General features: G+C 50.2%; 2 protein-coding genes across 7 annotated transcripts; both read right to left on the reverse strand.

Annotated features, from left to right (window-relative positions):
• Positions 1-4,619: 4,619 nt before the first annotated feature.
• FIGNL1 (fidgetin like 1) lies at positions 4,620-10,741 on the reverse strand. 4 transcript variants are annotated; one of them, XM_047695731.1, is made up of 3 exons: positions 9,912-10,207; positions 9,326-9,704; positions 4,620-6,797 (listed from the first exon to the last, which is right to left on the reverse strand). In XM_047695731.1, the coding sequence occupies exon 3, from the start codon at positions 6,785-6,787 to the stop codon at positions 4,760-4,762; it is 2,028 nt and encodes a 675-aa protein (XP_047551687.1). In that variant the 5' UTR covers positions 6,788-6,797; positions 9,326-9,704; positions 9,912-10,207; the 3' UTR covers positions 4,620-4,759. The 4 variants fall into 4 exon arrangements, with proteins under 4 accessions (XP_047551687.1, XP_047551686.1, XP_047551689.1 ...); XM_047695730.1 differs by lacking the exons at positions 9,326-9,704; positions 9,912-10,207 and adding an exon at positions 10,621-10,741; XM_047695733.1 differs by lacking the exons at positions 9,326-9,704; positions 9,912-10,207 and adding an exon at positions 10,546-10,641 and having other exon boundaries at positions 4,620-6,798.
• A 7,727-nt stretch (positions 10,742-18,468) lies between these two features.
• Positions 18,469-98,025, reverse strand: DDC (dopa decarboxylase). Of its 3 annotated transcripts, XM_047695311.1 has the most exons (16): positions 97,393-97,841; positions 89,513-89,562; positions 75,834-76,061; positions 73,065-73,178; positions 70,712-70,831; positions 65,437-65,571; positions 64,576-64,719; positions 51,243-51,309; positions 46,540-46,634; positions 42,112-42,179; positions 31,975-32,051; positions 27,871-27,890; positions 24,978-25,076; positions 22,832-22,933; positions 19,316-19,545; positions 18,469-18,856 (listed from the first exon to the last, which is right to left on the reverse strand). In XM_047695311.1, exons 3-15 carry the CDS (start codon positions 76,032-76,034, stop codon positions 19,345-19,347), a joined length of 1,443 nt encoding a protein of 480 aa, XP_047551267.1. In that variant the 5' UTR covers positions 76,035-76,061; positions 89,513-89,562; positions 97,393-97,841; the 3' UTR covers positions 18,469-18,856; positions 19,316-19,344. The 3 variants fall into 3 exon arrangements, with proteins under 3 accessions (XP_047551267.1, XP_047551268.1, XP_047551265.1); XM_047695312.1 differs by lacking the exon at positions 73,065-73,178 and having other exon boundaries at positions 75,834-76,062; positions 97,393-98,025; XM_047695309.1 differs by lacking the exon at positions 89,513-89,562 and having other exon boundaries at positions 75,834-76,062; positions 97,393-97,840.
• Positions 98,026-103,292: the final 5,267 nt, after the last annotated feature.

The raw sequence follows: 103,292 nt of genomic DNA on the forward strand, positions 1-103,292 counted from the left end.
TAGCCCGAGTCTGTAACTTCCTGGGAAGAATGGATGAGGAGAGCTCTAGGACCTTCTTGAGCTGGATAGGCCCCCTCAGTCACAGGTTCCCTGCTGTGGCTGAGACTCCCCAGCTCCCAGGGTCCGGGGCACCCTTAACTACAGTTCAAATGCCACCCTATGTGGAATTCCTAATTTTTAAAATTTCCCCCCATTTCTTACATGATTCATATATTCAGGGTTACCTTATGCTGACTTAACTTCTCACCAAAGCTCTCCCTTCATATCTTCTAGTGTCTTTCTTTCTTTCTTTTTAAAGATTTATTTTGAGAGGAAGAGCGCAAGTGGGAGGACAGAGGGAGAGGGAAAGAGGATCTCAAGCAGACAGCAAGCTGAGCGCAGAGCCCAAAACGAGGCTCAACCTCACGGTCCCGAGATCACATCCTGAGCCGGAACCAAGAGTTGGACACTGGACTGATGGTGCCACCCAGGCGCTCCTTCCCCGTTTCTCTATCATGTGCCAAATTAGTAACACCAAGACAGGTAACATATACAGAACGATATATTTTTTTGTATCTAGCACAGTGCCAGCACCTGGTACCCTGTAAGCCCTTGTCAGATTGATGACTACTTGGTAACTGATAAGAGAATAGCAAATCGGGGTGTGTCTTCAGGATTATCTAATACAACATCCTAACTCTTAGAGCTAAGAAAGCTGTCACCTGAGGTGGTACTACAGACTGTCCACTCATCAGTGCTGGTTTATAAAGCCCACTGGTAAGTTTTATTTAAGGACAGGAGTTGTAAGTGGTGATTCATGTATTCACATAAGATACCCTCCTTCGGCCAGGTGGCTGCAGCAAACTTTAAACAGCTGTCCCACCAGCCTGCTCACCACCAATCCAGATTTGAGGTCAAGAGCCAGGAATCCGTGGAGCTAAAAAATGTATCTTCGAGAGAAATAAACCACAAAAACAGACTCTGAACTCTAGAGAACACACTGCTGGTCACCAGATGGGAGGTGGGTGGGGGGTGGGGGAAGCAGGTGATGGGGTTGAAGGAGGGCACCTGCTGCGATGTAGGGACGTGTTGAATCACTGTATTGTACACCTGAGACTAACACTACACTGTATGTTAACTGACTAGAAGTTTAAAACTTAAATAAAAACTTCAAAAAAAAAAAAAGTATCCTTATCTGACCTGACCTTTTACCATGGACCCAAACAGAATCCTTCTTGCAATCAGATCTCTGGAGGTGGGTTTTAAAATGTCCCTTAATGGGGCGCCTGGGTGGCTCAGTTGGTTAAGCAGCTGCCTTCGGCTCAGGTCATGATCCCAGCGTCCTGGGATCGAGTCCCACATCGGGCTCCTTGCTTGGCGGGGAGCCTGCTTTTCCCTCTGCCTCTGCCTGCCATTCTGTCTGCCTGTGCTCGCTCTCTCTCCCTCTCTCTCTGACAAATTAAAAAAAAAAAATCTTTAAAATGTCCCTTAAAAACACTGGGGACCAATAAATGTCCCTTAAAAATTCTGGAGACCAATAAATAAGACTTAAAGAGGAGTAAGTGGAAAATCGTAAGCTGGGATCTATCAAAAACTTCTTACGTCTTGAAGGGAAACAAAACTAAAAGATATTTCTTTCTTTTAATTAGATTTACTGCCTAAGTTTAGATGACAAGATCTGCAATCAAAGACAAATATCACGACTATTAAGCAGAACAAGCTACAGCTGACAGCCACCTAAAGCAGCTGGAAAAAAACGATCCTTCGAAGCAATGAAAGTAGTCACGGCAGACAGACAGACAGAAGGATGCACCATGTCTGAGCCATCACAAAACAGGCTTTTTACACCCGCATCTCACCCGCCCTCCCAAGCAAGGTAGGCACAGACATTCTCATGTTGGAAGTGAGGTTGAACCCATCTGCGACCTGCAGGAGGACCTGCGGAGCTGGGTCCTAGAGTCCAGGCGCTTCGCCGGGACGCCCTGCCATCAGGGGTCAGTGTGGAGGACTTTCCAAAGTTTAGAATTGAGAAAATGAATTAGAATTTCAAAATGGGAGGCCACAGGCTGGAACATCAAACGAAATTATCAGTATGACACAGACATTTTAAAAGGACTGATTAATTAAAGGCTCTACTGTAGTCCTACCAACACGTCTAGGCATGGATACACAAGCGAGTCCGTGCATTGGCACACGCTGTGTGTCCATGAAGTAAAGAGATCCCCTGAAGATACGACCAAGCATGTCAGAGCCCACTTCTCTAAAGACACGATGGTGGGGACAGTGTAGCCCCAAGAACACCCTCAGGAGGAAGGACTTCAATGCCAGATTCTTATCTAATCAGAATGTGGAGACAGAAAGAGATCTCAGCTATCTAAGTTTCTGGAAGTCTCCCACCCGCACGCCATGGAAACATACTCCGAGTCACAGAAGGCTGAGGGAAAGAATGCTTCCATGTGGCAAAAGGCAGGAACAACCACAAAGTGACTCCCCAGCCCAAGCTTTCTTTCCAGGTTCCAAATACCTGCCACATCCTACCTTTCAAGACCAGATTCCCACACAAGCCGTGCAGACCGTAACTCCGGAGAAGCCAGTCCACAGCCTGAGAGACGCGGGCCCCGCCCGATGCACGGGGAGTGGAGACACCTGGGTGTTTCCTCTCCGACATACGAGAAGCTAAATCCCACAAGGGGGATGTGGCCCCGTGGCCCGTGACCAACAGAGCTGAGGGTCAGGAGCGGTGGGAGCGGCGGCCAAGAGAAACACTGACGGCGAAGGCCGAGAGCAAGCTATGGAGTGAAGCAAGACACGAACAGCTCCTGGAGAAGGGCCGCCTGTCCGGTCAGCTGCCGCAAGTGTAACTGGTAAGCTGCCGCAAGGTGGGGAGAGGTGACCCTAAAGAGAACCAGCAACTATCAGGGAACAGAGCCGTAGAAATACTCAGGAATCCAGGGTTACTTGTAGTGCTGTTTATGCAGAAATGAAACAGGACAACGTAATGTATGAAATGCATCACGATTTTGAAAGATTTAATTAAAAACTAGAAACAAGGGGCGCCTGGGTGGCTCAGTGGGTTAAAGCCTCTGCCTTCAGCTCAGGTCATGATCTCAGGGTCCTGGGATCGAGCCCCGCATCGGGCTCTCTGCTCAGCAGGGAGCCTGCTTCCTCCTCTCTCTCTGCCTGCCTCTCTGTGTACTTGTGATCTCTGTCAAATAAATAAATAAAATCTTTAAAAAAAAAAAAACTAGATACAAGGTTCACATCCAAATTCTAATAAAAAACAATGCCATGTTTCCAAGGGAAGAACTAACAGTCGCAAAAACAAAGCTGTTCAAGGAGCACAAAAGTAGAAGGTGGGCCAAGAATAAGAGTTAAAACAATGGTCTCAACTCACCTACCAGAAGTGTCACATGCCCCGTCTTCAATAGCGCCGTCAAGAGAAAACCTGAGAACCTGAACATCGCCTACGTCAGACCCAGGATTTCTGTCTGTTCTGTGTTCAGCACCTGGAACCGCCCAGCATCCAACTGTCTGAATGAATGAACGGAAGAGGAATGCTAACCAAACTGCGTGACGGCCCCGGGGACACGGGAAACAGGGACTGTGGCTCAGCACAGCTGGGAACTCTATACACGCACGGCTTGTCCAGGGGACAGTTCAGTACACATGCCAAAGGTGTGTTAAAATTAGGCATCATCTCTAATACGAGAAGCTTAAGAAACATGTAAGATGACGAAGCCATTCAACGTTTTTGTGTATGGTGAACAAAAGGGAAACCACTGAATGTGCTTTCCTAAATGCCCCCAACAGAGGACTGGCTAAATTATGGTCCATCCACACGATGGGATCCTGAGGGAAGATGTGACACTGCATGTTCCCACAGGAAGTGACAGTGACACAGAGAAAAAAGCAGGCTACAAGGGAGAACACAGTACAATCCCTCTGCAGTGTGAAAGGCCTGGAAGAAATGTTCTTACTCTCTTCTTGCTGTTCATCTCTCTTCCCCAATATTTCTACAGTGAACACCTGTTACCTTAGAAAACAAAGCTGTCCATTATAAAAGTCTGGAAACATTATTTTTGAGTAACCAATACTACAGGCTATAAAGTACTGTCAAATGAAGTATTAATTTTAAACATCATCTACCCCTTGGAAAAACGCAGAATTCTTCATCTTTCAATTTTGTGGATGTGTGTCTGGTATCAGACTACACGGGGCTACTTTTGAACCCAGAAGTAATAGAAGAGAGCTGGAGGCAGTTACAAACCAGCACCAACCATGGGACTTGCCCTCGGGCATCTGGGGAGGTCACAAATCCACTCAATGGCAGTAAGTGAAGCTGATTCCAATGCAAACCACACATGGGCCAATGCAGAGTTACACGGTCTTCAGAAGAGACCCCTTCTTTCTTCAGTAGAAGATGCATACCGATCAGATGCCAACTCAGACACAAATGAGACTTTCGGGTTTCAATTTGAGCTCACTACTCATCACATTATGCCTTCCGAAAATACCACTTTGAAACCAAAGAAGAACGTTGATTCACCTTTTGTGCAAACAGGTTCACAATGAGGTAATACCTGGAAAAAACTCAAGCTTCTATTAACATAGCCTAAGTCAATCACTTGTAAAATCTCAGCTACTGTTACTCTATTTTATTTGAGGTTCAGAATTCAGAATATGCACCAAAGGACAATGAATAAATTCCCAGTTTCTCATGCTAACAAGTGGAAAGGCTGTATTACAAAGATGCCAACATCAAGTGCCCCATTTGTCCCCTTTACTTCCCACAACCAAAAGTTCTGTTCCAGTTCTCATAAAGCTCTAAATCTTTAGGAGACACGCTAGGCCGCACGGTTCTGAAGGCGTTCTCAAAATCAACGTAAGCTATTGGTCGGACCTGATCGGGTGTTATCGTGGCAATGTCAACGGTCTGTAAACTGCGAATGGGCCCGAGGGATGCCTCTCTGCAAAGCTGGGTCATGTCAGCTCCCGAGAACCCGTCTGTCTGCCTTACAACCAGGGCGATTTCCTCCTCGCTGAGGCAGCACTGCTCCTTGGACATGAGGTTAATCACGATCTGTTTCCTAGCCGCAGCTTCTGGAAGTGGAATATAAAGCCTTTTCACCAACCTTCTCCGGGCAGCCTCATCAATTTCTTGTGGCCGATTGGTTGCTCCCACCACCAGGATGCGATCTTCAGAAGAAGTGGTTGCCCCATCTAACTGCACTAGAAATTCCGTTTTTATCCTTCTGGAAGATTCGTGCTCACCATCTCCTCGTTGAGATAACAGGGAATCAATTTCATCAATGAATATCACAGCTGGCTGCTGACACCTTGCCACGGCAAACAACGCACGCACCATTTTCTCCCCCTCACCTACCCACTTAGAAGTCAAAGAAGAAGCAGAGATACTGAAGAACGTTGCCCCGGACTGACTAGCAATGCACTTGCCGATTAGAGTTTTACCAGTCCCGGGCGGCCCAAAGAGCAGAATTCCTTTAGGGGGTCCTCGTAAACCCGTAAAAATGTCCGGCCTCATCATGGGCCACACAACGATCTCCTTTATTGTGGCTTTGGCAAATTCTACTCCGGCAATATCTTCCCAGCTTACAGGCGGTCCGTGATCCATGATCTCATTCATGATAAGCTCAATCATCTTTGGCTCCAAGTTCTTCAGACGCTCATCGACTGGATTTGCCAGCTCTGCAGGTCCTGCATCATAAGCCTTATACTGCACCCCCCCGTTCTGATCTCCCCCATCTTGCTTAGGTATAGGAGGAACAAACTTCCCAAATATTCCTCGGGACCTACTAGCTCCCAGAGACTTCTTTATACCACTGTATGAAGACCCGGGTGCACGTTGGGGTTGGTACTTCTTTTGCTGATCTACCCATAATTGTTCTTTTGCAGTTTTAAAAGTAGGCAGGCCACTCTCTTCTCTTTGGGCATTATCTTCTGTTTTACTAACAGCCTTATTCACTATGGGAGTGGAAAGGGCATCAGTGGTGCCAGGACCATACAAAGCTTTTCTCTCTCGTGGATTTTCACAGCCAGGAGGCAAACAAGACTGATTAGATGAAAACATATTTAGTCCTACCTTGGCTTTTGGAGAGTTCTTATTTTCCTTGTTGACATTTCCAAATAATGGTGTGGCATGGATTTTTGCAGTGGCTAAGTCACCAAACGGTGTTAAGGATGTGGGACAGGCCTTCCTGGTGTTCGTTAGCACAGGTGGCTGGGCATTCTGAGGGCACGTCGAAGGGCTGCTATCTGGGATGCCTTGGGTCCTACTTGTATCAGGAGCTGCGTTAGTTAACGGGCCACTCTCCCCAGAAGCCCCACAAACAGTAAGTTTAGGAGGATCGAGGACAATGCCCTCTTTACGGATGACTTCTGATGCACCGGCAGTGGCCAACAGAGAGTCTCTGGACTTTTTGCCAGCTTGCATCATCTCCTGTACATTACTCAATTGGAAAACATTATTTATTGACAATCCAGACTGCCATTTGTCACTGTCAGTCTGGGGAGATCTTGCTAAAGTTAAAATGTTTTCTGCATAGTTATTCAAGCCAGTCTCAACATTGTCACAATCGATAACTGCAGCATATTTCTCTGCATATTTTCTGAACAGTCTGGTGGCGCAGACCTGGGAGAGCTCGGCGTTTGCCCATGCATACTGAATGCGTAATATCTGCGCTCGGTACGCATCTGCCTTCTGTTCTGGGGCACACGTGCCAGATGTAATTGCAAAGTGACTCTTCTGCCACTCGCTCAGGTGCACAGACCTGGAGCTGGAGGCCCGCATGCTGGAGGTTCTTTAACAAATGACAGAAATAAAGAACAGTCAGTACGAACAAGAAGGAAACAAAGACATAATATTGTGAGCGTATTTCTTAAATCCCTGCTCATCTGCAGGAAGCTATACTGGACCACTCATGTGTAAGGATAGAACACTTATGAGAGAAATAGCTAGGTAAACACGTGTTTCAGGCATTCAAGATAGAGACTTAATAACGCTTTGTTATGGGTTAAATGGTTTTAGTTATATCATTTTCCCTGCAAATGGGGAAAATATTCCTAAGGCTTAGATGGAAAGGGCTTCAAATTAATCAGCAAAACAAAGGCAACACTTGAGAGTAATGAACTACAGACAATGCAGGACACACCAAGCCTGGGGGTTTAGCTCTGTCTCTAAGATAAACCAGATGAATGATCTCGGTCCAGCCTCTTTCACGGTGCCTTCAGTTTGATCTGTAAAGTGAGAGAAATCATCACAAGAATCGAGTCAAATAATGAGTATGCAAATATTGTGAAAGGTACCATTCTCATGCCTGTTACACAAATGTACACACTAAGGCCGGGAGTTCACCGGAGATCACAGAGCCAGCAGGCAACAGGGCCGGGGTGCACACTCGGGCACATTTACCCAGGGAGTGTGCAAGTCACAGCGCACAAGCCACTCCGCGATGGGGCCACCAAAGGGCACAGCAGCATGGCTCATAACCATCAACCACCACCACCTATCAAATGTTTTTAAGGACTTCCTCATCAATGAGCACCGAAAACAGGATGCCCCAGAATCTCTCACAATTATCCAGTTTCACCTTAAGTATTAAAAAGTGAAACTGGGGCGCCTGGGTGGCTCAGTGGGTTAAGACTCTGCCTTCAGATCAGGTCGTGATCTCAGGGTCCTGGGATTGAGTCCCACATCAGGCTCTCTGCTCAGAGGGGAGTCTCCCTCTCCCCATCCCCCACTCATGCTCTCTTTTGCTATCTCTCTCTCAAATAAATAAATAAAATCTTAAAAAAAAAAGAATTTAGGGGTGCCTGGGTGGCTCAGTTGGTTAAGCATCTGCCTTTGGCTCAGGTCATGATCCCAGGGTCCTGGATCAGTCTCCTTGCTTGAGTGGGGAGCTTGCTCCTCCCTCTCCCACTCCCCCTGCTTGTGCTCTCTCTCACAGTGTCTCTTTCTGTCAAATATATAAATACAATCTTAAAAAAAAAAAAAAAAGAACCACTGCACTATCAATAAAATAAAAAGCCATACTCAATAGAAGATACTTGAAAAGCATCTATCTGATAAGGGGTTAACATCCAACATATAGAAAGAACTCATACAACTCCATGGCAAATAAACAATTCAATTCAGGGCGCCCAGTTGGCTCATTTGGAAGAGGATGTGACTCTTGATCTCAGGGTTGTGAGTTCAAGCCCCATGATGGGTCTAAAGATGACTTAAAATCATTTTTAAAAAATGGGCCAAAAAAATGGGCAAAGGACTTGAATACACATTTTCCCAAAGACATACACGTGGCCAGCAGGTCCATAAGAAGGGGGTCAGCATCAGTCATCAGAGGGAAACGCAGAGCAAAACCACAAGGTACCACGTCCTGCCTGTCAGAAGGGCAAGTGCCACCATCACAAGAGACAAAGGTGCTGGGATGATGTGGGGAAAGGAACCCTCGTGCGGTGTTGCTGGGGGCGCAAACTGCTGTAGCCACCCTGGGGACAGGATGGGGTGGCCTCAGAGAATTAAAAACAGAATCCCGGGGCGCCTGGGTGGCTCAGTGGGTAAGACTCTGCCTTTGGCTCAGGTCATGATCTCAGGGTCCTGGGATCGAGCCCCACATCAGGCTCTCTGCTCAGAGGGGAGCCTGCTTCCTCTTCTCTCTCTCTCTGCCTGCCTCTCTGCCTACTTGTGATCTCTGTCTGTCAAATAAATAAATAAAATCTTTAAAAAAAAAAAAAAAGGTGAAACTGACCTTGTAAATTAAATATGAGAAAAAGTCTGCTCAAGTACAAACACTTTAGGTCTAAACGGTGTACCAGTAAAGTGCTTTTACTTTAGGGTTCTTAAGTTATTTTTGTAAGCCTCCTTATATTCAGTTGAATTATTTTACCAGAATTATTGGTGACTGTAATCATATTGCTAGATGTGTAGAAGTTACCCGTCCAGCCACAAGAAAAATGTGTAAGAAAACTTCTAAGTTTCCTAGGAGTGCTGCCATAAAGGAGTGCTGTAAAATCCAAGAACTCAAGCATTTTAAAACCTACCTCCCAAATTGCCTGTAAATACGGCTTAAAAATCCATAGGTTCTTCCAGCACACAAGTAATACAGCTGACGTGTCTCCCATAAGGCCGTACAAAAAGGAAAGGCCCAATGAGATTCTAATTTGCTTCAGGCCATAAAGCTACATTAAACTAGTCAAAAGCAGAACCATTTTAGCTTTTACGACTCTTTTAGGCAGTGCTGGAAGGGAGGAACTGAGACGTGACTTGGAAAACATTCATCACTTTTCTCATCAGGAGGACCCCCCCCCCCCCTTCATCTCCCTTCCTCACCTGCAATCCCGGGATTCCTCCAGCAGCACACCGCCCTATCACTGTTCCCAGGACGCCTCCTCTCCTTTCCACCTTCACCCTTTTCTTGGAAATTCACCTCCCAAGTCTACTTCCTGCCCACTCAATCGACTCAATCATTTACCCCCTATGTGGACAGGGACAGCCAAACACCTGTGTGGCCAGCCCTGGCCAAGGACACAGCCACTGTCCCCATCACCATCAGTCACTTCCTCCCAGCATTTCTTCCACCAAAAACTTGCAGTTCATTAACACACATGAACTGCGCTCCAATCTTTTTTTTATCATGATTCTGGTAATTTTCTGCTTATGGCGAGAATGTGGGATTCTCAGCTAGCCAGCTGGCTGCTGCCAGCAGGACCTGTTTTCTTTTTTTTTTTTTTTTTAAAGATTTTATTTATTTATTTGACAGAGAGAGATCACAAGTAGGCAGAGAGAGAGAGAGGAGGAAGCAGGCTCCCTGCAGAGCAGAGAGCCCGATGCGGGGCTCGATCCCAGGACCTTGGGATCATGACCTGAGCCGAAGGCAGAGGCTTTAACCCACTGAGCCACCCAGGCGCCCCAGGACCTGTTTTCTATAACATCTGTACTCTCCCCCGTATCCAGAACAGGGTATCCCCTGGAATAAAAACTACTAAAATCCTGCCAGACCCCGGGCCGGCCCTTTGTAGGGGCTGGTAACTCCCAGAAGCAGGACCGGTCCTCTTGCTCCGCCGCCCACCAGCCCCGACCCGGAGCACAACTCCTCAAGTCCTGTCAGGAGCACAGGTAGCACAAGCCAGCTCCCCGGGGGCCGCCGGTTCTGCGAGGCCCTCAGCACAGCTCTCGGCCCTTAGAAAATACTAGAACTGTTCCGCATCTCAGGTCCTTGCAAGGACCCCCCCCCCCCCCCCCACGGAGGCAGGAGCCCCCCGCAGCTCCCGCCACAGGGGCAGCGCACCCACGGTCCAGGCGGGGCAGCTCCGCCCCCTGCCTTCCCAAGCCGCCTGCCTTCCCCCGCCCGCACCGGAGACCCCTGACCGGCCGGCTGCCCCCCCCCCGCCCCCCGCGCAGCCTCCGCCCGGGCCCGGTCCGGCCCGGTCCTTACCCCTGGGCCCTCCGCGACCCCCGCTCCCGCCCGGGGCCAGGCTCCTCCACACGCCCCGCCCCCCCTTCGCCCCTCATCCCTCGCCCGGCCCCTGGCCCCTGCCCCTATACCGATTCGGACCCCTACTCCGCCACGGCTCCGACCCTGGCGGGAGCCCGACCCTCCCGGGCTTCCGAGTCTCCAAGCCCACCTGGAGCCTCCGAAAAGCGCGGGGCCCGGTGTGCGCTTGCGCGCTGCTTACGCGCTCGTACCCGCGCCGTGCGTGCGTGCGTGCGGTGCGCCGGAGGCGGGGCGGTGGCTGGGAGCGTCGGGGAGGCGGCTGGGAGCGTCGGGGAGGCGGCTGGGAGCGTCGGGGAGGCGGACAGCCGCGCGGGGATCCGGCTGGGGCTGGCGAGGTTGATGGAGAAGGGGGTCGCGGCTAGAGCGCGCAGGAGTGTTGGTGAGGGTGGGGGCGTGCGCGGGAGGATGCGGGGGGCGTGGCGTGGGGGACGGGGGCGGGGGGCGGGGCGGGGATGGGACGCGCGCTCCCGGCGGGCGCTGCAGGCGGAGGTCCAGAAGCGGGCTGGCCCCGGCCGGTTCGCAGAAAGGGATGCTCATCATTTCGTTGCACCTGCGCCCCTGTTCTCTGGCCTCCGACCTGCAGACTCGGAGGCGCGGTGGGCGGAGCGCAGTGCGCAGGACCCCTGCAGAAGGCGCCTCGTCGGCGCTCCGCCTGGCAGCTCAGGGATCGCGGTGCAGCCGCAGGCCGGGCCCAGGCCGTTGGAGGCGCGGTCAGGTCTCCTTGACGCGGGAGGGGGTCGGGGGGGCAGTAGCCCTCCTCCGAGCAAGTGGAGGCCGGGTCCCCGCGGGCCCGTGGCCGTTGCCCTGTCCACGTTAGCAGGTCGTTCTGGGCGAAGGTTACCCACTGGCTGAGAGGACCGAGTAGAGGCAGGTGCAAATCGACATTTCAGATGGAATAAGGGAATCAGGCTCTCCCTGAGTCTGGCAACTCCGACCTGTCCCTCAGCCAGCACTCCCCGCCCCCGCCCTGCACTCTTTAGGGACACTTTCCTGGAAGGAAGCCTTTGGAAAACGCTCCATCCATTGCCTTGGACTTTGTTTTGGAGCGAGGCCTCAGAGGGCAGTAGCATGCCCAGATGAGTTTAGCGAATTGCGTTTCAGACCGAGCAACAGAATAGCCACTGGCAGCCACCTGTCCTGTCACTAGTGTCATCGTGTCACCTCATAACTCTGGAGACAGTTCCGGGTTTGATCACAGCCCTAAGGATGTCCCGAGGGTACGTATTTCCATTCTGCCGTCTTTCTCCCACCCCACCACCTACGGTGACTTCCCCCTCCAGGCTTGTCACCTCACTGTTCTGAGAAGACCCCCACAGTCAAGGAACCCAGCTTCACACAACCCCATTTATAGTGGGGAAAAGGGGCCAAACTAGGAAAGACCTTTCACCCCTGAATACTTCTCTTTCCCAATAAAGGAAGAAACCTTTTCCCAGGAAACCCCAGTAGCCTTCCTCTTCCTCTCCTTGTCTCCCCGATCTTGGGTTATCCCACCCTGAGAATATGGGCACAGGGGAGGGAGAAAATGATGGCACGTGACATTTAAATGCAAGATCTGAAGAAATTTGAGGCAAAAAAAAAAAAAAAAAAATCCAAAGACCTTTCTTCTAACAGTTCTTTAAATGGGCACAAAACAAAAGGGTTTGGGCAGTATATTTCTGTAAATAGACAATCACAAGGGAGATCACTCACAATTCATTTCTTAGCTGAAGTAGAAATAACAGACTTTTTATTCTAAAGGTTCAGAATTTATTAGCTCATTTTCTAATTATCATAATTACTCAAAATATAGAGAATGAAAATGAAAACTGTTATTTCCAGGCTGGCTTAGTTGCATGTTTACTAGCTGTTTTTCTGCTGGCATATTTAGACATCAGCATATGCTCTTAGGGTAATTCGCAGTAAGTTTAAATAAATATTATTAGGGTAACTGGCAATTTTGGTGACTTTCATCACTAATATTTTAATGATAGCATTTGGAGAATTCACAGAAACCACTGTCTTACCCACCTAAGAGTTTTTTGTTCAAATAATGAATTTCATGTACGGTGTCCGTAGCTGTTTTTCAGCAGGTGACATGGGCATTGCCATTTCACTTTTGTGCCTTTAATACGAAAGCATTTCCCAATCCTACAGTCTCCATTTTCCTGCATAGCTGGCAGAAGTGTAAGTCACTTCTGTGCTCTCCCTGAAGTGAACTTCTCATCTGTGAAAGGGGAATAAACTTGTCTAACTCAGAAGCTATGCTAAGGATTAAGTTAACACGCGACACCATAAATCATCAGAGCAGCAGCTGGCACAATGCAGACGTTCAACAAATCTGTGATGCTGTCCCGTACTTACTGCTCCGTGAACACGGTTGTTGGGATTGGAAGAGTTTGCTACCTGAGCTAGGCAGCTAAACTTTCCTTCCAAGACCGTAGACCATGTTCTTTCTTCTGGGTAGAATTTTTTTGAACCTGCAAGAGAAGCATTTTCCACCTATAGCAAATAGAGTGCCGGTTCTTCGTGTGAGGGATTCTGGGAGATGGCTGCACATTTCCATATTCATGAATATTATAAACATGGTCTCAAGGAAATGCCAGTGCACACTTCAGTGATCTCATTTGTTTTTGAGCACAGAGAGACTATGGCCCCAAATAATGTACATTCCTGTGTGCCAGGAAAGCTACTTTCTTGAAGTTTAAAAGAGATGTGTTTGTCAATGTGTGGGATTGCTGGTAGGGAGGTGGATGGTTTGAGGACATAGACAGGACAGGAGGCAGGTGGAACAGCCAAACCTGAGCCCAGTTCCTTCATGGCTGGATTCTCACTGACTTCAATACTAGCGGCTCCCTAGCCCGGTGACAAGGCGGTACTCCTGCCCTCCGTGGGACAGGAAGACCTGCGTGGATCTGGACGGAATGCAGGTACAATCCCAGAAAAGGCTTTGGCCGGCTGCACTGAACGCATCACAGGAGCCCTGGGGAGGAGCCTGACGTGGCCTCGCGGCGGTTAACGGAAATGGGGTAGGCAGAGCACTGAGGACAATGTGCTTCGGTCCTTTTATCTGGAACATCACAGCCAACCTGAGTCAGCACTTCTAGCTGCTTCCTGTCTGATGCCATATAGGCTGTGGGCTGAATTGTGTTCCCAAAAGATATACTGAAGTCCTAACCTCTGGTATCTGGGAATGTGATGGTTTTTGGATGCAGGGTCTTTGCAGACACACTCGAGTTAAGAGGTCATACTGGCCCAGGCTGGGCCTTAATTCAGTGAGCCTGATGATTTATAAAGAAGAGAGAAGTACAGAGGGGTGGCGGAGATTGGAGTAATATGCACTCCTAAACCAGGGAGCATCTGCGGCCTCCAGAGCTGGAAGGACCCTCCCTTGGAGGCTGCGGAAGCAACGTGGTCCTGCGGGACACACTCATTTCGGGATTCGGGTCTCCAGCACTTTGAGAGAATTATTTTCTGTTGTTTTAAGTCTCCTAGTTTTATGGTGCTTTGTTCCCACAACCCTAGGAAAGCAATAGACTGCATTCTGATGGTCTAGGGGTAGGCTGGGGGAGTAATTAAGAGCATGGCCCATGGAGTTAGCTTTCTGGGATTCAAATCCCAGCCCCACGGCACAAAAGCTACATCCGGGGATCTTGAGGGGCCGTGTCTATCGCTGAAGAGCCTTTGGATGAGAATGGCTCCAGTAAGCTCCGCCCAAGTCCCGGGCGTTATTACAGTCAGGTAAGCCCTGTGCTCAGCACGAGTTGCTTGTCAATGAAGAAGAACCCATCCTGGGGCGGTGGTTCCAGTTTCTGTGCTCCTTACCCTTGCTGTTTGATCAATCAGCCCAACTTCTCCAGTCTTTGTAGACCCTTGAATCGCAGACGTAGGAGAGGGCTCAAAGGTGGCAGGTTTTCCATCCCCTCCTTTACCACTTGAACACCCGCAGGGGTGGAGAACTTGCTGCCTCTGAAAAAGGAGATCTTGTGCGCTCACAGCCATCTTTTGAGTTCTCCATGTTGAAACATAACCTCCCTCCCTCCATGTCACTCTCCGGAGGCACAAAGCCTCTTCGTGCAAAAGGGATGTACATTTGAAGACAGGCACCTAGTCCTCTCTCTTGAGTCTTTCCCCCTGGATAGCCTTCCTTTTATAAACCTCCTCACATGACTCAGTTTCCCTCTGATGGCACGGGGGCGGGGGGTATCACCATAAATGGTGAGGTTTGGGGGTCTGCATTTTGGATGCCCTTGGACCCGCATGGTCTCCTATAAGTAACCCCGCTCTGTTTCCTCCTCTTCTCTCTTCCCTCGACCATCTGTGTCACCTCTCTGCTTAGAGAAGAAACGCACAAGTTTCTCTAAAATGGTCGTTCCAGACTGACCCAGCTGAGGCAGGCGACCTGTTCTCACAGTACTTTCTTAGTAATTTGTTTCTATTATTTATGACAAGTAGAGGTGATAGGAGAGGCAGCACAGAGGTGCTGAGGAAAAAGATTCTGGTATTGAGTGCAGTAAAAAAGAAAAAAGTAAAATAGTTGCTAGTATTTGATCCTTGGGGATTTACACGATTCAGAAAAGCAATAATCATTAGAGCAAAAGGTCGCCAGGCAATTTCCATGCCTGCTCTCAAACACAGTCTTTCTGGATAAAATATCAGCAGTTTCTAATGTACTGAGCCTAAGGGCCTCGCAAGTTAGGGGCACAGGGACGAAGTCGGTGGACACTTTAAAACTGCCTTCCCTCTGGGTCTTCTCCCCTTATGATGAGCAAGGGGTGCTCAGTGACCTCCCACTTCTCTGTTCTGTCTTGGGCATTTTCACAAACTTTCAACATGGCATGAAGCCGTCCTGTGTGAACGTCTTCAGTCCCAGAAAGTTTTGCCGTTTGTCACATTTTGGAGAAGAGACATGATTCCAGGAGATTTTCTTAGTGTGATGCAATGAGAACAACACATTCTTGGGTTTTGTCTCTGATACCTGATGCGGAGCTCTGAAACCTCTGGAAATGTGTGGGTGACAGGAGGTGCTTTTGCTCAAAATGGGGTGACTCTTGGTTGGCCCCTAGATAGAATCAGATGGAGGCTGGACACTGAGGAGACCCAGGCGTGATTAGAGGTTTGTGATGTCCAGCCCTGCCTCCAGACTTCTGGGGGAGATTGAGCTCATCACCATGGTCAGTGATTTAATCAACCATGCCCATGTCATGGATCCACCATAAAAACCCACAAATGACAGAGCTGGGAGAGTTTCCAAGCTGGGGAACACATGCAGGTGCTAGGAGAGGGAGTAGTGCTCTCAGAGGGCGTGGAAGCTCCATCCGCCTTCCCCATACCTTGCCCTGTGCAGGTCTTCTGGTTGGCTGTCCCTGAGCCTTATCCTTTATAATAAAGGGGTAAACATGATTGAAACGGCGTCTTGAGTCTGTGAGCTGTTCTAGCAAGGCACTGAACCTAAGAGGGGGTCATGGGAACCCCTGCTTTACAGCCGATCCGTCAGAAGTACGGGAGGCCCGGGATTGGGACCGGCCTCAGGTGGAGGGCAACTTATGGTTCTGAGCCCTTAACTATGGGATCGGACAGTAACTCCAGTTAGATGGTGTCAGAGAGTTGGAGAAGTAGCCTTGGCAGAGACACTGCTATTTGGTGCCAGGAGGAAAAAATCTCATTTGGTGTCAGAAGTGTTATGACTAAATGCAGTTTGGGTATGAGGATCTGGTTGTGTCGTCAGGGATTTTTCCAGCACCAAGCAGGAGGCGCCATTATCAAAGGCCAGAAGGCAACAGGCTTTGCATCGACTTCCGGTGCCAGCAGTGGTCTATGACACGTCGTGACCCCAAACCAGTTGTATATTTACGTCCAGATGCTATGCAGATTGGAGATTAGGCTGAGTAATCCAGACCTTTTTCAACTAGGAGCTCTTTGGGGATTGTCAGGTTGGAGTCAGGAGCCAAGACTCGACCTGGGAGGTGAAAATGGACTCTTCACAGCCACTTCCTCTGAGAAATAGTTCACCCTGAAGACCAGACAGGAGATTTGGCCGCCCAGTTGAGTGGCAAGAGTGTGGATCCTAGAACCAGGCTGGCCAAGTTCTAGTCCTAGCTTGGTCACCAATTAGCAGCAAGAACCTGGGACAAGCCACTAAACCTCTTGATAAACCTTGACAAGGTTTTTCTCATCTGTACCATGGAAGTGATAACTGAGAATTTTAAAATAGGAATAAGGTAAATATTTCAAAAATATTGAGAAAGGTGCCTGGCATGGATCACATGCTCTGAGTGCCCGTTTGTTTAATACACAGGAAGACAGTGCTTCTTGCTGTATCTACGCTCAGTGGTTTGGCCTGATGGCTCCATCCCCTAGATGCCTGGAGAGGTCAGGAGGTGGGGTGAACTGTGATGATTTGCCGAAAAATGAGCCAAAAGTCAGACAAGCTTTCATCTCTGTTGGGTCTACATCGATGTGGATGTCTGAGAATCTCCACCAGAAAGACCCAGCCGAGCTCTGAGAGAGGAGCCCCTCGGCCATTCAACTGGCTTCCTGCCTCCTATCTGTGCATGGCTCCCAGCACCACCCCTGTTGTCGCCTGCCGCCCAAGCTCTTGCCTGGGACTCTGGCCTCCACCATCTTCTCAGTGTAGACTTCCACAGAAGACGGGAGCTGGCATCGGTGACTTTGGTGGCTCATTCTGGAGACCTAATTCTGCAACAATCTTAGCTCAAGAGCATACTCAGGTGCAAACCATCTCATTGCAGAACAGAATCACTTCCACCTCAACTCAATGATCTGAGTGCTCAACACCCTACAGCTCTTAATGCGAGGTCCCAGTGGCCCTAGAGGCCCATCCCATGTCCTCACACCTCGATGGATGGCAGGTCTGGTTCACTGATGAGTAGAGAACGAATGACCTTATGTGTAAGTTGGGGAACTACATAGCCTCTGACAGATTTCCAGATTCCTGAAAAGCAGATTATTTCATTATATTTAGGTAACAGAGACTTTTGAAATTCAAATAGACTTATCAATAGTGGCAGGGCCTTTTCCGAGAGTGCTTTGCTTTCAATAGTTAAATCGTCTCTAAAAGACAAGAACTCATCGTGGGATTAAAATTCAAGTGTTTGTACCAGCAAAAATGGTTTCAAACAAAGATAGGCTATTCAAGTAAATACTGCATCTTATGGGTGTTTACGTTTACAAGAGCATTCTGGTTGTTTATCGTTAATGAGACCATGGGGCAGACGGACTGATCATTGGTCCTTGGACAAAGAAATCAAGGCCCTAGAAAGTAACCTTTCCCCACACGCCAGTAGAATTTGGTCTGTGGTTGTGAGTCCTGGCTCTGAATTTATTTCTTCAAGAGTTGGAGTCATCTCTAAGTAAAACCTGTATGTTCCTAATGCATTGAGAACAGGCCCCGACATATAATAGATACTCGATTAACATTTTTTTGGTGCAAAGAATGCCATTTAAAAATACCCAAGGGGGACACCTGGGTGGCTCAGTGGGTTAAAGCCTCAGCCTTCGGCTCAGGTCATGGTCTCAGGGTCCTGGGATCGAGCCCCTCATCGGGCTCTCTGCTCAACAGGGAGCCTGCTTCCCCCTCTTTCTCTGCCTCCCTCTCTGCCTACTTGTGATCTCTCTCTCTGTGTCAAATAAGTAAATAAAATCTTTTAAAAATAAATAAAAATAAAAAATAAAAATACCCAAGGATGGGTGACTCAGTTGGTTAAGTGTCTGCCTTGAGCTCAGGTCATGATCTCAGGGTCCCGGATAGAGTCCCACATCAGACTCCGTGCTCAGAGGGGAGCCTGCTTCTCCCTCTGCTGCTCCTCTGACTTGTTCTCCCTTTCTTGCTCTCTCCAGTAAATAACTAAAAGTCCTTTTAAAAATATCCAAGGATGCCATCCATATCTTCAGCCGTTTTGAAAGGTTAAGTGCACATTACTACAATGAATTGGGTACAACGCAGAACCAAAAAATGCTTACCAGCCACAGTCACCACGTTACTGCAAATAGTTTATTAAGCATTGAGCCACATGACAGAACAATTTAAAGACCATGGGTATAATCTCAAGTCCCACAATCCTAGAATATCCTGGAAAAATCTCAGTAAGCCTCTCCCACCACTGACGACTTCAAGAGCACGAAAACCTATGATTTCTTAATCAACAAAAGTCACAGATGAATAATGAATAAAAGCTACATGCACCGGCATTGTAGTGAGTCACGTTTTTTCATTGGTACGAGAGTGAACAGATATAATCACGAGCTTCTGGAGAACTTCACAGAAAGAAGGGTGAGGTCACATGCAGACTTGGGTCCTCGGAGCCTGAATAATGTTTATTGCCTCCTCTTTCCAGTGTTCAGATAGAGTTCTTTTCAACTTCTGATCTCTATGGGGAAAACATGTATGTGAACATATGGCTACATTCAAAAAATTAAAGAATCAGTATTTTGTATACTTCTCATTAGAATGCAGAGGAAGAATATGTTATTTCTCTAGTGAGCTGGAGGGAGTCGTGCATCGTAGACAGATATGAACTGTGAGCCACGAGATTGAGAGGCTGGCCTGGCTTCTCTTGGACACATGTTACCAATGCCAGCCAGCATCTGTGCCAGTGTCTACCCTCCATGAAATGGGGATAGTTCCTTCTCTTTCTTGGAGTTATGACCATGTGGATTTGATAGGCTAATCTCAAGCAAGCACGAGTAAAGCCCTGTATTCAGGATTTCATTGCAAATTAACCTGGCCCCCAAAGTGATCACAGCAGGGTGCAGCTCCTTCCTCTGGAAGAGGAGGTAGAGGAAATCCGGGTGGCAGCGTGGAGTGGCAGAGCTGGGGAACGGCTTACCGGAAGCAGCTTCCCTGCAGCTCGGGAGTCTAGTCCTTCTCCGCTCTCAGCAGGTCGGTGGTCAGCTGTCTGATGTGCTCCCAGCTCCGCTGCACGTGGGTGAGCTCCACGAAGCGGGAGCAGATGGCAAATCGCAGCACGAACTTGTCTCTGAGGTGACAGGGGACCAGGTGGATTTTCCTGGTACTGTTGATCCTTTCCAGAAGGTCCTCGTTCAGTTTGTTGGAACCCTGCAGAGATGGACAGAGGGGCCCCGCTGAGGTCCCCGAGGACTTGGACGTCAGTGGGTCACCAAGGAAGGCCGGCATTCGGCAATACCGCTCTGCATCTGTGAGAGAGGCTGTACCCCTCGCCTTCCTTTTACCAGGGTAAGAAATTCAGCTCAATGAGACTACGTGGCCGTCAAAGACTCTAGCCTCCCCTACAAGACAGGTTCTTCAGGGTTGAATTACTATCCAAAGGTGACTGTTTCACGGACCAGCCTTTTCAAGAAAAATGGAGTTTCCTAGGCATGTGATGCTTAACTACATCTACATGTTGATGAGCTTAAACCATAGAACTGAGGCTTCAAACCGCACCAGTGAGGGGTCCCACCGAAACATATAGAAGAAATCTCAGCAACACAGAACCAGAGCGCAGTCAACGTAGACTCTGGGAAAACTGCCCAGGAACTAGAAGACTAAGGGGACATTGGTGGACTCTCCCCATCTAGAAAGGAGCAGCCCCCCCACTTCCTGGGCCAGGCAGCAGACACTGACGCCACCAGGTGGGTGGATGGGGGGCTTCCCTTCCCCTGCTGGGTGCTGCTGCCCCCACAGCCCCTCTCCCATTCCTGCGAACTCCTCCCCAGCTCCTGTCAACTTTCTTCTCTTTCCAGGCAGCACCTGCAGGGCCCTAAGCCCCATCATCAAAGGTAAAAGGGGGAGGGGAGTGGGCCTCTCATCCCTGGTCTGTGACCCTCACAGGGCTCTCTCATTTGCCTTCTCACTCTGTCTTGAGAACTGAGAAGCAGGAAGAACAGTGGGAGGAGGAGTCCAGTCCCGCTCCAACACCTGCCAGACACTGGGCACTGGCCTATGGACCCGTGCAGACCCTCCCAGCTGCTGGCTGTGGGCCTCAGTGGGGCTCCTGCTGGCGTCCTGTGGAGAGGCACTGGGACAAAGGCAGTTCAGAAGCCCTTGACCTGCCGGGTCTAGACAAATCTGTCCTATTCGAGGATGAGGCTAGAAAAGGAAGGACATATGAGACAAAGCAGCGGGATTTTACCAGGAAGACTCAGCAGAAATTAAAGACTCAGAAGAAATTAAAACAGAAATTAACAGAAGAAATTTAACAGAAATGAAAAACACATTATTTAGGAAAATATCCTTCCCGTTTTCAAATGGATTAGGCAAGGTATGTCTTCTCTTAAATACAGTAAGAAGCCAAGCAATGGAGAGTATCTAAGAGAAGGAGGAGAGGGGGGAGGGGCAGGAGGGGCAGGAGGAAGCGAAGAAGGAGAGGAGGGGGAGGGGGAAGAAGGGTGAGTGGAGGGGGAGGACAGAAAGAAGGAGAGAAGAGGCAGGTCGGGGAGGGGCGGAGGGGGAGGAGGAGGGGGAATCACACTATATATCTGAATCCTCGGATGCAGTAGAGGACTTGAAATCCACACCGGGGCAGCATGGCACAGGGAGACAAGGAGGAGCCCATAGACATGGGACGGAAACATGACCATGTGCCCGAACAGCAAGCTTCCTGGAGAAGAAACCGGATCAGTGGAACGGAAGGAACACGCAGATTCACAGAGGGACCCTTCTGCTGGCTGCGAAGCGCCCGGGGCTTCTGGAATGGGGGGATGCACTGTGCCGCCCAGGAGAAAAGGGGTCGGGACCACACTCAGGTGGGTTTGGGGGTCATAGAGCCCGACAGCAGATTGGGGGCACCCAAGGACGGCATTGGGGTCTCTGCTCTGGGGGAGGTGATGGCTGCCCGTCCCCACACTTATGCTAAACTCGCCACTTGTGCAGCTGACCCTTGAAGACACCAGTCGGAACTGCACAGGTCCACTTACACGTGGATTTTTTTTTTTTTTCAATAAATCCAGCGCGACACAGCCCATGTATTTTCTCCTCCTTGTGATTTGCGTCCTAACATTTTCTCTTCTCTGGCTCGCTTTATGGTAAGATGCAGCGTATAATCCACACAGCATACAAAATAGGGGACCCCTCCCTGTGCTACGGGCAAGGCTGCTGGTCAGCAGTAGGCTGTTAGAGGTTCAGTCTGATGAGAGTCAAAATTATACACAGATTTCCGGCTTTGGGGGGTGGTCAGTGCCTCTCACCTCCTAACTGTTCTTTAAATGGACAAAGTGAGTGGTGTGTGGATTACATCCCAATAAAACTGTGAAAAATAAAAAATGGAAGTCCGACCAGAACACCGGCAGTCAAAACAAAACGAAATGTCTTCTCCATGGCAAAGGCATCAAAGCCTGCCCCCAAACATTGATGTCAGGTGACCTGCAGCCCGTGGCCCCTCTGGGGACGCAGCTGCTGGGACGCCAATGCTCTGAGGCTTCCCCCATGCCCTACCACGACAGAAGGGTCCCCTGTCCCCTGCACATGGGCAGGCCCCACCACTGTGCACTCTGCACAGAGCTCACAGCCCCCTCACCGAGCCCTGCACAGGAACACCAGCTCCCCACTCTCTCTGTAGAGCCCAGGCTTTCTCAGGACTGGTTCTCATTACTGCCTTGAAGCTCCAAGGACCAGCGAGGGGGAGGATATCGTAAGTGGATGATAGCACCTTGACCATGCAACAGGGCTCCCCTTCCTCTTCCTGATGGCCTCCACCCACGTGAACAAGGAAGCCAACGGAACGGAAGGCACGGCCAGCTTGAGAGAATGGGCAGGTGAGGCTCCCAGCCAGTCTCCCTTGTACAAAATAGAATAATATGGCACCTGTGGGTGCAGCACCTTTCAGAAACGTCTCAGAAATGTGGTCATGATTCCCAGCAGAGATGGCCTGTGCCCTCCGCCCTCTGGGCCAGCTTCCCCCAATGCAGTGAGCACCCTCTTCATCAGGCAGCAGGACTGCAGAGTGCCACAGACCAGCATTTCTCAAACCCCTGCGTGCACCGGCAACCTGGAGGGGCTCCTTAAGATGCCGGATCGGCAGGTCTGGGCTGGGGCCTGCAGCTGGGCTGGGACAGAGCCCGCACACAGGTTAGTGCTCAGAGCATTCCAGAGACAGAGATGCGTGCGTGGAGGAAGTAGAGAGCATTTGAGGGCCAAGGGTCTACACAAGCCAGAAGTCTCGGTCTGACTGAGGAGGGGCGGACAGCTCCTGGAGGAGGGCGCCCAGGGCCCCGCAGGCACTCGGGCTGGGTCAGGGCCGGGAGGTGTGAACCCCAGATGGGAAAACGCATGCTGACTTCTCTGGTTGCGGGGGACCTAGCATGCCGGTTTGGAGATGGAGGTGATGAATGATCTCTCCTCTGTCACCATCAAAGAGAATGAAGACTGAAGTGGATACACATACCTTTAGCCGAAAACAGACCAGCCCCAGAGTGACTTCTGCACAGATTTCAAAGCGGGGATCCTGGCGCACCAAACACTCAAACTCGTGAGCCAGCCGGACGTGCTGGAAAGGAAAGAGCATCTGTCTCAGTTTCTGGACAGTACTCGGCTCCGAACTCAGCCACCTTGAAAACCTTCCTAGACGGCACGCCTGTGATTCATATACACTCACTTAGCCATTTTTCTCAAGTGTGGATGTGACCCAGCAGCCAGCTGTTCCCACGCAGGCTGGGAAGAAGCTCGCTACCCTGACAGAAGGACTAGTGTCTTCAGAGAAACACCAACTGGGCACCTGGGGGGCTCAGTCGGATAAGTGTCTGCCTTTGGCTCGGGTCATGATCTCAGCGTCCTGGGATGGAGTCCCGAGTCGGGCTCCCTGCTCTGCAGGCAGCCTGCTTCTCTCTCTGTCCCTCCCTTCATCATTCTCTCAATCAAATAAATAAATAATCTTTACCAAAAAAAGGGAAAGAAAGAGAAACACCAACTAATATGTTCTTCTGTTCAAGGGACTTTTAATCCCACCAAACAATTGGTTAGAATTTCAGAAGGAACATTGTGACGGGTATTTAAATATGTGAGTTAAGAGAGAGTGGCCCCAGGGCTGAGGGCCGGGTGTCCCGCCACCATGCTGTCCACACACAGCCCACGGTGCAAGTGACACCACGGTTGTACCCATTCTGCAGATGAGGAAACTAAGGGGGTGATTCTAACGCAGCAACCCAACACCGAAGCTCCGGCTTCTGTGGGGCTCTGGCTGGTTGTCACCAAGGGATGAGAGTGACAGTCCCCGCCACATTCAACAAATGCCTTCCTCTCACTGAATTCACCACCTTATTTTACAACTAGGTGTTCATGGAGCCCCAAAGGGGTTTCAAACAGTCTGTGAACTGAGAACAAGCCTGCCACGGTCTGTGCACCTGTTGCTCATCCCAGCCCGCCCCCCCAACCCTGGGCCCCGGCTCGGTGCTCTCATGACAGTGCTCAGGGACTCTAGAGCAGAAGCAAGTGTCCAGTGTCCTTGGGACTGAAGCCTCCTGCATTTGTGCAGCTCCCAGGCACAGCATAAATCTGGCCACTAGAGGGCACCAAAGACTGGCGCTGGGAGGTGTCACCCCACCTCCACACATGGGACACCTGCCCAGGGACAGGCTTTGACCATCCCCTCCCTCTCTGTAAGCCGGATGGGAGTCTGCTCAGAGGCAGGCATGGAGTGTTTTTACAGGAAGCAGTCTAATCACACCCAGTGGCCCCTGAGCTTAAAGCTGGAATCATCTGGAGAAAGAAACTGCTTCTCTTCCTTCCCCACAGAAGCGGAATCCTCATCATATTTGAGAACATGTTCCATAATCTCACATACACTTTTCCCACAGATACCACAGGTTCCCTGCCCCCATGAAGCCCAAGGACCTCTGTCCATCAGGACAGCACCATGGCTGAGGAGGGAGGCCAGCACGGCAGGAATCAGCTGGAAATCAGTAGCCGTCTGCAGCCAGCTAAATGGGTGGTCTTTGGCAGGGGGGGAGGGTGTCCCCAGCTCATACTCTGGCTTCAGTTTCCTCGATTGCTAAAGAAATAAAAGGCAGGATGATGGGGCTCGAAGTTGACCAGCGATTCTCACTTTGTAGTGCTCATCACAGTCATGTGGTTCATTTATTTATTCAGACAGAGGTTGCTGGGACCCCTCCTCCCCCCCGGAAGGTCCAAGGCCATGCGTGCGCTGCTACTCCGGGGTGCACAGAGCGCCCCTTGGGTTAGAGGCCATCCATCCCCAGCAGCTCCAAGACTCCTGTGCTAGCTGTCCTGGGAACCAGATGTCCTGAGTTCTCGCCGCTGCCCTGCCACAGTTGCCTGGCCCTGTGGGGGGCCAGATGTTGCTACAGGACCAGCCGTGGGGAGCGTTCCCTTTGCAGTCCCCTGGACCTGACAGCCAAAATCTTCATGAAAGCATCCAGAAGGTCCATAATCATGCACTGACTGTCTTCTAAAGATCCTAACCTCAGTAGCCCAAACTAACCATCAGATATTTGCTTCTTCAGACATCTCCCTTTGTTTCTGCACTCCCCAAAGCATCCCAATATGACCCAGATACATAAAGAAAGCACCGTCACCTTGCGGATATGGGCCTGTAGTCCCTTGACTCCATACATCCTAAAAACAAACCACATCTTCAAAGAGCGAAACCTCCGGCCCAGAGGCAACTGCCAGTGCTGAAAGAGAACAGAAAACATTGCATCAGGGAGCAAAGTGCCGAGAGCTTTCCTCGGGTCCGGGGGGTACCTGCTTCTCTCGAGGCAGCTCACTCCCTGGAGGTCCCCTGGCCGGCTGCCATGTGCCACTGTGGATGGGAAAGCTGACGGTGGGGTGAGCAGAGTCTGCAGCTAGAGTCTTTGCAAGGCAACAAGACGGATGAGGATGGAAGACTCTGCTACTGGGGAGACGCTGTGTTCACGGAGCATGTTTGTGGAGTGCGTGCTGGATGGAGCTCACCACCCAGCAGGGGCACGAGAGGGGGTTCCTCGCTGGCCACTCCCATCTGCAGGAAGGAGGAAGGTAGGAAGCCAAAACCCACACCTCCTGCCCAGCGTGCTCCCTGTGATGTTCTGGCACCCCTTCCCAGAGCAACAGATTCTCTGCCTGCCCGCCAACTGCCACAGAATGACCTGTAAGATGGTCACTAGAAAGTGCAACCCCAGTGTGCTGGTCTTCAAACAAGGTCTCCTTAGTTTGTCCTCAGTTCACAGCTGGTCAGCTCTCCTCCAGCTGTGGGGCTCTCCAATGGTTGTAAATGTACTAAGGCCAGCAAGAAGGGACCCAGAGGGGAGGGAGGGCCGTGGGGCCATCTGGGACCATAGAGCAGGGACACTTCATTGTGACTCTCCAAATTGTCACGTTCTGGCATTTACAAGGAAGATGCCAAAGGCAGCTCAGGCTCCCTCTCTGTTCCCCGGACCTTCCCTTGCGGGGTGGAGCTTCCAGAAGGGCCTGGGGGATGCGGGGCTACAGGGGGGAGGGAGGCACAGACCGGACCTTCCCTTAGCACACGCGTATCTGTGAAATGGGTATAACGATGCTCACTTCGTCCAAGACCAGGTACGTTGAAGGCAAATGGCGCTACCTTTCCATCTTCGGCCTGCCGTTCGTGAGCAGACAGGATGTAAAACCCCTCGGCAAGGTGTTCCCGGCTCCCTCCTCTTGGTGCTGAGACTGTCCTCATGTCCCCATCCTTTGACTGTCCACAGTCCTGCCAAGGGGCTGCTTACCCCTTTCATCCCACGCTTCCTGAACTAGCCTGGTAGACGGCCCAGAATCCCAGGGTCTCCTCCACAGCCTGGAGGCTGTGACCCCCCTCAGGCTGGGGCTTCCAATGTCTTTGAACAAAATGATGATGTCCTATGATATTCTCTCTCTTCGCCTGCTGAGCCCAGCACTCCCTCGTCAAGGAAGCTCTTGGGCTCCAGGGCATTGGCCCAGAATTCACTCTAAAGGAAAAAATCATAAAAGAGCTCCAGAGGTGGTTAAGCGGGTAGGAGAAGAGTAAATGAAACAAGATGGGATTGGGAGGGAGACAAACCATAAGTGACTCTTAATCTCACAAAACAAACTGAGGGTTGATGGGGGGAGGGGGGTTGGGAGGGGGGTGGGATTATGGACACTGGGGAGGGTATGTGCTATGGTGAGTGCTGTGAAGTGTGTAAACCTGGTGATTCACAGACCTGTAACCCTGGGGATAAAAATATATTATATGTTTATAAAAAATAAAATTAATTTAAAAAAAAAGAGCTCCAGAGGTGTTTATAAGCACGTTGAAAAGGAAAGATGTCCCTACCTTCCAGCTAAGATAGTAGTAAGACTGGTCAGGGGCCCCTGTAGGGCTGCGGCACAGGGAGAGGGTCAGGTGGGAGGTAGGTGACACTTGTGCCTGTGATGAGGGGATGAAAGGAACAACACTCATAGCGTGAGATTGGTGCCCCAGGCCCTTTGCATGGCCAGGGCCCAGACATAGGCTCCCACACTCCGGCTCTGTGTGTTCTTTCCTGGCGGGAATGCCCTGCATTTCTCCCATGTGACCTCTCCTACTTCGTGGAGATGCTATTCTAAGGACTAACTTAAGTGCATCAGTTTTTAGAAAACTCTAGGCTCCAGAATAATCCCCCCATCCTTCTAATCTGATCCTCTGTAAATTTCATCTGTTTATTCATCACGCATGAAACATCTGCAGAGAATGCCCCTGTGCCTTCCCCTGCCTCCTCCTGGGGGTTGCCGTAGCACAGGACGCACATTTATCCAGGAGGACCTCCCAAGCCCGGTGGACGTCAGTGAGGATCAGCAGGTGGACCCACTGAAAACTGTCCACACGTGACATACAATTCATGAGATGGCGACACATGACGTCTGGGACTTCGTCATCACAGGGCATTAGAAATGGCATAAAGAGAAGCTGGACTACCAAGGTCTAGCTGAGGACTTGGAACATTTTCCCTCGGGTCAGAAAGAGCCACTAGAAAGGAAGCAACACAATGGAGATCTGTCCCAGAACAGCAGCTCCCAGTGGTGTGCAGAACGGTCGTCCTGGTGTGTGTGACCATCTGTGCCCTGTCTCCCCCGCTAGCCTTGGGGTCTGGGAGGGAGGAAGGGGGCCTCGCTCATCTGTGAGAAGCTCAGTGCAGTACACAGCTCCTGGCTGAGAAAGGAGGCTGGCCGTCAGGATGGTGCCTGTCCTCATGGGGAGTCTGAGTGCAGAGTTTCCTGCCTCTTCCTGGAGGGGCAGGCAAGATCGTTTCCTCCTAACCCAAGACCTGGAGCCGGTGGGCTGAGCAGAGCTGTCCACCGCCTGGCTCGCTTTGCTAGTTAGGACCCAGGGAGAGGGTGTCTTCTGGCATGACTCTGATCCTGAGCACAACTGGGGACAGCAGGAGTGACAGCCATTGACAGCACCCAACACTGCATTCACATTTTCCATTACCTGAGACCTGGACTCAGCAAGAGATATCTTCCACTTACCCTGTAGTCGGTGATAAGCCCTAGAAAAGAGAAACAAAAAAGCAAAAAAAGCCATTAGACACTCTGGTTGATTACATGCCTCATTCTTTTCATTTTCAAGGTAAATTTCTTGTGTCTCATCCGTCATCTCTTGCACCGGAAGTGAGACCACGGAGGGCCGGGCTGGGTGTGCTCTGTGGCACTTCCCATGGCGACAGATCCAAAGGGCTTTCCAGAGGGCAGGGTGCCCAGAACAAATTGGAAATGCTGGAGTACGAGCGGATTCCCATTCCTTTGCTCTCTCTGCTTCTGTCAGCACAAAACCCAAGCTTTCTTCTCTTGCCTAGTAGTAACGTGGCTCTCAGATCTGTAGAGTGCTGGTTCGTGCACGGGGAGGTGGGTTTGTGGTCTACAGAATGATTAGATCATAAGACACGAATCAGACCTGTGATGGGTGTTCATGTCTGTATGCTCGGACCTTAGTCCGGAGTCTGGCACAGAGCAGATGCTGGTGAGTCACCGTTGGATTCATGCCTTCATCCTGGATTCAAACGGCTTCAGATGTCTGGCTTGTCGTCAGTCTCCCCTTGTGCGTAAAGCTGCAGAGCCAAGGACCTCGTCAGGGACAGGACTCCAGCAAAGAGTCTCGGATGGGAGTTGCTGCTCGGTGGTCTTAGGTCGGCAATCAGCTGGGAATTATGAACCTGAGCGGCAGTCCTGTGTTTTGCACATCTGATCCCCCAGTGCAGGTCCAGACGAGGCATGCTGGGGCTCATCGGTGTCCCCCTTTCCCCAAGGAAGAGCCACGGTGGCTGGCCATCACAGGGCCGCCCCATGGGCAGCCGGGACAGCCGTCCTCCGAATGCCGTCACCCCGCCCTCGCACACGACTCCTCCCCGCTCCGCAGAGCGGTGTGACTTACACTTCCAAGGGATCTAAAGTTGTCAAACAAACATCGACAGCAGGGGCACCAGAAATGACCCGACAGGGGTGCTCAGATGCACAGACGCCAAACACCTATGTGGCATGTACGAGCGCTCGGCAACAGTCTGTTAGAAACGCAGATGGCCTCATGGGTGAAGACGTCCTGGGTAAAGGCAAACGCGTGACCCTCCTGTTTAGTTCACGTCCCATCGCCATCACGTGCCATCGCCCCAGCCACGAGCCATGAGGGGCCGTTTACATCGAATCAAAACGAAATAAACTCAAACGCAGAGTTCTTCGGTCAGGCTAGCCCCGTGTTGAGGGCTGACGAGCCACGTGCGGCTAGTGGCCGCCACACAGACGGAGCAGGATAGAGGACATTTCCTTCCTCATGGAGGACTCCACCGACGCGGGACTAGAGCGGGAAGTGGGTTTCCGATGCAGAAGCTTCTGTGGCTAAACACCATGGTGAGTGAGAGAAGGAGCCTGCTTCTCGGTGGCCCTGTGTCCTTAAGGACCAGCTGAAGACCGGGTCCGGCTAGGAGCTGCCCTGACGCAGGTGTGCTGTGAGCACGAGGAATGCGAGTCCCTGTGCCGACAGCGTCCTACGACCGCAGCTGTCCTCACGGAGCGGACTTCTTAATAAGCATCACGTGCCTAGTCAGTCTTTGCAACGACATAGGAGGGATGGGGGGTGAGCAGCTCCTACCTGTGCCAATGGCATGCGGTAAACTCAGCAGAAACCACGCGTCCCATGGGACTGGCAGAAGACGCCACTGCGGGACGTCAGGGCTCTGGGGACTTCTGGGCTCACCCTTCATGCTTCTTGTTTCCAAAGGTACAGTTTTTGTAATGAAAGAGTTTATCTGGAAAAGTCTATGCAACAGGTGTGGCCACTTTTCCCTGTCACCAGCGTTGTGACAGAATTTTCTATCATATAAAAAAAACACAAATCCCGCTTATTTGGGTCCCGGTTCCATGACACGCGCCTGGCCGCCCCAGCTGACAAGTGTCCGAGGAGATGAATGTATAAAGAGCAAGGCAGATGCAGGGACGTATTGGGACGGCGACCGCTCCCACCGCTGCTGCCAACCACCATCCCCAGGGTCCAGGGGAGCTCCAGCCGCAGGACGACTGGGTCTGAGGCTCCAGGGACACGGTGGGACAACGGACATGAAGTCAGTGAGCGAGAGGGCCGCGTGACGAGACTCATGTGCCATGAAGGGACGGGAGGGCTCGGCTCCAGTGGAGAGATCTGGGAAGACCTCACGGAGCGGGAGCCTTTTGTCTAGGGTCCCGTGATGAGCAGGGGGCGTCCTAATGACCTCCAGGCGGGGCAGCGGGCTGCGGCGGCCTAGCGAGCTGAGTGCCACAACCTGAGAGGCCACGGGTCAGGGTTGAGGAGTCTTCTTTATTACAGAGGAAGGATCTTTTTAAAAATCCCCGTAGAATATTCTAAACACGGTTCCTTTCAAGGAATGGGAGGCTTAGCGGCACTAGGGCTGAATCCGTGTGGATAAAAATGCCCGTACATCTGCTGGCCATAAAACCGTAAAGTTGATCTTGGTGACCTACTGGTGAAACGCAAAATGGGCCACCATCGTTGTTGACTTTGAGAGCTTTGCGGGTTTTGGTTTTTTTGTTTTGTTTTTTTTTTTTTAGGGGAAAAACACAAGTAACTAATATTTTTCATCTCTAACAGCCACAGCAAATACTCCAGTAAGAAACAGGCTTCCTATAGAAGCAACATAAAATGCATGTCCGTATGTCTTGAGCAATAAGCCGTCCTCAGATGCCCTTTGCTTAGCCTCATTCCAAGAATCACTTCATTGTGCAAGGGCAGCATCTTGCATTTTAACTGTCGTGATCGAAAACATTTTTATTATCTGAACATGAGACACTTTTTTTTGGGGGGGGGAAGCCTGGCAATCACTTCAGAATTTCAGTGTTTCGTGCCAGTTCCATTTCTACAAACTAGACTTGGATTTTTTAGGGCAGTTTTAGGTCCTGAGCAAATCTGAGTGGAGTGTGGGGCCTGCGAACATCAGCGGGGATGCGTGTCTGCACTCCACCTGAGAACAATTCTTAAACAGTGCTAAGTATGTTCTTAAAACTGTAAAAATATAGAGCAAATTAAGGAAATTCACATGTAATTACAACTGTAAGTACTATTCACATTTGGAAATTTTTCATTGCATGCTTTTCAAAAGGAAAAAAAAAAAAAACAGCAAACTTTTCTATTGCTGTCTGGGATCATTCTCCTAAATATCTGATTCTTATTTCTTTGGTAAGAACCTCAGGAGCACCTGGTGGCTCCGTGGGTTATGTGTCTGCCTTTGGCTCAGGTCATGATCCCAGGGTCCTGGGATCAAGTCCCAGCTCTGGCTCCCTGCTCAGTGGGGAGCCTGCTTCTCCCTCTGCCTCTGCCCCTCCTCCATGCTCGTGCTTTCTCTCTCTCTCAAATAAATAAATAAAACCTTTAAAAAGAAAAAAAAAATCTCAGAGGAATCTATATTTCCGCTCCCTCACCACCCCCTCGTGGCTAGGTCTGTACTAACTGACGATGTGACATTTGGCTGTGACCTAGGACAGCAGCCATACAAAAGAAGCTATTTTGTGTTTTCTAGGAATTGCTCTGTCTGTTCCGGGGAATGTTCTGCTCCTCACCATGACGCAAGCACCTGGCCATGTCCCTTCTCGGCCCCAGTCTTCGGGAAGCACAGAGCCAGGATGCAGGTCTGGAGATGGCTTGGGTCCCACCAGGGATGATGGGCACAGAGGGCAGGTCTAAAGACCCAAAGGATGAGAGACACATGGACGCGCTGACCCTGCCTGGGCATCATCAGGGTTTCACTTCACTCCCCGAGCCCCCAGCGCACCCTGTGTTCCCCTGGTGGTGTTGGTGTGAGTGGACACATGCTCAGAGAGACGGTAGGGCAGTCATGCTCTCAAAGGTCCTACACAGGAGGGGTCCACACCTGCACTGAAAGTGATGCCGTGCCCACCCCCAGCCCCGTGGGCCCCTCCCCGGCTCCTGTACTGAGGTGGCCAGAGGTCCCTTCAGTAACCCCAACCCCAGGAAGCAGCGGCTCCCAGAGGCTGGTCCCCATAGACCGAGCCTTCCTCTCTGGCTTCCAGGAGAAATGCAGCTCTGTTGAAAACAAACCCAGAAAGTCGCAGAAAACCAGGCCCCAGGCCTACCTGAGTCCTGATGGCTGTGCTTCAGGTAGAGGGGGTCCAGCTTAAAGGCCCCTATCAGGTCTGTCCTCTTCTTCACCCTGGTTTGAGAGAACAAAGGACGGTGCTTAATGAGGAAGACCCTTGAATGGGCCCCCGTGGCCCTTCCCTCCCGGTCCCTCTTCCAGTGGGCTCAGTGCAGACACACCCGCTTTAAGACCCTTCCCCGGGCCCAGCCCGTCAGCATGTCCCTCACCTGTGTGCCCACCATCCCCAGCTCCACTGCAATAAAACATTAATCTCCAGGACTTCAAGCACTTGAGGGGGCCATCTAATAAAAAACAAATACTTGCTTTTCATCCCTGGTTCCTGGCACCCAGCCGCTAAAACCCTTGGAAACTCTGAGGGGTTAGAATGGCTCTCAGAGGCCAATGAGGGGATCGGTGACTGGGGCCCCCTGGGGAGCTGCAGGACGGGACTGGGTACCGGGAAAACCAAATCGATTTGAGGGTGAGACGCTGAGCCCTACCCCCAACCTCTGGGGAATCATGGGGAGAGGGAAGGACTGAGATTGAGTTAGTGACCAATGGCCGACGATTCAATCAATCATACCTATGCGGCAAGGGACGGCGTTGCTGAAATCATCAATGTGTGGGGACAGAGCCTTTCCCTGGGGGAGGACAGGAAAGTTCTGTGTCCTCCACCCACACCCATATCTTGGGCTACCCATCTCTTCCGTCTGGCTGCTCACTTCTTTTCTTTATAATAAATCAGTAAATGGGGAGCCTGGGTGGCTCAGTCGGTTAAGTGTCTGACTCTTGGTTTCGGCTCAGGTCATGATCTCAAGGTCGTGAGAGATAGCTGGTCATCGGGCTCCCTGCTTGGTGACGGTCTGCTTGTCCCTCTCCCTCTGTTCCTCCTGCTCATGCTCTCTTTCTCTTAAATAAATAAATAAATAAATAATTTTTTCTAAAAAAATAAATAAACCAGTAGACCTAAGAGAGGTGCCTTCCTGAGTCCTATGAGCTATTCTAGCAGATTATCAAGTCTGAAGGAGCAGGGGATTCCTGGGAGGCCCCAGCTTTACAAGAAGTTGGATAGAAATACGGGCACCCTCGGACCCATGACTTGCGAGACGGAGCCCATCTACCCGTGGGGTCTGTGATAACTCCAGATACTGAGCGTCGGAATGGAATCCTGGTATGGGACACCCAATTGGTGTCTGTAGAGCCAGTGAACGGATGTCAGGAGAGGAAAGCCAGGAGGGGAGCATGCATCCCTGCTCTCGGTACAGACCTAGCACCTGGCCACTGACCGGCCTCAAAAGTGTGTGGGGGATGCACAGAAGCTAAAGGTGAGAAGGTCGTCCCACACGAGACACCCTCAGACTCCGGACACAGTGATGGTCCCAGAGAGCTCGGGTTGGATCTCGTATTTGGGCTGGGACGGGAGGTCTGAGCTCTATGATAATGGCCTCTCTGCCTCGTCTGGCAGGCGCAGACACCATCTCGCAGCAGTGTGATGGCAAACAGACTGTCCGAAGGGCAAACTGGAGAAGACATGTCAGTCTGGTGGTCACTTAAGCTTGAAAGCAAATACGACATGATGAGTGTCTGCGAGATAGAACCGGGGGACGAAAGACTGAGGCAAGATGTGGCTCGCCAGTGAGGAGGGGGGGAAAAGGCCAGATTTACGTAGGAAAGTCATTCAAGTGCTATTTCTACAAAGGGTCAAAAGACAGACTCTGTCAGTAAACAATAATGAGCTGTCCAGGGCATGAGTGACTTTGACCCTGGACAAGAAATTGGATCTCACCTGACCTCAGACACGTGTACGCAGGAATTCGGGGCACCCCCCCAGCAGCCTATGAGGATGTCCCATAAGAGCTTTCTCGGGTCTCCCTGAACTGGCGAATGCTCTGCACTTAGCCTTAGAGAGGGACAGAACGACGCACAGGGTAGAACTCTGTCCTCCACACATGAAGATCTCATTGCCCTTTCCACCCAGGCCCACGACGACCTTGGAGCGCTGCCTTCGTAATGCAAACGTGTTTGGGGTTTAAGCCCCACAAGAGGGCGGACATCATGATATGTCCACCTCACAGTTCAATGGGTGTCTCCATCCCCTCCCGGGCCTGGAGGAGGCCATGCGGCGCACGTGGGTCTACCCCTGCCAAGTTCTACCATACATAATCTTCCATACAAAGTCCCACGTAATCTGTGGTATCATTTTGCTTTTCTTCCTTCCTTCCTTTCTCTTTCTGTCTTTCTTTCCTTTTCTTTTCTTTTTTTGAGATTTATTTCTTTATTTTAGAGACACAGAGAGAGTGCCCGTGTGAGTGGGGAGAGGGGCAGAGGAAGACACAAGATTCTCAACCAGACTCCATGCTGGGCGCAGAGCCCCACAGGGGACTTGATCTGATGTCCCCTGAGGTGGTGACCTGAGCTGAAATCAAGCCTCGGCCGCCTCACCCAGGGAGCCACTCAGGCGTCCCCTGCACGTCTCTAAACATAACACAAACAGAAGCTGTTTCAAGATGAACGGCGTCATTGTCTGTGTATTTTCCCCAACCTACTTTTTGTCTCCAAACTGTCCTCCTGCGCTTCTGACCCGGGCTTCCGCGTAGATCTAGTTCACATGGCCACCTCTCTGGACTGCTCCACCAGCAGACCACAGGCTGTCCACTCTCCTCTTTCTCCTCTTGCTTGTCCCTCGTCGCGAGCTAGACCGCACTGCCCACCCGCCGGTGCCCTGGAGGACGGCACCTGGGACTCATGTCTGGTCACGGAACGGGGACGGCGAGACCGTGTCTGAGGCAGCGTGGCCTCAAGCTCCTCTGGTTCCGCGTCCGGGACACCAGCCAGTGCGGAGGGACATCATCGGACCCGACTGACAATGTCCCCGGTGGGATTTTAATGCGCATTTCTGACTTCTAAGGATGTGGAGTCACCTTGCATTTGTGACGCTCCCCTGCTGTTTCCTTCGGGTGAAAAACCATTTTTGTTCCTTTTCCTACCAGGTCATTTGCCGCTAACAGCCTGCATTAGATCGGAGAAGCTGCAGAAGGAGCAGGGATGACAATCCCAATCCCCGCGGGCTGATTCTGGGCAGTCCCCTCTGGTTTGTGCTCCGCTGTGTCCGGCTTGAGCTGCGCTGGCTGCTCCTGGACACGATGCTGGAGGTTGGATGGGGCACAGCCCCGCCACGCTGTTCTTGGACTTTTTCCCTTGGCTCTTCTGGGCCCCTGTAAATATTAGGCTCAGCTTCACTGAGTGCCAGGAGCACACCCAGACAGATACTTACTCGGGTGTTACCGGGCTCTGACGCTCCACCTCCCTCTCCAGAGCACAGCACACCCCTCATTCATCGAGGACGTCGGATGGGCTTCCAAATCCTTATGTATTTCCCCCTTAAGAATCTGCACAACTTATGGTCTTTTGGTATCTTCCTTTGTCCTAACCTTATGTCATATCCTGCTATTATAAAGGGTATTTCTTTATTTACAATTTACAGTACTGCAAAATTGTGCAAATATTACAAATTGTACAAAATTACAATACTGTAAAGACACAGTATTTACCATACTACATACAATTTAAAAAAATTACCCATGCTGACATGCCTGGGTGGCTCAGTCAGTTACGTATCCCTCTTGGTTTTGGCTCAGGTCATGATCTGGCATTGGGTTTCACCCCCAGCACGGAGTCCGCTAGGGGATTCTCTCTCTCTTTCCTTCTGCCCCTCCCCCTCCATTATACATGCTGTTTATTGTATATGTAAAGCCTTAATGATGTATGTCTAGAAATTTCGTTGTGTTTTTCTAATACTTTGATTGATTTTTTTTTTTTTTTTTTTTTTTTTTTTTTTTACTGCAGGCAGTCATCATCTGAGAATAATGGGAGTTTGGTGGCTTCTGTTGTAATCCTTATACTTTTACTTCCTTATGTCTCTTTCTACGCAGGCTGGGAGAGCAGGAATTGAACTGAACATAAATTAGAGCAGCCTTATAAGAATAAGGCTTGATCTTAAAGGGCATCCTTCAATGTGTCACCATTAAGAATGGGCTTACTATAGATTTTTTGGTAGATATCTTTCATCAGAATAAGAAAGTTCGCTTCCGTTTCTATTTTACCAAAATTTTTGTTTGCTGAAATTGAGTTGAATTGAGAACTTCACCTGAAGCTCTTTCTGCACCTGCTATGATGATGACTCTCTTCCCCTTGACTTTTTACACAGCATATGACATTTAAAAACCTTCTAATATTTTTAAGCCACCCCACATCCCTGGAATAAATACATTTGGGTCACAATATACAGTCTTTTTTCCCTTAAACATCATGGAATTTTATATGTTAATATTTGATGTCAAGATTCTCATATTTAAATCTGTGAGCAAAACAAACTTTGCTCTTCTTTCTTGCTTTTCTTTTCTTTCTCCGTAGCATTTTTTTCCCAGCTTCTCATCCAGTTTTGGAATCCAAGGAACCTGAACTTCATAGCATGAGAGCAGGCGTGCGTGATCCTTGCTGCTTTCTGTGAAGTCCGCTCATGATTAAACTGACATGCTTGACAGCTTGGTAGCATTTGCTGCTTGGAGAATTTGGAAGCTCTTGTTGAGTGAGAATTTAACTTTTGATGGATAATAATTTTGTTAATAACTATATTAAATATAGCTATGTTAAGAAGAGCTGTATATAATCATCTTTAATAGCTGTAAGATTTCGGGCACTGGGTGGCTCAGTGAGTTAAGCAGCCACCATTGGCTCAGGTCATGATCCCAGGGTCCTGGGATCGAACCCCGATCCCTGCTCAATGGGAGTCTGCTTCTCCCTCTACCCCTCCCCACTGCTTGTGTTCCCTCTCTCGCTGTGTCTCTTTCTGTCAAATAAATGGATAAAATCTTAAAAAAAAAAAAAAAAAGCTGTACGGTTTTTTGGTTTATTTATCCATTCTGTTTCTTCTGGAGTCAGTTTTGTTCACATGTGTTTGTGGTTGTTGCATGTGGACACTGTCGGGCATGACGTTGACAGGGTCTTAGAAGGAAGGCTGTTTAAACAGACGTGTGCAGGCATGCACACACATGTGCTCACGGGCAAACACGGAAACGGCCTGTGGAGGCAGCAGAGTCCTCTCACTCGGAATGGGACTCATGGTGAGGACAGTGTCTCCCTGACTCCAGACACATTCCTGAGAGATGGTCCTGGGGCTGAGGGGAGGGGACTCCTGCCTTGTACGGAAATCTGCATTGTCTTTCCCTACCCTACAATACTGTGTGAGTGTGTGAGGCTCACAGAATGAGGGCTCCTGTTATGTCCTGGTGCCGGCAAAGGAGAAAAGCCTTCAGGATGGGAAAGGGCCCTGGGACTGAAGTGCAAAGAAACCAAAAAGATCCACAGAAAACTGTGCATTAATGCTTATAAAACAAGTTCTAGGGATGCCCGGGTGGTTCAGTTGGTTAGGCGGCTGCTTTCGGCTCGGGTCATGATCCCAGGGTCCTACGATCGAGTCCCGCATCGGGCTCCTTGCTCAGTGGGGAGCCTGCTTCTCCCTCTGTTTCTGCCTTCGACTCTACCTTCCTTTGTTCTCTCTCTCTCTCTCTGACAAATAAATAGATAAAATCATAAAACAAAAACAAAAACAAAAAACAAGTTCTAGCATCCAATCTTGCCATAACAGAGTGATCAACCATCTTCCCAAGAAACTAAACTTCGGAAGAAACCCAGTGTAACAGAAGAGTGCAAAATCTATAAAACTACTTGTGATAAAACTCAAATTTTATTTGAAAAAAGACACTAAGCCTCTATCTAAAAGGAGAGGAACACATGCCCTTGGCATAGGTGGACTCTGAGGCATTCTTTGGAGAAAATCTGATGTTAAGCAGATACTGAGGTCTGGGCAGAATGGCTCATATTTACAAGATTCAAATGAACAATAAAAAACTTATGAACAGAATAATGAAATCATTATGAAATGGATTTACTATGCTTCTAATGATTGCAAGTTTTCGAGACTTCCAATTATCTTGTCCATTTCAATATTTAGAGAAAATAACCAATATGTTTACTTTAAATTATAGACTAACCATTGGTAAAATTGCATTACACAAAAGAGAGACTCTTCTGATTTTAAAGAATACAAACAGCCAGTGAGAGCACTAAAACACATGCACACACACACACACATTTATATCATACTTGTTGTATTGTTGTACTAGCAAAAGTTTAGATATATCTATAAAAAATTTGGAATTTAGGATTGTTTGTTCTCAGCTCTTAGGGATCTAATGGGATGCCTATCCTTTCTGAAACCTGGTTCTTAGAAATGCCTTATTACCTGTTTACTATTGTGTTGACACCACATTTTGCTACAATAAGCTCTTAGAATAGCAAAACCTTCGTATTGGAGTCTGTAGATATTTGGGACAGTACAAAGGAGCCTTTGACTGCTTGGTCAGTCACCTCACATGGCCCTTTGTCAAATGCCATGTCACCAAAAAGACTTTCTGTGACCTTTCTCTCTGTAAAAACCAGGTGATGAATGAATGGGACCACGGAGGCATCTCCCTCACATGTTTCCCCCTACCTTCCAGTTCCCAGGTCCCCCAAGCTTCTTACCTGAACCTCTGCTCTCTCTCTTCCCAAACCCTTCCCCTGCTGGACCTCAATCTACAATGGCCTGTACTTGATTTTGTGTAGTTTCTTGTTTTACTTTGGCTCCATGTCATTTACTGGAAACTCTGTCCCAAGGCTGAGACCCCTAGGGCACAGGGACAACACCGCTCTGGTCTCAGCTCCAGGGTGCTCTACACCAAATGCTTTCCAATGAAGTCAGGACCTTTCCTCCTCCTCGTTGCTCTTGGTTTGGATGGGGCTGACCCCCAACTCGGACACTGTTCGGCCAGCATCTCCACTGTGCAGCCCCCACGGTGGGGACGGCTGTGGGAAGGGCCATCTGCAAGCAAGGCAATGCTAATTATCATCCCTGCGAAAGGAGAGAGCAACTTCTGTATAGGAAACAAAACCTCAACAAAACACAACAACAAAAAAACCCAAAAAAACAAAAAACACACAATAAACAACAACAAGCACACACACACACACACACACACACACACACACACACACACACACACACAGGAGGGGTGCTTGGGTATAGTGAGATCAGAATAAAACCTAAGTTTGATAAGAATCAGAGAAGCTGACCAGGACGTACGTGGCATAATTAAGGTCATATGTAGGGTTTAAAATTTTTTTTTAATTTATTTATTTGAGAGAGAGAGAGAGAGAGATCACAAGTAAGCAGGGAGGCAGGCGAGAGAGAGGGGGAAGCAGGCTCCCTGCTGAGCAGAGAGCCGATGCGGGACTCGATCCCATGACCCTGAGATCATGACCCGGGCCGAAGGCAGAGGCTTAAGCCACTGAGCCACCCAGGCACCCCAAGGTCATATGTAGGGTTTAAAATAATTGGTTGAAATCCCTGAATGTCAGCCTTACGGTTTTATCTTGTAATTTCTCACGAGCACCACTAGGCACTGAGCCGTGTCCTCCTCCCCAAAATTCAGAGGCTGGAGCCCTAACTCCCCAAATGTGGCCGCATGTGAACACGGGGTCTTTAAAGAGGCAAAATGAGTCAAAATGAGTCAAAATGAGGTCACATGCCCGGGTCCTAATCCAACGTGACTGGTGTGTCACCAGTGTCCTTACAAGAGGACCCAGAAGGGACTGTCGACTGCTCTCGGCACACCACACAGAGGCATCCACAGAAACCAGCACTGGCTGCCCCTTGGTCTCTGGAGTCCAGCCTCTAGAGTCGTGAGGAAATAAGTCTCTGTCTGTGTCACAGAGTTCCTAGCGGGGTGGCTGACACAGCAGGCAGCAGCCGTCTTTATGCTGAAATGCAAATCCTTCAACATCAGATCCTGTCCCGTGTTTATGAAATCGCGGGATGAACCCTGGGGTCTGGGGGAAGGACGGATTTCCCCACATGCGTGAAATCACCTTGAAATCCTCCACAACTATTCAGTCCAGGACCCCAGCCACTCAGGACCCAGAAAGCACATCCTCTCTCACAATTCGAACTGTGAGGCAAGGCTTCAGGCTCTCAGATGCGCAGGGGGGAGGCAGACAGCTTCTCAAGCACTGACTCCCATCTTCTCCATGGACCCCCTACTGACTGCCCTTCTCTGGGGCAAAATTGCAAATACCAGGGTTCGCCCTGACATTTAACGTATAATTTTATTCGGTAGACAATAAGCCTCCCCTCTGCCCTTCTCCTGGTGACATGGCCTCACCCCTGTGCTCCCTGCATCTCTCCCACAGGTCACCTCACAGCAGCTCTGGTCACATCACACCCTGTGACAGGCTCAGACCCTTCTCCCCAACGCCATGGATGCAACCATCCTCTCTCGTCCTTAACTGATACACTAGCTTTTTGGACCCAAGGACGGGAGGCCACGTTTTTGTATTGATTCTTATCATAGCTCAATGTCTGATCACAGATTGTGTCCCCAAATGCTTGACCCTGAGATCAAGACCTATGCTGAGATCAAGAGTCAAGACGCTTAACCGACTGAGCCCTCCAGTCCTCCCTTAAACATCTACACCTGAAATGATTATTTTGTCCAGGTAAGGAGTAAAATGTCTGGGTGAACCACAAGCCTCTCTGGCCAGCACCGCCCAGCAGCCCTCCTGGTCCCCATCGCTTCACCCCCGACAACCCTCCAGGCTGTTTGTGTGACTTTCTTGGTCTGACACCTTGCTGGCCACTAAGGACACTGTGGGCTCCCCGGTCCGCTCACGCTGAGGCCACTACCCTTCCCCAAAACAGAGGCAGCACGGCCCCTTCTGGCTCTGTGCCAGCTCCGTGCCCAGGACCCACAATCTGACCAAATACACCAGCAGATCAGAATTACATTTCAAGGGGCGCCTGGGTGGCTCGGTGGGTTAAGCCTCTGCCTTCGGCTCAGGTCATGATCTCAGGGTCCTGGGATCGAGTCCCGCATCAGGTTCTCTGCTGGGCAGGGAGCCTGCTTCCTCCTCCTTCTCTTTCTCTCTCTCTGCCTGCCTCTCTGCCTACTTGTGATCTCTGTCAAATAAATAAAAAATCTTAAAAAAAAAAAAAAGAATTACATTTCAGTCCCAATTAAAGCTCGAAAAAAGGGGCTTCTGACACACTGCACACACTATTCTTCAACTGTCCCGCATTAAATAAAATAGACAAATGCAGCCCCGAGAATACAAAGGAACAAGGACGTGCACAGACTGTAGCTTGTAGAGATCCTTACTCGTGGTCAAAGGCTGACCAAAAAAAAAAAAAAAAAAGAATGGATTTGAACTTTTTTTTTTTTTTTAGTAAAGCACTGAAAATGTGATTTTATCTTTGGACGAAATAGTCAAAAAAAAAGCCCGGATCACTCGGTAAATGGGAAGAACAGACCTTGGTGGGGTTTTCTTCACTCCTCCAAGGTGAAAACCATTCACTCAATTACACGTGAATGATTTTGCACAAAATTCATGCAAAGCACCCCCCTCCCCGATCTAAAGGTTGATGAACCTCCTTCCTCCCGTAATGAACATAGCCGAACCAGCTTCCACTCTCCCCACACCACTCCCAGTGACCTCTGTTTCTTTGAACATCATCTACGCAATGGAAATGTCATCCACTGAAGTTTCTGAATTCTTTTTCTTGCTCTAAATACAACCAACACGGTTACAGCTCTGTTATTAACAATTTTCAGGAACTTCATGGGAAACAGGAATACTCTTAATTTCCCTGGGCAAATGCTTTTAAGCCCCGAGGCTTAGAGTCGTTCAGCATCTAAGAATGGAAACACAGAAGCCACCGACTTAGAAATATGCCCTGCGATTTCCTTGCGTTCTTTTCGTTAACGCTAGCGAGAGCCAGCTACCGAGCTTCCTCAAGGGACCTTTGTTCCGTGGCTGCCGTGTTGCAATCCCGTGCTCTGGTCAACAGCTTTCCACCAGGGCAAGATTTAGCAAGGATCGTGGCCATGGATGAGAAGGGAGGCAAGCGGGGCACAAGGGAGGTGCGCCTTCCTCCAGTGATGTCATCCCCCACTCCCGGGCTCCCTCCCCAGAAAGCCACTTTTGTCAAGCGCAGTGGACACAAGGTCATGGGCATCTAGCCAACGGGGAGACTCACCACATCGCCGAGCAGTCGAAATTCACCAACAGCCATTTGTGAGGATTGAAGTTAAACGAGTCTGCAAACTGCCAAGGCATAGTAACGACAAGAAGACGTTTCGGTTACGAATGTCTAGTTATAAAACAAGACTCTACACCCAGTGATTAACCATTTTGTTTCATGCGTGTAAGGCCATGAGAGGGGAAGTCACTGAGGCCGTGGGGCTTGGGGACGCAAGGGCAGCTGGGAAGGTCCGGGCTCTGGAACTGGCTTGGGCGGCCACCTGGCCTCTGCACCGCTCTGTACCCATTTTCAAGGGGGAAGAACACATCAGAGCTCATGAACGCATGGAGCTGGTAACAGAACTGATTCTGGGCTGAAGCACAGAGCAAGGAGGGTTTGATGGCAGCTCAACAGCTTACTCCGTGTGGACCAGAATGGGAATGGCTGCTTTATGGGGAAATCGTGGTATCATCACAGCCACGAACCCCTCAGCCCAGGTCCTGACATGGAATACACGCTCTGGTTCGAAGGCTGTGCCGGGACCGTTGCTGATGTGTGGTTATTAAGATTTGTAGGTGGTAAGCCAGTCGGGTGGTGGTCCCAGGGACCACAGTGACGGCCACTGACTCCCAGCAACTCGTGGTGAAGGGGGACCATCTGCCAGCGAGCCGTCGTCAGGATGCAATGTGAAAACGAGCATAGGGTAGCGGTGACCAGGCTCGCTGCTTTGGGGGAGGAGTGGGACCTGCTGAGTCAGGCTGGAGGAGGCTACAGAGGGTCACCCCACAGATGTTGAGCATGAAGGCCATCTGGCCCACTGGCCGTCCTTGGGATGCAATGCCAGGCACCCAGGAGACGTCCAGAAAGTTCATCTGAAGAGTAAACTGAAGAATTCCATTCTTTTTACGATGAAAAGAGCATAGGCTGTGGACTTAGAGTCCCAGATTCTGTTCCTTAGCGTTCCCACTGTCTGGCCGAGGGTCCTCGGTGGGATGAGTCTATGAGAATTTATAAATGAGGGACTGGAATGTGCTAATCTCGAAACTTCCCATTACCACTCCCTTTTATTTCTGTGTTAATCCTGACTTGGTATAGGGCTATCACATTTGAAGCAAGAGGATGTATTTTGAGGACCTTGGATAATTCAAAACAGGCAGAACCCCAATGCCCAATCCAAGGGCAACCCCAAGAGAAAACGAGGAGGGCTGCTGTTCCCTCCATGAGGAGACACCCGCTCCCAGCAGCAATAGCGACACAGCTCATGGGTCTGGGGGTGCTCTGAAGCCACATGAGTCCCTACTCATTTTTAATTGGGAAAATTCCCAGTTCTACCTTGCCTCGTGAAATGAGATGTCATCCATATTTCAGGTCATACACTTTCAAATTTGCATAGTCTAGAGTCATATAACATGTATCTACCTTTCAAACTACTAGACTCTTTGGAATAATCCTAATTTAAATCCATAGATACCATGCAGGAAATTGTACTGATCTGGCCTACTAAATACTTTCTGCCTGCCCCTCCCTCAAAACTCACGAACTAGCAAATTTCTCAGAATACATGTTTCATCCTAAGCAAAGGGAGGGTGAAAATGTCATACCTAAAACTGGGATCTCCCCAATTTTTATTTAATTGGTTGGTTCTTTTACTAATGCTAATGCAGTCATCAATAAATCTTCCCACATACCTAAATATTTCCTTCTTTATTTTTAAAGATTATATCCAAGTTCATTGCACGCCTATCAGTAATGGAAGACAATTCCTGGAAGACAATGTGTAGCAACGGCCAACAACGGGCGTTGACTCATTGATTTTCGGGGCTGCCCTATTTCCAAGCAGAAAATCGGATTTCAACAACAGAGACCATCTGAGGAGGGCACTGGGCATTTTCATGGGGCTATCCCAAATCGTGCTATCTTGCATTCTTCAAAATGCATGCCCAGCTTTATCCTTGGGATGCTGAGCTGGGGCCGGGGCCAGCTGGAGGCCCACGGGTACAGCCCGGGATGGGAGCCCCTGCCACCAGGGAGACATCTGCTCGGCTGACCGCGACCTCGCGCGTCAACCCGCTCTGGGGGAGCAGATTCATTTCCTTCCACGTTTCCATAAAAGCGACTTTGAGAAAGAGACGGGAAATGACAATGCGTTTCATTTGTCGATAAACGGAGACAAAATGTGAAAGAGCTTTGTTTGCCGAGAATTTTATTAGCTCCCTGGGGGTGGGGGGGCTGGTCTGTTTAATCCTCCTTCATTACCCAACCACTGTGTGCTCGTCCTGCTGGCACAGAGAGGAGTTCTTATCTCCGGGCTGGGGACACGGCAGGAAATTACGGCCGCCTTATCTCCCCAGCTGAGCAGCCAGGCCCTCGCCCCGCAAGTAACAATGCGGGAGACACGGAAATGACTCAGCGCCGGGCATGAAAATCCCGTCTGCTGCTGATACCATCGTGCTCCAGGGCCCGGCGCTGCGGGGGGCAAGACGGTTCGTCACCCCAGCCCTCGTGAAAGCTGATCCCAGGTCCTGGGATCACAGGGAGGAGGAGAGCAGTGGTGGGGAAAGATTGCGCAATCCTTAACCTGATGCTTGGACAGACCAGATGCTGGGGGCAGGCTCACAGATCCCCGCCGAAGGCTTTGCCCTCCGTCCCCAAGGCGCTGAGACAGACCTTCCCAGTCAGGAGCATCACTTCTGTAATAGGACTTATTCATATGGTATAGAGATTAACTTTTCATAACACCCACAAACCCAGCTCCTGGCAATGAGCGGCACGGAGCAGGGTGTCAGCGTGCTCAGCAGAACTTCTCACACGCCACCACAGCCCCCTGCCTCCTGCTGACCGGCGCCTTTGGAAGCCGCACTTACCAGCCTCTCCCCAGCCCTGAGCTGAGGTCTGGGGCATGTTCGGGGATCCATAAGTAATCAGCGAGTGAGGGAGGATTCATACATCCAGGGACACGATGGAGACACGGACCGAATGCTATTTCATTCATCAGCAACTGGGGAGGGGGGGTAACTCTTTCCCGAGATGGGAATATTTGTGTTCTATACTCGACACTCACTTTTCTGGTGTTGCGACATGATGAGGATCCAAACTAGCAATTAGAAAATTAATTGGCGGCATAACAGGAGAGCGGAGAGAGGTTCCCCGGGACAGGCCTGGCAGCCGTGGTGAAAGATAATAAAAGGATCCAACTCACGCAGGGGGACTCACCGTGGGCCTGACGTTGTTTTTAAGCACTTTAAGCATGATTAACTCTGGGTACTTACAGCAACCCCTCCAAGGAAAGATCATTACTAAATCCACTTTCCAAAGTGTACAGACGCCACTAACCTACCCAGAGGGACACGGCTAGTTCCCGGGTAGAGCTGGCATCCAAACAGTTGCTTAATGCCAAGGATTGCGCCCTTAGTCCCTGCATGGTGTGTGGCCCGGGGTCTCATGAAACCCTTGCCTAAGAGCATAAAGCCAGAACCGAGGCTCCTCTCACTGTCTCCTTCCCTTGGTCTCCCTGCAGTCTGTCTCTCTGGACCTTTTGTTGTGTCTGCAGTGGAGTTCCTGGCTGGAGGAACATCCTGCTTGAGCCTGAACTGGCACGTCAGGGCACCCCCATAATGTCATCTCTCTGCATTAAGTCTGCACCCCATCACCCTGGCAGCCCCGTGGAGAAGCAGAGTATTGGGTTAATAGTTTTGATGACTATTTCTCAAAAGCAGCAGGCGTTTCCGTGGGCATCACAGGCCACGGTTTCCAAATTCCGAAAGCGGTGTAGGGTGTTTAAATGCATCTGTGGCTGCTCATTCAGTATCTGTTAAACTAATAAACCACGCTCAGGGGCCTGGTCAGACCACGCTGTCATCCTGAGCGAGATCGAAGAAAATTGCAGGTTGCTTTTATCCCTGACCTCTTGAGCTGAAGGGCATTAAGATTTTATTTTCTTCCTAAATATTTCCCCCACGGTTGCAGAAGCTAAAATGTATCCTACCGTGAGAAGCCTGCCCAGAATTTGTGCAGAGGGAGAAAGAGTGCCAGGTATAATTTCCAGAAGGTGAATCGTATGACTGGGCAGATTCTCAACCCCCCTTATAAGGAAATCTGATTTCTGATAATCACAGAATGTGATTGGAAGTAAGTTGCTAAAACAAATGGTGTGTCACAGCCTTGTAAGGAGAAGTCACTGATGACATGACACTTTCAAAGAGGGACCCTAGTAAAGAGAGGGGTGCCTGGGTGACTCAGGGGGTTACGCGGCTGAATCTTGGTTTTTGGCTCGGATCATGATCCCAGGGCAGTGAGATCCAGCCCCATCAGACTGCACGTTCAGCACAGAGTCTGCTTGTGGATTCTCTCTCCCTCTGCCTCTGCCCTTCCCCACTAAAATAAATAAATGCATCTTAAAAAAATTTTTTAAATGATCTTATTAAAGATAAAGAGCACACCCACCTCTACTCCATTCAGAAGATGCCGGAACTCAGGGCAGATGAAGGAGCTGCCCGCGTACGCAGCATCAATGTGTAGCCACATGTTCTCCTCGTTACCTGAAAGCCAGAGGCGGCTGGTGAGCTTCCCAGGGGATGCCCTGAGGACCACCCCAGCCCAGCCAGGGTTCTCACTGTATACAGTCTATCAATGCATTTGCTGGCCTGGTTCTGGGCCCTAACAGGCTCCCCGGGGTCTAATACAAGGAAGCTGAGGGCAGAGGTCCTGAGCTGGCCCCAGACAGCACTAGCAGAGAGCAGGTGCTCAGGGATGGCGAGGAAGATGAGGAAACTGGGATCAGCTTCCCTGCTTGACGTGAAGGTCGATGCTCACGCTGGAAGGGGCCAGTGTGGGCGATCCCTCGGGGCCCCTCACACAAACTCATTCCAGTTACACCCCTTTCTCGGCCTTCTCCCATCTCACCCACAGGGAATTTCCTCCCAATCTTCCTGGCTAACCCATCCTACAAGCCCCTTGGGGAATGGCGGGGTGCACAGCCCCAGCGACCTCTATCTGCACCCCCCCACTGTGTCCATCTCTACACGAAGCATATTTTTTGGTTCTCTGCTACCTGCAATCATCCCAGGCTCCTTCGTGAACATGAGTTGTGTTTTCCAGCCTTGCCAGAATCGCCTAGCTGGAAGGGACCACGTCTTCCTCGCAGGCGAAAGTGTCTGATTAAATGAGCTTCGTTGACTGAGACTCTCTGGGTTCTACTCCTGCCTCCAGCCACCCCGCAGCTGTACGGCCTTGTGCCCCTTCAAGCTCATTCTCCCTCGCAGGCAAACGGACACAAACATAGCACCTGGGACCTCGGGGAGAGACCAGATGACACCCGTAGCCTCTTATCGTGACGCCAGGCCCGAGGCCGGTGACACATACACGCGAGTACCGTGTTGGGTCCCTCCTGTGTGCTGGGCACTTAAAGCCCGTCACGAAATCCATAACCATGGAAGGTTGGGGGTGTTCTGATGGGGAGCAGTTGTCCTGTCCTGCCCGAACTGGGCCAGGGCAGCGCCTGGAGGGTTCACTCAGCCCCAGGCATGTGCATGTGTGACGGCAAAACGGATGCAAGGTTCACCTTTCCGTGGGTGACGCTCGCTAACCCTGCACCATGCCGTGAGGAGTGGAGAGTCGTTCTGAGCCCTGCTCATAACAGCTCTAAGAGGCGTTTCAAAGCTTTGATTCTCTTTGAGCTTCTGACGGGAGGGATCAAAGCCCTCGGTTGGATCCAGACCAGATGCCTTCCCCCGGCACATTCGATACGGCCTCGGAGGGTCCCGATGTGGTTGGCTTGTGAGCACCCCAAAGCGTGTTTCGGGCGGAGGGGTTGAGGGTGTGTGTGGGCATCTCAGGGTGGATGCGGCCAGAGCATGGAGCCTCCTGACGACGTGGGATTTCTGCTTCGAGACAGCAGCTCACCCACGCTGGCCACAGTCCATGTTCCTCCTGCTGGAGGGCTCTCCTGCTGGGCGCCGAGGGTTCTGTGCATCACAGAAGCCTCCGGGGCTCTCCAAGGACAGGCATCAGCCGCAGATCCAGGCTGTGCTCTCCATGGGGCCGTGTGGCCACCCTCGGACCACCAGTCAGGGCACTTCCTTTTCTGTTTTCTGTTCAAGGCACACGCGTGGAGTTTGAGACTCCATTGTCTCTGTCCGGTTTAGAACTGTCGAGGGCAGGGGTGAGGCAACGCAGGACCCCGGGGCCTGCACAGGCAGATGGGTCAGGAAGGACACGGGCCATGAAGGCAGGAGGAAGGGAAACAGGTTCCAGAAGCAGCCGACGGGGCTCTTTCCCTCCCTCAGCCATCATCCTTGTGAGAGGAATGTTTGCTAACAGCAAAAACCACAACCCACCCCGGAATGTGTGGGAAACCCGGAGAGGGGCAACGGGAAGGAAAGACAGGGATGGGGGTGCTAAGGAGGGAAGGGAATGAGGTGCACCAGGGGAAGGTGAGCTGTGGGTTCATAACTTTACTCCAGAAGAGCTCTGACCTTTGCCCTTGGCTCCAGGGAGGTGACCTCTAGCCCCTGGAGTGCTCTGCCTCATAGGAGTCCTTTCCTGCCTGGATCTTTGGCCCCCAGAAGGTGCATCAGCAGGATATATGATGGTAGCTTTGGGCCATATTCGCTTGGACTTCTGCAGGAGCTAGGGATGGAAGGTATTAGCTGCACCTCCCCTGAGGAGCTGGAGACTACAGGTCAGCCAGGTGAGGGTCATGTGACAGTTCCAGTCGAACTCTGGGCTACAGGCTCGGTGAGGTTCTGTGGCAGGGGACAGGGGCTCCCACTCTCTGTGTGTTGTCACCATAATTGGGAGGGGACCTAGCTGTGCACAACCTCAAGGGAGAAGACAAGAGTTTGGTCCCTTCCCACATTCTGCCCCATGCCTCTGCTCCCCGCAGTACAGCACACCTAGGTGACTTCAGGGAGTTCTGTGAGTCTTCCTGGCAGATTACTGAACCTGAGGGTGGTTTTGGAAGGTGTTGGAAGGGAGGGCAGTCTTTGAGGGACTGGGGTCCCTCTATTCTTCCTGTGTCGTGAGGGGCAGCCCCCCACCATCCCAGTGCCGCTGGGTGGGGCTTTCACTACCCTGTGCACCCTGCTACCCTTCCACACTCCCCGGGACCCCGTCCTCCACTCCCCACTGTCGCACCTCCCTCCTGTCGCCTTCAACTACCTGCTTTCTGCATTTCATCCTCTCCCCAAGAAAACCGGCTGGAAGCCTCCACTGATTCATCCAAGCGGACCAAGTGAGACCAAGTCTCTCTCTGGCGAGTCATTTTAAAAAGATCCAAGAAAAAAGTGTCTTTCCTGAAGCAGCAGTCTGGAGAAAATGGTCTTCTGGCATATACCGTCTTTGTCAAATCACAGTGGATGAAAAACTGACCGTATCGTTTTAACAGTTTATTCCAACCATAGCAGAGAACGGAGTCCTCTCGGAATCCCAGAGCAGCCCTGTGTGAATGCTGCGTATTTGGTGACCATCACGGAGCTCACTATTCCCACGGCTCCGGGATCTGGGGAGCAGAGGGAGCTCCAGGACGCTGGACAGCCTGGGCTGGCTGACCCACTCCCTGGGGCTCTGTGAATACCGACTGCCTCCCCTGGGCCATCAGCTGGCTGGACAGCCAGGGCTCTGCCCTGCCGATGAGATCTGGCCCTGTAAATCTGAGAGCCCTGGACGTGACATCAGCCAGTCACCGTCAAGGACTTCCAGTTCCCAGCCTAACATCTGAGTCAAAGGGGCGCCCAGTGGCTTGGCTGGGCACAGCAGTGTTTGTAGTGGGCAAACCGCCGGCCTGAACCTCCCCATGTGTCCCTCATCCCAGCCTCGGGCTCTGTATCACTGCCCTCAGCCAGCTCCTCTCACATGCTGCAGGGAAACCGGTGCGAACAGGCACATCCATGCCCACAGCTCCTGGGCACAGCCGGTCCCTGGCATGCCTGCCTCCACCCTGGGTCTCCATGATTTTTGTGCCTGAACTCACCTCTAAAGAGCCCTGTGAGGGAAGGACTGACGTTCAACTATTGTGCCTTAAGGTGGGGACGCGAAGCTTGGAACGGGAGGGCCCACAGCTTGAAGGGGCCAGCTTGGGCTGCTGCAGGGGGTGCTGTGACCAAGCCGAGCCCCACCCTGCTGCTCGAGCATGGGCACAGGTGGATCCCCATTAGGAGAGGTGGGGGTGATGCACACGGGGCTGGGGGGCCGCTGCCCATGGGTGGTGTGCTGTCTAGCACAAGCCACAGGGATGCGGTCTGGGGCCTGAACCATCTCCATGGGACCCCAGAGCACCCTGATGACCAGCCCTGTGGTCCTAGGGCAGTGGGTGCCCTATGCCCCGAGGACAGGGGCAGGGGGTCATTAAGACACATCTCTGCCCGAGAGAAGGTCTCTGTCACAGAAACCCTTCCCGGACCCGCTGGGTGTCAGAGCTGTGGGCTGAGGTGGCAACTTCAGAAGCACAGTCCTTACTCACATTCCCCTTCGGGATTCTCTGACTCCGCATCCCCCCGGAAGGCTACCCATGTGCCGTGACGGAGGCGGGAGGGGAGTGCGGCCCCAAAAGGCCCAGCAAGCTGGTCCTTCTCCGGAGAAATCCAAGGTTTGGGTTTGGATCTGCTTAATCGCGTAAGGTAATTTGCTTAACTGCATTCAGTCATTCCAGAAAGGCTGACAAAGACACACTGGGCTCCGTTCAAAGATGGGTAACCATCAGGTCCTATAGAAACACGAGCTCCATGGGGCTTCCCGAAGAGTTTGATTTTGTTCTCTCGGGGCAGGTAGGGGGGACAATGGAGCCCTGGAGGATTGTGGCCACGCTGCACGGCACGCAAGAGTTGCTTCTTACCAATAGCGTGTTGGCTGAGGCAAGCTCAGCGCTGGTGCAATTAGGCTGCATTTCTGGGTATGTAGATTTCAAGCTAATGAGATTTATGCCATTGCAAATAGAGGACGCATCTAGCAAAGCAGCAGAATGTGAAGTTACTATTATATGCCCATCCCATTACATTGTGCTTTATACTATCTACGTGTATTATGATATTGTAATATGACCCTGAATCCTGTTGTTAGTAGTAGAAGAAGGAGAGCCCAAGGAAGAAGGTCCACTAAAGTCTTCGTATATCAAGAAAGTTTTCCAGAAGAAAATCCGATCAGATACTTACAGATAGGACCAACTTCTAGGAGATTGTCAAACGAGCAGCAGGACGTGGTCCCCAACGTAGCCACCACCTGGGGAGTAAAAAGCAGACCCCTATTAAGTAAGCCACCATGTTTTGGTCACTGTTGTAACGTAAGCAAGCATTACGGCTGCCCCCGGACGGGCCCAGAGCCTCGGAGCTGGTGCTCGATCAGCGTCCGCTGGCCGGAGACCTGAGCCTGGGGGTGCACCTGCCGTCTCTGCATGGCAGCTTTACGACAGGTCGGGAGAACCATCTGCCCACAGGACACCAGGCTGTGAGGTTGGAAACAGCCCACGTGCAAGACTGACTCCCCATGTGCCGACGGGGCAGGGAGGATGCCCTTGACCCCTGGATGGCGTCCCCCAGCTCAGATTTACTGACAGATGCATATATGCTAACTACAGTTACAGAGTATCCTTGCTTCTGTGCAAAGGAGGTGTGGAGCTCTCCTTTTTGTGTGCGTCCATAGTTCAGAGCAGAACCCCCCCCCCCCGCCATGACATGTCACTCCTGGAAAGCCTTGGGGGCAACTCCGAGCCCCCAGGATTTTGACCAGGAGTCTGGCTCCCTAGCTCTCATCTACTGCCCTTTCCTGCCCTCAGCATAGCTCCCAAGGGAACTTCAGTCCTCCGGAGATGGAGATCTGCTCCAAGTAGACTCATGAGAGAGCCCTAGGGACACGGGAAACGGTGTTTAAAAGGTGCGTTTCTAGACAGCGTTGAGCACACTTGGTCACACAAGCGGGAGGAATGGCCGGGATTTCCGGGCCCGCTGGTGCTCTAAGGGCAGCGATTACATGGGCGCCCACACACGGGGCTGCCTCCTCGCTGGACCCGCGAAGCTGCTGAAACCAAGCTCCACATCGTGTTGCTAGGAATGTGCACTTGGCCCCACGTGGAATGGGTGCTGAGACCCATTTGCTGAATTCAGACTCTGTCCAGGTGACCCGAAAGCGTGTTATGTTTATAAAACTGAAGAGCCTAACTGAATTACGGTGCCAGTGCCCTTGGGTGATGACATTTCTCCCTCAACGTGACAAGAGCGTGAATTTTCCTCCTCCACGAGGACCCCGGCAGCTCTCGGAGCCCTGAGAATAAAGACGAAGAGGAAGAGGTCAGGGACCCACGCCATCTAGTAAACTCGAGAGCCTGGAGGGAGGACCACCTGCGTTTGCCCTGAGACCCCAGGGTGCCTCTCAGACAAAGTCATAGCTCTCGCCAGGGTGACATCCTGCCTGGCCCGTGCAGGGCTCAGCTGACAAGCCCTGGCTCTCTGCTCACACAGTCACCGGGGCCAGAAAGCAGCTGCCTAGGGACCAGAGTTGTCCCCTGCCCAGTGTCAGGGAGTGATTCCAAAGCAGATCCTGGCCAGACTCTGGCGGGACCCCCTACAGCAATGGGGTGTGACCAGGGAAGTTGGGTCCCCAGGGAACAGGAGCACAGTGCTTGAAATTACTCTTTTGGGTTTTTTTTACTATTTTATTTTTTACTTTTTAAATTTTTTCTATTTTTTACTATTGTTTACTATTTTTATTATTTTTTACTATTTTGTTGACATTTTATTTGGTTACTATTTTTTACTACATTTTGCCATTATTTTTACCATCCTTAATTTTTTTACTATTTTTATTTATTTACTTATTTACTTTTTTTTTTTTTTTTTTTTTTGCGATTATTCAGGTACAGCAAAGTCACCAGATTGAGTGCTTCTGCCATCGGAAAGACAGCTTGTTTTATGGCCCCTGGGAGGGGAGGGGACCTGCTGTGCCACACGGGGGGCCACACGGGGAAGCGCCAGCACCAGTCAGGAGGTGGAGGGAGAGGGGGCAGCCAGGACCAGAGCCTTTCCTGGGGCTTCCATGGGAAGCAGCAGGTGAGGCAGGACAAGCAGGCTGAGGGTTGGCTGGTTGGAATAATTGCAATGGGCTTTGGGACGCATGGGGACTGTCCCTAGTGTCCCTGGCTCTGGGGTGAGGAAGGCAGGAGCTATTTGCCTGGAGTGTAGCAGCCCCATGGTGGAGGCAGTTTGGGGTGTGGACTCTGGATTGGCTGGTTTGGGGAAAGATGGTCCTTTACCATCTTTAGGAATCGTCTGGTCCTGGGAGGAGCGGTCCCTCCAGGGTCAGTGAGGCCGCCAAGATGTCACCCATACAGAAAACAGAGATTCAGGAAACAGAAATGATGATGAATACACCCACACTGCCGTCACACAGCCCTTGGGGCTTAAACCCCTGGGCTGGAGCCTGTCACGCCAGCAGTTAGCTGGGCTTCTGTTTTCCTGCTTACAGCACAAACGCCCAGCCTGCATGGTCCCACCAGGTCCAGATGCTCCAGACCTCGGCGTCCCCAGTGCTCTCCGCCCCTGGCCCCCACCGCCCTGCGTGCCTCCCCATCGTCAAACTCATCAACCTCCACATTGCTTCATTCCAACAAGATGACTCACTTAGTAGGACTCCAAGAGAGTATGCGATTTATCTCTGGTATTTGCAATTTCTTCCTGATGCTTTGCCTATTTCATTAAAAGAATAGCAAAAAAAGGATATATATATCAACCATCTTAATATTGGCTTTTAATTTATTGTGTCCATTTTAAGAACTTCTTAGGAATGACCTTTTATTCAGCAATTTCTTCAATTCCCTCCCTGATTTTCCTCCAGTTCTCATCAAAATAAAGGCAATAACTTATGTTTTAAAGACGACGCGTATATTAAATATCCCTTGTTAAAATTACCTTCTATCTATGGACGTGTGCACGGGAGAGTGTCTACAATGATGTTTGCCAAATATTAATACGGCTTGTCTCTTAGGATGAGCTTTTTGGATTTCATAACAAAAATACACTCTCAATGTTTGCCTACCGAGCATGGAGCATGGAGCATTTCTGTAAAAACAAAAGTCCTGCCTGTTTTGTCCTGGGTGAAGCTCAGTGGAGAGCAGAGTGGGTGATGTGTGCTCTGAGCACCAACCGTGCCCAGCCTGGGGCTTCGCAGACTCTGTTCAGCCGCCCCAACAGCCCTTGGGTCAGACTTTGCAGCTGACCCTGGTGAGACCCTGCAGGTGGGTCAAGGAGACACGAGAGGCAGGGGCGGGGGGGCAGACCATCATGTGAACCCCAGTGTGATGATCTCTTGTCTTGCCAGTTGAAGAAAGAACCCAGGGCCCTGGGCCGGGCTGTGGCCCTGCTAGCTGACCCAGCGCGTGGGCAGGCGGTGGGGACCGGGCTGGCAGCAAGGACGTGCCCGGCTGGCGGGGCGGGGTGGGCCCTGCGTGCTGCATTCTAGATGGCTGCAGCCGGCTTGTTCTAATTCTCAGAAGCCGCTTTCAAGCCCAGCACCTGCTCGATGCAGGGTCTGATTACCCCGGCTCCGCTCGCTGACACTAACCTGATTTGGGCAGCGCTGCAGGGCCCTAATCACATTTGTGCAGGGAGAGAGACGGGGGGAAGGTGCCGGCGCCCTGTCCCTGAGAGCCTGCAGCGCATCTGCCGTCCAGACCCAGGTCCCCTTCCTCCCCTTCTGAAGGCAGAGCTGCCCCTCCTGCCTTCCTTGCCACGGCTCTGATAAGCACCTCTCGGGCACTGCCCTCTGTCTGTGGCCTGAGCCTATTAGGTCGGCTCTCGGGGCGGCAAGCCACCGCGGGGAAGAGAGAGGGACTGTTACAACCCCATGCATGTCTGGGGAGGGGCCGAGATTCACGTTTCCTGGTTCAAACTTGGCAAATGGGTCCTTCGCTTTCTGCAGAGGGTCTGGGTTTTGAGATGCCTGCAACTCCTTTATGAGGACAATGGAGGCTATGGGTTCGTGACTCGGAATTAGGCATTTGGTGTTAGGCAGAACTATAACCACTAGATACATAGTTTCATCAGAGCAGGTAGGAAGTATGTCCCAGGTCAAGCTGCTGCCCTCCTAGGTATGGCCTGGCCTCTCTCTCTCTAGCTTCAGAGGACCCTGGCTGAGGGACCCATGTGAGGTAAAAAACCCATTGCATGTCCTTGAACCTCCTGTGACCTCTCCTGTCTCTGTACCTTTGTCGTACTCTGTTCTTCAACCAGAAAGTCTCTGAGCCCATGAGCGCTGCCTGTGTATCCTCTGGGACACAGCTTACGCATTATCCCTTAGCCAAAGCCTTCACGGATCCTGCAGAGTGCTAATCACACCCTCTGCTCCATGTGTGTGCACAGTGCTCACCAAATAGTGCAAAGACCTGGAAACCCGTGTCTTCCCACCAGGAACCATCCCACGAGGAAAGACTGCGTCCTCACAGGTTTAACGGCCGGTGCACACACATGCATGAACTCTCAGCCTTCCCTGGACTCTGACACACAGGACTGGCCCATGCCTGTGGCTTCTGTCAGAATGCCGCACGTGCCCTCAAACATTTGTTGCAATCTTGGCCTCTAGGGCAACATTCCAATAGCGGCATGTCCATTGGGTGCCCAGTCTTCCCATACAAAAGTGTGATTTGTTCCCCCTGATGGTGAGGGGGTCTTCTCTGCAACATTTGCACCTGTCCATCTTTACTGAGCACGTGGACACACTTTGGGCTCATTTCTGCCCAGCCAGCATTACTGCCCTCTCCTCCCCTTTCCCACCTACAGATGAATCCATTCCCACATTCCTCATTGCAATGGGAGCCCAGTGGAATCCGAATTCCACCCCTGGCCACTCCAGAAAATCTTACGGAAGTCCCAAGTTGCCTCCCCTTAGCAAAACATGCAAGGCATCCAGACTTCAGGACGCGTCCCTACTGGCTGCGTGGCCCCAGCTTTCTGGTGTGGCTCCTGTACCACCCCTCCTCTTCCTCTCTCCCCACACACTTCATCTGTTGGTGTTCTCTCCTGGGGCCTCTTCCCCAGACCCCCAAGCAGTCTGCAGGGGGGCTGCCTGTGCCTTCCTAGCGATGTCAGGACCACCCAAACTCAGATGGGACCCACACCTGTGTCTGGATCAGACCTCCCCTCCCAGGTGAATTCAGCTGTCTTGGGGCATCCCTATTTAGACGTGCAAACCTTCATCTCCTGCAAGAATAAGCTCAGCCCTGTCTCTCCCATACCTTGCTGCTCCTGTTTCTGGGCTCTCTGGATCTCTGAGCTCGGGGATGGACGGGGGACCATCAGAGTTCAGGAAGTGCTCCTGAGCTCTGCTCTCACTTCCTGTTTTGTTGGCCATCAGTTCCGTCGTGAATGCCTCTTAACTCAGTCCCTTCTTTCCATAACCGTTGCCATCATCATCCTCCACCAATCGCCAGAGACTGTTTCACTTCCTGTTTCTTGTCTTGCCTCCCACGCACCTGTCCGCCACCCTCACCATCTGCCAGTGATTATTAACATTAATCATGTTTTTCCACCACATGCAATGAATAGCTTTTACCTCCCAAAGGCGCTCCTGTGGGCCAAGCCTGATTTCAATGGAACTCCATTTTTCAGATAAGGAATGTTCTATGGTAAGTCATGATCCCTGCCAATGTTGGTGGTTAATTGCTAATGACCACTGGTCACTGTTGAAGGATCAACAAGACAAGCAGTGAGAAGGACATCCACAAACAACCCCGCCACCGCCCCAGTGACGGCACTCAAGTGTGCCCTGTTATTTTCATAGCGTAACGTTGAACTGGTGCACAAAGAAGACTGTCACCCAGTTTTTGGCCTGTGTTATAGTGGACAGACCCCCAGAGTCATGCTTAACCACTGAGTTCTGTGTGTCAGGCTTCACAGCCCTACCCGTGCCCCTCGGTTGCCAGCAGGGTGTTGGAAAATGCAAACTATATTGTGTCTCTCTTCCATTTAAAACTCCCTTCCTGACCACAAATTACCCTCAGGAAGAAGCCCATCTTCCTCATGCTGGTCCCTTCGTGACTTCCTCCTCACGACCTCCATCTCCTACATCCCTCCATTCACCTACACTCCAGGCACTCTCGAAGCTTCTAAGACTTCCCATTGGCTCTCTCCCTGCCCTTCTGTGAGCAGCAGCACAACATGGCCTGTGCGTCAGAAGCCTTAGGATCACATCATGGTGCGCCTGCCAACTTCATGGCTGTAGCAAGTTCTGAGCCTCTGAGCACTTCAGGTCCCTGGGATACAATCCCTTCTCATTGCTGTTTCTGTCCCCACAGAGCTTTGCCCAAACAGCCCCGCTACCCCCTTCCTCGGCATGCATCCCTTACTCTTTCCAGATTGTGGCTCCTGCGGCAACTCTTCCCTGATGCTCACATTCCCATCGTGGGAACTGCTGTACCATAGATCACACTGCACCTGCTGGACATGACTGTCTAAACAATAAGATCCTGGAGGGCTCGCTGGCCTGGCATGCATCAGGTGCTCAATAAACGTTTGCCAGGTGAATGAATGGCTAAGCAAATGAACCTGTAACCATTGCATACCCCATCATAGTAAGTTTGGAAATAGAACAAGTGGAGGTATCTGGCACCTGCTGCTAAGTCACGAATTTGTCCACCATTTGCGTGAAAGCCCACTACAAGGATCATAAAATGTAGTCAGTGTAGATGCCTCCTGACAACATATATAAAATGTCCCGACAAAGCCTTTGGCTAGTCTGAAATGCCTGCCAATCATGCTTCATTTCAAAGTTCTCGCTGACTCACAGGCACAGAGCAGTGGCCATCGTGAAATTCTTTGCTGCCTTCTGAAATCCCACCACTGAATCATGAGCTCATGCTTTGATCGTCTTTCCTTTGTGTAGAGGCATGAATACGTGATGAATATGTATGTGTTTTCAATATTACATTCTATAAAAAATACTTAAATAAAGATAATAAAATTTACTTTCTAAGGATTCCTGAGGGAAGCCCACAAAAGTGTGTACTTTATAAAATAATATGGAAGGAAGGGATGAAATTCACTCTCTCTCCCTCTCTCTCTCTCTCTCTCTCATCCCTAAAACTGTCTACATCATTGTATTATTTAGTGCATATATTTGGATTTCCATCTCAAAGATGAAGGAAAAAAACACTAAGAGATATTAGAGCTTTGACTTTGGTAAGGAGACATCTCAGGTGAGGAGCATCAGATCTTCCTAGACCCTGTTTTTCTGTATTGTGGTTATAAGACACAAAGAACTTATTGTTATGAGGTTGGGTACATATTTAACTTTAATTAAAATATAAATTCTAATGTAAAAGAAGGCTTACATTCTAATGAAGGAGCACATAATTTAGCAAGTCAAATGCGTATCTGAGTTTGGTGAGCTGCTCTAACAAATTCATCAAATCCAAGGATGGGACTCCCTGAAATTTCTGAGGTACAGCAGTTGGTCGGGTGAAGACCTGGGGTTACAACCAGCAACTGAAGTGGGACAGTCATGTAGGACTGAGCCCTTCACCTGTGGGGTCTAATGCTGCTTCTAGGTAGACAGTATCAGAACTGAGTTAATTGCTTAGTGGTGCAGGAAAATCCCATGTCAGAAATGGGTGCATCTTAATGTCCTTAGATAGGTACATCCAGACAATGGAATACTATTCAGTGATATATATATATATATATATATATATATATATATATATATATATCTTATTTTATTTTATTTTTCAGAGAGCTATGGGGAGCCTGGGTGGCTTACTTGGTTAGGCGTCTAACTTGGTTTCATCAGGTCATGATCTCATGGGTCACAGCATCAAACCCTGCATCAGGCTCCACACTCGGTGGGGATCTGCTTGGATATTCTCTCTCCTTCTACTCAATTCCCTGCTCTTTCTCTCTCAAATCAATAAGTAAGTTTTTAAAGAGAGAGAGAGAGAGAGAGCTATAATGACCCTAAAAGAAAAAGATGAATCTTAAATGTGTAACACTGAGTGAAAGAAGCCAATCCAAAAAGGTTACATACTGTATGACTCTATGACTTTTAGGAAAAAAACAAAACTATAGAGATAGTAAAAAGATTAGTCATTGCCAGAGGTTGGATGGGAGAGAGGGAGGGATGACTAGGTAGACTACAAGGTTTTTTTCACATCAGGGAAGTTACTCGGTATGACGTTGAAATGGTATATGCGCGCCATTAGACATTTGTCAAAACCCATTGAAAGAACAGCATGAAGAGTGAACCCTAATGTAAATGATGGAGTTTCAGAATAATAACATATTGGTACTGGTGTGTTAATTATAACAACTGGATCACAGTAACAGGAGACGGCAATCACAGGAGAAACTAGGGGGTGAGGAGTATCTGGGAACTCTCCGTACTGTCTGCTCATTTCTCTTTACACCTACAACGACTACAAATAGTTGATTAATTAAAAGAAATCAGTCCATCCATCCAACCAAAAATGTGCAAAGGATATGAAGACCCATTTCGCTGACAAAGATATATGGCTGGCAAAAAACCCATGGAAAGAAGTTCGACATCATTAGTCCTCAGGGAAATGCAAATGAAGATATCTCTACTCTCCTATCAAAACACCTAACATTTACAAATAGAGAGAGTACCGAATGCTGAGGGGGATGGAAAGAGCCTGAATTTCTCATGTCTTGCTGGTGAGAATGGAAACTGGCTCAGCCACTCTGGAAACAGTTTGACAGCTTCTTGAAAAAGTAAGTATACAGCTAGCGAATGATGCTCAGTTGGGTGCTTGGGAATTCATCCCAGAAAAAGGAAAACATAGTTTTACCCAAACACCTGTATGTGAATGGTCAGGGAAGCTTTATTTTTCATTTGTGTTGTTTCGGAATCTTTATTTATAATAACCCGAACGTGGAAATGTCTGTAATGTCATCAGTAGGTAAACAGTTACTCGGGCTGGGGTACAAAGACTGTGGCGTCAAATTCCTGCAGTGCAGCCATAGAAAGAGCCAACGCTGGATACACGCAGCACTTTGGGTAGATCTCTGGGAGTCTCCCGTGCTGAGTGAAGTGATGGACTGCGTGTATAGAACATGCTCAGAATGGGGACAGTGTAGAGAAAGAAAACGGAATCGTGGTTTCCAGGTGTCAGGGTGGTAGAGGATGAGGAAGACGTGAGTGTGCGCCAGGAGGTGGGTGGGGGAACTTTGTGGTGATGGAGAAGTCCTGCGTCAGGATTGCAGGGTGGGGAGTGACGTGAACCACACATGTGACAAATGACATGAGGTCCCAATGTCAGCGTCCCAGTTCTGTTATTGCACCATATACTATGGAAGCTGCAGCAACTGGGGGATACCTGGGTGAAGGGCACAAGAGGTCTCCATGTACTATTTTTTGTGGTGTTTTTTTTTAATCTACAAGTGTTCAAAATAATAACTTAAAATGTTTCAGTATTTTAAACTAAGAACATGACATATTCATTTATCAGCTGGACATAACGAAACAAAGAAGCGGCAAATTGTAAATAGGTCAGAGTGTGGGGATTTAGGAATGGCTGGAAGATATGCAGGACAGCAGGAGAGGTGGTCGGCACTCAGTGGGAAGATGGAACACATGTGCTCAGAGTCCCAGAATGGGGGGAAAGAACGGGCAGAAGCAAATTTGGAAACACAATAGGTAAGAATTTCCCCAAAGTGGGGCACCTGGGGGGCTCAGTCAGTTAAGTGTCTGACTTTTGATTTTGGCTCAGGTCACTATCTCAGAGTCACGACATGGAGCCCGTCATCAGGCGCCACACTTAGTGGGAGTCTGCTTGAGATTCTCTCTCCCTCTGCCCCTCCCCTTGCTTGCATGTGTGCACACACATGGCCTCTTTCAAATAAATAAATATATCTTAAAAAAAAAAAAAAAAAAAAAAAGAACGTCCCCAAACTGAGGATTTCCCCAAAGAGATGACAAATCATACATTCTGGAAGTTCTGTGAAACCCAGTGAGAATCAGCACAAAGAAACAGTCAATTTGCCTCCAAGTAAAACTGCCTAGACACAAAGACAAAAAGCAAAAGGTACAAGCAGCCAGAGGGAAAAAGCTCCATTGTCACACTACGTGTCTAAAAGCCGCTGTGACGCTGACAACCCATGTTCCATGGGCTTATGTATTTCCTCTGCCAAAAGAAAAAAACCATCTACCCTGAAACTCTAGACCCAGCAAAAATACCATTCAAAAGCGAAGGCAAAGTAAAGACATTTTCAGAAAAACAAAAACAGAGACAACTTACCAACATGTGAAATTCTCACGATAGTTTTTCAGACAGAAAAATAAATGATCCCAGATGAAAATAAGAAAATGCAGGAAAGAAAGATCAATGGAAAAAGAAATATGAGATTTATATAAGTAAATACCAGCTGTATAGAATAATGCCATCTCACGGGATTTAAATATATGTAGAATTAAAATGTATGACAATAACCACACAAACGGTGAGGGGAGGCATAATAATAAGATAAAGCTAGTAAGCTAAAATGAAGAAAGCAGAATAATATAAAACATATAAACATATAAAACAATAATATAAAACATTTGATAGTCTAAGACAAGAAACCCTAGAAAAACCATCATATGAGAGGCCGGTGAGATGGAAAATAAATAGTAAGATTGCAAATGCTCATTGAAATGTATCAAAATTTCCCTTAGGTAAATGGAGAAAATCAAGAAAAATGTCATGTTGGATTTATAAACAAATGAAAAAACAACAACCACCCAGCAAAAAAGACTGGCTGCCCCCGCGAGAGACACGAGTATGAGAAGAGACCTGTAGACAGGAAAGGAAACAATGTATCCCGGCACCACTGACTACTAAAACTTCAAAGCATGTGAAATAAACCCCGCCAGACACAAAAGAAGCCCGTGGGCATGTCTACACCCACAGCTGAGATGATCCCTTGCCTCTGTCAAGAGCCGATCCACACAGCTTTGGTTATTAGAAGATGGAAATGGATTTTGCGTTCTCGCTTTCTTGGGATGGAATGGGGAACTAACTGTTTTTGTACTTTGTCTGTTTTCCCACTGGGATGTCGCCTTTTTGCTTATTGAGATGTGAACCTTCTTTTGAGATTTACTTTATATTATATATTCTGTTTCCTGCCAGCATTTTCCTTTTCTATTTTGTTTATGAGTTTTCGGGGGGGTTTTAAGAGATTTTACTTATTTATTTGACAGAGAGAGGGGGAGAGCACAAGCAAGGGGAGCAGCAGGCAGAGGGAGTAGCAGACTCCCTGCTGAGCAAGGAGATGGATGCGGGACTCAACCCCAAGACCCTGAGATCACAGCCTGAGCCGAAGGCAGGCCCATAACCGACGGAGTCCCCCAGGTGTCCCAAGAGTTTTGAAGTTTTTATGAAATGAAATCCTTCCATCATTTCATGTGGTCTATCCCATTGCTTTCATTCTTCAAATCTGCAAGAGTGGGTTTTATTATATTTATTTTTCCCTAGGCGGGGTAGTCTAATGAGTCTTAGAAGATTGACAGTATGGGTTCAAAAATATTTATCTCATTTAAACAGAATCCTTTCAAACTCTCCTGAAATTGTACAGGGGAATTTTAAAGGTAGTCTTTCTTTCTAACTAGAATGTCCTTCCTTCCAAATCTTTCTTTATTTGACAAATACTTGTGGAGCGTCTGCTAAGTGTCGGGCAGGTTCCAGGAGCTGGGATAACGAGCTGATTACACAGACGATCCCTTCACATAGCTTGCAGGCTGGCGGGAAGAAGGAGGCAAGAAACAAACGTACCAATAAATACGGCTGTCGTGCAACACAGGGAAATGAAGCAGGACAGGGTGACTACGGTGACTCTGGCCCAGCCTTGATCACAACCGGATACCTGCCTTGAGCATCAGCTTCTCCTATGAGCTACATCTGAATCTTCTTGATCCTTCTACAGGGTAATTATTTGGTGATGCTCCTGCTTCCCCCAGCAACTCCATAAATCATGATCCAATTTTGTATCAAATTATACCCTCCATGCCCTCCCCAGTCACAAGTTAGATTTTCAACGAGGTCTAGTTTATCTGAACAGACAGAAACAATTCTTTTGGAGGGAAAAAAGTTTGTCTCAAAGATTAAACTTTAAATTAAAAAAAAAAAAAACAGTGGACAGGAGTAATATAAAAGTCTATAAAAGTCTCTAAGTAGACGTAAAAGTCTACCAAACCTAGATTGCTCTAACAGCTGGGAAATACTCGGATACCTAGAAAGGTCCGGGAGGGATATGGGCATCTTGAAGTGCCATGTAGAGCTTCCATTTCTTTTTAAGGTTTATTTTTTATTTTAGAAGGGGGCTGGGCAGAGGGAGAGAGAATTTGAAGCAGACCCCTCACCCACTGCGGAGCCCAACCCAGGCTCGATCCCATGACCCTGAGATCATGACCTGAGCCAAAATCAAGAGTTGGATGCTCACGGGGCGCCTGAGTGGCTCAGATGGTTGAGCATCTGCCTTCAGCTCAGGTCACGATCTCAGGTTCCTGGGATCGAGCCCCACATGGAGCCCCATATTGAGCCCCACAGCAGGCTCTTTGCTCGGTGGGAAGACTGTTTCTCCCTCTCCCTTTCCCTTTCCTTCTGCTGTTCCCCGACTTGTGCTCTCTCTCTATCTCAAAAAAAAAAAAAAAAAAAAAAGAGTCAGGCAGGTAACCAACAGAACCACCTAGGCACCCTTGCTGTGAAAAGCTTCTAACGCCTGGCTCCCTCCCCAGAAATTCTGGTGAAAGTTGCTGGGGCAGGGCCTGGGCATCAATGTATTTTCAACACCACTGGGTACGTCTGGCGTGCGGCCCAGCCAGGCTGAACACCATGAGGCTAGTGCCAAGGTCATTCTTAATTGTCATGACATGCGACGCATCAGCCCCAGGCATTGGACGTGGCCATGGCCACATCCAGGACGACAACTCCCATGTCCAGCTGCTCTAAGTTGTAACACCAAGTATCTCTTCCCTCCCTGGAAAATGCCTGTCTGTGCACAGATGGGCAGAAACCTGGTGCTGTTTGCTAGTTCGATATTTTACCGATAACGAGTCACTGCTTGTTTGCAACACATCCCTTGCCGACGACGTGTCTTAGTGTCCACTCAGAATCCTGATCTAGGTGGCAAGGCCTTCTGGGTTTTATTTTTAATTTGGTGCACGGGTCCATCCTTCACGCCTCAGGACAGAACATCCTACCACGGCACGGGGAGGGTGGGGGGTGGGCAGTGTGTCAAGGGGCGATCGCAGGATGTCACTTTTGACAGGAGCAGAAACAAGACCTCTTGGCTTCTTAGGATGCTCTGGGCTGAGCATCTGCTTCCGTCTTTCTGGGATTAGGTGGGTGGAGGGAGAAATGAATGGAGTGTTGCTCCAGCTTCCCTCAAGGAGGAGCCGGCTGGCCACACAAGTACACGCCGCCTGGGACAAGCACTCAGGGCCCTGCCTAGGCCCAGGCGGGGCTTGGAGACTCCCGGGGGCCATACCCGACATGCCTGGTTGACTTACAAAGAAAGGGATCAGGCCCTCCGCCTTGTCTCTCTCCAGGGCCTCCTGCAGGGCGGAAGCGCGCATGGCAAACTTGCCATCCGAAGGGATCACTTTTAGTTTCACGCTTCCAATTAATCCGGCTCTTTCCACCGACGAGTGAGCCTGGAAAGACGGCAGCAGAGTTAGAGTCTTGCATGCGTGTGCGTGCCGTGCACGGGGCCGTGAGCCCGCCGCTCTGCAGAGAGCTCCCTGTGCGGCAGGCCCCTGCCACTCCCCTGCACCTCATTCCTGCTGTTGTCTTGGGTCCTGTGGAATCTCGCTTTTCAGATTAGTGAGCAAACAGTGAGAGCTTGCAGAGCCCACCCTGAAATAGAGTGCGCAAACCCGGTTCCTATCCGGGGGGCTCCGCTCACCACGAGGCCTGGGGTTGCTTTGGGGCCACACTCAGAAAGGAAGCCAACGACAGGGCACCATTGTGGGACGGCGGATCCACTGTGTCTCGAGGACCCCAGGAAGGCCAGTTCTTACCCTCTTTTGAGGGCGCCCCTCTCTGCCTTGGGGCTCCCACCACCGCTGTCTCCTACCTAGCTCTGTCCTGGGGTCTGGATCTCTCTGTGGCTCCCAATGGCCAACAGGAGGCTCAGGATCCCAAGTCTTCTGGGCGCTCCCCCGTGACCCTGGCGCGTTAACCCCCCCTTGGACCTGCATGACCTCCTGTCCACACTGACAGAACACCAAACACCCACGTCAAACACGGCTGCTGTGGAAATGTCGGGAAGGTCGCATGGTTTTGTTTGGATCAGATTGGACACAAAATAAAGATTCTGATCATAGAGGCTCAATGGGGTTTTGGGCCAACATGCTCGACTGACCCCTCACCTGATCCGATGAGTAGGCCACTAGCTTCTCCATGATGGCGCCCTGCGTCAGCCCTGGGGAGGCGGCCTGGAGGCGGCGTACCACCTTGGTCCGAGCGGCCAGCAAGGCCATCAGCGTGGCCTCACTGGCACTTCCCTGGATTGAAGAAAATGTGGAAATGAGCTTTGAGGGGCAGTGAAGGAATCAATATCAGAACTGTGAGGAGTCTTTAGCGTCCCTCTTTTTCTTTTCTTTTTTTTTTTAAGATTTTTATTTATTTATTTGAGAAAGAATGAGAAAGAGAGGACCATGGGGTGGGGAGAGTCAGAGGGAGAAGCAGACACCCCACTGAGTAGGGAGTCTGATGTGGGACTCAATCCCAGGACCCAGGGATCCTGAACTGAGTCGAAGACAGGCGCTTAAACAACTGAGCCACCCAGGCATCCCTAGTGTCCCTCTTTTTCTTAAAAGATGAATGTGAAGCCGCAAAACTGATTCCCCTTCACATAGAAAAAAATCGGAACCCCTGGGACTGCCATTTTAGTGTTAGGATTCCTTCTAAGAGAATCGCTCTAAAGAGAGAGAGGGAGCACAAGCAGGGGAGCAGCAGCAGAGGGAGAGGGAGAAGCAGGCTCCCCGCTGAGCAGGGAGCAGGACGTGGGGCTTGATCCCAGGACACTGGCATCATGACCTGAGCCATAGGCAGAGGCCTTTGGCATTGCTTTGACTGTTTTGCATAACCCCTCAGCCAGCACCTCTGGGCACTTAGCTTGGTGCACGTGCTGCCCTTCCAAGCAGAGGGCAGGGGTCCCCACATGTACAGCCTTGTCCCCCTTTCCCATGGCTCACGATCACCACATCTTAAGTAAATCCTAGGAGAAATCCAGGAGCCGAATAGTTTAACATTAGAAAGGAAAAAAAAAATAAGAGAATGTAGATTTTTGTCGAGTATGAGAGATTTATAAGCTTTCAAGGTTTTGCAGAGAAATCTACAAAGGCACCTGGCATGCCTTTTCCCAGGGAGTCCTCCCAGTGTGGCCTGGAGGAGGAGAGCAGGACCAGCATCGCTGCCCAGCTCTGTGCTCATCACTACTTGGACAGAAACATCTGCATTTGTTTGTAAAATGAGGTGCATTTGCCGGGAGACTCAGAAGCTCGCAGTCAGCAGACTCACACAACTAATGTCAACACCTTAACTCTAGCAAAGCGCTAGGGAGTGCTACAGTCTTCAGGGCACTTGGGGGCTCAGTTGCTGCATGTCTGCCTTTGGCTCAGGTCATGATCCCAGGGTCCTGGGATCGAGCCCCACATCAGGCTCCTTGCTCGGCAGGAAGCCTGCTTCTCCCTCTCCCACTCCCCCTGCTTGTTCCCTTTCTTGCTGTCTCTCTCTGTCAAATAAATAATTTTTTTTAATAAATTTTTTAAAAACAATGACGACAACAACAAAAAAGAACGCTACAACCTTCGCACATGTGCGGCTGGGAGTGGGTAAAAGAGGACTTGGCTTCTGCACCCGCCATGCCTTCCCATGTCATTTGCACAATAACTGTCTTTAAATTCTGTCATCAGGGATGCCTGGGTGGCTCAGTTGGTTAAGCAGCTGCCTTCGGCTCAGGTCATGATCCCAGCATCCTGGGATCGAGTCCCACATCGGGCTCCTTATTTGGCGGCGAGCCTGCTTCTCCCTCTGCCTGCCATTCTGTCTGCCTGTGCTCGCTCGCTCTCCTCTCTCTCTGACAAATAAATAAAATCTTTAAAAAAAAAAAATTCTGTCATCATCAGGCAGGAAATGGGTGCCCGGCAAGAAGGGAACTAACCTGGTCCAAGTGAGCAGCTAGCAAGTGGCAGGGGTAGAAGTGAGCCCCAGCTGCCCTTCCAGGAGGGGGGGGGTCCCCACATGTATAGCCTTGTCCCCCTTTCCCACTGGTGATGTCCACCATCTTAAGTAAATTCTAGAAGAAACCCAGGGGCTGGACAGTATTAACATTAGAAAGGAAGAAATAAAAGAAGGTAGATTTTTGCCATGGATGAGAAATTTGTAAGATTTTAGGGTTTTTGCAGAGAAATATACAAGAAAATCATTAGGTCACCCTCCCCTGTTAACGTTTTCTCTTCCTTTCCCTTCATCGATCCTGATTTCCTCTTCCATTTTATCATTTCGATGCTTTCACTCATTCTTTTAAGTCAATGCATATCCTTCGGGAGACGGGTGAAGTGTGAACATAATTTAGGTTTACTCAGAGTTTTGAAGCTCAAGCGCATGGGCGCGAGTCTACAGGATATCCTCTCTTGATCTGGCCTGTGAGGTGGGTTTTGCGTTTCTTCAGGCCATCTTTGTAGAAGTGGTGTTAGAAGAAAGGTTTCCAGACGTGGTTAAAGAAACAGGGCTGGCAAGGCTAGGTGGGCCTCACAGGGAATCCGAGCTCCCTGAGGGCAGGCACTGGGCCTCCCACTCCAGGGGCCTGGGCTTCCTCCTGAGCCCGGCAATGTGTGCGTCCTGGACCCACTGGCTCATTCCTTCTCATTGGAAGTGAACCATGAGAAGCTTCCTGAAAGACGCAGCTTCTCCGTGCTGTGCTGAATTATCTATCTGCCTTGTTCTGCCCCCAACACCCACATGGGACTGCAGCCCCCCCCCACCTTCCACCCTCTGCCTGAGGCCTTGACCCCCAAAGGTCTGCTCTCCCCTGATCCACTTACTAATGAAAGGCTTTGAATGGCCATGCTGATTCGCTCTGGGGTTTGCCTCTGGGCTCTGTCCAGGTGCTGAAACATAAGTCCCCCCCCCCCCTCCCGCACCACTTCACGCAACCGAAAGTGATTGAACACATACAATGGCCCAAGGAAGGAATGAAATTCTCATCGGAGTCTCTAGAGCTCAGAGGCTCCCCAGCAGCCCACAGGCTCAGCCCTAGAACAGGAATCAGGCAGATTTTCGGCCCTTTGTGGGAAGGCCAGCTTTGCCAGGGAGCGGGGAGTAGGGCGTCTGTTCCAGAGTGAGCCTGCATAATGACATCTTAGCTTTCACTGCAGCAGACAAAGGTTGCCACGCAAGCAGGAGGAAATGCTGGTGACAAGTGACTCAGGGGCCAGAACCGCCCTTTCCGCCTCTGAGTGTTTCAAGTGTCACCCCACACGCAGTGAGCAATTGGCTTTTCTTCCACAAGAGCTTTCAAACCCAATTAAGAGACCGTTTTCCGGGCAGGTTCGTCCAGCTCAGAGGATAATTTGCCATTTGACTCTGTCGCCTGTCACTGTGCTGACGTCTAGAAGCTATGACAACAGCCCGGAGGGGCACAGTGTCCCCCACAGCTCTGGCCCCATGGCTGTCACCAAGCCGTGCTGTCTGGGGCCTCACGGACTGCAGACAATCAGCCTGGTCAGCTGGGAAGGTGGGCTTCCGGCTGCAAACAGGGATGGTCGCCTGTGTTCTTCAGCAAAACTGGGGGAATTGGGATTTGACGCCAGGGGCCAAAAGATGCCAGGACGATCCCCAACGATGCTGGGGCTGCCGGTATCTCTGCAAAATGGGATTGTCTTTAAAGTAAAGAAAATTGCAAGATAGAACCTCTGGACACTCGAACCCAAGCAAGGAGTCAGGGCTGAGCTGGTGGAATTTGTGGTCACCTGCCTCTAGTTAGCTCGTGCTCTGGGCATGATATGCCCCCTTTCTTGGCTCTAGGTCCTTCAGCTAGGAGAAAACTTCTTGATAATGCAGTCAACCCTCATAAGTATTTGCAGGTTGAAGAGGGTCACATAAAGCAGCAGGAATAAGCCTAGCCCAGAGAAGGCATTCAGTAAAAAGTCACTGTCGGTATAAAGGGCACACCTGAGATTACGGGGTATTTGTAAGATTTTTGAGAAGCATCAAATTAGAAGAATCATCCCAGACTTGCAAGTGGAGAACCTTCCACATCTGTGGTCAGAGGGAGACGTGACCGTGAGAGAGGGGCCGGATATATAGAATGCTGTGGGCTTTGGAGATGGAAGAGGGGCCATGATCCAGCACTGTGGGAAGCTTCAAGAAACTGGAAAAGATAAGGAACGATTCTCGCCTGGAGCCCCCGGGTGTCAGACACCTGGCCTACAATGTTGTAAAATGATAGTTTTGTGCTGTTTCTTTTTTTAAAATTCTATTTATTTGTTAGAGAGACAGAGGGAGAGCACAAGCAGGGGAGCAGCAGAGGGAGAAGCAGGCTCCTCACTGAGCAGGGAGCACAAGGCAGGGCTCAATCCCAAGACCCTAAGATCATGACCTAACTGAAGGCAGACGCTTAACTGACTGAGCCACCCAAGTGTCCCAGGTCTGTGCTGTTTTAAGCCACCAAAATTTGTGACAGCAGCAACAGAAAACAGACATATGGAGGTCAGAAGCCCTGGTCTGGACCTGCTCCCTACTTGACTTTGGCCGCACCAGGCAGGTGATCGCACACAAAGGCACCCGGGCTTCAGAGTTTTCATTGGCCGGTGGGCAGAGTTACAGCTGCCTTAACTGATTCTCCAAGCCTTTAAACTCAACGGTGCTCGCCCGATTTCATTATCATATACTTGATCCCAGAAAAATGATGCCAAGCAAGATAGTGGGTCCACCAGAGCCCATCATCCATGCTGGGAAGTGAAAAGAGCATAAAGCCCACGTCTCCTTGGTGGCATTTGTCCTGAGCCTCCCGGTGGGAAAGACGTGGACCGCCCCTGCTGCCTGACTTGTCCCTGACAAACCCTGGGACGTCGTCGCTGTCACCAGCACACGTCCAGTGAAGAAAATGAATGACACGGGGTGTAGAGAAGGTGGCCACGTCAGATGACCTTGGTTCTCATGGATACAGCACTTTCTAGAAGCCTTGGAATGACTCGGTCACAGCTGCACTCACCACTCAGAGGACGGTGATCTGGGGGGTGGCAGTCACAGCCCTGTGGTCAGACAGATGTGGACTGAGAGCCCAGCTCTAGAACTTACCAGCGGGAGGTGGCTGGTGGGCTGGGCCCTTCACAGCTCTGAGCCTCAGGCCCCTTGCCTGTCAAGTGCGGTGAAAAGGGCCCTAATTCCTAGCCTTTTATAGAATTAAATGAATTAAAGCTTGGAAATCACTCAGGAGCAGCTTTGATCTGCGGAGCCTGGGGGAGGGAGAGGTGGACAGCCCCGGGACCCAATCCAGGTCCAGAGGCTTCCTAACTGCTTGTTTTCCAGAAGGTCCCATAGAAGCTCAAGTGGCTCTTTTTTCCCACTTGCCACCACGGCCCTGGCGTGGAGCCCCAGTGTCCCGGGCAGCTGGGCACCCCTTCCCTGCTGTGTTACCTGGATCACTCCACCCCCTTCTCCCACTTGTCCGGCCAAAAATGCCTCTGGCAGCTTCAGCATCTTCCCCAGCCAGTCCATCATCACCGTCTCCAGCTCTGTGCACGCCGGACTTGCGGCCTAGCGGGGCAGGAGGACAGGGATCAGCCGCCTGTCAGCTTGTCATAAACAGGTACCCTCTGTCACTTAGAATCTCAGCGTCAGTTTCCCAAAAGGCCCCCGTCTGGGGGGGGGTGGGTTAATGTGGTGGCATGTTCTCCCATCTGGGGGTCCCAGGGAGAAACTTCAACAGAGACTGCCCCCCACTAACTGGGCACAGCAGCAGGACTCCTCCCTCTGGCAGCTCTCAAAGCAATACAGGGGACCCCTCTGGGCACATGCTGTGCAGAGAGCTTAGCACATGTGACATCCCTCTCCTCTCTCACCCTCAGAGAACTGAGGAACCCACAGTGACCAGATCCCAGATCTGCCCCAGAAGGGACAGTGACCTCCCTATCCCCCACCCACAGACTTGGGTCCCAGGGACACCCTCGTCTCCCCACTCTTCTCTGCCACACATCTCTAGACACTGGTGTCAAAACAATGGGCCAGGTCTTGCAGGATTTGGGGAGCAACAGGAGGTTTACTCTTCCACTGAACCCCAGATTAAAATCTCCCAGTTCCAGATGCTGTTCAAATGTCTGAAATGAGCTGAAAGGACTTTCAGACAAGTGCTCTTTGACTAAGACTCGTGGGGGAATGGCCAGGAAGGAAGGTTCAGGCCAGAATAACCCCTTTGGACTGGGCTGTTCTCCACCAGCACCACGTGCAACCCCATCTAGGCATCCGTGTATACACAGAAGGATCTAGAAAGACGCACTGGTGGATTCTCCTTCAGTCATAAGGGAGTGCAGTGAGGATGCAGTCCGGGAGGTGGGTTCCAGGTGGCCCGAGTCCCCTGGGAGCTCCCCAGGTCAGGCCACTGACCTCAGCTTTTATGAGCTGGAGATGGTGTTCTGCCATTTTGGACACTCCTCTGTCATTGCACAGGGGAGAGGGTAGGTTGGCCTTGGTCCCCCACCCAGGGGTGCACACCAGCTTGTGACGCATGGCTGGGAAGTGGAGCAGAATGTTCTGCCTGCTAGTGTGCCCCAGGGGAGGGTCCTACCCCATCCCAGTCAAGGTCAGTTCCGGGCGTGGGAAGTGCACTCACGTTAGGAACTCATGTCTTGGCCAGGGGAGCCAAAGGGCAGCCCACCCAGGCTCCAGAGGAATCAGAGTGTCCTCAGAAAGCACATGCACCATGGGATAGACGCTGAGTCACAGGGACAGGAGGGACAGGATGGCTCTGGGCTAGCAGGGCTAATGAAACCTGCCACAGTAGCTTATGAAAGAAAGTGTCCTTCAGAAGGGGGTGCTCATCAGAGACACAGGGAGGTGACTAAGGCCACCCGGTCCATGCTCATGCTGCTTTGGGTACCTGGCAGAGAGCAATTCAGAGACCCACGGCAGGGAGCCAGGGATGACCCTCCCCCAACCCTTCCTGGGCAGCTGACTTGGTCCCCCAGGAAGTCTCGTCTGAAGAACCAGCAAGTCAGGTGGGAGTGGGGGGCAAGGAGACGCTAACATGTCCTTCCCCTGCCATGGGTCCTGGGTCAGCACGAGTCAGCACCCACGAGTACGCTCAGCTCCGAGGCACCAGCCACTCTGGTGGCACTCTGGACACAAGAGGCCCTGGGATCCCTGATGCTGTCGGCCTGCCACTTTGCTTCTGAGTGCTCTGCATTTAGGGTGGAGGGAATCCTTCCTGCAGCGCCGGACCTGGAAGCAGGGGGCCGGAAGGAAGAGCCGAGCCGGCCCCCTCCTCTGGCATTTTATCTCCAGATAAGGTGGTGCTGGGACTGCTGGCGTGGGGAGCGGGAGCTGACCCCATTTCCAGAGCCACCTGCCCCTCATGGCTCCACACAGCTGATGGGCAGGGGCCTCTCCAGGCTGCCAACAGATGGGATGAGCCCCGGGCAGCTGCAGGGTATACACAGATCCTCTGGAATGCTCGGCAGGAATGCAGATTCCCAGGCATGGGCTGCAGAAACTCCAAGGCCTCGGTTGTGATTTCAATTCATACCAAGTACCTCGAAAAAAAGTGCTGCATGCAGAATTGGGCTTTCTTTTCCTAGAAAGGAGACTTTATCTCGTTCTATTTCCCTGAATTCCAAATTCCCTCACAAGAAACTCTCTCCAAGGCTGAGACCCTCTCCGTCCCCGCAGGTGCCACAACTACCTGCTCAGGTCCTATGGGCCCAGGAGCCCTGTCCCCACGGCAGCATGTCCCACCCTTGCCAGAATCCCCCAGGATCCCCCCTGCCGAGCTCACCCAGGAGAAGCCGATGCAGCCGATGGCCCCACAAAGTATGTCGGCAAGCAGGGCTGGGTACGAGTTGGCCGTGGGGAAGTAGGCGAAGAAGTAGGGGCTGTGCCAGTGGGTCACCTGTGTGCAGACATCAAGGTATGAGGGAGCCCCGCCCTGCGTGAGGAGGACCCAGGGGCCCTCCGTTGGCCCTCATGGCAGGTGAGGTCTCCCAGCTTCTGGCATGCTGCCAGACCCAACGGAGGGCCCTCATGGCAGGTGAGGTCTTCCAGAAGCTGCCCTATATTTTAAATTCTGGTTAGGTGCCCCCATCAGAGAACGAACAGAAACGGAAACCCCATCTCTCCAGGTAGAAGCCTGGCTTTCCTAAAACGGCTCTAAAAAAGTAAAATCCGTATTAGAGAAAAAACCAAGCCTGATTTCACAGATTGTTCAGCTGGCCTTCCTGCCGTGGACTCACTCTCCTATGCAAGGCATCCCCTCGAGCAACTGCAACTCCGTCATCCCCCATATCTCTCCTCTCCTCTGTCTCCAGCCTGGGTGGGGGTCCCAGGCTGAGGCAGCAGTGGGGCCACACCAGGGTGTTGGGGGGAGTGAGGGGCCAGGAGCCCAGCCAGCCCACTGGGAGTGGGAGGATCTAGGACTGGGAACGAGGGACTGGCTAGGAATATCTCAGAGTCTGGGAGGAAGATGGAGGAGGGGAGAAAGTGGGGACCGGAGGGGCAGTGCCTGCTTGTTTTAATTGTTCTTGCTGTTGACCAGCCTGTCAGGTGGGGAACAGAATAAATAAAGCATTTAAGACACCTTCCACCCTGAGGGGTGGAGGGGTTCTGCCAACGCTCCTCGTTTTCTTAGTCTGGAGAAAAATGCAAATACTTCTTCTTTCATAAACTAGTTACTGATTGTCTATTGGACCCCATGTGGCCCAAAAGACCACTCTGGTTGTGAAGGCAACTCACTGGGAGCTCTCTGAGAACTGAGAGTGGTCCTGGGGACTTAAGACCAGTCCTGCTGCCACCACGGTCACCCGGACCCCAGGCTGAGGTCAGGGACACTCCTCAGGAGGACCAGGCGCTAGCATGGATCCTCCTGGAGCACAGAGTGGGTGGAGGGATGGACACGTATCGCAGAAAACCAGGGAGGACCAGGGCATTCAGCCTGGGGTGGGTTCAGGTTTGGCCAACAGCTTGTGGGGACTGAGAAGGAGGGAAGAATGGTCTGGAGACAGCTAGAAGCTCAGCACAGTCCCAGCGTGGGCAGCTCAGGCAAGAGAGGCTGCCAGTGGACCTGAGGGAGCATAGGGAATGCCAGGCGAATACCATGGAATACCAGGGCTGGTGAGATACTTTCGGGGGCCCAGAAAATATTTTAATTTCTTTGAAGAATCAGGAGAAAGAAGTAAACATTCAGGTCCAGGGGACAAAATGAATCTAATGCAAATGTTTTCGTGTTCATGACAATGCCTTCGCAAATTACAAATTCCCGCATTTCTACAGAGGAAGCGGCCCCTTCACCCTGTCCCCTCCCTGCTTGCCCTGACGCCTGGCAATGGGCAACTGGGGATCTGTGCCTTTGCTTTCACTCTCAACTGAAGCTCACACCACGCTCCAGATGGATAGTTCTGCGTTCACTCCTCACACCTGCGGGCAGGAGCCCCGAGAGGTCACCTACTGTCCCTGCAACCCACCCAGGGACCCAGGGACTCAGGACAGTGCATGTACCAGTGCAGCTGGGACACTGCTGAATGCCCCCTTCTCACTCCTCCAGAAATCTCCAAATTCCATCGTCTCCCACATTCCCCGTCATGGAACATGCTTGTGCCCCCAAATTTCTGTGTTGAAGCCCTAACTCACACTGTAATGACATTAGGAGTGGGACCTCTGGGGGCCCTGGCAAGGAGGAGAGGGATGCCCAGAGGTGGCTGTCGGCAAGCCAGGCTGAGAATCCTCACAGGAACCAAATCCGCAGGCACATTGATCTCGAATTCCCAATCTCGGGATTATGAGAAGCAAATAAATGTCTGTGGTCCGAGCCACCCAGACTGGAGTGTTTTGCCACACCCCTGCCTGACATTTAACCACATCTCCCCTGGAGGGGCTTAGTGCCTTAGTGCAGAGCGACTCAGAGTGTTTGCACAACCTCAAAGGCGAGAACAGGAATCCCGTGCTTTGCTCCAAGCACAAATGTCAAGGGAAACCCCTGGGAGGTGGAAAGTGAGCAGCTGGTCTGAAAGAGGCAATCAGGTCAGGAGGAACAGCCCTGCCCCGGGTCAGTGGCCCTGTGACTCAGTGGCTTCAGATAAAGATGTCTGCCTCCATGGACAGAATTTGCACAGAAGCAGGGGCACGCCCCGCCCCCTCCCATTCTCAAGTAAAATAAATAATGTCTTCCAGGCATGCAATTTGCCTTGCTGAACACAAGAATGTTAGGAAGGTGCTTGCTCTATTTTGAAACAAGCCATCAGGGGTGGAAACGAAGTTCCTATGAGGGCTCACGCACGTACCCTGGGCTCAGAGCGGGACCCGACCTGGGGATCTATGGGGAAAAGCATACTCACTGCCCTGGGAGCCCGCACAATCCGGGGCACAGTCTTGGCTCCATCGCTTACTAGCTGTGTGACCTCAGGCTGATCACCTAGCCTCTCTGGGCTTCCGCTGGCTCACCAGCAAGGTAGCTGTGAGGACAGGTAGCATGACACATGTGACGTGCCTGATGCCCAGTAGGTGCCACCTTAATGCTAGCCCTTCCGTTTCGCAGCCTGGGGTCCAGACTTACCCCCGGCATGATTATCTTCTCCACATCGTTGAGGATGTCCTCAAACATGTCGGGCTCCTCAGGGGCAGAGGTGGGGATCAGGGGCCGCAAGTAGCCGGGCTCCACGTCGGGGTAGACCTGGCGCCCCTCGATGCCGTCCAAGTAGTCAGCCACGAAATCCACCATCTCCTTCCCTCTCCTTCGGAATTCACCTGAGTTCATGGTGGTCGGTATTCTTCAGAGGCAGAACCTTCACAGCGAGAGAAAATAAATCGGTTAACAACTATGACAATCTTCCAACTGGACCGGGGCAGTTCCCAGAGAGCTGACTGCTCAGACAGCCTGATCGGTGATGGAAACACCCAGAACCCAGGTGGGAGCACTTCCCTCCATGTCTGGATGGGTGGAAACACCACTGGTTTTGGACACACAAACCAAATGCTCATCCTACCATTGGCCGGCTATGCTCGTCTTATCATCTGCATCAGTGAACGGGGCTCGAAGCACTCACTTCTCGTCCTGGTCCATTCCAACCCCCATGACAAGCACCAACCAAGTCCCGCCCTGTTCCTCTATAGCCATCAGAAAGACAGGTAAGTGTAACCCTCTGAGCCTCTGTGCCCATGTGAGAGTTGAAGGTGACAAAGCTGATTACTCAGGAAGGTGGGGAGGTGAACTCACACGGTGCGTGTCATGCACTCAAGCCAGAGCCCTGGGTACGTAACCTCCCGTCAGCTTGTTTCTGCTTCCTTTTGATCCCATCCCACCTGGGACCACATTCCTGCATGCAACCTGCTTCCCAGACCCAGCCTTTCCCTTTCTCATGACATCAGGAAGACACAGGTGGTGCCCTGAATACATGGGGCAGTTAGGTTCCATAAAGTCTCCATGGACACCACACTGCCCCCAGGGGAAAGGCAGGGTGAGGATCCTGAATCTCTGGTCACAAATAGGTCAACCAATCAGTACATAATATTGTTGTATTTTTTCAAAGATGCTTTATTTGATATTCATTGATTAAGACTGGACTCATGGCCAGCTGCACTCTAACTCATGCCAGGGAGCTTCCCTAACACATGTGTTTTCTCCCTAAGGCACAAAATGCAACGTACATGCAGGACCCCTACAGTGAGCTTCAGATTTTATTTATTTATATAGAGCAGGAGGAGGGGCAGAGGGAGAGGAAGAGAGAAGATCTCAAGCAGACTCCCTACTGTGCGCAGAGCCTGATGCAGGGGTTAGATCCCAGGACCCTGAGATCACGACCTGAGCCAAAATCAAGAGTCAGATGCTTAAGGGACTGAGTTACCCAGCGCCCCTCTGTGAGCCATTTTAAACAGTGAAACTACCAAGACTAACCCAACCATGTGAACATTGTGACACTACATAGCGTACTTGTTGACATAGGAAGATGGGCTATTGCTTTGCTCTACCTCTGACAGAAGCACAATGAGGGCTAAACTGTGTCATCGAGTTATACTGTGCATGTTGTGAAATGTCAGGAAAGCATCATGAGTATGGATTTCGGGATTACAATTTTAGCACATAGGTAAATTTGCAGGGAGGAGATCTGTGAATAATAAGAACTGGCAGTATTTTCAAAACAGGGAACTGGGACGACACAAAGAAAAGTATTCACCTGGAATCCCACCATTCAGAATTCTGATGCATGTCCTTACAGAATGCTTCCTGCATTTCTAAGGGACCACTGGGTGCTGAGCAAGGGGTGCATTTTTAAATTTCTCCCACAGTTCAAAGAGTCATAATTCAGCATTGACTTTTCCATGGGCATACGTGTTGGGTGGGGGTGATTCCACACCTTCTGTACATAGCACAGGTGATGAAGTTGGTATCAGAATGCCAGCATATCTTCTATCAATTCCCATTGTCCATGCTGGGTTTCTATGGATTTTTCTTGACCTTATTTATGAGATAAGAGTTGTTAAAGAGAAATAACTCACCAGACACTTATTATGCACAAGAAGATTTTATTCAAGACTACTGCCATGGAGAAGAGACTGAATTTAGCTCCCAGTGCAACAGGGGAAGGTGGTGGATTCATAGCCAACAGGTAGGGTAAGGAGTAGATGAACATGACTCAGAGAAACTCGGTTCAGGGTCCAGGGTGAGGAAAGAAGACCTGGATTGGATATCAAGGGTAGAGCCTTCCTGGAAGAGCTGGCTGGCGGGATTCTTTGCTAAACCTGGGCTCAGCATGCTGAAGTAAGCATGAATGAAGATGGCTCACGGAAGCAGGTCTGAAGTTTGCTCAAGGAGGGCTTCTTGGAGGAGGTGAGCCAGTCTGAGGATGCCTTTCCATGCCTCGGTGTTCTCTCCAGTCTCCAGGATGCTTTCCTCAGAGCACTCCCTGGTACATGAGTTAAACTTTCCTAGGTTGCTTCAAGATCAGCTGTTAGATCAAACCCTTATTTCTGTGTTATTGTTTGGGGATACATTTTGCATCTAGTGAATGAATGAGTCACAGCGACTGGGACATAAAGTATGGTTCTAAGTTGTAGCAACAGTGAACACTAAAAACCTATGATCACCTGGAGTTCCCGTTTGTGTTTATAAGCTCGGGGCCAAGGAGAGCACGGCTTCTCGTCTGGGATATCACAGCCAGACTTTCCAAAGTCTCTTAGAGCCACAGAGCTTTATCGGCATAGCCCCTGGTATATAATTCCCTGGGTCTGCAGGCTTCGAAACTGATTTTTCATTCAGAGTGACTGATTATTTCCAATTTTGCACAGAGAGTAAAACTTGCTTTTTAAAAACCCCAAAGTATTTGAAGTTGACATGATTCCAATTCAACTAGAACTGCATACATTTGCAGGTGTTTTTGCTAGCTAGCTTGCTTTTCACGAAGCACTTTTGCATGTGCGTCCCACATTAATAAATACTTTTCCAGCATGTGGTTTCTCATTCTTGCTTGTATTTCACAGTTTACGTGTGCTATAGTCACAATACCCTTCAATTGTTGAACATTTGGGTCAGTCCCAGCAGCCTTCGGAGAAAGTGCTGGGGGAGCCCAGTGGCCACCATGTCAGGATTGAAAGCCAAAAGCCTGTGACTCAGATGTTTACTGGTTGGACCATCTGATGTCAATCGCCACCGTGGCAAACCTGATCTGAAAACAAAATTCGTGGTAGTAACAGCATGACCTCAAAGGACTTTTTGGTGACAATTGAATAGTACATGGCAACAGCTTTGAACAGTGACATTCAATAAATGTCAGTTATTGGCATTTCTGTAAAACACTGGCAGGTACAATGTACATTTCTGCACACTTTGTTCTGCATTACGGTTTTCTGAAAGGAAGAGCGTCGACCTAAAGTTTCTACGGAACAAAGTCTTATAGAAATACATATTTTTGGTGTTTCAAAGTTACATGGCGGGACACCTGGGGGGCTCAGTGGGTTAAGCCTCTGCCTTCAGCTCAGGTCCTGATCTCAGGGTCCTGGGATCGATTCCCACATCAGGCTCCCTGCTCAGTGGGGAGCCTGCTTCTCCCTCTCTCTCTGCCTGCCGCCCTCCTTGCTTGTGCTCTCTCTCTCCCTCTCTTGTCTGCCAAATAAATAAATAAAATCTTTAAAAAAATAGTTTTAAATCCATCATCTAAAAACAAACAAACAAGCAAACATATAAATAAAGCTCCAAGGCCACATCTCTCCCCAGAATTCTAGCTCCCCAGAGTGTTCTCCCAGTAGAAATGTATGACAGTGCTCGGTCTGCTGTGCCGCGGCCAACACTGGGTTTGGGCAACTTCCTTTTAAGCTTTACTGGCCTCATAGGTATCTATGAATCTGTTTTACTTGGATTAATAGTTTTTTTTTTTTAAGATTTTATTTATTTGTCAGAGAGAGAGAGGAGAGAGAGCGAGCACAGGCAGACAGAATGGCAGGCAGAGGCAGAGGGAGAAGCAGGTTCCCTGACGAGCAAGGAGCCCGATGTGGGACTCGATCCCAGGACGCTGGGATCATGACCTGAGCCGAAGGCAGCTGCTTAACCAACTGAGCCACCCAGGCGTCCCGGATTAATAGGTTTTAACAGGTTTCTCTATTTCTTTGCCGTGTGGATTTCTTTTATGAATAGCTTGTCTCCTGCTTTTATTTAATGGTGAAAACTCTCCTGTAACAGCCATTATGTCTGTGATGTATTTTGCAGACATTTTCTTCATTTTTTTTTTTGTTTGACCTGATTTTGTTGACAATTTTCTTCAGCCCTATAAGAATTTCAGCTTTTATGTAATCGGATCTCATGATCTTTTCCTTTATGAGTTGTACCACGGGAACAACTGTAAAAATGCCCTGTGGAGGGGGCACTAGGGTGGTACAGTGAGTTGAGCGTCTGACTCTTGGTTTCGGCTCAGGCTGTGATCTTGGGGTTCTGAGATCAAGCCCTGTGCTGGGCTCCATGTTCAGCCCAGAGTCTGCTGTGTTTCTCTCTCCCTCTGCTCCCTCCCACTGCGCTCTCCTTCTAAAATAAATAAAATAAGTCTTTAAAAAACTGCCCTGTGGAGTAAATATTCGGATGAGCTCTATGTGCCCTGCTGTGGGTTAGCCCGGAAACTAGCAGAAGACCCAGCATGAGAAAACTGGGCACAATTAAGAAGGACACTTTGCTTCCCGGAGAATCGGCGGCTCCCTTCTACCAGGAACAACCTAGCATGGACGGCCACACGGGGGGCCCCAGGGAAAGTGGACAGACACACCAACTCACCCTCCGAAGAAATATTCCCCAATTGTAAGATGACACCAGCTCGTTATGTTCTCATCACTCTGCCCTCATTCTGCCATTAATTTGCCCATTGATTCCCACAAAGACCTTTGCAGAAGGCTCTTAGGGCCAAAGCCCCAGAGAATCTCGTGCTCATTTTGTAGCTGTTTGATATCTCATGTCCCCAAGCTGGGCAAATATTGGCTGGAATATGCGGACAGTGATAAAGTCTGTGATCGATGTCCCCCCACGCCCTCCTCAGAGCTTCTGAGGAAATAATCTGATCACTGGGCGGGCCAGTCCCTGTGATCTACTTGCCACCGCTGTCATGACTTGTAGGTGCCGGGACTTCAGCTCAACCCAGACCTCTGCACCCCAAGCAATCCACCTGCTTCTCAGTCAGTGCCGGGCAGGGCACAGCTCCAGCCCCACAATCTCAGACAGGTCTGAACGCCCCTGCACCCCCTCGTCCCTCCTGCCTGGCCCAGGACTTGTTTGGTTTTGTGATGTTCTCTGCTAACTGGGCCTTCTCCAAGCTGAGCCCTCAACTGTTGATTTTGGTTCCCAGAGCCACACTGAGCACCTCAAAAGCTTGCTCACTGAGAGAGAGACGAATGAGTGAATGTATGAATGGATGAACAGAACATCAGATCCTGTAAACATTTTATTCTGAAATATGCTCTATTATACCTGTTTCTTCACTTTTAAGATAGCCATAACTACAAGACCATCCTATATCCGCCACAGGAAAAGCCACAAGAGACAAGGGTCCTGGGGCAACCGGGTGGCTCAGTCAGTGAAGCCTCCCTGGGATCGAGCTCTGCATCCAGCTCCCTGGTCAGTGGGGAACTGCTTCTCCCTCTGCCTGCCACTCCCCCTGCTTGTGCTCTCTCTTTTTCTCAAATAAATAAAGAAAAAAAAAATTTTTTAAAGAGAGAAAATGGTCCCCTCGGAACCCTGACCCACCCCCACCGGGGCCCCTCCTGTTTAGTTCATGCTGAGTCTCTGGTCCTCCAGCCTCACTAAGGACTCAGGGTCCCCAGCCTAGACCCTCAGTGTTCACCTTGGCCTTGAACTTCCCTTTCCTCTGGCTCCAGCGGTACCCCCAGAGTCTGGACCAAACTAGCCACAGTGGTTTGGCCAGAATTCAAGCCAGGCCCTAGATCGTGTCTCATAGGTTGTGGATGTCAGGGGGCTGAGCTCCCATGGGACCTCAGTGATGACACAGCTGAACTGGCAGGACCAACCAAGACCACAAATTGGGTGTCAAGGGATGGGGGTGGGAAGTCAGTCCCTCTGGGAGGGTCGGGGACCCACTGCAAGGCCGTGCTCTATGCCTGTCTGTGGTCCTGCTTGCCAGGGCTCAACAGCCATGGTCTTGTTCAAACCCTGGGACCCTGGACACTGCAGCCTTTCCTGGACTTCCTCTTCTAACTTGATAAAAAGAAAAGTGCTTACATTTTTTATACACTATCCCAGGAAAAATGAAGCATAATTAGGATTCAAAACACGCTTCTCCCCCCAGGATGGAGGCCTGTCTCTTTTCCTCCAGCATATCAGTCTCAATCTAGGCACAAAAGTAACTGGACAGATTTTTCCCCCGAATCACCTGGTTTCTTGACGAACATTTCCTCTGTGGGTGAAAAGCATAAATAACCCCAACATGAGAAATGCTTCTAACCCAGACCATGAGGAAGCTTCTAGCAATGGGAGCCTTCTGACAGCAAGAGTGGCTCGCTCTCAACTTGCCTTGAAGGAAAGCCCTGTGCTGTTCCATAACTCGAAAGACTCCAGTTAATGAGTCATTCAGGAGCTTTACGTCATTTAAATTAACATTTTTCTCAGTGACTGTGTAGTGTGTGAGAATCCCAACAAGGCCCCGAGAGGCCATACAGGCAGGGGCATGGCCATCTCTTTAGTGGGGATGGGGCTGAGGCTCATCCTTGCCCTTTCTGACGCTATCTCTCAGCCCCGCGCAAAGGTGCCTGGTGAAAATGCCCACCTCTAAACACTCTTGGGAGATTAAATGGGATAATGATTTAAGTGCCCTTCAGTGTTGGCATTCAGGTAAAAGTTTTTATTAAAACTAGGGGAAATGGTGTGTGTGGAGGGTGGGGGGCAGCGGCAGAGAGGGCAGAAGGAATATACGGAAACTTCCTGAACTTCCTCCTCAATTTTCCTGCAACCCTAAAATTTACCTAAAAACAGTCTATTTTTTCTAAATAAAAATAAACGTATTAACTGAGCAAAAGTACTTCATTTTGTGGGGTAGGAGAGCCAGCAGTGATGGCTCCTCCCTCTCTTTTGATGAAACATGATTTCACCTTTTTCTCCAACTATGGTTCTCAAGATCATCTAGAGAACATTCCATTACATTCCATTACAAAATGGAAATCCCACTGGATGGCAAACACAGCTTCTTTTCTTTTCATTTTTTTAAATTCAATTAATTAACATACAGTGTATTGTTAATTTCAGAGATAGAACTCTATCTCTAGAATTCATCAGTTGCCTATAATACCCAGTGCTCATTCCATCATGTGGCATCCTTCATGCCCACAAGAGGAAATTTGGAAGGACCACAAATACATGGAGGTTAAAGAGCATCGTACTAAAGAATGAATGGGCCAACCATTAAAGAAGAATTAAAAAAAAATTCATGGAAGCAAATGAAAATGAAAACACAACAGATCAGAACCTTTGTGATACAGCAGAGGCAGCCCTAAGAGGGAAGTACATGGCAATACAAGCCTTTCTCAAGAAACAAGAGAGATCTCAAATAGGCAACCTAACCACACACCTAAAGGAGCAGAGAAAGAACAGCAAATAAAGCCCACATCCAGCAGGGGAAGAGAAATAATAAAGATCAGAGCAGAAATAAATGAAACAGAAACCTAAAGAACGTAGAACAGATCAATGAAACTAGGAGTTGGCTCTTTAATTAATAAGATCAATAAACCTTGGGCCAGACTTATCAAAAAGGATAGCGAGAGAGAGGGAGAGAGAGAGAAGGAAAGCACCCAAATAAGTAAAAGCACAAATGAAAGAGGAGAGATCACAACCAACACCAAAGAAACACAAACAATTACAAGAATATATTATAAGCAACTATATGCCAACAAATTTGGCAATCTGGAAGAAATGGGTGCATTCCTAGATACATTCCTAAACCACCAAAACTGAATAGGAAGAAATAGAAATAGAAAATCTGAACAGACCCAGAACCAGCAAAAAAATTGAAGCAGTCATCAAAAATCTCACAGCTTCTTTTTGATCCCTGGTACTCTGGGTTGTGCTCATGGACGCATCAGATTGTGCAGTGAGAGGTGGGTATGGGACTGGGACACGGCTTAGGGCTCAGACCGACTTTCCTACAACTGCTCCTCTTGGAGTCCCCAGTTCAGATCTTTTGCTCTACATGCTTAGCCCCACACTCCTCCAGAAAGCTGTCTTAACAAGTCAAGTCTTGCATGAAGACCTCATGTCACCCACAAGCTCTACAGGCTGCCAAGAAACTCCATAGACTCACTCGGGTAGGAGGAGAAGCCACCACGGTGGGTGATCCCAGGAGGCAGTGCACACGCAGGAGGGAGTGTGGACCCTGAATTCAGAGTCCTAGGTTTGCACCTTCTCTTCATTGCTGATTAACTGGGTGATTTCCAGTAAGACAGGAAGGCCAGTTAACCCCTCAGAACCTCCATGCCCATTCCCACCCAGATAGGAGGGACATGGGGAGCAGACTGTGCTCCCCGAGACAGGACCCACGTCATTCACGCAAAGCAGAGACCTGGTCAGGCTTGCCCAGACAGAGCTGGCACGGGGAGGAGCCTCGGCCAGTGTCACAACGGAGACGGATACCTCTGTCCTCCAACCTCCCACCAGTGCCTCTCACTGGCCAAACTTACAGGATCCAGGTGCCTGGGAGCAGGGGTCAGGAGGGAAGGGGCAAGACTAGAAATACAAGATGGGCTTTCCAATGCATTTAAAGCTTTGTTATGCTTGAGCAATCGCCACCCTAACTTAACAGGTGGGAGATCTAAAATGTTAGGGCCCAGGGATGTCAGGGCCCTTCCCAGATGTGAAGTGAGTGGTGACAAAGCTTTGGGGCACCGTGTCCTTCATGCCAAAGCACCCTTCCCTGTAGCTCCAATAATTACGGCAGGTGCCTCATATTACCCACATACCACTGTCTTCCACTCAGTTAATTTCATGTATACTGGGGTGTCCTTGTTGAAATAGGGACTCTCATCAGTCAGCACAGATATTAGCTCACAGGTGCCCAGCACCATGTGAACCTCGTGGCATGTACTGTTGTTGTTGTTTTAAGATTATATTTATTTATTTATGACAGAGAGAGAGAGAGAGAGAGAGAGAGAGAGAGAGAGAACAAGCAGTGGGAGTGGTAGGAAGAAGGAGAGGGAGAAGCAGGTTCCCCGCTGAGCAGGGAGCCTAATGCAGGACTCGATCCCAGGACCCTGGGATCATGACCTGGGCCGAAGGCAGATGCTTCAACAACTGGGCCCCCCAAGCACCCCTCATGGCATATATTCTTATTAATCTTTGTAATAACCTTGTTAGGACCATTACCATCCCCTCGAACCAATGGAAAGGCCTTGGCACCTAGAGGCTAAGGACACAGCTGGACCCTGCCCCCTGGCCTGGCCCCTCCTGGGTGTAGTGGACTCAAGCACAGGTTTGGCACATCCCCGACAACCGTGGCCAGGGTATGGGTTGACAAACCCTGAGAAAGAAGATATGGTCCCTATATACAATGGAGTATGATACCGCAATCAGTAAGGATGAATACCCAACTTTTGTATCAACATGGACGGGACTGGAAGAAATTATGCTGAGTGAAGTAGGTCAAGCAGAGAGAGTCAGTTGACATATGGTTTCACCTACTTGTGGAGCATGGGGAATAACACTGAGGACACTGGGAGATGGAGAGGAGAAGTGAGTTGGGGAAGGTCGGAGGGGGAGACACACCATGAGAGACTGTGGACTCTGAGAAAGAACTAAATTCAGGAAATGGGTCCCCCCCCCCCCCCCAGAAGCCAGTGAAGAGCTCCCGGACGCCCCCTAGAGGCCGTATGGGTCCAAGCAGCTTCCACAGAGCCTCTGGGGGCTCAGCCCGGGGTCACCAAGGAGGAAAACACAACCGGCTGGCTCCAGCTGCGGCCAAGCCACCTAACCTCTCCACACCCCCACCTCCCGCCTGGAAGATGGACATTATACCGAGGATTCTAAACAAGATGCGTAATCATTAACCCAAGCATAGGAGCTGACGGGCCCGGCGGTTCTACCCGGTCAGTGCGGGACACCCAGGAAGCCTCCTCCCATCTGGCCAGCTTGGCCGGCCTCTGAGGGGTTTCCTGCTACACTGAACAGAATCAGATCTGAGCCTGCAGTTGCCCAGGACTATGCTCTACCTCTTGGCCGCCACCGGGAGTAGAAAGAACGTGCCTCTGGGATCAGAGTCGACAGAAGGGCTTGAATCCTGGCTCTGCTGCAGGAGGCTGCCTGCTTCCTCCCCGGTACACGGGCAGCGGGGTGCTGCAGGCAGAAAGCCCCCGGACTCCAAGGCAGCGTGCAGCTGCCCTTTGTTGCTACTGATGTTGGGAAATCATCACGTTAGAACTCAGACCTGTTCCAGCTGGGTCATCTGGCGGCGACAGAACCCCAGGGCAGTGCAAGGCAAACAGGAGGAAATCCCCGCCAGGGACAAAGACCGAGCCTCCGTGTTTTCCTGGCTGACCGTTCTCACGGGCAGGACCCACAGAAAAATCTGTGTCACGATTTCTCTTTTACTCCCATGGGGACAGACTGCTGCTTCTGTCTGCATCCCTGCAAAATGTATCCTGACACGTGAAGCTGCCTGGGAAATTGATACCTGCAGCAATTTCAGAAGAAAAATACGGGGGCAGCCAACTTGTTGATATTATTCCGATTTATACCTGGCCTTGGACAATTTGGACGGTGGTCACCAAGGTATGTGTATTATTTGGTTCCTTTTTTTCACTTATGCTTCGCATTGGCCCAATTACAGCAAGCAACATTGTGTTCATAAAGCATACACATGTACCCTTATTAACACCTGCTGGGCAGACTTCCCGGGTCGCCCGTCCCTCATCGGCTGCTTGGTTTTCCTATTGGATTTGTCCCTCAAACATGTCAATTCCCAAATGGGATTGAGAGGTGTAAGGCTTTCTGTTCTTTTGCACGCTATTTCTTTCCGGAAGAACAGGGATGATACAAACATGTCACCTGCCCCTCAGCACAGCAAGCACAAACACCCCATCTCTGCTGGCTTTTATTATTGGCTCACACTTTACATTTAAACTTCTTTTCAATCAAAATTGAAATTTTAAAAAATTTTATCACTTTCCTTTGTCTTTGCTATTCTGAAAAGTTTGTATGAGAACCATCCAGTCATTCTGATTCTTAATGTCGCCCCTCCCCTTTCCAATTAATTCCATTCTCTTCCAGAAGACACTTTCCTGGCATGGAAAGCCCCTCTCCTCGCCCTGAAAATGCTCACCCCCTTTCTCTTGCTCTCTTGTAGTCACATTAATAGGTCACAAAAGGCCACCACCATCTGCCTTTTCCATAGACTCAAGGCTATTAAATTATGTTCTGGTTGGTTGCTTTCTTCTTAATAGCAGTCATGCCTGTGGCTAACTCACATATTGATTTATCATCTTTCCCAAATATACAACACCTGCCGTCGGGAGTCTGGTTAGTTGGCTTTGGCACATTCTTCGGGGAGTCTCCGTTTTTTTTTTTGTTGTTGTTGTTTTGTTTTGTTTTTCACAAATCGGGTCAGTGGTAAATATTGACTGAGGACTCCCTCTTGCTCCTTGGAGGGGGTTGCTGGTCTGTCCCCAGTGTTGTTAAAAAAAAAAAAAAAAATCTGTGTTTGAGGCTTCCCCAGGTCAGAGCTCAAGCACACGCTGACCCAGGATTGCCATATCCTATTGTCAGAAAAACCAGATGAGTCACTGCTGCCTAATTTCTGCGAGGCTCGTTGTGTGCCCTATCTCATTTACTGTCTCAACAACCCAGCCCGTGAGTATGATTATCGTCGTCTGACCAAGGTTCAGAGGGGCTGGTGCCCTGACCCAGGCTATACAACCAAGAACGGGAGCACTGGGGGCTGGCGCTATGCTGTGGAGGCTGAAGCCAGCCTCCTCCCCTGATAGCTGTGGCCAGTGGCCATGGGCTCCTGAGCCACCTGCTGCCTCTGCCCACCCAGAGGAGGCTCTGGTCTGGGCTGGAGAGGCAGCGCGTGCCACCCAGAGTGTGGTCTGGGCGCTGCCCTTTCACCACACGCTGGAGCAGGTGCACAGGGGAGAGCTGTGATCTGAGCCCCAACCTGGGCAGAGACGGGCAGAGGCTGGACCAACTTCGCGGTCCTCTGTGGCCCAGGAGAAGTGCTTCCACCACCTCCTCCAAACCCAAGCAAATGCTGAAATTGTTACCCTCCACAGGGCAGTGGTGTCCTCCCCATCTTCACGCCAGCCTTGCAAAGTAGTAATACTATCCCCACCTAGAAATGAGGAAATGGGCTCAGGGAAGCAGGTGGCTGGTCTCAGCCCACACGGCTACAGGCAGTTTCTCTGGTAGGTTTGTGCCCTTGGAACACCAGACCCGGTCCGCTGAGGCCCGGTGCCTGTGCTCTGCCCCCTGATGCCCTGAGCATTGCCCCCCAGAAATGCTAATGAGCAACTCAAGACACTTCACAACCTCTCTAATGTGCAAAGTCTAATTTTCCTGGAGTCTTTCCCCGAACTTGCCACCAGACTCAGTTTCTAAGGTTATAGGGTAAAACCTTCAGAATGATGCACATCCTCGAGAGGGGAAAACAGATGTAAATAAATTCTCCAGCTACTTATCTGATTTGTAAGAGTTTGGAAGGGTTTTTTTTTTTTTTTAATTATTTTCATCAAATGGGCTGTACGCAGAGGCACCCCCAGCACATGTCCGGAAGAGAGAAAGAGGCTGCGGTAAAGGACACAAACTTGCTCCCTTTCAGAACCATCCCGAAACTCACCCTGTCAGAACTGCTCCAGGATGTCTGCTGTATTTGCTGGGGAACTGCACCCCCAAACCCCAGGCAGAGAGGATCTGTTTGTCTCTCCAGCAGCGTGGAAAACCCAAAGAGGCCAGCTTTGATGCTATAACTGGCACCTTTGCTATGGGTTCTGTTTCAGAACGGAAAATGCTGCCCATTTGGAAGGAGAAACCAAGGGGGAGCCCCCAGCTCTCAGAGCTTTTGACAGAGAAATAGGATTAGGGGGGAAGACCTGGATCACTTGCTTGAACTTCCCTTGGAAACTGGAGAAAACAATATTCCCCGGGACAGGGAAGCACTGGGCAGCATTTCACCCCACTCTGACATTCCCACCTGCTGGTGACTGGCTTGTTAATACCATAGTCTCATTATTGACCACCTACTGTGTGCCCCGCCCCTTACAAACATCAAAGCAGGTGTTTACAACCATCTTGCAGGAGGACTGTTAGCTCTCCTGCACGCGGAGGGCAGGAGCCCTGGCAGGGGACATGCAGTGCCCTCCACGCAGCCTGGCTCCACCTGGTTCCTAGCCACCTCCTTTTCCCACCCCATCTCCTGGCCTCCCTGGGCTCCAAATGCACCAGGCACCAGCCTGGAAGCTCCTTTCCACTAGCTTTGTTATGTTGCTATTGTGGCTCAGAGAACACGGGCTAAAAAAACCATCAGAAGTTTCTGCTTCTTTCCCTGACTTGTTGCTTAGAGACACACAAAAAGGCAGGTGACTTGGGTTGGCACCTATGTTTGCAAAAGTTTCCTGTCGTGTGCCCACCGGCCCACAGCGGGATGCTGAGCCATCCTAAGCCAGCTGGAGGAAAACCTCTGGTCCCCGGACCCCAGGGCCACAGCCATCCAGGAACTGGACTGTCCAGTGGGGCTGGTCCCCCGGGCTACAAGGACAAGGAGCAGTACTCACAGGCAGCCCCGCGGTGCTTGCTCGCTCGCTCCCTCTTCTCTCTCCTCTCCCTGTGACGGTTCAAAGACACAGAGGATGTGATTGCCATTTATATAGACAGTGTCCGCCTCCCCAAAGCCAATCAGAGCGGCTTGTTCTGCTCATTTCCCTGGCAGCAGCATCTCCCACCTCCCGCCCTCCTGCTCCTCACCCCAGACTCGAGGGCCGGGTGGGGGCAGAGCAGGACCACGGAGACAGTGGGGACTGCAGGCGGGGGGGTGCAGGGGATGGGAGGCAGAGGGAAAAGGTCACAGAGAAAGGGCTGTGTGTCTCCAGAGCTCTGCGCAGGACCCAGATGCGCGGAGACCTTCAGGGCAACCTCAGAGCAGCAGCAGAGCATCCTGGCTTGTCAAGGAGGAAGGACCAGCGCAGCAAAGCAAGCGAGGAGGACTCACTTGGCCAGCCCCGGCCATCAGAACCCGCTGCCTGGGGGTGGTGGGCGGCTCTGGGGCCCCTCTGTGCACAGGCCAAACCCATTAGTCCAGATCAGAGAGCGGCAGATGCAGGTGAGGGTTTCATCCGATTCATGTGATTCAAAATCCCATTCTTTGGTTAAAAGAAGCCTATAGCGTTCAAAACACAAATGTCTTTTTTTTTTTTTTTTAAGGAGAACATTTTTAAAAACACCTATTAAAGATAGATTTTCTAATGGTTTGTAACCGGTGTGCAATAATGCACTTGGCTTTCTTTTTTAATTGAGGCATGATTGACGTACAATATTGTGTTACTTTTAGGCGTACGGTGTAGTGCTCGGACGTTTGATCCCCAGCCTGAGTCTAGGCACCTGTGTCACCTCTCCAAGTTGATACCATAGGATCAGCTGCCCAAGCTGCCCATTACGTCCCCAGGACGTCTTTCTTTAATAGCAAGAAGTGTGCACTTCCTCACCCCTTCATCCATTCCCCACCCCCACACGCCCGTCCCTTCAGTTCCCTCTGGCAGCTGCCAATCTGTTCTCTGTATCTAGAACTCTGGGTTTTGTTTTGTTTGATCTGTGGTTGAGATTCCACATATGAGTGAGATCGTGTGGTATTTGCTTTCTCTGACTTATTTCACTTAGCACAATGCCTCAAGGCCCATCGCAAATGGCAAGATTTCTTGGGCTCCCTTCTCCATCCCCTCAGGCAGACTGATCAGGGCAGTATACCGGGCAGGGTTCATTTCTCTTTTAAGGTGTGCACAGAGCCCTGGGAACCTGGAAAGGAGGCCTGGCAGAGCCCACCCAGGTCAGGAGGGGCGTGCATTTCCTCTGCTCCCACTGCACGCGCGCGCACACACGTGCAGTACACACCGGCCAGCCGGCCGGGGGCAGAAGCCTTGGAGGGGAGGGGCTGGGCCTGCGGCAGGTGTGGGGTTGACGGGGGGCTGGTGAGGAGCCTCGCACCTGGTGTACAGCTTCATCCCTCCTTCCATGGCTGGGTGGGGGCAGGAGGCTGGGATGCTTCTCATCCCCCAGCCCTGGGAGGGGCTACTACAGATAAGGGGCAGGTAGGACCAGGCACTCCAAGGGAAGAGAGATCACCCTAGCTGGGTCAGCGGCAGCTGAGCCCTGGGAAGGGCTCTGGGGTCTCAGCACACTGCTTGGTAAACCCTGCATGAAGACAGGGAGGCTCTGCAGAGAGGGACAGAGGTGTGGTGAGGGGCTGAACCCAGCACAGACCTCTGGACAAGGGGGTTTGAGAATTGAGAGATATCCTCCATTCCATAAAGAGTCACTATAGTAATACCTGGCATTTGGGGTGCCTGGGTGGCTCAGTGGGTCAAGCATCTGCCTTCAACTCAGGTCATGATCTCCGGGTCCTGGGATTGAGCCCCGAGTTGGGCTCCCTGCTCAGCAGGGGAGTCTGCTTCTCCCTCTGCCTCTGCCCCTCTCCCCAGCTCATGCCCTTTCTTGCCTCTCTTTCAGATAAATAAATAACATCCTTTAAAAAATACATTTGTAAAGGTTTCATTACAGGCATTTCTACATAAAATCATTCAGTCCCTCATAACTGCCTCACAAGGTAGATATTCTCATCCCCATTGTACAGACGAGGAAGCTGAGGCCCAAAGAGGTTAGGAAATGTGGCAAGGTCCCACACAAGCATACTCCTCGCCAGCAGGCCAGCCTGTGCTCATGCTGGATGTAGCAGATCTGCTTGCTGGGTGGCATGCCAGGAAGGGAGGCAGACCATGAAAGAAAAGAGCAGAGAGAGAAATCCACAGTGGTCCACTGGGACCAGTGCTGCAAAGCTGGTGAAGGGGGCACAGCCCAGGCAGGAGCCCTGAATCCGGAGACCCAGCCTGCGTTTGCAGAGAAAGCAAAACCACTGAAAGGTTTCAGGCAGCACACCGCCCTGCCTAATGCAAGTGTTTAAAGAGAAGACACAGGGGACGCTGGGGTGGAGTGGTCAGTTAAGCGTCCGATTCTTGGTTTCCACTGGGGTCATCATCTTGGGGTTGTGAGATGGAAACCGTGTCAGGCTTAGTGGGGAGTCTGCTTGAGATCGTCTTTCTCTCTCTACCCCTTCCCCCCTCCCCCACCGCTTTCTCTCTAAAATAAATACATTCTTGAAAAAAAATAAAAAATAAAAGAAGACTCAGCTCAGGTTTAAGACCTCGGGCTCTGGAGCCTGGGCTTGCTGCTCTGCCCACCCACTGCGATCATGGCAAGACAGGACTTCATGAGGAACAAGAAAATAAAAAAAAATAAAAATAAACATTAAAAAAAAAAAGAACAAGACAATAGGAGTGAATCTAACAAAACCTTAACAAAAGACTTGTAAGACCTGGATGAAGAAACTTGTAACAACTGATGGGACCCATTCAAGTAGATCTAAAAATGGGAATAAATGTCTGCTCCATGTTGTAAACATTTCCATTTCTCTCCACGTGATTCGCAGTCTCAATACCATTCCAATCTAAATCCCAACACAGATTTTTGACTCTAAAATGTAAATGCCAAAGCAGATGTCTACAAAGAGCCAGCATACTCTGCAGAAAGAAGGATATTCCCGTCTTGCTCTACTTATCAAGACAGATGAAACTGTAAAAAAAAAATAATAATAAAATAAATAAATAAATAAATCATGATTTTGATGCAAGGATAGATGCCTGACCAATTAAACAGAATAGAGAGCTGGGAAAAAACCCCACCAATACATGGACAATTGACAGATGTGGAATTGCAGATCAATAAAGAAAGAACAGTCTTTTTTTTTATAATTTTTTTTAAAGATTTTATTTATTTGACAGAGATCACAAGTAGGCAGAGAGGCAGGCAGAGAGAGAGAGGAAGGGAAGCAGGCTCCCTGCTGAGCAGAGAGCCCGATGCGGGGCTCAGTCCCAGGACCCTGAGATCATGACCTGAGCTGAAGGCAGAGGCTTTAACCCACTGAGCCACCCAAGCACCCCGAGAAAGAACAGAGTCTTAAATGGTTCTGGGCAACTGGTCACCTACTTGGGAAAAGAATGAAGTTAAACCTGTTTCTTAATCCATATACAAAAACAGGTTTCTGATAGATTAAATCCTTCACTGTGAGAGGCAAACTTTTTAGGACAACAGAAATGCATTTTTATGACGTTGACTGGAAGGATTTCTTAAATGATGCACTCAATCAGTTAACCATAAAAGATCGACAATTGTTGCTACAGCACTAGTAAGAATAATTGTTCTAGGGCACTTGGGTGGATTAGTTGGTTGAGTGTTCGACCCTTGGTTTTAGCTCAGGTCACAATCTCAGGGTCATGAGATGGAGACCCATGTCTGCTCCACGCTTAGCACAGATTCTGCTTGGGATTCTCTTCCTCCTCCTCTGCCCCCCTGCCCCACCAGCTCTCTCTCTTTCAAAGAAATAAATCTTTAAAAAAAAAATTTCATTTGCCTGGCCCTATTCTAGGGCCTCTGTGACATTGTTGAACAGAAGCAGTTGTGAACATCCTTATCTCGTTGATTTTATAAAGAATGCTTCTAGGGGCACCTGGGTGGCTCAGTTGGTTAAGCCACTGCCTTTGGCTCAGGTCATGATCCCAGGGTCCTGGGATTGAGTCCCGCATTGGACTACTTGCTCAGCAGGAAGCCTGCTTCCCCCTCTCCCACTGCTTGTGTTCTCTCTCTCGCTGTGTCTCTCTCTGTCAAATAAATAAATAAAATCTTCAAAAAAAAGAGAAAAGAATGCTTCTAGCATTTCACTATTAATAACAGGGTTTTGTTGGAAAACCTTTATTAGAAGGTTTCTTCTATTCCTACTTTTATAGTAAATTGAAGTTTAATTTTATCAAAGTATTTTCTGCATCAAATGAGAAGAGAATCATATAGTTTTCTTAATCTAAATTGTTAATATGATGAATGTCATTAATACATTTTCTAATTTTCAAATATCCTTTTATTCTTCAGATAAAACTACGGTGTGTTAGCCACTTGCATAGAATTTTTACTTCCTTCCCATGAATAAAATTGTAATTTTTCTTGCTTATATGGATTTTCTCTAGTTTTAGAGTCAATTCTGTGATCTCATAGATGGAGGATAACCCTTTTTTTAATACTCTGAAGCAATTTATATAATTTTGAAATTTGGAATTACCCAATCACTGACAGAGTGTGACAAATCATACATAGAAATCATTTGCCTCTCCTCCTTGTCTGAGGAAATATTTTTCATAAATCAATTTATTCATTATTCAGGACCATTCAGTAGGATTTCTGTTTCTCCGTGGTGTTGTTCCAAATGTAAACAAAATGTAATTTAAAAATTTTACATTTAATGACAAGGGTTTGTCTGTTTTAATAATATACTCATTATCATTCTACTTGATTGAATCTATAATGATGTCCCTTTTCTTTTTTTCTTAAGCCTTATTTTTAAATTTTATTTGAGAGAGAGAGTACATGAGCAGGGGGAGGGGCAGAGGAGAGCTAGAGAGAGAATCCCAAGCAGACACCCCACTGAGCATGGAGCCTGATGTAGGGTCCAATCTCACGCCCCCGAGAGCATGACCTGAGCCGAAACCCGGAATGTGGACACCTAACTGACTGAGTCACCCAGGTGTCCCTATAATGACAACCCCCTTTTCTTATGATATTATTTATTTCCCTATTTTCCTCTCTTCTTGTCTTTACTTAGTCTTGGGATCAAGACCTGAGCTGAGATCTGGAGTGAGATGCTCGAACAAGCGAGCCACCCAGACGCCCCAGGACGATCTCTGTTTTAGATTTAAAAAAGAAACACTTGTGGCTTTGTTGGTCTGCCCTCACCTACCTTTATTTCCGTTCTCATTCATGTTTCCTCTTAATCTTTATTATTGCCTGTGTTCAATTATCTTCATTCTGTTATTTTTCTGGCCCCTTTAGTTGTTTGCTTATCTCAACCTCTATCCTTTTTCCATTTCTAATATTAGCTTTTTTTAAGATTTTATTTATTCATTTATTTGTCAGTGAGATTGAGAGTACGCACAAGCAGGCGGAGCGGCAGGCAGAGGCGAGGAGAGAGGCAGGCTCCTCGCCGAGCAGGAGCCCGATGCGGGACTCGATCCCAGGACCCCGGGACCATGACCCGAGCTGAAGGCAGCGGCCCAACCAACCGAGCCACCCAGGCGTCCCTCTAACATTAGCTTTTAAAACTACCTGCTTTCTTCTATGTTCAGCTTCCAATACATATCTCAAGCCTAAAACAAACATTTATTTCTGTATTATTTCATTTCATTCTTTTGTTTCCTTGATGTGTCAGTTACATTGTATATCTCTTCAAAACAACTCTAGACAAATGGAACAATTTTTGCTTTAAAAAAAAAAATGGAACTGAACTGAACTGAATGGAGTTGAATTGAACTGAACTGAACTTCACAGAATTGGATCGACCTGAGCTGAATCGGAGCAAGAGAACTCGCTGGTCTGATAGCGATTCTCTGACAGGAGTTGAGATTTAGGCGATGGCCGGTTACATCCTCAATTTTTGTCACATTTCACGCGCACTTGAGAAGAAAGCGTGTTTTCTAGCTCTCTGCCGAAGGCTTCTATCTATGTCCCCCACACCAAGACGGTTACTTATCAAAGTTTTCCAAATCTAATATTTTTGCTCCCTGGATCAATCATCCTGTTTACTACCATTGCTAACGATGCATTGAAAATTTCCACTATGAGGGTGAGTTTGTCGATTTCTCCCCAGTTGTGCCAAGACTTGCTTAATACAGTTAATATACTTAAGATCTATTTATGTTCATCCACTAGGGTTATATTGTCTAGAGCTGCATCCTCTTCTCAGTGGACTGAGCATTTTATCATCGTATGTAGCCATGGACTCCGTGAATCGATTAATGCGAATGACCTTATTCAATGGGAACACACTGCTCTTCTTCCTCAGTCCTAGCTGCGGTCAGCCTCCTTGGGCCTCTCTCGTGCAGCTGGAGCCAGGGGTGTCGTGAAGTTCAGGGATGGTCCCCCGAGCGGATGGCCGTGTTTCTTCCCATGTTATTTAGTGATTTTTGAAAGTCTGGAAATCACGATTTAAATTTTGAGCAGCACCGACACATTCCTGGTTTCAAAATGTCATCATTCCACTCTGGGAGAGTCCTAGGGTGCCCGTCTATCCCACACGCGTATGCAGCCGAAGGGCAAGTGCGAGGCTGAACCCTGGAATGACTTACTCCAGCAATAGGAGCGCCATTTGTCACTTCCTGGACCCAATGTGCTCGGTCACTAGGCTGACTGAGAGCAGGACAGGCTGCCTTCTGGGGTTCAGCGTGCTCTGGTAAGGGACCCTCAGACTCTGGGAGCTTCAGGCCCCCAAGGCTGTGCACAGGGAAACGTGTCTAGATAATGTCTGCTGTGCCCTCAGGCCACCTTGGGAGACCAGAGCCTTCGACCCTGTGTCCAGTCCTGCACTTGTCACTTTCCAGCTGTGCCTTGACATTCCTCACGTCCACCCTTTCTGCCCCCCTCCTGCCCACAGTCTTGCATCTCTGGTCCCGTCCCTCCAGCGTCCACTGCCTGCTCTCCGAGGGACTCCTGTGCCTGGGACACAGTAAGTGTCCTAAACATCCAATGCTTTCCCAGGGGGCACCCTATGCCACAAAAACATCCAAGCGCCAGTTTCGTGGTTGCAAGAGGGGAGGCCTTGCACGACTATCCTCCTCACCTCTCCTGACTCAGTTTCTTGTGCACCCAATGAGGATATGTTAAAGATGAAGAAGGTGAGTCCCAGCACAGGTTAAACACTCAGAAGCATTGTTTTAACTCCAACCTGATGGAGAAGCAATGTTAGTCTCAAAAACGGTACCTTCTGCAGAGACTGTAACCAGCAGGGCAAGTTGGCAGGGAAGACCCTTCAGTTCTCCTCAGACCACCCTGGACAGGGAGCCTCTCAGGTTACCTTTGATGCTCCAGATCTCACAGGGAAGGGAAGAGTCACCATTTCCCTATCACCTTCCAAGCTCCAGATATTTTCCGGACATTATGAGATCAAATCCTCACAATTAGCTGACAAGGTGGGTGCTAGAAAAATCCCCATTGTTGAGAGGAAGAAACAGAGACCCAGAGGAACAAAGGACCCAAGACCGCGGTGGAAGCGAGTGGTGAGGACAAGATGTGCCCATGTCTGTCCTGTCCTTGTTCTCGAGTGACAGGCAGGAAATCCTCCCCAGCCCTCGCCTGGCCACACACGAGATACGTGCAGGACTGTGTGCATGCAAGCACCTAGGGTCAGTCCCCTTGGTCCCGACAGCCTTGCCTAACAGCACTTGACCAGTAGTGACGTCCAGTCCTCAGGTGAGTCAGCATTAAGCAAACGTTCAGTACCCTGGGACCGGGAATCAAGGTTGCCGTTTCCAACAATAACCATCGATTAAGTATGAAGCCGGGGACTTACTTGCTGGGAATCCTACTTCCTTCTGAGTCTGTTCTCCCTCAGGAGACTCTCTCGTTCTGGGGGTTGAGGAAAACGTGGCCAAGCAGTGTTCCGACAGGTCACTCTTTGTAGCTTGAGATCCAAATGGCTCCCTGTCCTTGCTTTCCCAGCCTCCAGGGCTGGTTAAACATTAATTTCTCTTGGTGATAAAAGTCAAGAAAATCTGGAGAAACCTACCGGGAAAGCTCATTCTTCAAAGCTAGTTCATTTCATCTACAGTCCCAGCCGCGTGGATCCCTCTTACCACGGGCCCATCACCAAATTCCCACGTTTCCCCCCGAACACCCCGGCTTCAATTTTTCAGCCCCATTAGGTCATCCCACAAATTCCCACCTTGGCCCACGGGAAGCCTTCCCCGCAGCCCCCGAACTGAGTCTGCACACTCTACTCTTCCTCCCCCACGGCTGAACCGCTGCTTAAGAGAACAATACCGTGGACGAGATTTTGACAGATCTACAGAAAAAAAAATACACTCGAGAGAATTTTATTGGGACCCAGAGCACAGCTGAGAGGGGTCACCGAGAGCAGGCAGAGAGGTTTGCAGGGAGCATGGCGGCTGGACGCTTTGGTGCACCTGCAGCTGCCCTGAGCTTGGGGCTTGATAGGTACAAAGGGCGGAGGGGGTGTGAGGCCGTGTTCAGGCCATTCATGGAAGGACAGTGGACAGTTTAGAAGGCAGGGCCTGTGTAGCCTCTCCTCAGGAGTTCTTACTGGGGCCTCAGCTGGGACTACGGAAAGTGTCAAGTCCCGACAGATACGGAAGTCCATACACTTGAATCCAGACCAGAGGCTGTGGCTTTGAAACTCGGTAGGGAACCGTGCAGTGTAGATGGGACTTGCAACTCACCTGGGGTGGAAGGACTGGGCACGGACTGGGAGGACAGAATGGCCATGGCCTGAGGCACTTGTCATAGGCTGGAGGAGGGAAGAACTCTCTGTGTTCTGCCTCCGGGGCCCAGGATAGGCCGGGGGCCAGGGCTGGTTAGGACTGAGATCCTGGACTGAAGTAGAGCAACAGTGAGGAGAGTATAAACCTCTACAAAAGCCGTTGGAGGAAAGAAAGGAGAAGGAAGAGCAAGTCGGCCCTACAGACACACATCCTAATGCTCCCTGTGCTGCCTGACGTCAGCAGAGCCCAGAGAAGTAATTGTCCTCACAGAGCAGGGGTAAGGGAAGGGCACCCTATGGGGAACAGCATCTGTGAAGGCAGTGAGGCTAGACAGACCAACGCAAACCCTGAAAGAAGTCCACCCCCCGCAAGGCCTGTACAAAGCACGGGGGTCCTAATTTGTACTTCCTCCATCTGCAGTGGAAGGCATTGGAATGTTTTTATGAAGCCTGACCCGAGCTTCCGCATGTCTTCATTACAATCACTGGTGCTTGGAAAATGGGTCAGTGGGTGACAAGACTACACTTGCCTCTCCTCTCCTGATTTGCAGGAAAGAGCAGAGATCCAAGGAACATGGTGGGGGTTTTGGATGGGCTGGGGAAGGGAAGAGAGTCATGTGTGTGGGCGTGCGTGTGTGCACGCTCCTGTGTGGGTGTCAGGAGGTTGCTGGAAGGGGATGAGCAGGGAATCGTGAAGGCTTAGGGGACATGAGGCCACTGGGAGGATGGTGACCATCATGGACCGAGAAGAAGGGCTCAGGGAGGGCTACTGTGGACCAGGGGATGAAGGAGGCTAAGAGCTGGGGAACTAAATGGTAGGTATCACACACATATATTATTCGATGGAGATGTCCAGTGGACTTTTCTACGTAGGAGTCTGCGGCTCACAGAAGAGGAGTCTGGATCAGAAATGAAGTCATGAATGTTAAGTTTTAGATGGTGTGTGAATAGTAAGACAAAATCACCCAGAAAGGGCGCCTGGGTGGCTCAGTTGGTTGAGCGGCTGCCTTCAGCTCAGGTCGTGATCCCCGACTTCTGGGATCGAGTCCCGCATTGGGCTCCCGGCTCCTTGGGGAGTCTGCTTCTCCCTCTGACCTTCTCCTCTCTCATGCTCTCTCTCACTCATTCTCCCTCAAATAAATAAATAAATAAAATCTTTAAAAAAAAAATCACCCAGAGAGAGTGTGCGAGAGAATGGAGTGCACAAGTGTACAATTTACAGAAAAGAGAGAGACTTGGTGATGTCATTTTGACCAACAATTTCCCTGTCAGTAGACAAAGGCACAGAGGAATTTAAGTGACTTATGGAAAGTTCTTGTTGAGGAGGGGTAAGCTCAGGGTTTTGGCTGGATGACGTCAGGGCACCCCCTTTCCCTGCAGGTGTGTGCCAGCCAACACACACCCCTGGAGTGTTTATTTTGTGCCTCCCTGCTGGCGACTGGGCCAACTGGCCTGATACCAACTTGGACAGAAAAGCTGCGGTGACCCATCTGTTTCCTGAAGTCTCTTTGGCCATAGACTCGACTCTATTCTTCCTTTTTACTTAACCACACAAGTGAGATCACTTAAGAACAGCCTTGGGACATAACAAGTGAGATCACTTAAGAACGGCCTTGGGACATAACATCCGTGATCAGCTCTGGAGATACAACCAGCACTCACACCGTCCTCCATCATCTCCTCCTGGGGGTCCCCCAGCAGTAGCCCAGCCTCTAGGGCTATAAAAGTCAGTCTCACAGGAAGTGGGCTGTGGAGAACCATCTTGCCGCCGGCTGCCCAAGATGTGCTTCTGTCTGGAAGTCTTTTTAGACCATCCCTTGTCAGCCTGGACTGGACGGCTTTTTCCTTTGGTCTCATGGCTCCTTTGGCTTTGGGAGGTCGTCTTGCATACACTTCCCTTTCACGGAGCACCATCCTTTCCCTTGATGGATACTTTCTTCAGTGTATGTTTCAGTTGAACCAGTTCGCAGAACATTCTGTGTTCTAAAGACATTCTACTGATCTCCAAGTATGCACGCACACACACGTCTGTCTCTGGACGCACAAGGCACACGAGCCCGTCTAAGAGTACTCCCCAAACCGACAGACGTTCCTTTAGGAGACACGATAAAGCTTCTGAAGAGCAACAGTTAAAGCATTCCTCCATAATTCTCTCTGGGAGAGAGTGCGCTGTCGACATGTACTGTCAACATTGACCTTCCACAGGTTTTCCAGTGCCTGAAACTGTGTTAACCATCTGGCAACAAAACTGCCGTCTGCTTTCCCCCACTGGACAACACACCATAATCACACTTCATCACAACCAATGTTCTTCCCTTAGCTTGACTGGGATTTCTGTTTCTGGATGTTTGGAATCTTCATCCAGCGGGTGTTCAAATCTGGTGGCCCCGGCTCTGCTCTTCTGGGCTCTTCACTGTCAGGCTTGGCGTCTCGTCCACTCAAAACTATAGACACATGGACCCCTATTTCTCTGTAGTATTTTTATACATTCAGAGTTTTTACACTTAGATCTTCACTACTCCTGGAATTTACATCAGAGTGACGCAGATAGCAGGGTTCTAATGTATACCCCCAACTGGTAAACCAGTTCTCCCAACATTATTTTGGAGCAAAAGTCCTCCTCTCCTCTTGCTGATTCTTGAGCTTGTGGTTCTTCTACTGAGTCATCTGTCCAGTTCTCTGCTGTGGTTCCTTATTATCACATTATAAGGAGCTAGGATACTTGGAAGGGCAGGAATTCCCATACAAGTTTAAAAAAAAAATCCTTGGGGTGCCTGGGTGGCTCAGTGGGTTAAAGCCTCTGCCTTTGGCTCAGGTTATGATCTCAGGGTCCTGGGATCAAGCCCCGCATCGGGCTCTCTGCTCATCAGGGAGCCTGCCTGCCTTCCTCTCTCTCTCTCTGCCTGCCTCTCTGCCTGCTTGTGATCTCTCTCCCTGGCAAATAAATAAATAAAATCTTTTTAAAAAATCCTTGCTACTGGGGCGCCTGGGTGGCTCAGTGGGTTAAGCCTCTGCCTTCGGCTCAGGTCATGATCTCAGGGTCGTGGGATCGAGCCCCGCATCGGGCTCTCTGCTCAGCGGTGAGCCTGCTTCCTCCTCTCTCTGCCTGCCTCTCTGCCTACTTGTGATCTCTCTCTCTCTGTCAAATAAATAAATAAAATCTTTAAAAAAAAAAATCCTTGCTACTTTCACATATTTCTGTTTCAAGAGGAACATTCAAATCGTTTGTTGGTACCTTAAAAAATTGCAGTGAGAGGAACATTAATGCATAATGTTAAAGAAAGTCCTCCCGTACAGAATGTTGTTGTCTAACTCCAGTCTCATCTCTGTCTTTGTCTGGGTTCCCTCCAGAGCTAATCCTAAAACAAAGATGCAAGCACAAGTAGTTTATTTTGTTTGTGACTGCAGAAAATCCAGAGAGGGATGGGGAATTAAGAGATGGGAGGAAGCCAGCACGGGGCACAATTTTAATGCCAGTCCACGCTGTGAGCACCTGGCAGAGCATGGCTTCAGGATGCTGGGAGATGGGACAGGATGTTCCCCTGGGGAGGGTGTTCACTCCCCTAAATGAACATAGGCAGAGCCTGTGCAGGTGACCAGGGACAGCCCATGGCCAAGTCACAGGAGCTGGCTGCTGTTTGCTCAAGAAGTGACAAATGATGGACAGCATCAATCGGTCTCAGCAAGGTACTGTGTTTACATGTCAACTTTGGAGGTCTGTTGATAAAAGGATGTAAACATTTGGTACTTTTCACTCTACCATGTGAACTCATGCTTTCCAAGAGAAGACATTTTCAACCTGTTGCAGCTTGGAGTTGAAGAACCTGTTCAGGTGTTGTGATCTGTAGACACCCGGACCCCACTGGGGGAGTGGGGTTCTGGGTGTATCCCATAAGTCCCCCCGAGGTGAGTTGCAAGTCCCATCTACACTGCACGGTTCCCTACCGAGTTTCAAAGCCACAGCCTCTGGTCTGGATTCAAGTGTATGGACTTCCGTATCTGTCGGGACTTGACACTTTCCGTAGTCCCAGCTGAGGCCCCAGTAAGAACTCCTGAGGAGCTACACAGGCCCTGCCTTCTAAACTGTTCTGAGTCCATGAAGGTTCACAGAACCTGCGTGCTTTGAGACTGTGCAGCAGAAACACAGAATGTTTCCCTGACTTGTTAAAAGAAAGCACACATCCCAAGAAAGCTGTCTGTCAAAGGAAGGGTCACCTGACAAGGGAGCATTAACTAGCCAGCCCAAGCGCACGTCTGTAGCTGGAGAGTCTGGTCCGGTGGCTGACATGGCACCGTCGTCATCATCGTCATCAAGAGCGGCACATGCTGGGGACCCTGGCCCCTGAGGTTGCCCAGCCAACACCAGGGACCTATTCCACCCCAACAGGAACCTTCTAATACTCAGTTAAATTCATCCACATTTCTTTACAGCAGCCACGATGCTCATGAGGGGTTTTTCCAGCTCTGGCTTCCCGATGGGACCGGGCATGGACGTCCATTTGGACAACTCTACGATGTTCCTGCGATGCACGGCCTCTCCTGCATGAGTGGTTGGAGGCATGACCACAGAGCTCCAAGCCCCGGAGAGTTGGAGCCACCGAGACTGCACGGTCCTGGCCACCTCCTGATGAGGCAGAGCAGCAGGCTCACGTAGGTCCCCAGTGGACCATCTCCGGGGCTGATGCCATTTTTTAGCCCTAATATTTGGCCTTTTCATTTAGGGTTTTAGTTGCCTGGGTCCCAGGTGAGGCCCTAATAGGAGGAGTCATACCGTCGGGACTAAAGTTGGATTTTTCTGGAAAAGACACATAGCTTAGGGCAGGGTGAGAAGATCCTGTGTTTTCGGCAGAGCGGAAGTCTGTTTCTTTTTTTAATTTCGGTGAAGCCCGGCTTATCGACCTTACTTTCAGGGAACGGGTCGTGCCTTTGCTGTCACGGCTTGGAAGTCACCACCAAATGCTATATTATTCATC

This window comes from Lutra lutra, chromosome 11 (genome assembly GCF_902655055.1).
Source record: "Lutra lutra chromosome 11, mLutLut1.2, whole genome shotgun sequence".
NCBI lineage: Eukaryota > Metazoa > Chordata > Mammalia > Carnivora > Mustelidae > Lutra > Lutra lutra.

Excerpts from the sequence above, each read along its gene's own strand:
- DDC (XM_047695311.1), bottom strand. The coding sequence starts at position 76,034 with ATGAACTCAGGTGAATTCCGAAGGAGAGGGAAGGAGATGGTGGATTTC. Across the intron at positions 46,635-51,242 it reads CCTAGAAGTTGGTCCTATCT|GTAACGAGGAGAACATGTGG; the intron begins GTAAGTATCTGA and ends TCTGGCTTTCAG. Across the intron at positions 42,180-46,539 it reads ATCTTCTGAATGGAGTAGAG|TTTGCAGACTCGTTTAACTT; the intron begins GTGGGTGTGCTC and ends ATGCCTTGGCAG.
- FIGNL1 (XM_047695730.1), bottom strand. The coding sequence starts at position 6,787 with ATGCGGGCCTCCAGCTCCAGGTCTGTGCACCTGAGCGAGTGGCAGAAG.